Here is a 120035-nt window from a genome sequence, read left to right as displayed (position 1 = left end):
CCTACCACTGTTGTGTCAATGGCAAACTTAATGATGGTGTTGGAGTCCTGCTTGGCCATGCAGTCATGGGTGAACAGGGAGTACAGGAGGGGACTGAGCATGCACCCCTCTGATGGGCCCCCTTGTTGAGGATCAGTGTGGCAGATGTGTTGTTACCTACCCTTACCACCTGGGTGCTGCCCGTCAGGAAGTCCAAGATCCAGTTGCAGAGGGAGTGCAATAGAGATTGCGTCATCTGTGGGTCTGTTAGGGCGGTATGTAAATTGGAGTGGGTCTAGGGTTTCTGGGATAATGGTGTTGACGTGAGCCATGACCAGCCTTTCAAAGCACTTCATGGCTACAGACGTGAGTGCTACGGGTCGGTAGTCATTTAGGCAGGTTACCTTGGTGTTGTTGGGCACAAGGACTATTGTGGTCTGCTTGAAACATTGGTATACATTGGTCTACATTGAAACGTTGGTATTACAGACTCAGGGACAGGTTGAAAATGTCAGTGAAGACACTTGCCAGTTGGTTAACACATGCACGGAGTACACATCCTGGTAATCCATCTGGCCCTGAGGCCTTGTGAATGTTGACTTGTTTAAAGGTCTTACTCACATCGGCATGATGCTCTTGTGCATCATTCAGTGCTGCTTGCCTTGAAGCGAGCAGAGAAGTTATTTAGTTCGTCTGGTAGGCTCGTGTCACTGAGCAGCTCGTGGCTGTGCTTCCCTTTGTAGTCCGTAACAGTTTGCAAGACCTGCCACCTCTGACGAGCATCGGAGCCGGTGTAGTACGATTCAATCTTAGTCCTGTATTGACGCTTTGCCTGTTTGATGGTTCGTCTGAGGGCATAGCGGGATTTCTTATAAGCGTCCAGGTTAGAGTCCCGCTCCTTGAAAGCTGCAGCTCTGCCCTTTAGCTCAGCGCGAATGTTGCTTGTAATCCATGGCTTCTGCTTGGAGTATGTACGTATGGTCACAATGGGGACGACATCATCGATGCACTTATTAATGAAGCCAGTGACTGATGTGGTGTACTCCTCAATGCCATCGGAGTAACCCCGAAACATATTCCAGTCTGTGCTAGCAAAACTGTCCTCATGATAAACTGTAGATCATACTATTTACCTAGAGTTTTCATCTATATTTTTCATTGCTGTCTATTTACCACCACAAACCAATGCTGGCACTAAGCCCGCACTCAACGAGCTGTATAGGGCCATAAGCAAACAAGAAAATGCTCATCCAGAGTTGACTCCCCTAGTGGCTGGTGACTATAATGCAGGAAAACTCAAATCTGTTTTACCTATTTTTTTTACCAGCATGTCACCAGTGCAACTAGAGATGATTAAACTCTAGATCAACTTTACTCCACACACAGAGACATATACAAAGCTCCCCCCTTGCCCTCAATTTGACAAATCTGACCATAACTCTATCCTTCTGATTCCTGCTTACAAGCAAAAACTCTTAACAGGAAGTATCATGTTTAACACTATTATTGAGTCCATGCAACTTACTTTGTGACTTGTTCAGGACATTTTTACTCCTGAACTTAATTAGGCTTGCCATACAAAGGGGTTGAACACTTATTGTCTCAAGACATTTCAGCTTTGAATTTTTTATTAATTTGTAAACATTTTGAAAAGCATAATTCCTTTTCAGCATTATTGGGTATTGTGTGTAAGCCAGTGAGAAAAACATCAACAGTTAATCTATTTAGAGTTCAGGCTGTAACACCACAAAATGTGGATTAAGTCAAGGGGTGTGAATACGTTCTGAAGCCACTGTACATAATTTACACACACAAGTCAGCTCTGGGTGGGGAACGACCAATGGGTGGGTATCCCTGTGGCTCTTGCTTTTATTTCACATCCATGGGCTTATTAACACTAAAGATAACAATTACATTATTAATACTACCTTCTTTTTTTCAAAAACAATGGCAATGGTAGCTATTCTCTCTTGGAATTTGAAAGGTCTAAATTATCCTATTAAAAGTTCCAGCTGTCTTAATATCCCAGCAAGAAACCATATTGATATAGCAATGCTCCAAGAAACACACCTGCTCCAAAATAACTCACATAAAACAGAGAACCATTTGTACAAACTGGGCGCTGTTTCATCAACCCCAAACAAAACTAAAGCCGTAATCATAATGATGTTGGGTAAAGGCTAAGACCAAGAAGGCCGAATCACTTCCCTTAAGTGTATCCACTTAATCCCTTCATTAATGTGTATGGTCCAAATTCACATGATTCCAGGTTTTTTGATTGTCTGAAGAGAATATTGTTAGAATTAACTAAATTCCATCTGGTTATTGGGACAGATATCTATGCCATTTTGGACATGCATAATGACCAATTAGAATGCTGTTGATAACCCCCCGGAGTCTATGGGATGCCACCAAATGTTTTATAAAAAATAGGTCTGGGGTTATCTTTGTATGCATTTATTTGATTGTTTCTGTACCTGTAACCCCCCCTCTGAAAAAGAAAAATGACAAAACTAAATGAAAAGTTGGTCAACCCAACAACAACAAAAACATGTGACACCAATCAAGCCAATTCAGCCATGAGGCAGCACAGCCCAATCGAAGGATAACATTGGTCCTGTTCCTCTACTTAGACTTTGTATGCATCAACCAATGGTTGCATGCCACATTATCGACTGTGCCGTTGTGCACAAGATTGTGATGTACTGTACTTACTTTTTACCCCTTTTTCGTGATATCCAATTGGTAGTTACAGTCTTGTCCCATTGCTGTAACTCCCTTACGGACTCGGGAGAGGCAAAGCTTGAGAGCCATGCGTCCTCCAAAACACGACCCTGCCAAGACGCACTGCTTCTTGACAAACTGCTCGCTTAACCCGGAAACCAGCCGCACTAATGTGTCGGAGGAAACACTGTACAGCTGGCTACCGAAGTCAGCGTGCATGCGCCCGGCCCGCCACAAGGAGTCGCTAGAGTGCGATGGGACAAGGACATCCCGGCCAGCCAAACCCTCCCCTAACCCAGATGACGCTGGGCCAATTGTGTGCAGCCTCATAGGTCTCCTGGTTGCGGCCGGCTGCGACACAGCCTGGGATCGAATCCGGGTCTGTAGTGATGCCTCAAGCACTGTGATGCAGTGCCTTAGACCACTGCGCCACTCGGGAGCCCAAAACTTGAAACTTGAATGCAGAAAATATAGGTTGTGTTCCTCTGCTTAGACGTTGCTGACACATTCCAGATCGTACAACGCCTGGATGGGTATTTCACTTATCAGCTAACCACATAATATGTTATAGCAATCTGGTGCCCGACGGCACAGTCAATGACATGGCACACAACCATTGGTTGATGCATGCAGGTGATCAAAACCATATACAGGGGAACTGATGACCCAGGATAGATGGCACATTGGAGGAATTACCATGAATTGGAGAGGGACGGAGAGGAATGGAGTTCCATCACAATATAATGTCCAAATTCAAATGTACACTTGTAGTATTCAACCACATTTTGAACATCATAATACTTATTTACACAATATACATATTGGAGACAAATAACCAACACATTTTAGTTCATTTTGTTTCTTTTGGAAACCAGGGTTTTAAAAAGTCAAATTCAGCTCATGTAATCACATCTCATTCTGGGATTGGAGCCCAGAGCAAATGGAAGATTTATACCCGGACAATTAGAAATTAAAACATTGCAATTAGTCATGCTACCAGTGTATGAGTTGGCGCTAAGAATAGAGCAAATGTAAAATCTTTACAATATTTTTCCTCTGATATGAAAACATGCCTTAAAGGAACATTATCAAGACATATTGTAAGAGTGAATATGAACAACAGTATTCAGACAGAATAGACAGAAGACTAGAGAGTAGAAACAGTATAGTATGATGTTCCTCCCACAAAATATTTTCAAAATCTTTAACAATGAATCCGAGAGATAATTCGCCTGCCTGTCATGCCTGAAAATTGTTGTTGTAATTCAACAAAATTTCACTGTGATGAGGAGATAGAATGCCAAGTAATTCTTTCTTCCTTTCACATCCCTGTAACAATTTCACTCAGCAATTTAGAGCACTGGGTTTCTTTTGTAAAAATATATTTATCTGAAAATAAATTGTCTGGGATTCTTATTTCAGAGATTCAGATATTTTCTGCTCTAATCTTTTTCAGCAAAGTATTACAGTAAGCTGCTGTTGTGTATTTATTATCCCATGTAAAGCCAAATACACACAACGTTTCAATTACCTCCCTAGTGTAGCCTACACGTTCCCATTTATGTTGCAGAAAAAATCTTACATGACCCATTTTCCACTCAAGGCTATTTCTGCAAGCATGTGATTTGGCAGTTAAGAGGATGCAAGGCATGCAGAATGATCAAAGTTATATTTGTGTATTTCCCAAAACAAGTGTTATTTCTAAGTGTGTATGGGGAGGAGTTTTTGGGTTATCTATTTGTGTGCATCATTATTACATATTGTCTCAAGAGTAGGGTTGCAAAACTACTGGTAATCTTCAGTCATTTTTGTAATTTACAGAAAATCTATGGCAATCTATTGTAACTTTGGTAATTTATACCTGAATAACTTTTAAAAAAAGAATGTATTCATATATAGTATAATTTTTGTATGTATCTGAGTCAATATTATCCACAGGTTTATAGTAGATAACCCATATGGTTCAACAGAAAATAGCCTTGTTAATGAAAAATGCATCTAAATCCACATTGGCATTATTTTCAATGAACTCTGCAACTCTTCCAACTAATGACTTTTTCACAACTGCCACCAGTTTTATGCCAACATATTTACAATAAATGCATATTGACATAGTTAAATAAGAGTGCCAAAAATAATATAAAGGATATTTCATGCTGAAACCCTCACAAACATCAATGGTACACACTAAATGGGTGGTTTATATTTATTATGTTTTACAACTTAGTCATTCTGTTTTTTTTTTTATTTTTATTTTTTAATCATCTTATTTAATTATTTCAGACATTTTACATGTGATAAGGCCACACAGAGAGCCCAAGATAGTTACAGACACCTGTGATAATCTGAAGTACCCAAAAGGACCACTGAGATAAGATAACTCCCAAAGTGACATGCCTAATCAAATACATTTGATCAACATACAATACCACCTGCTAGTTTCTGGGTCAATAGTCCCCAAATGTAATGATGAATGTACTTTTATTCCACATGTAACTTACTCCTCAGTCACAAGTTCACAACAAACATTTCTAAAGGCAACAGGGCCTTTTTTGTTTCCCAAAGCGACCGTGCATGCATGCTCACCTCACTATGCGACCAGCACTGCCTCCAAATTGTCTCCCATGAAACTTTAATGACTGTCTGTGACTGAGCCTGAATAATTGAACAAGGGAAAGACCTTTCCTGGATAATGAATCCCACTGTAACACATTATGTAAATATATAAATAAGAATACAATTAGGTAAAACAAAGAAACATTGGAAAAAGTAGTGGTGGGCTGCAGGAGAGTGGATAAAACTGACACTGGCTTACTATAATTACAATGAGGGCTACTCAGACTTGTGCTCAGGGAATGTCTGGTTCAGGCTTGTAATTACCTTAAAGGTCTCCCTTATTCTCTTCCATGTTCATACCAAGGTCTGTCCTTGTTCTCACTAATTGTGTTCCATCTTCTTCTTGTACTGCATAACATGAGAAACAAACTATAGAAAACTGTCACTTCTGCTGAAATGTCAGCAGGCTCGCAGTCTCATGGCTCATTCAAAGCCAGTCAGTCATTAGGTTATAGACCTGTACTAGATGATAAGTATGAAGGGCTCAGACACGGGAACCTGTCTCTGAGTACAAATTAAGCCATGCATTCCAGTAAATCTAAATCTGTCATCTTCACTTCCCTTCCGTCTGGGACACTGTGATCAAATTACCTTTAATGCGTTACAGCACTCTCTACAAGTTATTTACCTTGGTACCGGTCCTCTTTCTGAAGGCTCATACTCTTCGGTCCTCACAACCGAGAGAGCAACGGGAAGAACGTCATTACGGACTTTGTGTACCAGTGTGCAGCACTTGGAGAAAAACAATCTCTCCAAGTTAACCTTCCTTCATTTAAATGTGAAGCCATGCAGAGGAAGTGACCAAAAGAATGTGGCCTTGGGGCAGCTGAGACCCGAGTCTAAGTAGACCAATTCAGGCCCCCTGTTTACCTGCACAAATAGTTTAGACTAATTCAGAGTTTCATTCTGGCATGTAGCTTAAGGAGTAGTTCAGGATGTTTGAACTTATTAGATGGTTCCTTGCCCTGAAAGTACGCAGTCTGTGCCAAAATAACTGAACCATGGATTAGATTTTCTTTAAAACCACAAACTAACCATCAATGGAAGTGATAGGGCATGTGCAGTGTCTATAGAAATCTACACCCATTGAACTTTTAATTTTGCTGCCTTAAAACATCTAAAACGGGATTAAATGATCTAGATTTTCCCTACAGATCTACCACATTTTCAGTGACTCGGGTCTTCCTATAACTTTCTTGGATTTGCTCCTTTCATATTTATTTTGATCCTGACAAACCGGTCCCTGCCCATGACAAGCATACCCATAACATGATGCGGCCACAATACTTGAAAATACAAAAATGGAACAGCTCAACTTCTGAAAACCTAACACTGGGATAGGGCTTTATTTTTCTGCAGGACAATTACAAAAAAGAAAATGCATGAGACAGAATGATGTCCAAGAGGTGTTGTGTTCCTAGCACACAAGGCCGCTGAAGGGAGGACGGCTCATAATGGCTGGAATTGAGCAAATGGAATGGCATCAAACAGATGGAAACCATGTCATTCCACTCCAGCCATTACCACGAGCCCCTCAATTAAGGTGCCACCAACCAGTGGTGGAAAAAGTACCCAATTGTCATAGTTCACTAAATGTAAAGAGAACTTCATAGAAAATGACAAAAACTCAGCCAGTAAAATATTACTTGATTTAAAGTCTAAAAGGATTTGGTTTTAAATAGTACTTAAGTGCCTCTTGGTAGGCAGTCATTGTAAATAAGAATTTGATCCTAATTGACTTGCCTAATCAAAAGGTTAAATAAAAAAGAAAGTTAAAATGTCAGTTAAAATTCCATTTAATAAGCAAACGCCACCATTCTCGTTTTTAAAATGTATGGGTAGCCAGGGGCGCACGTCGACATTTACAAACAAAGCATATGTTTAGTGAGTCCGCCAGATCAGAGGCATTAGGGAGGTTCTCTTGATAAGTGCGTGATTTGGGCTATTTTCCTGTCCTGCAAAGCATTCAAAATGTAACAAGTACTTCTGGTTGTCAGAGTAAAAAGCACATATTTTCTTCAGGAATGTAGTGAAGTAAAAGTTGACCCCCTAAAATGGCTACAGTTTAAATATTACTGTCCAACAATCTCCAACCATATTGAAGCCTGAGAAATTGACAAAAACAATGGCTGTTGCCCTAAGAGTTGTGCAAAGTTGGTAGAATCTTAATGCAAATGACTCACAGCTGAAATGGCTGCAGAAGGTGTGTTCACCAAGAATAAACTATTCCAATTATGATATTTCAGTGTTTATTTGGAACATTCTATAACTTTCCTTCACTTTGAAAATGTAGGTAGGTTATGTAGATCTGTAGGGGGAAAAAATGTAATCCCTTTATAGATTTAACAGAACATTTTTTTTTTTAAAGTTAGAAAGCCTGCACCTCCTATAGACACTAAGCAAATCACCTAAAATCAACTCTATAGGTCGGTTAGCTGTAACCTAAGTGCATGTAAATAAAATTTAAAAAACTATCACTTCCGTTGATTGTTCTCGTGGTGGCTAAAGTCAGCAGAAGTTGTCGTGGCCGTTTAAAGAACCAAACCATGGATTAGTTTCCCCTGGCCATATAGACTACTTTCAGGGTGAAGAACCATCTAACATAAAGTGGAAAAATCCTGAACTACTCCAGTAATTGCCCTAGTGATCCTCCATCTCTGGAATTGTCAAAAGGGATATCAGTTTAATTTTCAAACTGTGTGGATTTAGAAAGCGCTTCCAATGATGGAGTCATGAATGGACAATCTTTAGTTCAAAATAGTTTGAAAATAATTTAAAAAATGGGAGAAACTGAACATCAAGACCACCTTCCATAGAGAACGTTTCAAATCCTCCATTGTCAAAACATGGACAATCTTAATCAAAATAGTGCGAGCATGCCATCTGCTGTTATGTCAGAACATTTGAAATTGCAAGTCATATTACAAAAAAGAAAGCTGGTTGAGTTGAGTCTTATTCAAGAAACAGCTCTTTATTTTAAACAATAAAACATGTAATCAAATGGATCAAAGCTAAAATTGACTGACAAATACAATTGAAAACATTGAAAATATTTCCAACGTTGAAAAATAGACAATGATTAGTACAATTAGTTAAAACATTTACTGTTGTTTGCATACATCAGATTGCTTTGGTGACAGAGGCCAAAATTCGTCCTTTTTATCCACACTTGCGCTTGCATCTGAAAAGATAAGACCAAATCAGCCAAAACAATACTAAATAAAAAACAATGCAGAAACAAAGCAAACCTGGTATAGGTTAAAATACCAAAGATATAGCGTTAACGTTAGTAACAGTGATGAAGTGTTATCACAATTTTGTTACCAACCCCTATACCACACTCCATTACACCAGTATGTGACAAGTGACATTAACAGCCAGATGAGGTGTTTGTGCTCCAATTAGCAATAACACTTATCCCAAACACACAGATTACACCAATTACCCTCTTCTGCACATCCAGCAGCCTCAATTTCTGATATGGGAATACCTGCAACCTCTGGTAAAACATGTCATTTCATTAAGGCCAACGGCTGTTGGGTGACTGGATACAAACTGAAATTATAAGGTAAAGTCAAGTAAATTTAACCGTAGTTACCTTGAATGGTTCCAAGGTTGGAGTTATCAAAAAACTGCTTGGGACAGTTGATCGACATGGATTCAGAGCCTGAACGGACATCGAAGAACTTGCTCTTGGGAGAGTCGAGGAACTTCTTGGGAGAGTCAATTAACTTCTTGGGAGAGTTGAGGAACCTCTTGGGAGAGTTGAGGAACTGCTCAGAATTCATGGGAAGGCGGTGTTTTGTAGGAGTACATGGAGACAGAGGCTTGTCTACTACGTCCCTCTTCTTCTCCTTTAGCTTAATTGCTCTAGCCTTCCACTTTGTGATCTCTCCTTGCTGAGTGGACACAAGGCTGTTAAAACAGAGACAAAACAGCAGAGGTCAGTGATATGAGCTCACAAGAAACATCAAAGCATTACATTAATCTTACAGATCCATCTTCACCTCTCCAATTCTGAAATTTTGCTCTGTAGCCTTTTCAGTTCCTCCTCAAGTTTGTTCTTTTCAAGAAGAATGTTGCTTTGGACTGTGCGTCCTCTGGCGGTTATCAGTCTGGCATGCAGATCCTGTCCCTCATTGACTGCAATAGAATTAAACATCTCAAATTAGGGCTCATCTAAATATTAACTTGCTGTTTTGGGGTCATCTCAAATTCTATGAATAGATTTACATGACTGTTCTCCCTCCTGTTGTGATCTTCTCAGAGTCTCCTTCAACGTCCTCAGAGCGTCCTCCTTGTGGTTCAGGACCGTCGTCATCCTCAGTAACCTGAGGGGAACAAATGCAGAACGTCCTAAACATGCAATTTTTCCAATGACTCCGGGAGAGATACTCAAATTCAACAGTGGTACAAATCAGACAAAGAAAGAATACACATTTCTATGACATAGGAGGGCATGATTAAATAAATTAGACCCTACTCTTCTTGGTGTTTAGAGGACGATGCAGTCATCTCCAACTCCATTTTCAAAACTTTAGCCTTCAGCTCTTCATGCTGAAGAGCACTAGGTGATGCTCTGCTCTTAGCCAGAACCTATACACCAAAAATAAAACAACTTTATACAGTATTGAACACATCCCACATAAAATACAAATAAAAGCTCAGGGGTGAAATTCCACCTTGCGCCAAACCTTACTTCCGTCTCTCGGAGTTTCTCTTTTAGGACTTGAATGGAGCCCTCCCTGTCCTTGACTTGTGCACAAGCATCCTGAAGCTCAGTTTGTAGTAGCTGGGTGGCTCGTTTGTGGTTTGAGACACTATGAGCAGCTTTGATCTGGTCCTCTTCCAGCTGATCAACTCTCATCTGCATTTCCTGCAAACACAAAACATACCTGTTGTAAACTAATCATAGGTTCAATTAGAAAAATGGAAATCACCCATGAGATTTAACTAGTTTTCAAATGGTACCTTGATTTCTCCATCCAACTGCTGACGTTTCAGGGTAAGTTGCTGGTTGTCCCTCAGCAGGTCAGCTTCAGTCTTGACGGAGGCTCGCTCCAGTATCTGCAGTAGAGTAGAGGTCTTACTCCTCTCTTCTTTCAGCTGACTGTCAGCCTGTGCTCGGACCACGCCTAGCTCTTTGAGCAAACCACAGCGCTCATCTCGCAATCCCTGCAAGGCAAGAGGAAAAACCATTCAGACAAACCATGATCAACCTCAGCGATACAATTGTCATTCTGTATGTGGTAACTAAGACTGGAGATTATTGATGGGGTTAACTACCTGGAGAGCCAGTGTGTTGGCCTGTGCCAAAGCAGAGCGCCGGGCCAGCTCTCGCTCCAGGAAATTCTCCACTGCTGCTGAGTCCGGTGAGTGGACCATGCATAGAGCATTCAGCTCCTCGTTGCTCCTCTCTCGCGCCCTCAGCTCCTCTGACACTGCTGCTGGGTGAGCGGCCAGGCTCTCCTCAAGCTTCTTCAAAACACTGTTCATTTTCTTAGAACATGATACAAGATGATTAGTTTCACAACATACAGTATAAAGATATATTTTCTGTTACATTTTACAGACAAAACCCAACTATGCAGTAATGTGAGGCCCACCCACCTGGAGGTAACCTTCTCTCCTGTCCAACAGCTCTGACAGTCTCTCGTCCCAGACTCCAAGGAGGTCATTCTCAACCACCTTGACTGAGTGACTGGGTGCCTGGGCTCTACAGAGGAGCAGGTCCTGGAGTCTCCTCTCCTCAAATACAGCCAAGTCATTCTGAACCAGGGCTTCAATGTGGGTTTTGTAATCCTTGGCACACAGCTTAAGCAGCACCTAAAATGATTTCACTCAATTTAGCAAAAATGGTTAACTATTGCAGTTACACTTTAAATAGCAACTATGACAAAGATGTGATTATTCGTACCTTTGTATCCCACACGGTGTTAGTGATCTGGACAGTAGATCTATTGATATTGCTATACATCTTTTGTGTGGGCTTTGGAAGAAGGGGCAACAGTTTCAGTATCATGACTTCTTCAACTTGTGTGACATCAACCAAGGGCCCATGTCCAGGCTTAGAAGCACCATTGATAACAAGCTGGAGCCTCACCAGTGACACCTGCAATGGGATAGAATAACTGCTTTTATTATGCTGCCATCAAATTAAGAACTTGTAAAGATTATGAAATATACACTGAACAAAAATATAAAAACGCAAAGGGTTGGTTCCATGTTCCAGATGCACAAAAAACATATATTTCATGCACAAATTTGTTTACGTTCCTGCTAATGAGCATTTCTTCTTTGCCAAGATAATCCAACCATCTGATAGGTGTGGCATATCAAGAAGCTAATGAAACAGCATGATCAATACACAGGTGCACCTAGTGCTGGGGACAATAAAAGGCCACTAAAATGTGCAGTTTTGTCACACAACGCCACAGATGAGGGAGCGTGCAATTGGCATGCTGACTACAGTAATGTCCCACCAGAGTAGTTACCAGAGAATTTGAATGTTAATTTCTCTACCATAAGCTGCCTCCGTCTTTTCTGAGAAATTGCCAATATGTCCAGCCGGCCTCACAACCGCAGACCATGTGTATGGCGTCGTGTGGGCAAGCAGTTTGCGGATGTCAAATTTGTGAACAGACACAGTGCCCCATGGTGGTGGGTTGATGGTATGGGCAAGCATAAGCTACAGATAACAAACACAATTGCATTATGTCAATGGCATTTTGAATGCACAGAGATACCATGATGAGATCCTGAGGCCCATTGTCGTGCCATTCATCCACCGTCATCACCTCATGTTTCAGCATGATAACACACGGCCCCATGTCGCAAGGATCTGTACACAATTCCTGGAAGCTGAAAATGTCCCAGTTATTTCCTGGCCTGCATACTCACCAGACATGTCATCCATTGAGCATGTTTGGGATGTTCTGGATCGACATGTACGACAGCGTGTTCCAGTCAATATTCAGCAACTTCACACAGCCATTGAAGAGGAGTAGGACAACATTCCACAGGCCACAATCAAAAGCCTTATCAACTCTTTGTGAAGGAGATGTGTCGCGCTGCATTGAGGCAAATAGTGGTCACACCAGACACTGACTGGTTCTCTGATCTCCGATTTTTTAAAAAGGTTTTTGTGACCAACAGATGCATATCTGTATTCCAAGTTATGTGAAATCCATAGATTAGAGCTTAATTTATTTAAACTGACTGATTCCCTTATGTGAACTGCAACTCAGTGAAATCTTTGAAATTGTTGCATTTATATTTTTTGTTCAGTATAAAATCAAGTTCCAGCCCACCTGGAGCTTCTGCATTGAACCTTCCAGTCTGGAACACAGTCCCTCTCCTGCCCTGGTGGTACAACAGCTGGTGCTCTGCTCCAGGTTATTGATCTGCTCTGTCAATATGGAGATGGTTGCGTTCGCGTCACTAAGCATCTGGAATGGGGGGGAATAATTTGAAAAATGCCACAGCAATTTCAGACAGAGCAGAAGGAATTACTTGTTATGCAATACAATGAAAAACAAACCTTGCGTGAGGTGTCTGCTTCGACTTCGAAGTGAAACTGTCCTTCTTTGAAACTTTTACATTCCTCCTCCAGCTGCTTCATCTGAGGGAAATAAAAAGTAAACATTTAAAACCATTTTAGCCAAAAACCACATGTACCAAACCCTCATTCAAGCTTTCATTCTCCGAGATCAGAACAGTCATACAGACTCTCACCATGTCTATACTGTACTCAAGGTTGTTCTTCAGATAGTTAATGAAAGCTGGAAGGAGCCATCTTTGAAAGACAGGATCGTTTCTGTTTGCTGAGTTTATATAGTTTAACTACGACGCACTTGTTGTTTAAGTTTGTCCTCGTGTTGTTCGCGCTCAGCCTGCTGTTGTGAGTTCAGACGTTGCTGCTGTTCTAATGTCCTCTGGACTTGTATGACCTGGGGCGAGATTATGCTTTTAAAAATTATTTCTATAAAAATACACATTTTAAAACTAATACAGGCCTATAAATAATTCTGACTCACCATCTCCATATTTTCCTGCAGGTCTCCCTGAATCTGGGCCCTCTCATCTCTCATGTGTGTGCCTTCTTCCTCTAGCTGCTGCATCTGAACAAAATGTGACAAAACAGTAAACATGCAACTATGAGACACCATCACCTGGATGAGTAGAGGCTTTTACTGACTTGGGCTGTTTTGTTCCTTTGAAGGACTGGTTCAAAGAAATCACATTCATGGGTCAAATAAATGATGTTTATTTCTTGAGAATGATTTGAGAATTTAAGTTACTCACCATCTCCACTTTGTCCTCCAGGTCTCTCTTGAGCTGGTTCCTCTCCTCTCGGATTCCCTCCAGTATCTCCTGGAGCTGGTCTCTCTCTCCAGTCAGTGAGGTCACAGTAGAGCGCAGCTTCTCCAACTCCTCTGCATGATTCTGAGAGCTGTCTGTCTTCTCAGACAGGAGACTCTCTCTCTCAGCTCGCACAGACTCAAGCGCCTCATTCAGCTGCTTAGCCTTTATCAGGGGGGGGAAACAGGTGAAATGTTTCATCAATATGCATGTGATCTGAAGAGGCTACATGTCAAAAAGGAAAAAGGCTATTAACCTGCTGTTCTAGAAGAGACTCCTTCTGTAAACTTTGGCTCTCAAGGTCAGAGTTCACTTGTCTCTGTTGTCTGAGCTCCTCTTGGATGGAATGGAGAAGTCCCTGAGTCTCTGCAGCCTAGAATAAAGCTAAAGTGTTAGACTTGGAGCACACTTCAAAGTCAGATGATTGGTTAACTGGAAAACATTTGGCTATGGCCTCACCATCTCCAGATGTTCCTGCAGGTCACCCTTCAACTGACACTGCTCCTGTGTCATGGTTTCCAGTTCCTCTCCTAGCTGCTGTAGCTGTACAAAAGTTAAGCACAAATGAAACTTATCCAGTGCTTCAACAATATTCTAACAGCACCATATAAAATCATAGACAGAGACTAACTTGTTGCTTAAGTTGAGCTTCTTGATGTTCCCTCTCAGTCTGTTGCTCTGAGTTCAGATGCTGCTGCTGTTTCAACTCCTCCTGGACTTTGATGGACTGGTTTGAAGATAACATATTCATGGGTCAAATAAGTAATAAAATCATCAATTGTGATTGTAGAATTTAAGTCAAGACTTACCATCTCCACATTGTCCTCCAGGTCTCTCTTGAGCTGGTTCCTCTCCTCTCTGACTCCCTCCAGTATCTCCTGGAGCTGGTCTCTCTCTCCAGTCAGTGAGGTCACAGTAGAGCGCAGCTTCTCCAACTCCTCTGCATGATTCTGAGAGCTGTCTGTCTTCTCAGACAGGAGACGCTCTCTCTCTGCTCGCACAGACTCAAGCTCCTCATTCAGCTGCATCATCTGAAGAGTAGGTTAGCATTCATATTAGAATCTACACTTCGATTGATGTGACAATGAATTCTGTTGTGCAAGTAAAAGCACATTTTACCTGACTTTGCAGCTCTAGATTTGCAGTCGCCATAGGTTTCATATTTTCAAGTGCCTCCCGTAGTTCCTCCTGGTTTTGAACCTGAAAAAAATATAAAACGTAAACTTGTAATATAAAAAGCTTCTGATTGCAATTAGTGTGAGCATTGTCTAAACATTGTGTAATCCATCATTCACCATCTTCACTTTGTCCTCCAGGTCTCTCTTGAGCTGGTTCCTCTCCTCTCGGATTCCCTCCAGTATCTCCTGGAGCTGGTCTCTCTCTCCAGTCAGTGAGGTCACAGTAGAGCGCAGCTTCTCCAACTCCTCTGCATGATTCTGAGAGCTGTCTGTCTTCTCAGACAGGAGACTCTCTCTTTCAGCTCGCACAGACTCAAGCTCCTCATTCAGCTGCTTAGCCTTTATCAGGGGGGGAAACAGGTGAAATGTTTCATCAATATGCATGTGATCTGAAGAGGCTACATGTCAAAAAGGAAAAAGGCTATTAACCTGCTGTTCTAGAAGAGACTCCTTCTGTAAACTTTGGCTCTCAAGGTCAGAGTTCACTTGTCTCTGTTGTCTGAGCTCCTCTTGGATGGAATGGAGAAGTCCCTGAGTCTCTGCAGCCTAGAATAAAGCTAAAGTGTTAGACTTGGAGCACAGTTCAAAGTCAGAGGATTGGTTAACTGGAAAACGTTTGGCTATGGCCTCACCATCTCCAGATGTTCCTGCAGGTCACCCTTCAACTGACACCGCTCCTGTGTCATGGTTTCCAGTTCCTCTCCTAGCTGCTGTAGCTGTACAAAAGTTAAACATTTAAATACAAATGAACTTATCCAGTGTTTCAACAATATTCTAACATCACCATATAAAATCATAGACAGACTAACTTGCTGCTGAAGTTGAGCTTCTTGATGTTCCCTCTCAGTCTGTTGCTCTGAGTTCAGATGTTGCTGATGTTTAGGTTCTGTATGTACTTGTATGATCTAGGGGAACGCATATTCATTTTACATCCCCACTCACGGCTTGATGAGTCAATCTACACCCCAAAAATGGCCTTCCTAAGGGTAAAACAGTTACGACTCACCATCTCCACTTTGTCCTCCAGGTCTCTCTTGAGCTGGTTCCTCTCCTCTCGGATTCCCTCCAGTATCTCCTGGAGCTGGTCTCTCTCTTCAGTCAGTGAGGTCACAGTAGAGAGCAGCATCTCCAACTCCCCTGCATGATTCTGAGAGCCATCTGTCGTCTCAGACAGGAGACGCTCGCTCTCAGCTCGCACAGACTTTAGCTCCTCATTCAACTGCCTTATCTTTGTGATTGGTTTTGGAGATAAAAAATATATTCAACCTACACATTGGTTGCATTTAGGTAGTACATCGTGGCGACAACTGACTAAGAACCTCACCTGGTTTTGCAGCTCTCCTAGACAGGACGTATTCTCTGGAACATTTATGTTGTTCAATCTTGTCTCAACATCTGCATTCTGAGTCTGAAGTCGTTGGATTTTCCCCTGTAGCGATTTGATCTTCTCTTGAGCCTCCCTTAGTTCCTCTTGATTCTCAATCAACTAAAACAATGGTTAAAAAATGAATTGCATTTACATGCACACATTTCATATAAGTAGAGTAAGAGCAGATTACTGATTAAAATCTTTGTGCAACAAGCACATTTCAATCTCACGTCTCTTATGAATAACGCAGTGTATAATATTTCCTCACCATGTCTACATTGTCCTGAAGGTCAGTCTTCAGCTGGCTCCGCTCCTCTTTAACAGCTTCCAGTCGCTCCTCTAACTCCTTCACTGCCTCTAGTTGCATCTATCGGCAACAATGTAAAGCAATAATTAATAAACAAATACAGTTGAACCATGGTGTTCGGCATCACCTGAATATACAGTGTACAAAACATTAAGAACATCTTCCTAATATTGAGTTAATCACCCACTGCGCTTTGGGCCCTCAGAACAGCCTCAATTCGTTGGGGCATGGACTCTACAAAGTATCAAAAGCATTCCATAGGGATGCTGGCCCATGTTGACTCCAATGCTTCCCACAGATGTGTCAAGTTGGCTGGATGTCCTTTAGGTGGTGGACCATTCTTGACACGGAAAACTGTGCTTGAAAAAACCTGCAGCGTTGTAGTTCTTAAATAATTTGTCATGCCATTCACCCTCAATGGCACACATACACAATCTTTGTTTCAAGGCTTAAAAATCCTTCTTTAACCAGTCTCCTCCCCTTTATCTACACAGATTGAAGTGGACTTAACAAGTGACATCAATAAGGGGTCATGGACTAACCAGGTGAAAGCTATGTCATAAAAAGAGGTGTTCTTAATGTTTTGTGCACTCAGTGTATAAACAATGACTTACCTGCAAACGTAGGTCAGTCTCCTGATGTTCTCTATGGGGCTGGTGTGCTGAGTTCAGATGTTGCTGTCGGACAAATACATGTATTCTGTCAAATCACATGGATACACAAAATAGGATAAAAGCAGAAAATATGGATTTCAATAGATATGCAAGTAACTCAGACTCACCATCTCTACATTGTCCTCCAGGTCTCTCTTGAGCTGGTTCCTCTCCTCTCTGACTCCCTCCAGTATCTCCTGGAGCTGGTCTCTCTCTCCAGTCAGTGAGGTCACAGTAGAGAGCAGCTTCTCCAACTCCTCTGCATGATTCGGAAGGCTATTGGTCTTCTCAAACAGGAGACGTTCTCTCTCAGTTCGCACAGACTCAAGCTCCTCATTCAGCTGCTTCATCTGAAGAGTAGGTTAGCATTCATTTTAGAATCTACACTTCGATTGATGTGACAATGAATTCTGTTGTGCAAGTAAAAGCACATTTTTACCTGACTTTGCAGCTCCTCTAGATTTGCAGTCTCTGTAGGTTTCATATTTTCCTCTTGATGGTATATCTTTTCAAGTGCCACTCGTAGTTCCTCCTGATTTTCAATCATCTGCAAAAATATAAAACGTAAACTTGTAATACAAAAAGCTTCCAATTGCAATTAGTGTGTGTATTTTCAAAATAGTGTATTTAAATCGATCAATCACCCACCATGTCCACATTCTCCTCCAGGTCTCTCTTGAGCTGGTTCCTCTCCTCCCGGATTCCCTCCAGTATCTCCTGGAACTGGTCTCTCTCTTCAGTCAGTGAGGTCACAGTAGAGCGCAGCTTCTCCAACTCCTCTGCATGATTCTGAGAGCTGTCTGTATTCTCAAACAGGAGACGCTCTCGCTCAGCTTGCCCAGACTCAAGTGCATCACTCAGCTGCCTCATCTTTGAGGAGAAAGAAAGGTAAGATCTAATTGTTTTATTACAAAACAACTGAGGAAACATACTACTAAAATGAAAGTCAAATAAACTAACCTGCTGTTCTAGAAGAGACTCCTTCAGTAAACTTTGGCTCTCAAGTTCAGAGTTCACTTGTTTCTGTTGTCTGAGCTCCTCTTGGATGGAATGGAGAAGTCCCTGAGTCTCTGCAGTCTATAGAGGAGAGAGTAATATCACATTAATATAACTGGCACTTCCATGTTTTTGTTTACAGTTAGCTACACCATCAAAGTGCAGTGGTTGGATGAACAAAAACACAGACATGGCCTCACCATTTCCATATTTTGCTGCAAGTCACTGTTCAACTGGCTCCTTTCCTCTGTCATGGTCTCCAATGCAGCTCGTAGTTCCTGTATCTGTGCAAATGAGAAAGATAACAATTTAAATCTTCCATTTAAAAATGATCCCAGGCCATAACTTGTATAAAGACACTGACTTGTAGCTGATGTTGATCATCTTGTTGGGCACATGACTGCTGTTCTGAGTTCAGATGCTGTTGCCGTTTTAGTTCTGCCTGGACCTGTATCACCTCCTCACTCAGCTGCCTTATCTGAAGTACAAATCAATCAAATAAATTGTAAATACCTACTGTAAGGAGACAACTGAAATGTGTCGTTTTGAGAGGCACTGCACCTGATCTTGGTGTTCCTGGGATAAATTGTCATATTTTTCCTTGGATGATTCACTGTCAGCAAGCTTCTCCTCCAACTCTTTCATGACTTGTTGCATCCCACACAATTGATCTTCAATTGATGCGCGATACTGTTCATTCTCCTTCAGCTAAATAAAAAAATACATTGTTGGCGGACAGCCTTACAGAAGATTCAACAAACACATTCAAGATCATGTGATTTAACAAGGACCAAAGACCAATTTACTCTCAAGCTGGACTCTTCCACAGTAGTCAGAAGCTGACTGTTCTCCAGAGAGGAGCGCGCCAAGTCCTTACGGAGAGTCTCCAGTTGCTCAGTGATGTCGGTGCACTGCTGGGTTAGGTCGTTTTCCCTCAACTCTGCTTTGCTCAGATCACCTTGAAGTTTGACTAGCTGCTCCTGGGAGCTCTGGACATGTTCTCTGAATTGATGAGCTTCCTCCTCACTGCAGGCCTTAGCAGACACCAGCATGTCTCTCTCTTTTTGGACTGCACAGAGGTCCTCCGTGAGATCACATACCTGAACAGCCAGAGGACATTAATTAAAAGATAGGACTTTAAAAAAATACAAGTCTCTGTTCTACGTCAGGGATCATAAAACAATTTTTTTCTTGGGCGGATGGTCAGGGGGCGAGAACATAATTTGTAGACTACAAATTGACCGCAAGAAGCCCAAAACAATCATTTAAAACATTGATTACATACATCTCTCTACTATGTGTGGGAATACATTGGAACAGAATTCCAAAATTAAAATCAGTTGAACATGATTTGCTGGTGTTTTTATTATATATATATATTTATAAATAAAAATTACAATACTTGAGCGGCCAAATTATAAACATTTGGGGAACTGTTCTACATCGTATCAAACAGGTTCACCTGCTTCATAAAACTGTTGACTTTATCTGGAAAATCCTGCAGTGCACTCAAATCCTCGATCTTAGCTTGTAGGGTTCGCTCATCTTCATGAGACTTCTCCAGCTCTTTCTTCAGGTCAGCAACTGTTTTCTCAAGTTCAATGCTGTCTATAAGATCTAAGCAAAAAGAGGACACCCCATGTTAGATAGGTCATTCATTAACTACATGGCAAATAAAATGAAAGGCTGGAGAAGAGGAAATACTATACAAAAGACAACCAAGAGTACAAACTTTTGGGAACTTTTCCATCCAGAAGAGTAGTAAGCTTGGTGTTCTCCTCAAAGGCTCCCTGTAACTCCCTCTGAAGGTCAACCTGCATCTTTTTGAAGCTCGATTTTTCTGCCGCCAACTGATGTCGAAGGCCATTCACCTGAGCTTCCATCCTCTCATAGCCAGCAGTTAGTGTGACCTGAAAGCAAGGCCAGAGCATAACGTTAAGGGTAATACAACATGATAATGGTCTATCTATGGAGTGCAGTTTACATTTAAATACAGGCTGCAAACTGACATATTGGCACAGAAGTAGGGGAAACTTACAGCCCTCTCTTTGAGTGATATATTTTCACTGCGCAGGTGGGCCCACTCCTTCTTAGTGTCACGGCTCAACCCCTCAGCATCATCCAGAGAGCGTCGCAGCTGCTTCACTTGTTGGACCAAGTCAACGTCACTCTTAAGAGAAAAGTATGATGGCTATGTTACACCAGGGTGGTGCTGCAACATCAACCATTGTGAACACGTCAAGAACAAATCAATTAGCAAAAATGAATGTACCGATCTTTGTAGTTCCTCTGCCCAGTCGCCTTTCTTTTTCAGCTCCTCGGACATTGCCACCAGATTAGCCTAGGGATGGATCAGATTTGGCAAATCAAACAGCCATGCAACCCAGCACTCATTGACAAAACATCTCGTTAGATGCAGCTTTTTGCTTCTGCCTAAACATTTCATAGTTTTACCTCAAGCTCTTGAGATTTGCGTCCCGAGGCCTCCATGGCCTTCTTTAAGGAGGAAATGTCATTCAGTAGTTCTTTCTGTAGGGTTAATAAAAGCCAATGAGTGCAAAGCTACAAACCAGCAAGGGAGCATTTCAGAAGTGCTAGTCATCTTAATGACTTCTAATAAGTCCCTAAGATACGATATTTATGGGCTTGCAATTGGCTTATACCATACATAGTACATTCCAATTTTAATTACTACATTGAAATAAGTTGGTTATAGAACTTTTGACATCTCTAGGCAATCTACGCAGCAGTCTATAACCTCATATTCTCTTTTGCTCTCTTCTTCCAAAGAATTGAATTCATCCATCTCTTTCTTCTCCTCCATCTCCTGAAGAATTACAGCCTTTTCTTTTTTCAACTTTTCAGTCTGTTCCATTAGGATGTTGAGCTCCTGCTTGAGATAATCACGCTCAGTAGCAACCATTTCCTGTCAACAGACAGCATGGTGAGGTGAGAGTATTCAGAAAAAAAAATATATATATATACATATACTATATAAAAATAGCTATATACCTTCTCAGACACCAACGTCTCACAGAGTTGAATGGTCTCTTCAAATCCCTTTTTCATCTGTAAAAAAAAAAAGATAGTTATACATGTTTTTCATTTAGATTAAAGGATTCAACATTCTGTACAATAAAACAGTGAGAAGGAATTGGTGATCACCAACCTGCTCCTGTGCATCAGCAGGCATTTGAGAATTTTCTAGCTGCTTCTCCAGTTCAGCAACCCTCATCTCGAAAGTAGCCACCTTCTCCATGGCTTCCTGGTTCTGCTGAGTCTCATTGTCCAACTGTGCATCAGCAGGCATTAGTGACTTTTCTTCTAGCTGCTTCTCCAGTTCCACAACCCGCCTCTGAAATGTCTCCACTTCCTCCATGGCCTCCTGCTTCTGCTGAGTCTCATTTTCCAGCTGGAGCTCCAGACAGGACACCTTCTCAGACAATTTGTTCAGTTGGTTTGGAGATAAAAATTCACTAGAAAAGAAGAGAATGTAGGAACATGAGTATGAAGGACAAGCCGTAAGGAATGTGTAAAGATAAAATGGCAATAGTCCATGTTCACCTTTCTGCAAATCCACGCATGGTCAGATTACTCTGGTTCATCTCCATGTCAATGGTAGAATCGAACTCCTCGCCATCTGTGAATACACAAACAGGCAGTTAACCCACTGTTCCTAGGCCGTCATTGAAAATAAGAATGTGTTCTTAACTGACTTGCCTAGTTAAATAAAGGTGAAAAACAAATAATAAAAAGGTGCGCCACAATACACAATTTCTTTTGTGTATTTTACCTCCCCTTCTCCCCAATTTTGATCTTGTCTGAGTACTGCAAGTCCCCAACAGGCTCGGGAGAGGCAAAGGTGGAGTCATGCGTCCTCCGAAACGTCACCCGCGCTCCTTAACACCCGCCAGCCACACCAATGTGTCAGAGGAAACACTATTCAACTGGCGACCTGGGTCAGCTTGCAGGCACCCGGCCCGCCACCACAAGGAGTCACTAGGGCGCGATGAGCCAAGTAAAAACCCACTCACCCCTAACCCAGACGACACTGGGCCAATTGTGCTCCGTTCTATGGAACTCCCAGCCATGGCCGGTAGCACAGCCCGTGAAGGAACCTGGGTCTGTAGTAATGCCTCTATCACGGCGATACATTTCCTTAGAACGCTGCCCCACTCGGGAGGACTGCTACACAATACTGTTGATCTAAAATTCTATAAGAGGAGCAGGAGCTCAAGCAGTAGAACATTTTAGGTGCCGGTACTCCGCTCCATTGAGCCCCTGCTCCATTGAGTCAAGCACTGCGTATGGTAAAATATAGCATACTGTATATAGCAGAGTAAAAGCTATCACTGAGATTGGTATTAAGTATATTTTTCCTATGCGTACTTACCTTCATTCTGCTCTGTCAAGACAGACATATCAGCTTTTCTCTTTTTGAGAAAAGGCTCAGCAAAGCTTAGATCCGACTCTCCAGCATGGTGGAAGGCTGGTGATGGCAGTTTTCCACCCCACGTAACCCTGCGTTTCGGCATCTTTACAAACAGACATGATTAAACATAAAAAATACAATAGGTACTAAAATAAAGGAATAAAGCATTATACTTATCTGCAAGGCACTAAAAGTCTACCTTTTTGATGGTAAAGTTTGACGAAGTGACTAGAAGTTTGGTTAAATTCTTATACCGGTCCTCTTGTTCTCTTTGGAGCTGATCCTTCTCTTGCGAAATCTGGGACAGAGTCTCCTTCGCTGTCGCAGTTGTTTGAGTGACTGATGAGACCTTAAGGCAGTGTACAAAAATAAAAAAGTTGAATTTACAAATACTTGAAGGAGAGCCGGCAACATTTCTAAAGAACCCCAATAGCCGGTACAGGTAGACTTGCCTCAAGAAGTCTGCGCTTGAGTTCTACAATTTCATTTCTGTATCTTCTCAAAAGGGCTCCGTCATCAGAAACCTCTGTGACATGCGGGTCATTCTTCATGTTCTTTGCTGCACTAGCAAACTAGATTGTAGAGATGGGCAGTTGATTAGATAATGTAACATTTGTCTTATATTAAAACATTTAAAAATAAGGATTTAAGATGGAAGTCTGACAAAAAAGTCACCCACTTGGAGAGTGCTAAGTGTTTCTTCCAGAGTAACTGGGGTGATGGTGCAGATGATGACAGTTTTTGCATTTCCACCCAAGGAATTTTGGAGAATGCGGGTGAGTTTACTGTCCCTGTAGTTAGTGAAACCCCTGAATGTATGGATAAAATTACATTAGTGAACATTAAACACATGGCATAAGTTAAGCTAAAAAAAAGTATAAATAACTAACACCTACTTCTGGGTTTCATCAGACAGTTTCTTGATCACTTGACCGAGGGTGAACAGGCTGCGATTTATATTACATCCTTCTTTGAAACGTGTACCTACAATATCAGATGTCAAAAAAATACCAAAAGCAACTGAAATCGACCACCAAATGAAGTCTGTTCAGATTCCGATATTTCACACTGTTGTTACATTAGCACAGGTATCAAACCACTTACCTTCAGCACCTGTTTGACTTGCTCGCTCAGTCCCAGCCAGGTCAACCAAATTCTACATGAAAATAAAGACTGGTAAGAAAAAATACAAAATGGAAGACCCATATCTGAGTTCACAAAACACACGTGACTGTGGCAGCTTACCAAATGGGACACAATAATGGCGCAGTCTGAATTTTCACCAGATGCAGAGTCACCCCTGTCACGACTCTCCAAGATCTAAGAAAAAGCATCAGCATCATCTCCAGCACAGATACCAGAAATGCATTGTCTATTGTGATGTATAACAAAATGTCTCACCATGCGGAAAATTGTGTGCGAACGACTGCTTCGCTGGTTCATTTTTGTCTTTCCATAATGGCGATTCTCTAGCGGATACATTTAACATCAATTAGAATAGTGTCAGTATGTTCTTCAAGCAATACATAGACTATACTTAGTCTAGCATGATGAAATAAGGAAGAGTATTTTACTTTCTCCTTTTCTAATCCACGCAAGGGCTTGCTCGGGAGATGTCACCAGTTCCTCAGTTAGGTCAGCTACATAGACATTTTTCTGCAAAGACAGGCATTTCACCATTTATTCCACAATTCAAAATACCAGGGTTGGAAACATTAGTCCAAAAGTTGCAAAACGTTCTGTTTTGCAACTAAAACAAGAAATTCTATTGGACAAATTAAGGTGGGTTCTAGGTCTCGAAAACCCTTATCTGGAGATTAACTACAATTATGAAGCTGTGTTTTAATGTTTGGAAACGTCAATAATCGTCGCTAGAAACGTATGCTGATATGCCCCTTATCTTTCATATCAGCAAGACACAATCTTTCAAATAAAAAATATGCACCTACTGAATCAGTTTTGCACAGATCCATATGCTGTGTGCCTCCAGTTGACGAAGTATACTTCCTCCTCTGTTACACTTACACAGGTGTTCGGGGCACGCTAGATTGCCAATTAGCACAGGTGACTGCCTATGCCTTCTGTCAGTCTTCTGTAAACAAGTGCTGTAACATGGAGATATGGCCATGTGGGAACACTAACCATAAAAAAATGGTGTGTAGTAATTTAACCTTTTTTTTGCTGATATGAAAGATATGTTCCTCATGTTTTCAAAACTGTACCGCAAGTGACGCATTTTGACATTCAGAAAGAGCGTTGGGACTCTTAACAAAAGTCCCTCGTCCAGAAGATACTGACGTCAATAGGCGCTAAAAGGTAGTTAGCGTCTATGAATGGGATATGTAGGTCCATCCCTGTTTCGTTCACTTTGAGAAACATCTTTCACAAGAATTAGTGTAATGAAAACACCCCAGTCATATCTTTATTATCGTCTAAAAGTTATATTGTCTTACAATATATCCATCAAACTTACATTGTTTCCCTCTCGGATCTCTAGAGGTTTCCTTTTCCAACTGTCACAGAGCAAATCTGTCACTGTTTCATTGTAGATCTCCAAGTATGACACCCTCAGGAGGAACTCCTTTTTTGGACACTAAAGTAAAAATGAAAGCAAACCACTTATAACACTAAACACCTGCATATTATATAAAATAAACAATTTACTACTACTCACATTTTTTATCGTATGGAAGACATCCTCCATGGCAAGGGGTATAACTCCTGGAGTAAGAGAACTCCCCATCATAGTGAAAGTCTTTCCAGATGAAGTTTGTCCATAAGCAAATATTGTTCCTGAGAAAATAATGTATGCCACTTAATATATATGTCAACAAACAAGTTCACCCAATAGAGATTTCAAATACAACTATAGTGTTACTAAATAGTGTTCATATAGCCAGCAGCATACCACTGCTGGCTTGCTTCTGAAGCTAAGCAGGGTCGGTCCCTAGATGGGAGACTAGACGCTGCTGGACGTGGTGTTGGAGGGCCAGTAGAGGTACTCTTTCCTCAAGTCAAAATAAATACATCCTAATGCCCCAGGGCAGTGATTGGGGACACTGACTCTGTCCTGACTCTGATCACTAAAGAGCCCATGGCACTTATTGTAAGAGTAGGGGTGTTAACCCCGGTGTCCTGGCTAATATCCCAAGCTGTCCCTCATACCATCACAGTCACCTAATCACCCCCAGCTTACAATTGGCTCATTCATCCTCCTCCTCTCCCCTGTAACTATTCCCCAGGTCGTTGCTGTAAATGAGAATGTGTTCTCAGTCAACTTACCTGGAAAAATAAATAGAGTTATGGTCAAAATACTGTAATCTGAGAAGATAATGTATCCCTCCTTTACCATTATAACCTTCAACAGTGGAGACAACAAGAGGCTTTGCAAGTTCCTGGTACAGCTGCAGAGTTGTTTCTTCAGCACTAAATACACGGTCTGTCAGGGAAACAAATCAGACACAGAAGTGATTGCCTACACGTTCAGACACAGTATGACAGACAGCATTCATCCTCGCCTTTTTGAAAACTCACCAAAGCTGAAGTTCTTGGTAAGATTTCCATCGTCGACCTGATGAATTGTCTTCTTATCCGTTTTCCAATAAAACTTGACTGACTCAGCGCTTTCTGCAGCAGTTTCCTCCCTACGACGAATGTAACGAACGTTAGACAGATATCCGCAGATAAAGCTAGCCAACGTTAACTAGCAAGCTAATTTCTCAAATGTATCAGTTATTATACAATGTAGCTGACATAAACCACAACATTTTCCAACGTTGGCTTTGTTAGCTTACTAGCTAACGTTGAATGAAATAGCCATCTGCCAGAGCTAACCAGCTAGCGAATGTTACGATACCTAACGTTACTCACAATTGCTAGCTTATTCTTTACTAACGTTAGGTAGTAAGCCAGCTAGCTATATTTAAAAAGTTCCGAAAATAGCCTCACCTTTCTATCAGAGGTCGAACCCGTACACAGACTTTGACAGCAGATTCCTCTGCCATTGTATATATAAAAAAAAATAAGTCCCTTTCCCCGGAGGCTAACTAAATACCTTTCACTCGATGAATAACGTTAGCTTTCTGGCTAGATTCAAAAGTTGAGTTTGAAAATGTGCGCACTGTCTTATCCTTTGTTTTCATTGGACGGCGTCATAATTCGGAAGGCTGCATATTACAGGGGTGTGGGTTCCGAGGATAGCGGGCTTTTCATAACGCGCTCACTGTATTAAAATATATATACAAATATTGATAACACTAGTTAAAATATTAAGCTATGAACAAATAAGATTTAAAAAAGATTAGCGTTACTTACTCACAAGATATAAAGAAAACATTACCTTTTAATTTTTGAAAGTGGTCAACTCTTTTTTTTTGTTCAACCCTTCTTCTGAAGCTACTAACGTCATTTTAAAGCGACTTTAAACAGGAAGACACCTCATTTCTCTAAAAAGCTCTGGGAAAACACACACGTGTGAAACAGCAAAAATAGTTAAAGTTATAATATATATTGTTGTGGAATGGCTGCTAGATAACGTTGCATTATTGAAGTTATTGCCCACATCTCATTTTTTGGCCCCTTTCAACATTTGAACAATGGCTCTGTTCCTTATTAATAGGTATGTTCACTGTTTGTTGTACGCTAACGTTAGCTAGCTTCCTTAGTTCTTGATTGACATAGTCAGCTAGCTATGTAGTTATATTATGAAGTGTGTTTATTGTGGACCTGAAACCAAGTACATTGACGACTATGCTTTTCACAGATACCTTGGGGATGAAGGAGATGATGGCTCGAGCAACGAATCTCGAGCCAAAGCGTTGTTGGCTAAGCTTCAGAGGAAGGCCAAAGTCAAGGAGCAACAGAGCTTGTCATGTCAAGAAGAATACCAGTCAAAAACAACAGTTGAGAATGACGGGGACACCTCGGTGAAGAAGAAAAGAAAAAACAAGGGAGGCAACCTCGATGAGACAAAACACCCAAAGAAGAGGAAAGTGTCCCCACCAGACACTGAAGAACTTTCCGAGGGTGATAATGCACGAAAGAAGAAAGATAGGAAAAAGATGCAACTGACAGAAGAGGACAAAGGTGTGTATCTATTATTTTATATCACACATTTACAGTTGAAATGGTATAACATTCATAAGAATTTATTTTATATTAGTATTCCTTATTGTCTTTGTTTCTCTCCTTAGATGGGATGAAGCAGACATCTGTCCACAATAAGGATAGAAACCTGCAAGAGGCTGCTGCTGCTGACAAAACAGAGCTGCTAAAAAATGATGATGAAATGGTGGAGAAAATTCAGACTGACCAGTCAATACAAGACACAGAAACAAGTCCCTCTCAGACTGGTTTCACCATACTAGGAGGATTTGAGAAAAAGATTATTCAAAAGGTACCGTCGTTTGGTAAAGTGCACTAGCGCGTTGATATAACTTGTAGTGGGAAATGTCTTTACAGTATGTTCATGATACATTTTATATATTTAATATGTTAGGTACAAAGAGTCCTGCCCAAGTGGCTTGCTGAACCAGATGTAATCCAGAGAGACATTACAAGCAACCTAGTCCCCATCAGTGACGTCCCAGGAATTTGTACTAAACTCCAACGGAAACTTGAGAGCAATGGAATTCATCACCTCTTTCCAGGTTAGCAGGCATAAAGGATTGGAAGTTGAAATCTGTTTTGCTGTCGCAATGTGGGAGGGGAAAGTACTCAACTTCTATTTTTTCCCTTTTGCAGTACAAGCGGAGGTCATCCCAGCCATTTTAGAGAGTGTCTCTCATGGTCTATTGATTGGAAGAGGGGGCTACAAACCCAGAGACATTTGTGTGTCTGCTCCAACGGGGAGTGGCAAGACTCTGGCATTTGTCATACCTGTTATTCAGGTATGAATTAAACCATTAACTATAATTATAATGTTTTTTTTCACTAGATAAGTCATAATTTTCATTTTTTTATGTCATTAGGCACTGATGGAGAGAGTTGTATGTGAAGTCCGGGTTTTGGCAGTGTTGCCCACCAAAGAGCTTGCACAGCAGGTAACTTGGGTCAAACCTTCAATCTCCATGATGGAGATAACTTGTGATTTATTTTGGTTAGCAGAGCTTGAACATTTTTTAAATGTTTTCTCAAACAGGTTTGCAAAGTATTCAGTTCATATGCGGAGGGCAACAGCTTGAAAGTGGTCATGCTTGCTGGTCAAAAGTCCTTTGCCGCCGAGCAAGCATCGCTCTCAGAAAACAGGTAGATACATCAAGGTCTCTCTTCCTTGGTGGATAATGAATTATTTTATTTGTTTAAGCTTAGTTTCCTTTCATTCAAAATAGTAATATCTGCGTAAATAACACCATGATTTTAAATAGAAAATTGATCTGAAAGAAATACACATTTTGCTTGTTTTGCAGAGGTGGAGTAAGCCACAGTTTGGCAGACATTGTTGTCGCAACCCCTGGGAGACTAGTTGATCACATCAATAAGAATGATGGTTTCAGTTTGGAACACCTCCGCTTCCTTGTGAGTCACTAATATTAGTACAATGTCATTTGTATTTTTATGGGTGTTATGACTAACAGTATTTCAATAAAGGATTCATATTTCATGATGGTCAATATTAAAACTTTCTCTGCAGATCATTGATGAGGCAGACCGGATGATTGACAGCATGCACCAGTCTTGGCTCAGTCAGGTGACCAAGGCAGTTTATAGACCCAGGAGAGTTTCTGAAGCAGTCTCAATCTTCAAGAGGACAGAGCCTGCACCTATCACAGCAGCGAGGTAAGACCTCACTTCTCAGCATTCTTTCAGACAGTACTGGAAAATGCAGAACTGGCAAATATGTGGTTTGTTTGTGAGAATACAAACTGTTCTGCACCTATGGGTTGTGTGCTTTCATACATTTATTCTAGGGTATATTCATTTCAGTGATGTAGTACATCTGTTTTTCCTTTGTGACAGCTTGTCACCGCCGCAGATGCCTCTGCAGAAGCTCCTGTTCTCAGCCACACTGACTCAGAATCCAGAGAAGTTGCAGCAGCTAGGCCTGCATCAGCCCAGACTCTTTAGCTCTGTCCACAGTCGGTCAACAACCAACCCCGAGTCTCAAGAGAGGTTTAACTTCCCACAGGGCCTGACAGTAAGTTACAAAACATCCCAATTTAAAAAAATATAATTTATCCTATATCCCAGAGAATTGTGGTCTCTTTTCTAGGAATACTATGTGCCCTGCACTCTGAGTAAGAAGCCCCTCCTCATCCTCCATTTCATATTGCGCCTGAAGTTTAGTCCCATTCTGTGCTTCACCAATTCCAGAGAAGCCGCTCACAGGTTGGTGAATCTTCACTGGTTTTATCCTTACTGCGTTATTGGATGAAGATTACATGTCCACAGCAATTTGATTTTGCTTTCTGTTCTCTCTGACAGACTGTACCTGCTAGTGCATCTTTTTGGTGGAGTGCAGGCAGCTGAGTTCTCCTCACGACTCTCCCCCAATGAGAGGAAGAGAACCCTCAAGGAATTTGAACAGGGAAAGATCCAACTGTAAGTATGAGTGTCTGTTAGCGGATAATTGAATATCCTATTTTCTTTGCTATTCTTTGCCAAATATATATATATATATTTTTTCTGTTCAAGTTTGATCAGCACTGATGCTGCTGCCAGAGGCATTGACATCAACGGGGTGAAATGTGTTGTGAACTACGATGCACCACAGTTCATCAGGACTTACATTCACCGGTAAGCTAGCTTGTTTTATTTGACTGTTACACTTGTAACTGCATAGGTTGAATTGTATTTGTTGTAGCTTTTGTATGCAATGTTCATACAGCAAAATAGGGAAATGTGTCGTAACAACATTTGGGCTACATACAACTATAAGTAAAAACAAAAGATGCATAGTTTGTCAATGTAAAGTACTACAAGGGACCCTTCAATGTATGCAATGTTCTTTTGCCTTTCTATTCAACAACTTTTTGTTGGCACAGGGTTGGAAGAACTGCAAGAGCGGGAAAATCTGGACTGGCCTTCACATTTCTGTTGGGGGTACAGGTGAGATGGATGTATTTTTCAAACATAAGACACAAAGAGCAATGAAAATATGTCAATGTGTGGCCAAGGCTGGAATGATAGCATTTCAGAAAAGCAATATTCTGTCAATTTCATTGCTTCTGCATAAATTAATGAACATTTCTATTTAAATAAATGTGAGTTTTGTTTAGTTGTGATTAAACTGCCAGACAAGTTTTAATAGCTATAAAATTGCTGCATTAGTTATAGATCTACAGTTATTGTATGCTAAATCTGGTTGATGTTGGTCGTTGCTATTCTATAGGAGAATAAATTTATTCAGATGGTGAAGGATGCAGGCAGCCCTGGGATCCACAAACAGATAGTCAAGCCTGGGAATCTGAAGAGCATGGAACCCTGCTATCAACAGACACTACTGGAGTTGGGGAATACCATAAAGGTAGTGTAGTAGACTCACATCACTGAAATTCAAACAAATGGCATGAGGACAACTGTTGTCTGTTGCTCTAGCATTATCGTCATCATAGCTGCAAGTTGTCATTACTTTTAACAGTACATCTTTTTATTTTTTTCCCCCAGGGTGAAAAGGCCAAGAAGCGCGTCTAACACAGTGACTTGAGTCAATATAGTGTAATATTGTTCCTTCTCTTGTGACAGGCAAAACCAGTGGTCAGCATGCACACAAGATTTGGTTCCAGGTGCAGACTTTTGTATGAAATGTTTGTTTTTCTCAAATAAATATGGGACATGTCAATTAATCTTTGTTTTTGATGAAACAATCCATTGGCTCGATGTTAAACACTGCTGCGCATTGCTAGCAGAGTTCACATGGCCCACTGAACAATGACCTGTTGCAAAATGATAGGCCAATGATGTCAATCCCCAGCACATTTGTTTCCTTGGAAGTTGTGGGACTGTATGTTTTTGGTTTGAACAAAGCATTACGCTTCCTGACTGGTAAAAATGTTTTTTAAATGTTCTGAGAATAGAAGTAAAAAATATCCATGTTATAAAAAGGTTTATTTTTAGGTCACAGGGAGGTTCTGAGAACATTTTACTTTTGTTCCTTGAAAGTTTTCCTGGGAGGTTTTGTTGATTCTCTGAAAAAAGAAATTCTACATTATTTTAATGACTTTCACTCAATGTTAAGCAAGTGGTCATGACTTTAACACTGCTAGCTTATTTGGGGTTAACTTTTTTGAACTACAAGCACAGTTAAAATGCATGGAAATTCATTTCCTTGGGCATTAATCACACAGACAATTTTCTTTCTTCTTTATTGTGACAAGGCATCAGTGAGAGAGGTTTGTATGATCTTTCGTTTTCTATCCATGGAAATAGTCCACTGCGCCACCAGGAAGGAGCTGGCATGCCATGTTCTTTTTAGTCTATTCAAACAGACCCCATTTCATAGGAACCAAGTGCTCATTATGATCAGGTGTGGCCAATTAGTGGGCCAATACACCTGAGCACACTTAACAAGATTAAGGACAGTTTCGTTGATGCTGAGACTGGATTGTATGTTTTTAAGTAACATTCTTAGAACATTCTCTGAATATTACTCAAGTTTCTTGTCATTTTTATGGAAAGTTTTCTTAATGTTCTTAGATTAATTTGAGAACACAACTTTAAATAGAACCATGAGGAAACCGGTATGAAACGTTATGCTGAAGTACTGAAATTCCCACAGAATGTTTTTTTTTTTTACATTCTGAACTTTTGAGAACAATCCCAATGTCGAACCAGTTGGAGAACGTTCCTAGAACATTCCCAACATTGAAATGAAATGTAATCAATGTTTGACTTTTTTTTGTCTAGTTCCTTAAATGTGCTGAGAATATTCTAAAGCCAAGCAACTATCCTGCACCATTCACAGAAAGTTAAGGAAAGGTTGTATGCAAATAACATAGGGCAACCACGCTCTCACCAAGCTCTAAGAAACATATGGTTCTCAGAACGTTATGCGCTACCTGGGTAGGGACTTAAAAAACAAAAATCCAATCTTATTTCTCATTAATAATAAATCACAAAAGGCCAAAATACTGATTTTTTTTTTTCCTTTTATCCTGCCATTAGTTTAAACGGCACTGATCTGATTTCCCAAACACATTTGATGTATTAGGAGAGATTGTTCTCACTGTTATTGCTGACCTGAACTGCACATGATGTATGTTTGAAAATGTCCCTTGTATAGTTTGTCAATGTAAAGTACTACATCTTTTGTTTTTACTTATAGTTGTATGTAGCCCAAATGTTACAACACGTTTTCCTATTTTGTTGTGACGCTATTTATAGATACGGTGGGCAGTCGGCCTGCTATAGGCTACAACAGCGAAATTAGTCATTACATTTTTTTATGTTTTAAACAGATTAGGGATGCCAGATTATGGAGGCTACTTTTTCTTATGAACATTTGTCATGAGTAAGGTAGCTTTTGTAAATAATTATAGATCGTTCATAAATCAGTATGTTGAAGAACTTTTATCTTTCGATAAATGCACAAGTTTAAAAAATATATATTTTAGTAACTCGAATGTGACCGATTATTATACCGTGAAATTCTCTCAATTCGAAGGGCTTTATTGACATGGGAAACATGTTTACCTTGCCAAAGAAAGTGAAATAGATCACACAATTTAAATAAAAAATGAACAGTAAACATTACACTTTAAAAAAGTTTCAAAGGAATAGAGACATTTCAAATGCCATTATGGCTATGTCTCTCTCCCTCTCTTTTCGCGAGGGTGTATGCATGCGTATGTAGAGAGCGAGAAGGCGCAAGGTGTTGTATTTGCACTTGGTTGTGCAATCCGACACGCCTGAACGGAATTGTTTATTGCGCATAGCCAGTATTTCCATTTTTTTTGTTGCCGCGTACGGGTGAAGTCGCTACCAGTCCAGTAGACTATTTAGGGATGAGTGCATTATGCTCTTCCGCGGATATATTGAACTGTTGGAACTGCTTACGTTCTAACTAGTCTTTTATTCTGATTTAAAGTATTATTGTCAGCGATGTATACATTTAAGAGCATCTCTTGAAACTCACTAGGCAATTCATGTAATATTTTCAGTTTTCTAACGGTAGAGCAGGCGTGTGTCGAATGAAAGGAGTTAAATGAATTATTTGGACAGTTCCATGGTGCTGAAAGGATTGCTCATATTTCACTAAGCAGCCATGGGTAAGTGACCACCAATGAAACCCATAAAGATACATATTTCTATTTCATTAAAGTTTATGGTGCTTTGAAGCTTTGTTACATAAAACTCCTTGATGCTTGCTTTTCCTATGTAGTGTACAACCATTATTGTATTATATAGGGTTTATAATGAGGGGTTGTTTGGCTGCTCTAAAACCCAACAAAAGATTGGTCACAGTAATATACCTGCCCTTTTATATGTTTATGAATATGCATTATACATTATTGAGCTCATAAGTGGTATGAAATATGAAAGTTATTCCGTGTCTGCTCTCTGCTGCTGTGCATTTATGTCTTAGAAAGACCCATCACCCATAGTTGACTGGATTTTCACTTCACAGAATGCCACAAAAAAATACAAATCTGCCTGAAATATCAATCAATCTGTCATGGACATTGCACAGTGACAGGGCACACATACTGAAATGGAGGTGTGCTTTGGTAGCCACATGCACTCAAATCTCTTCTCATCTACAGGTTCCCTAGTTTGGGATAGGTGTCTTTTATGTCTTCTCCTGTCATCTTTTCTTCTGCTGCTCAGCAAGGGGGAGAGGATGTGCCCAGCAAGTTGTCGCTGTGAAGGGAAGATTGTTTATTGCGAGTCTGGCATCTTTCAAGACATCCCAGAAAACATCTCTACTGGATGCCAGGGTCTGTCCCTGCGCTACAACAGCCTACTGACTCTGCTGCCTTACCAATTCGCTCATCTCAACCAGCTCATCTGGCTTTACCTGGACCACAATTCCATCACCGCTATAGATAGCTTAGCCTTTCAGGGTGTGCGTAGGCTCAAAGATCTGATTCTCAGCTCTAACAAAATTACACTTCTACAAAATAAGACTTTCAATGCTGTACCAAACCTGCGCAATCTTGATTTGTCCTACAACCAGCTACATTCTCTGCAGCCAGGTCATTTCTATGGTCTGCGTAAGCTCCAAAACCTTCACCTACGATCCAATGGTCTCAACAGGATACCTGTACGCACTTTCCTGGAGTGTCGCAACCTGGAGTTCCTGGACCTGGGTTACAATTACCTACGCACCCTTACCCGCACCACCTTCTTGGGGCTGTTCAAGTTGAAAGAGCTTCACCTGGAGCATAATCAATTTTCAAGGATACATTTTTTTATTTTTCCACGCCTTAACAATCTACAGGTCCTCTACTTGCAATGGAACCGCATACGAGCCATCAATCAGGGCCTGCCTTGGATCTGGCATACGCTGCAAAAATTAGACCTCTCAGGAAATGACATCCAGATCTTGGACCCAGCTGTTTTCCAGTGTATGCCAAACTTACAGATACTCAATCTTGAATCCAACAAGCTGAGCAACGTGTCTCAGGACACGGTTTCAGCCTGGGTCTCCATTAATACCATCAGCCTGGTGGGTAACGCCTGGGACTGCAGCCCTACTATTTGCCCCCTGGTGACCTGGCTGAAGAACTTCAGTGGCTCAAAGGACATCAACATGATATGCAGCAGCCCTAAGTCAGTTCAGGGAGACAGAGTAATCGACATAGTGAGGAACTACACAATCTGTGTGGACACATCAGTTGTAGACCAAACCACAGCTATGATCATGAGGCAAACCACAGCCTTAGTTGTGGACACCAAAAAGCCCACCACACCTCTCTCTGCCACGACCACAATAACCCAAGGTCTACCTGCATCAACTGTACAAAGACTCGCTCCACAACCTGTCTCTCCCATTGTGACAGACAAAGAAACAACAGAGTCCATACTCATGACCTCCATCTCTCCAGAATCCTCCTCATTTTTCCCAGAACTAGAGTTTGAGCATATGGCCTTCCATAAAATAATTGCAGGCAGTGTAGCCCTATTTCTGTCTGTGTCATTGATCCTGCTGGTAATTTATGTCTCGTGGAGGCGCTACCCCAATAGCATGAGGCAGCTTCAGCAGCACTCAGTCAACCACAAGCGCAGAAAAAAGGCCCGGAAGCAGGAGCTTAACCTTAACTCTCAGTTGCAAGAGTATTATTTGACTTACCATTCAAACTCTGAGACCATGGATGCATTGGTAAATGAGACAAGGTCCTGCCCCTGCACGATCTCAGGATCCAGAGAATGTGAGGTATGATCTGTCAAGTCCATCCTAAAAACGCACTCTGCCTGGGGGTCAGAGGTAAATGTTTTCCACAGGGATGCACTGTAAACCTCTTTAGTGAATGGAGACTGAGTTAAACTTCCATCCTCTGACTCTGTTCTTACTGTTGTTTTAAATTAAAGTTATCCATCCTAAAAACGCACTTTACAGCTGCTTGGGAGTCAGAGCTAAATGTTTTCCACAGGGATGCACTGTACAGATCACCGTGTGCATGGTGACTGACTACTTACATCCCCTGTTTGACTCTTGTTATTGTTGTTTTAAATTAACGTTATCACATTAAGAACAAATTGATTGGATGAATTAATCCTGTTTGTGAACATAAACCTAAACCTACTTTCTTTCAGCAGGAAAATAATCCTGCAGCAACAGGAAATTTGTGGATTATAGTTAATGGCCATTTTTGTAGGGGTTGATACATTTTTCCTTAGGGCAAATCAAGTTGTAAGCTAGTAATAATAAACGTTAGAAGCCTTTTTAAGCCTTGAATACACTAGAAATGTGCATTTCCTGCAGTGCAGGAAAATTGTCAGCAACAAAAGAGGGATAAACTTGAGATGGCACATCTGTATCTGCTGTTGATTACAAATTACCCCACTTTTCACTTTTCTTATCCTTGAGTAATATTGAGATCTTCGTGTTCATACTTGTATACAAGTAACTGATAGACTTTATGTGTAGTCTTTTCCAATATTTAGCTCTTGTTTGTTTTATGGAATTATGGTAACTATGTGAAATTGAATTATGTCATTAAACTTGTGAATGGTAGTTGCTAAATAATGGGTGTCATAAACATGATTACATTATTTTGTCCTGTTTTTAGTCTTCTTACTGGCATGCAATATACCAGAAAAGCCAACAGCATTAGTATGCTTTCTATTGAGGCACTTCACCATGACATAAAACATGGTGTAACATGACCATTTCAAATCTTATGAAAAATGCATAAAAGTTTTTATCCTGTGTTATATGGATGTGCGTGGTGTACCAGCCCACTAAGGCTATGACAAATGCAGCCATGTAGGATTCACAGTGTAGAGTTCTATCTAGGCTCTATGGAAGTGTATATTTCCATTTAGATTGCATTTACATTTCACATTACAGATTTTCTTGTCCTTATCCTTAGTTGCTAATTGTTCCAGAGCACTATAGCTGTCTGAATTAGAGGTCGACCGATTATGATTTTTCAACGCCAATACCGATACCGATTATTGGAGGCCCAAAAAAGCTGCTACCGATTAATCGGCCTATTTATTCATTTATTTATTTGTAATAATGACAATTACAACAATACTGAATGAACACTTATTTTAACTTAATATAATACATCAATAAAATCAATTTAGCCTCAAGTAAATAATGAAACATGTTCAATTTGGTTTAAATAGTGCAAAAACAAAGTGTTGGAGAAGAAAGTAAAAGTGCAATATGTGCTATGTAAGAAAGCTAACGTTTCAGTTCCTTGCTCAGAACATGAGAACATATGAAAGCTGGTGGTTCCTTTTAACATGAGTCTTCAATATTCCCAGGTAAGAAGTTTTAGGATATAGTTATTCTAGGAATTATAGGACTATTTCCCTCTATACCATTTGTATTTCATTAACCTTTGACTATTGGATGTTCTTATAGGCACTTTAGTATTGCCAGTGTAACGGTATAGCTTCTGTCCCTCTCCTCGCTCCTCCCTGGGCTCGAACCAGCAACACAACGACAACAGCCACCATCAAAGCAGTGTTACCCATGCAGAGCAAGGGGAACAACTACTAGAAGGCTCAGAGCGAGTGACGTTTGAAACGCTATTAGCGTGCGCTAACGAGCTAGCCATTTCACTTCGGTTACACCAGCCTCATCTCGGGAGTTGGTAGGCTTGAAGTCATAAACAGCGCAATGCTTGACGCACAACGAAGAGCTGCTGGCAAAATGCGAAGAAAGTGCTGTTTGAATTAATGTTTACACGCCTGCTTCTGCCTACAAGATAAGTTTAATGCTAGCTTGCAACTTACCTTGGCTTACTGCATTCGCGTAACAGGCAGTCTCCTTGTGGAGTGCAATGAGAGAGAGGCAGGTCGTTATTGCGTTGGACTTGTTAACTGTAAGGTTGCAAGATTGGATCCCCCGAGCTGACAAGGTGAAAATCTGTCGTTCTGCCCCTGAACAAGGCAGTTAACCCACCGTTCCTAGGCCGTCATTGAAAATAAGAATGTGTTCTTAACGGACTTGCCTAGTTAAATAAAGATTAAATAAAGGTGTAAAAAAATATATATTTTAAAAATCGGCAAATCGATGCCCGAAAATACCGATTTCCGATTGTTATGAAAACTTGAAATCGGCCCCAATTAATCGGCCATTCCGATTAATCGGTCGACCTCTAGTCTGAATATCTGCTTCTCTCAGGCTTTTAAAGCATGTGTTCGTTTATGATCTCAATGACATTGAAATGTTTGCTTCAAGATGCAGAATCACTGAATTGCATTCAATTGATCACTATTATGCTTTTAACAGAGGTCTTAGTTTAAGGGAATATTTATTTCCCCAGAGCACACGTGTTCTCAAGGATAGATGCTATATATCTAAAAGAGTTTATGTCATATATTATACAAATAGTCAAAATAGGTGATGTTTGGCCAAACTACTACTTATGAGGAGAACACTCATACTTCCTCTGAGGCTGCTTGATATGGTCTAAAAATGGGGCAGCACTCTTTTAAAGTAGTGTGGGCCAAATCACTCCTAGCTGTGGAAGCAGTTTAATTAAATGTCTTGCCCATTATGATTTTTAGACCCATACAATTGTTGTACAGGAAATGTCTATGTTTATTAATTGCATGTTTTTGATTCAGCTCCGTAAGAACTCATAGGGAAGCAGGCGTGCTTTTTGTGGAATATTAGCTATGGATTAAGGATGGAGTTATAAAATGTTCACTGTAAAAATTGCCATAACTATTCATCATTGCTTGTATATGTACATAGGTACAGTACCAGTCAAAAGTTTGGGCACATCTACTCATTCAAGGGTTTTTCTTTATTTTTACTATTTTCTATGTTGTAAAATAATAGTGAAGACCTCAAAACTATGAAATAACACATATGGAATCATGTAGTAACCAAAAAAGTGTTAAACAAATCAAAATATATTTTATATTTGAGATTCTTTGTATTTGAGATTATTTGAGATTTGCACACTCTTGGCATTCTCTCAATCAGCTTCATGAGGTAGTCACCTGGAATGCATTTCAATTAACAGGTGTGCCTTCTTAAAAGGGAATTTGTGGAATTTCTTTCCTTCTTAATGCGTTTGAGCCAATCAGTTGTGTTGTGACAAGGTAGGGGTGGTATACAGAAGATAGCCCTTTTTGGTAAAAGACCAAGTCCATATTATGGCAAGAACAACTCAAATAAGCATGGAGAAATGACAGTCCATCATTACGTCAAGACATGAATGTCAGTCATGCGGAAAATTTACAGTTGGAAAAGTACAGTACAGTTGGAAAAACTCTCAAGCTCTATGATGAAACTGGCTCTCATGAGGACCGTCACAGGAAAGGAAGACCCAGAGTTACCTCTGCTGCAGATGATTAGTTCATTAAAGTTCATTAGAGTTACCAGCCTCAGATTGCAGCCCAAATAAATGCTTCACCGAGTTCAAGTAACAGACACATCTCAATATCAACTGTTCTGAGGAGACTGCGTGAATCAGGCCTTCATGGTCAAATTGCTGCAAAGAAACCACTACTAAAGGACACCAAAAGACTTGCTTGGGCCAAGAAACATGAGCAATGGACATTAGACCAGTAGAAATCTGTCCATTGGTCTTATGAGTCCAAATTTAGATTTTTGGTTCCAACCGCAGTGTCTTTGTGAAACACAGAGTAGGTGAACAGATGATCTCTGCATGTGATGTTGTAACGGCTTTCTTCCTGGGAAGGAGAGGAGGACCAAAACGCAGCGTGGTTGAAGTTCATGATTCTTTAATAAGAGACACTTAACATGAACAAACTACAAAACAATTAACGTGGCAAAACCGAAACAGCCCTATCTGGTGCAGAAAACACAAAGACAGGAAACAACCACCCACAAATCCCAACACAAAACAGGCTACCTAAATATGGTTCCCAATCAGAGATAATGACTAACACCTGCCTCTGATTGAGAACCATATCAGGCCAAACATAGAAATAGACAAACTAGACACACAACATAGAATGCCCACCCAGCTCACGCCCTACCAACACTAAAACAAGGAAAACACAAAAGAACTATGGTCAGAACGTGACAGATGTTCCCACCATGAAACATGGAGGAGGTGTGATGGTGTGGGGGTGCTTTGCTGGTGACACTGTCTGTGATTTATTTAGAATTCGAGGCACACTTAACCAGCATGGCTACCACAGCATTCTGCAGCGATACGCCATCCCATCTGGTTTGCACTTAGTGGGTGTCACGACTTCCACCGAAGTCGTTTCTTCTCCTTGTTCGAGCGGTGTCCGGCGGTCGGCGTCACCAGTCTTCTAGCCATCGTAGAGCCACTTTTCATTTTCCATTTGTTTTGCCTTGTTTTCCTACACACCTGGTTTCCATTTCCCTCATTAAGTGTTGTGTATTTAACCCTCTGTTCTCCCCATGTCCTTGTGTGGAATTGTTTGTTTGTAAGTGCTTGTGCACTATGTTACTGGTGCGCGTCGGGTTTTTGTACCCATGTAGGTTCTTTTTTTTATTGCCGTTGGTTTTGAAATTAAATTGCTCTGGCTATTACCTATTTCTGCTCTCCTGCGTCTGACTTCACTGCCACCAGTTCCGCAACCCTTACAGTGGGACTATACTTTGTTTTTCAACAGGACAATGACCCAAAACACACCTCCAGGCTGTGTAAGGGCTATTTGACCAAGAAGGAGAGTGATTAGATGCATTAGATGATCTAGCCTCCACAATCACCTGACCTCAACCCAATTAAGATGGTTTGGGATGAGTTGGACCGCAAAGTGAAGGAAAAGCATCCAACGAGTGCTCAGCATATGTGGGAACTCCTACAAGACTGTTGGAAAAGCATTCCTCATGAAGCTGGTTGAGAGAATACCAAGAGTAAGCAAAGCTGTCATCAAGGCAAAGGATGGCTACTTTGAAGAATCTAAAATACATTTGTTTAACTTTTTTTTGGTTACTGCATGATTACAAATGTGCTATTTCATAGTTTTGATGTCTTCACTGTTATTCCACAATGTAGAAAATAGTAAAAATAAATAAAAACCCTTGAATGAGTAGGTCTGTCCAAACTTTTGACTGGTGCTGTATGTTGCGTAGCTATATGAGTTGGGACAATGACAATATCAGATACTGTCAATAGTAAAAACAAAGTGTGAATGGACATACTGGTTGTCAACTTATGTTTACGCAGAGTAGGCATTGTATGCCAGTACACCAATTTGACTGAACCATTCATATCACAGATACTGTCATCTGCACTATAGAAAGAAACTGTACGACTGAGTAACTTGGCAACATGCCCCTCCATTACCATTCACTGTATTCTGTGATTGTCCTCTTTTCTCTCCCTCTACTGGCAAATGCCGAAGTTAGCTCTCTCCATGCTGTGTCTGTTTGTGTTGGTGTGGGAGGGCCGTGTGTTCCTGCTGTGTAACAGGGAAGGGAAAGAACAGGGGCAACAGCCACTCAGAAAACATGGTCCCAAGGGTCAGGGCACTTTTGCTATTAGAAAAATGCCACCCACCTCCGCCTGTCTGCCCCTCTCCTCCTCCCTCTCCAGTCAACTCCATACGGTCAACTCCCTCAACGGAAAGGAAAATAAATTAAAGTGGGCAAGGAGGCATGTGTTAAACCAGACAGGATTAGGGGAATTTGGTGCCAGCGTTCAAAAGCTATTTACATCAGTGAGCTATCCCACCTAATCAAAAAGGGGTGGAATTTAGTCACAGTCTACAATTGAGGATAATAATCCACAGTGTATTATCATCCTTCTACTGGTCCTAAAACTAGAAACATGTCATTTCTCAGACTTGGAGACTCCTCATGTGTGTTGTTGTGTATAGGCTGGTATAAGCAGCTACTTGACAGCTTGGTGTGTGTAGAGTATAATATTCATAATGATCACTGCTCTTGAGGCCAATAGAGAACGTTATAACGATCTAACCACAACTTACTCATACTAAACAGCATGTCTATACAGAAACATCATATAGTGAAATATGGCAGGAGGGTGATGTGTCCATGGCCATCATGTGATGTAAAGTGAATGCAAACAAACATTGAGAATGGTTGATGTCCATTTGATTTCAAATGGATTTATGTGCCCCATCACTTGTTTCACTTTCTCAGTATGAGTCATGACGAGGAGTTACTGCTGGCAGCAAGATTTATATACCCATTTATTATGCTTTCAGCTGCTGCATTTATGATGAATTCCTGTTTGGAATACAAATGTGCCTTTGTATGTGTAGAAAAGAGCAATGTTGTAATTATGTGCATGTTAATCTGCCTTTTTCAAATTCTGATAGATGAAACATGGTTTACATTGTCTTGAAAACTCCAGATGGTTATAGCACTGTATGGCTGCTGTATCTGGGAAAGGAGGCAGTGAAGAGAACAATCCGAGGTTCATGAGTTAGGTGTTTTACTATAGATGGGGAAACAATAATTGCTGCACAGTTAACCTATGCTAGCTATGATTTCCAATTTTAGTAAACTACAGTATGTGCTTAAATTATCCAGGCTGTACTGCAATATGCCTATATAGATCTTTCCTTCTTCTTCTTTGTATTAGTGATTGTGTAGAGCTGGTATTGAACATGTCAAATGAATTACCCTAGACAATACCCAGTTAAAAGGCAGAATATATTGCCTTAAGTGTCAAAAACATTAATTCACAGCCTCCAACTTGTGAATCCAAAATGTTATAGATAGAGCTTTAAATTTACACTTGGGGCAAATGCATTTTGATAGGCAATTAGTATTAGAGAATTGTATTTTTAGAAAGGGAAAACAATTGTATTTCTCAATAACTGAGTAAGATTAACATTCCATTGCACGTTGTGGTATACTCTGGCCGATATATCTTTACTTCCAGACCTACCCATACTGCAATATTCTTAACACTCGCTGCAGATGACATGACAATTAGCATTCATAGTACTGCTTGTAATTAATATAACATTGCCTAAACACTATATCCATTCCAGAGGACTCTGAATGCCAACACGAAACCATTACAGGCCCAAACCTACTGTGTCCTTCATTTTAGACTGTACTACATAGATTCCAATGTCCTCATGAAATAATTTGGCAGAAAATCAGTCAACGTGTCCAATGTTTCATATTAGGAACTAATGTCGGACCACCTTAGGATCTCTGGAGTTTGGAATTGTTTTAAATTATTTGATTAACCTCTGTTTAATGGGGGTTTCATAATGCATGGAGCAACATCATGTCTCCTGGTCACCTCTGTGGCATTCACCACTCCAGAGGTTGGAAATTAACATTCTCCACTGACGCACTGTATGTGCAGCACAGAGGCCCTGGTTCTGGTCCAGTGGATCTTCATCTCCAGCACAGCTTTTGCTGTTTGATGTTTCTTTTTGAGTTGGGCCAAGCATTGTTTTTGGTTGCGGTTGTTTTGTTTTTTACGTGTTAATGGGATCTCAAGTGAACAGGACGCCCTGATTGCCCACTTTCTTCTTTTCCGACATAGTGACTCACATTTCATTGAGACTACCTCCCTGATTTGAAGACAGACATCATGATTCAGTCCTACAGCCTCGCCTTCTCTCCCATCTCATTATGAACTGTGTATTGTTCAGGACGGCAGGTAGCCTAGTGGTTAGAGAGTTGGACTAGTAACTGAAAGGTTGCAAGATTGAATCCCCGAGCTGACAAGGTAAAAATCTGTCGTTCTGCCCCTGAACAAGGCAGTTAACCCACTGTTCCTAAGGTGTCATTGAAAAGAAGAATTTGTTCTTAACGGACTTGCCTAGTTAAATAAAAGAAAAATTGTTGTGACTTTTTTTTATGTTCAGGGGCGGAGACAGGGTTTCTATCACCAGGTCTGAAAGTGTATAATTGAAGTAATTCCTAATTGGATGACACAGGTGTTGTTAGTACAACCATGATCAGGGTTACAAGGATGAAGTAAAGTACCACATACAAATCTTGAAAAATCAGTGTAAGCTAACCATCCCTCTTGTGAAATTAGCCCCATATTTGTCATTTTTGTAAAGCACAAGGTTTTGTTTGATCAATTTGATTTCATTATGAAATCAATATACACCCACCATTCAGTAAATATAATGCATAGTCTGTGTCAGACCTGGACAGAAAATAGTTGTATTTTGTAGTTTATTTGAAAATACCAACATTTCATATACCCGAGGTAGTCGAATATAGTTTATATAGAGTTTCTTTCTTTTATATACAGTTTCTAAGCAACTGGTTTCTTTCATATTCAAATACAGGTCTCAGAAAAACAACTCATATTTGCAAGTATTTAGAAAACCTCTCAGAAAATCTAATAATATTTGAAAACAAAAATATATATATTTGATGGCTGCCAGAACCAAAAACTTCAACAGTTAGTTGAATTAGTCAAAATATACTATCATTAGCACATGGTTTGGGGGGCTCTCAGATTTGAAAATAGCCTATAATGAAATCCACAAGGGACATGGAATCACCTCAACATTAGAGTAGACCACTTTTGCAGCTTCAAATTAATTAACAAATATATTTTAGTAATTAGTGAGACATAAGATAAAGCTTTACATCCAGTTCTTCTACATGTGTAGTAACTTTGTGATTATTACAATAGCAACATTGTCAGTACATAGGACTTTGGAAATTGCTTTATAATTCCACAATAAGGGAGTTATTACATAAGTGGAATAAGGAAGTCACTATTCCTCGTGTACAGAAGTTACAAAAATTCTCAGCTCATTGCTATGCAATTAAAATGCAATTACCAAATTATTATGTGAAAACATGCTAATAAAATGTTGCTCCTAAAGTAATTACAGTTTTACTACACAGTCACAAGAACAGTTTAATGTTAAGTGTTACTGAGAATGCTAACAGCAACAAAATATGGCTATTAAGTGTCAGAAGGAAACTCAATATCCAACTGCCTTCTTGAATCAACAATAGCCAAGGTAGGTAGAAAATCACGTTAGTTTGTATTCTGAGTAAACTTTCCCTTTAAAGATGGTACAGTGTGTATTTGAAACATGAACACTTCTCCTCAGATGGACAAAGAGGTTCAAAGTAATTTTTGCTAAGCAACCAACTTGCTGTTTGCAATGTTTGAAATGGCTTTGTCCAGTATTTTCAGGTATCATAAAATTATTTGCAGCTTTCAACGTGTTCAGTGGCATGTTGAAAGATAAATACAGTACAGTAGTTGAGCATCACAAATGATTTATACTTATCTGTACAAAATATCATTGGCAATTGGTTTGACTCGATTATGCACTGTACATCTGAGGCAATGGACATTCAGAAGAATGGACATTTACAGAATGTTCAGATATAAACGTATTGTGTAGATCAAGTATGACTGTCAGATATATTGGCACGCATTAGTATAGGATATTGTGTTCTATTCATTTAACATTAGTTGAAGGCAGCCAATCGAATAGTTTTTGAAAAGTAGTCACTTCCTGAGATCTGTATTCAAATATATTTTTTAAAGTAGTTTCTTTCTCAGATCTGTATTCAAATTGTTTAAAAAATGAGTTACTTTCTGAGATCTGTATTCAAATGGTTTTCAAAAGTATTTATTTCTGAGACCTGTATTCAAATAATTTTGAAAATTAGTCATGTTTTGGGATTTGTAATTCAAATAGTTTTAAGAAGTTGTCATTTTTTGGGATCTGTATTTAAATAGTTATAATCCCCTCCAAAGTAACTCTTTGTTCTCCCCCCAAAAAACTTTCCACAAAGCATAGTGAAAGCATGCATAGTTAAAACTATAGTTCCAGTTTTTGATTTATTCATACCTGTATAGCATTTTATATTATGATTTCACAATTTGCTCATTTCCATCAAGTCTACACTTACTGTAATGACAATGACAATGTCATCGTCTATGACACAGTATGACAAAATAGCAAAAGATTAAAGTGTTATAAAAGAAAATACACCATTTGTTGACAAGATCGTCAAGATGGCTACATTCATAGAAAGTTCATCTTGACTGTTGGACTATGACAACTCCATGCAATTTCCTTGGTATTTTCCCATTTTTGATGTGCTCACTGACTGTAATGATTTGATCATGTGTGTGGTCATGTAGAAAGTAAAGTTGTCATAGCAAATTATACGCTTAGGTTAAAGAATAATTCTGATGGGCCATTCATTATGCTTTATTTTATGAAATGTCAGAGAAAAGAAGTGGCTGATTTGTATTTATTTATTTAAACTTTATTTAACTTGGCAAGTCAATTAAGAACACGTTTTTATTTACAATGATGGCCTACCCCGGCCAAACACTCCCCCCGATTTAAGTTTTTAAAGAGGCACGTCGATATCAATTCTATATGAACCATGTATGCAGTGAAATGTTTGATTCCACCCTCCCAATAAGATTGAGTACATTTTCCGGTTTTAAAAATCCATTTTAAAGTGAGGAGTATCTGCCAGCCAGTCATGTTACTAAAGACCCAGCTCAATTTAATGGAATTAGTATTGTTGTATTTAGACAGCAGCACCAAGGCTTGCTCTCTTTTGTTATACTTTTGAATGAAAATGCCTTGTGAATGGACTGAAATTCATGATGCAATCTCTTTCTCTGAGCAACTGTATAAGAATAGAATAATATCATTTTAAAAAAATTGCATACACATAGCTAAGTATTTGAATGATTTATTTTGCATTATTTGATTCTTTTTTGCTAATCTTTATAAAGGGTGCATCAAATTTTTCACCTGACTGTACCTGAAAGCAAATCACTGAGATACAATGTTTTCAGAAAGTATTCACACCCCCTGAACCTTTCCATATTTTGTTGTGTGATCAAGTGGAATTAAAATGGATTGAATTATCATTTTTGTCCACGATCTACACAAAATACTCTGTAATGTCATAGTGGAAGAAAAATTACAACATTTGTGAAATAAAATATACAATATACAGTATCTTGATTAGATACGTTTTCAACCCCCTGAATCAATACATGTCAGAATCACCTTTGGCAGCAATGACGGGTCAGGTTTTCTGGTAAGTCTCTAAGAACGTTCCACAACTGGAATGTGCAACATTTGCCCATTATTCTTTTCAACATTTTTCAAGCTCTGTCAAATTGATTGTTGATCATTACTAAACAACCATTTTCAGGTCTTGCCATAGATTTATAAGCAGATTTAAGTCTAAACTGTAACTCGGCCCCTCAGGAACATTCTCTGTCTTCTTGGTAAGCAACTCCAGCGTAGATTTGGCTTTGTGTTTTAGGTTGTTGTCCTGCTGAAAGGTGAAATCATCTCCCACTGTCTGGTGGAAAGCAGGCTGAACTAGGTTTTTGCCTGTGTTTAACTCAATTTAGGTGATGTTTTAATCCTAAAAAATTATGTTTTCTCCCATCACAGCCCAAAATAAGACTTTGAAATTCAGGACAATTATTTGCTTTTCCAATTCTTTTGCAGTATTACTTTAGAGTCTTGTTGCAAAAAGGATGCATGTTCTGAAATATGTTTTATTCTGTACAGGCTTCCTTCTTTTCACTCTGTCATTTAGGTTAGTATTAGTATTGTGTAGTAACTACAATGTTGTTGATCCATCCTCTGTTTTCTCCTATCACAGCTGTTTTAAAGTCACCATTGGTCTCATGGTGAAATCACTGAGTGGTTTCCTTCCTCTCCGGCAACTGAGTTAGGAAGGACACCTGTATCTTTGTAGTGACTGGACGTTTTGATACATCATCCAAAGTGTAATTAATAACTCCCACATGCTCAAAGGGATATTCATTGTCTGCTTTTTTTTACCCATAATCCAATAGGTGCCCTTCTTTGCGAGGCATTGGAAAACCTCCCTGGTCTTTGTAGTAAAATCTGTGTTTGAAATTCACTGCTCGACTGAGGGACCTTACAGATAATTGAATGAGTGGGGTACACAAATTAGGTAGTCATTCAAAAATCATGATAAACGTTGTTATTGCACACAGAGTGAGTCCATGCAACTAATTATGTGATTTGTTAAGCAAATTTTTACTCCTGAACTTATTTAGGCTTGCCATAACAAAGGGGTTGAATACTTATTGACTCAAGACAAATCAACTTTTCATTTGTTATTCATTTGTAAAAATCTCTAAAAACACAATTCCACTTTTACATTATTTGTGTGTAGGCCAGTGACCAAAAAAATCGTAATTGAATCAATTTGAATCAATTTTTTATTCAGGCTGTAACACAACACAATCTGGAAAAGTCAAGAGGTGTGAATACTTTCTGAGGGCACTGTATATGGCTTTAGCAGAGTTATACAGTGCCTTGCAAAAGTATTCATCATCGTTTTCCCTTTTTTATTGCATTACAACCTGGAATTTAATTATATTTGTATTTTTATTTCATGTAATGGACATACAGTAAACAAAATAGTCTAAATTGGTGAAGTGAAATGAAAAAAATGACTTGCTTCAAAAAATTCTAATAAATTTAAAATGCAAGTGGTGCATGCATGTGTATCACCCCCTTTGTTATGAAGCCCCTAAATAAGATCTGGTGAAACCAATTACATAATTAGTTCATTAAAGTACACCTGTGTACAATGTAAGTGTCACATGATCTGTCACATGATCTCAGTATATAAACACCTGTTCTGAAGGGCCCCAGAGTCTAAAACACCACTAAGCAAGGGGCACCACCAAGCAAGCAGCACCATGAAGACCAAGGAGCTCTGCAAACAGGTTAGGGACAAAGTTGTGGAGAAGTACAGATCAGGGTTGGGTTATAAAAAAATATCAGAAACTTTGAACATCCCACGGAGTACCATTAAATCCATTATTAAAAATGGAAAGAATATGGCACCACAATAAACCTGCCAAGAGACGGCTGCCCACCAAAACTCACAGACCAGGCAAGGAGGACATTATTCAGAGAGGCAACAAAGAGACCAAAGATAACCCTGAAGGAGCTGCAAAGCTCCACAGCGGAGATTGGAGTATCTGTCCATAGGACCACTTTAAGCCGTACACTCCACAGAGCTGGGATTTACAGAATAGTGGCCAGAAAAAAGCCATTACTTAAAGAAAAAAATAAGCAAACACGTTTGGTGTTCGCCAGAAGGCATGTGGGAGACTCCCCAAACATATGAAAGAATGTACTCTGGTCAGATGTAGCTTTTTGGCATCAAGGAAAATGCTATGTCTGGCGCAAATCCGACACCTCTCATCAGCCCGAGAACTCCATCCCCACAGTGAAATACCACATGCCGTAGGGATGTTTTTCATCGACAGGGACTTTGAAACTGGTCAGAATTTGTTGGAATGATGGATGGGGCTAAATACAGGGAGATTCTTGAGGGAAACCTGTTTCAGTCTTCCAGAGATTTGAGACTCGGATGGAGGTTCACCTTCCAGCAGGACAATGACCCTAAACATACTGCTAAAGCAACACTCGAGTGTCACGTTTTATCAAGGTGGGTGGAATCAGGCGCAGAGAGCAGGTTTCAGTGATTCAACAGTTTATTCTCCGGCGCACAAAAAACACGGTCAACCCAACACACAGGGTGAATAATCCAACACAGGATCAAAATAGACCGGAGAATAAAACACAAGTACTACACCAAATGACATGAATACAAAAACAATCCCGCACAAAACAAGGGCGGGACAACCTACTACATATAAGGACGTTAATTAAACTAAAATTCACACAGGTGAAACTAATAAGACAAAACCAACAGACAAACGAAAAAGGGATCGGTAGTGGCTAGTAGGACGGTGACGACGACCGCCGAGCACCGCCCGAACAGGCAGGAGAGCCAACTTCGGCGGAAGTCGTGACATCGAGTGGTTTAAATGTGTTGGAATGAGCTAGACCTCAATCCAATTGAGAATCTGTGGTAGATTGCTGTGCACCAGATTGCTGTACACCAGTGGAACCCATCCAACTTGAAGGAGCTGAAGCAGTTTTGCCTTGAAGAATGGGCAAAAATCCCAGTGGCTAGATGTGCCAAGCTAATAGAGACATACCCAAAAGACTTGCAGCTGTAATTGCTGCAAAAGGTGGCTCTACAAACTGTTGACTTTGGGGGGTTGAATAGTCATGAACGCTCAAGTTTACTATTTTTTTGTCTTATTCCTTGTTTGTTTCACAAGAAAAAATATTTTGCATCTTCAAAGTGGTAGGCATGTTGTGTAAATCAAATGATACAAACCACCCCAAAAATGTATTTTATTTCCAGGTTGTAAGGCAACAAAATAGGAAAAATGCCAAGGGGGGTGAATACTTTCGCAAGCCACTGTACTCAAAGTTTAAAGCCAGCTCTATATAATATAGAATTTACACTGTAATATCCTTTATTTACATGGATGTAACATTTTATAAAATAGTAGGGCACCTACTCAACATTGTTCTATTCAAATGATTCTTAATTTGTAATTATGTAACATTTCAGTTACTTTTAGTTTGTTTTGTTGGGATTGCCATAATGGTACAAATCTAAAATCCATCCAGTATATATTCACACATTTGGAAGCTCTGTCAACCAAGCATGGAGGACTAGACTCAACAAAATGATAAATTTATTTACAAAACTGTAATTACTCTTGATGAAAATTGCCTTTATTCATTTTGTCGTACATTGTCACTGTATGTTGTTTACACATTGAAAGTAATTATACAGCACAACAGAATAGATTGAGAATACACAAAAGAGTTATTAAAGAAAAGAAACATCCTCATTTTATAATCCTTTAGACACCCTGAAAAGCAAGTGACAGTTTTATACCGTTTCAAATATTTAATATTTAGTTTGGAATAAAATAGATTTCTGCATTCTCAATTACAATAACAAGAAGACTATGGATACATATGAATTATTTAGTTTGTGTTGGAGCATAAACAGTTCTACGTTATGCAACATGAGCTGCATTCAATAACATAGAGCCACTTTCATATTCAGTTGTTGCCAGATGTCCCACATTAGTTGTCAGTGGTCAATGACAACCAGAACATTATAGCTAGAAATAGGAAACAAAATGCCTTTTGTAAATGAAAAGTAGAGGAATGTACTTATTACTGAGCCAACCATTTTACATGATGAATAAACCGTCCACTTTTCAACATACTCCCTTAAATCTGTGGTATTTTGTATCTTGGAAATGTGAGTTTAAAACAGTTGGAGAAAGTCATGTGAAGTTGTTTATCAGAAAGTGGCAGCCCTTACATTCTTCCCCTTCTCTTGTCCTAGCAGGACTTGGGAGACTACAATCTCCATGGACCCTCCCTCTCTGCCAAACTATAGTGCCTTTGGCAGACTAAGCATACCCTCTTGGATTATGGGGTCCACCATCTCAGCTGAAATACTGTAGCTGGAGGCAGTGTGTGTGTGTGTGTGTGTGTGTGTGTGTGTGTGTGTGTGCGTGTGTGTGAATGCATGTTTGTGTTGTTTTTGTGTTTATTTTGATGTGTGTAGAAATAGAAGAAGAGAAAGCTAAATATTGGTAACTAATTTCAAGGCAGAGCTTTTTTTGTCAGAGGTCATCATGTCTTGTGAACATATTGCATACTGTATGCTTATGATGGTTGAACGTTGAAATACTGTTCTTACACAAAAAGTGATGGAACATAAAATGCATGAACAATAGTAAGGTTCTTGCAATTGTGTTCACTGCCATCTTTGATGATTTAATAAATAAATATTGATGAAGTTGTGTGAGGTAAACATTTTTAGAGGGCAAATAGACTAGAGGTCTGTAAGATATAACCATCCTGAATAGATGCAGAACCAGGCCAGTGAAGTGAAAAACTATCCATAGAGGAGAATGTAGAGGTCCATATGGTATGTCTTTTAAGATTTGGGACATTAACTTATTCCAAATTACCACAACTTTCCAATTTCTGTCCTTCGTGACTTGTCTGGGGAGGATAAGGCTTGGCACATATTCTGGGTAAAGCTCAGAGTAATCTCATCTGATGAGATAAAAACAACTCAATCGATGTCCATGCAGTCCTTAAAACACAAAGGAAGCAATTTATTGGCAAAGATAAACACTATTTGTATTTTAGCCCCTTATTCATTGTACCTTCTCCTATCTTGTTAAATTCTCCTGGCATAGCTGAATACATAGGTGAGATTATACTTCAAAATACATCAATCAACAACAAGCATTACATGTTGCGAAATAGTTTGTATCGTTCAGAAGAAGCCTAAACTCTCCTTCTCCTCTACATACCCTGCCTTCACCCTCTTTCCTCTACTCACCCCCTCCTCTTCCTTATCCTCAATCAGGAGCATCAGGGAGAGGGAACAATAGACTTAAATCATTTAAAGAGAACCCCTTAGAATGAAGGGGAGAACGTGTTAGGAGGAGTTAAGACATCAATATCAGGTCTGATATTTTAGTGGCTGTGGAGGAGGAACGACTTCATTTCCCACTTCCCCCCTGCATTGTGGCAGGGAATGCCACTCTAAAGCTTATGATCAGTCCTCAAATCAGATCCAGTGACCTTTATGAAAAGACTTGAATAGGCACACATGATGACTGATACTGAAGTACACATACTTTGTGATTGTGAAAGCCAACTGGATATCAACATGATCAGGATTAGTGTGTCTAGGGCAGTGACTAGTAATCCACCATCTATAGAGGCTTATTGTTCCATGTTGTTTACTTCAGCATTCCTGTCCCTGTCATACTATGCTGTGTACAGCTGGTCCTGGGTTTAATATGCAATGCTCCCCTTTGCTGCAGCTGTCTGTGCCTCTGAGATAAAGAAGTCACGGAGAGGGAAAGGAGCCCTGAGCTTGTACTTGGCTGCTGATAATTGGTTTTATAATGTGGCCACATGGATACCACAGTGTGGGGGCACAAAATGAGTCACCATGGCTGGAAAGGAGACAACTGTCATCATGCAGGAGAATTAGCTCCACAGGGAGAAGGTTGAGGTGAGAGTGATGATGATAGACAGCCTACAAGACAATGATGCTGCTTCTGTGTATATTAGAGCCTAATTGTAGGTAAAAAGACTTCTGGGACTAGCTTATAATTAGGGCAGTAAAGTGGTCCCTTGATAATGCCAATTTGCAACTCACAGGAAAAGGAATATCTCGAAAACAAATCATCGCTGCCAGAGGTTACATTTAATTGAGAGGGTTTGAATACACAGATATGAGCAAGCCTGAGTGTGCAGAATTCTAGTCACGTAAGCCATTGAGGCAGTGATTGACTGCAGCCCCCTGGCAAGGAGCTCCCTCCTCGTCGCAGTGACGTCCCACCTTAAAAAGACAAATATATGTGCTTAACTGCCTCTCTGACATTGACACACCGTGACTCACTCTGCCATGCTATTTAGGTATGGCTGTTGGCAAGGCCCATGTTTCTGCAGCCTCCCCGGCTTCTCCAGTTTGGTAATTTGTTTGCTTCCCCTGTTAGGTTGTTTACTTGTAATTTCGACATCTGTCAAGGTGGCTTGTTTGCTACCATGCAGTGTCATTAGGGCCCCCCCTGTAAAATGTACTAAGATAGATGGTGTTATCAGAGGCTTGGCTGGTGGACAAATTCACTTTGGCTGCTTTTCATCTGTTAGGCCTGTTAGGACAATTAACAAAGGATAGGATGTTCAGGCAGATGCTGTGAACAGGAGTCTCCATGCCATAGAAACACAGTGCAGGCAACAACACAGCAACACACACGCACTCATGCACTATAATACTATCACCCATTTGCTGTATAGTGCTTCAGTTTTAAAAGTATTGATAATAAGTAATTTAAGTCCTGTGTTGAACTGTTCCAGTGCTGTGCCCTCCCTCTTTGCTCATTCAGCATGCTGTTCAGCCCACAACAATCTGTTGTCCGAGAGCTATGTTACACCAGGGGGAAAGACTGGGGCAGTTAAACACCTGCTCTCATGAGAGTCAGAGTCATTAACATGCACACACGCACGCGTACACGCACACACACACACACACACACACACACACACACACACACACACACACACACACACACACACACACACACACACACACACACACACACACACACACACACACACACAAGCGTACACTAACATAGACAAACTTTGATAAGGATTTGCGCTCTGAACTCTTATACCACTAAGTTGAGAGGAGAGTGTGTGTGTGTGTGTGTGTGTGTGTGTGTGTGTGTGTGTGTGTGTGTGTGTGTGTCTGTGAGTGTGTGTGTGTCTGTGTGTGTGTGTGTGTGTGTGTGTGTGTGTGTGTGTGTGTGTGTGTGTGTGTGTGTGTGTGTGTGTATGCGTGCGTGCGTGCGTGCGTGTGTGCGTGTGTGTGTGTGTGTCTGTGAGAGAGAGAGAGAGAGAGAGAGGGAGAGAATGTGATTTAAAGAGAGAGACACATGTAGTACATATAGAGAAAAAGAACCAGAGAGAGAGTTTACGGGGATGTGGACAATCCAATCTAAATTCTAGTCATGTTTGATGCAGCATCTGATAAGTTACTAAATTTTTGTTGTTATTCATTCTAATTAATATGCACAGATATGACGGCATTGCTCTAGCAAGTACTTTGAGAATTCCTAATGGCCAATATCCTGTTCTGAAGCCAAAGTGTGATCAAGTAAATGCATTCCCTGTAGATCGATGCTGCATAATTTTACGTTATCCTCAGCCCTGACCAATTTAGTCCATTGGCTTATATCCCCCTCTCTCTACCTAATTCACTCATCATCAACCAGCATGGTAATCAATCAACCCTGTACCCAACATCATCAGAGCCACAAATCACATCAATCCATCTTTAAACAGCGAAGACAGCCACATGAGGGTCTTTTTTTTGCAATTTTTTAAACATCCAAGTGAAATTTGTGAGATTGGTGAGGAGTGGAGGCTGTTGCAGGCCAGTCTCTGAAAGCCATGCAACATTACATCACGTAGGGACAGATGGAAATGTACTGGGGGGAGGGGCTGGTCCAACTCAAGGTGCCCCAACGTTAAAAATATTCTCACACGACCCTCCCCTTGTACTGTTTGCGTTTCCAACACCACAATAAATAGACTATGTCAAGCTCGACAAACAGAAAATACATCCCTCCCTACCTTGTACTCAGTTTTGAAGGCTTGGCTTGACAAGCTCCAAATGCAATTAAACTCTTTGGTGTTTTGTAACAGATGTCTCTTTCCATTCAACAATTGGCCGCTGCACAGTTTGGATTGATTTTATTTGTCAGCTAAAAAAAATCCATACTGTATATACACAAATATTTTTTAAAGGGACTATGATTGTACAATAAAGTCAGCCACTACAGTTGAAGTCGGAAGTTTACATACACTTGGAGTCATTAAATCTCGTTTTTCAACCACTCCACAAATTTCTTGTAAACAAACTATAGTTTTGGCAAGTCGGTTTGGACATCTACTTTGTGCATGACACAAGTAATTTCTCCAACAATTGTTTACAGACAGACTATTTCACTCATAATTCAATGTATCACAATTCCAGTGGGTCAGAATTCTAAGTTGACTGTGCCTTTAAACAGCTTGGAAAATTCCAGAAGATTATGTCATGGCTTTAGAAGCTTCTGATAGGATAATTGACATGATTTGAGTCAATTGGAGGTGTATTTGTGGATGTATTTCAAGGCCTACCTTCAAATTCAGTGCCTCTGCTTGACATCATGTGAAAAGCAAAAGAAATCAGCCAAGACCTCAGAAAAAGAATTGTTGACCTCCGAAAATCTGGCTCATCATTGGGAGCAATTTCCAAACGCCTGAAGGTACCACGTTCATCTGTACAAACAATAGTACGCAAGTATAAACACCATGGGACCACGCAGCCATCATACCGCTCAGGAAGGAGACACGTTCTGACTCCTAGAGATGAACGTACTTTGGTGTGAAAAGTGCAAATCAATCCCAGAACAACAGCAAAGGACGTTGTGAAGATGCTGTAGGAAACAGGTACAAAAGTATCTATATCCACAGTAAAACAAGTCCTATATTGACATAACCTGAAAGACCGCTCAGCAAGGAAGAAGCCACGGCTCCAAAACCACTATTAAAAAGCTAGACTACGGTTTGCAACTGCACACTTACTATTATTATTATTTATTTTTGACCTTTATTTAACTAGGCAAGTCAGTTAAGAACAAATTCTTATTTTCAATGTCAGCCTAGGAACAGTGGGTTAACTGCCTGTTCAGGGGCAGAACAACAGATTTGTACCTTGTCAGCTGGGGGATTTGAACTTGGAACATTTTGGTTACTAGTCCAACGCTCTAACCACTAGGCTACCTGCCGCCCCACATGAGGACACAGATTGTACTTTTGGGAGAAATGTCCTCTGGTCTGATGAAGCAAAAATAGAACTGTTTGGCCATAATGACCATCGTTATGTTTGAAGGAAAAAGGGGGAGGCTTGCAAGCCAAAGAACTCCATCTCAACCGTGAAGCATGGGGGTGGCAGCATCATGCTGTGGGGGTGCTTTGCTGCCTCAGGGACTGGTGCACTTCACAAAATACATGGCATCCTTTGGATGGAAAATGATGTGGATATATTGAAGCAACATCTCAAGACATCAGTCAGGAAGTTGAAACTTGGTTGCAAATGGGTCTTCCAAATGGACAATGACACCAAGCATACTTCCAAAGTTGTGGCAAAATGGCTTAAGGACAACAAAGTCAAGGTTTTGGAGTGGCCATCACAAAGCCCTGACCTCAATCCTATAGAAAATTTGTGGGCAGAACTGAAAAAGTGTGTGTAAGCAAGGAGGCCTACATTACATCGATTAATTGTCAGGAATTGTGAAAAACTGAGTTTAAGTGTATTTGGCTAAGGTGTATGTAAACTTCCGACTTCAACTGTAATTTCCATTGTGGTCCCTATTTTGTAAAACATAAAATGCAAAGAGAATTACATAGATACAGTCACATTACAGTGATAGACACAAAAACATTTTGTGATAGACACAAAAACATTCAGCTGTCAGAGATTAACATACTAAATGTACCAGCACATTGCATGCAAAGGCCTAAAGCCTTAGGTGTCCAATGTATTTGTGCCACCCATTAATGAGAAACCTATGTCAAGTATAGACCATATTGTGTGCAATACAGGTTATGGAAAAGAGCAGAAGCTCTGATCTATCCATTTAGACCCCAGTCCTACCTACCAACCTACCTACAGGTTATGGAAAAGAGCAGAAGCTCTGATCTATCCATTTAGACCCCAGTCCTACCTACCAACCTACCTACAGGTTATGGAAAAGAGCAGAAACTCTGATCTATCCATTTAGACCCCAGTCCTACCTACCAACCTACCTACAGGTTATGGAAAAGAGCAGAAGCTCTGATATATCCATTTAGACCCCAGTCCTACCTACCAACCTACCTACAGGTTATGGAAAATTTGCTCTTTTAGTATTCCTCCAGTAGGTTTCCTCAAGGAGAGAGTATTCTATGTCAAAGATAATAAAACAAAAACACTATAGTAAGTTATACAGCAATAAATCAAATGTACTTATGAAGCACTTTTTACACCAGCAGATGTCACAAAGTGCAATATTTTTTAAATGTTTTTTATTTCACCTGTATTTAACCAGGTAGGCTAGTTGAGAACAAGTTCTCATTTACAACTGTGACCTGGCCAAGATAAAGCAAAGCAGTTCGACACATGCAACAACACAGAGTTACACGTGGAATAAACAAACATACAGTCAATAATACAGTAGAAAAAAGAAAAATCTATATACAGTGAGTGCAAATGAGGTAAGATAAGGGAGGTAAGGCAATAAATAGGCCATGGTGGCAAAGAAATGACAGTATAGCAATTAGACACTGGAATGGTAGATGTGCAGAAGATTTAAAAAAAAATATATATAAAAATATATATATATTAGAAACCCAGCCTAAAACCGCAAACATCAAGCAATGCAGATGTAAAAGCACAGTGGCTAGAAAGGCAGGAACCTAGGAAGACACTTAAAGAGGAACCAGGCTCTGAGGGGTGGCCAGTTCTCTTCTGGCTGTGCCGGGTGGAGATTATAAGAGTACATGGCCATTTAAGGCCAGATTGTTCTTCAAGATGTTGAAAAGTTCATAGATGACCAGCAGGGTCATATAATATTCAGTGAGAGACAGCTGGTGCAGTAGAGAGAGAGAGAGTAGAAAACAGCAGGTCTGGGACAAGGTAGCACGTCCGGTGAAGAAGTCAGGGTTCCCTAGCTGCAGGCAGACCAGTTGAAACTGGAGCAGCAGCACGACCAGGTGGACTGGGGACAGCCAGGACTCATCAGGTCAGATAGTCCGGAGGCATGATCCTAGGGCTCAGGTCCTCCGGGAGGGGAGGGAGAGAGAATTAGAGGGAGCATACTTAAATTCACACAGGACACCAGATAAGACAGGAGAATTACACAAGATATAATAGACTGACCCTAGCCCCCCGGCACATAGACTATTGCAGCATAGATACTGGAGACTGAGACGGGTGGGTTGGGGGACACTGTGGACCAGTCTGGCGATACCCCCGGACAGAGCCAACCAGGCAGGATACAACCCCACACACTTTGTCAAAGCACATCCCCCACACAACTAGAGGGATATCAACAGACCACCAAGTTACTAGCCTGAGACAAGGCTGAGTACAACCCACAAAGATCTCCTCCACCGCACAAGCCCGAAGGGGCACAAAACCAGACAGGAAGATCACATCTGTGACTCAACCCACTCAAGTGACGCACCCTTCCTAGGGACGACATGGAAGAGCACTAGTAATGTCCGCAAAAACACTACAGTAAGTACTACAGTATACTACAGTCTGCAAAACACTACAGTTTAACTACAGTATACTACAATCCACAAAAAACACTACATTAATTTCTAGAGTATATATTACAGTATACAACAGTATACTACAGTAAATACTAAACACTACAGTGAATAGTACAGTGAAGTCCGCAAAAACACTACAGTGAATACTATAGTATTTATACCATAGTATACTATAGTATTTTTTCATGTGGCTTGCACGACAACCTTCATTTACATACCTATTGAAATTAAAATGTAATTAACTATGGTACAGTATATTGAAATATTAAATATTTCCACAAATCTTGATCAGTCTGTAATTGTTGTAGCTTTGTGCTATTGTATGCTGAGGTTCTGTGAAAAGGCCTGGGGTGTATTCATTACAGAAACCGTTAATTGCTTAATAACCAAACGGAAGTGTTTTTATTGGACAAATTCAGGTAAGTTCCACCCCATTTCACTCCGTTTGCTTCCGTTTAAGAAATGTTTTGCAACACAATCGATGTAATGAATAGACCCCTGTGGTTTCGTAGGAGTGCCAAGGAGGTGAGGCAACTATCAGTTTGGTAATCATTAATCTCACCAAAGGCATACGCCACACACAGCAGCTTCCAGTATAAGAGCCAAAACATATATTTTTATTTTCATGCTCAATTTCCCAGCACAATATATTACTGAGAGAATTAAAACAAAAATTCTATTCATGCAATAATTATTAACAATACAAATGCATCAACATGGACTGCATGTAATTAAAAAGGGTGTGAGACTGGTACTCATTACTCCGATTCTGTTGCAAAATGTTTCTTAAACAGAAGCAAATGGAACAAAACGGGGGAGGGACCTACCTGAATTGGTCCAATAGAAACTCTCATTGTATTTGCTGTTTGGCTAATTATTACACCTGTTTCAGAGTTTCAGGTGAAAGCAACTGAAGAGAAGGCAAGCAAAAGTTTTGTTCTGGTTCGCTCTGTCAGGCCTCTTGGAAACTACATTATCTTTGGAATATTGCTGTGCAGAAAGGTAATTTGGATTAATTCATTATGTGATTGTTGAATTAAATACTGTCCAGGAATATTATGAATATGTGTTGATGTACTTGAGAGGTTAAAGTACAAATTCCTGACTCACTCAGCAACAGCCGTTAAGTTGGAGAGGAGAACTTGGTGAAAATACAGTAGGTAGGTATCGTTGAGGATCAGAACAGGTTTATATATTTTAATTCTGTGCAGGGTTGTCTATCCCTTAGAAAGTGTGAGTGTATATTGTTAAGGGAAAACAAGTGTCCTATTATCAGTCATTTCAGTGCATGATAAACACTGATCTCCCTTACTAGCTTCAAGCACCAACTGTCAGAGCAGCTCACAGATTGCTGCACCTGTACATAGCCCACCTATAATTTTAGCTCAAACAACTACCTCTTTCCCTACTGTATTTATTTATTTTGCTCCTTTGCACCCCATTTTTATTTCTACTTTACACATTCTTCCACTGCAAATCTACCATTCCAGTGTTTTATTTGCTATATTGTATTTACTTTGCCACCATGGCCTTTTTTTTTGTTGCCTTTACCTCCCTTATCTCACCTCATTTGCTCACATCGTATATAGACTTGTTTATACTGTATTATTGACTGTATGTTTTACTCCATGTGTAACTCTGTGTCGTTTGTGTCGAACTGCTTTGCTTTGTTGGCAAGGTCGCAATTGTAAATGAGAACTTGTTCTCAACTTGCCTACCTGGTTAAATAAAGGTGAAAAAAATAGACTACCTGTTTGCTGAGTAATGCTTCCTAGAAACTAGATTAAAATCACAATGAGGAAGTACACATTCAAATGACTCAGGTAGTCATTGTAATCATATTTCTCTTGATGTGCCATACAGGTTTACCAACATGGTCACTCTGGGAAAGTGCCTTACATGCTCAAGACTACAGTTAGCTGTGATGTTTGTGGTAACAGTTTATCTGAATATAGGTGAGTAATGCAATGTGTCCTAACCTAGTCGCCCTATGACAACCACTATTTTGGGCCCTTCTAAGCCCACTCTGCACCAGACAAAGTCCACTTTTAAACTGATTCATTTCGAGGTCCATTTCCATTTATCTTTTTCAGGGGATATAAAATGTACCTGTGTGATAGCCATTGACTATATGCACATCCTTACATGAGGTTTATGTCACCTGATGTAGGCGGGTGGAGCCCAGACATTGTCCCAGGTCAGGGAATTACAATGTCTGCTTCTGTTAACCCATTAGCTGGTGTCTGTCCTACATGTTCGATATATCACATTATACTTATACAAACTGCGTAACAGATGTCCAACAATTGAGGATATTCACTAGGAATCAAACAGAACCAAATGGAAGCAAATGAAACTGGCAGGGACCTACCTGAATTTGTCTAATAGAAACACATTTTCTACAGTTTGGAATAATGCTTACACCCCTGTTGTGGAAGTGAAAATACAGTACCCTCCAAGTTTTCATACCCTTTGACTTATTCCACATTTTGTTGTGTTACAGCTTGAATTTATTAAATATATTTGTTTTCTCACCTATCTACACACAATACCACAATGGCAAAGTGAAAACCTGTTTTTAGAAATGTTTGCACATTTTTATGAAATGTAGGTATTCACACTCCTGAGTCAATACTTTGTAGAAGCACCTTTGGCAGAGATTACAGCTGTGAGTCTTAATGGGTATGTCTTTAAGAGCGTTCCACAACTGGACTGTGCAACATTTCCCCATTTATTCTTTCAAAATTTTCAAGCTCTGTCAAATTGGTTGTTGATCATTGCTAGATAACCATTTTCAGGTCTTGCCATAGATTTTCAAGTAGATTTAAGTCAAAACTGAAACTCGGCCACTCAGGAACATTCACCGTCTTCTTGGTAAACAACTCCGTGTTTTATTGGATTTGCTCCAAACATAACACTTTGTATTCAGGACAAAAAGTGAATCGCTTTTCCATTTTTTTTTGTAGTATTACTTTAGAGCCTTGTTGCAAAAAGAATGCATGTTCAGAATAAATATATTTCAGTACAGGCTTCCTTCTTTTCACTCTGTCAATTAGGTTAATATTAGAATTGTGTAGTAACTACAATGTTGTTGATCCATCCTCAGTTTTCTCCTATCACAGCTGTTTTGAAGTCACCATTGGCCTCATGCCCATTTCTCCTTCTCCCAAATCCAGTCAGCTGATGTTCTGAAAGAGATGCAAAATCTGGATCCCCACAAATCAGCCAGACTAGACAATCTGAACCCTTACTTTCTAAAATTATCTGCCGAAATTGTTGCAACCCCGATTACTGGCCTGTTCAACCTCTTCTCAGTGTCGTCTGAGATTCCCAAAGATTGGAAAGCCGCTGCGGTCATCCCCCTCTTCAAAGGGGGGGACACTCTTGACCCAAACTGAGACAGACCTATATCTATGCTACCCTGCCTTTCTAAGGTCTTTGAAAGCCAAGTCAACAAACAGATTACCGACTATTTCGAATCCCACCATACCTTCTCCACTATGCAATCTGGTTTCAGAGCTGGTCATGGGTGCACCTCAGCCACGTTCAAGGTCCTAAACGATATTTTAACCGCCATCGATAAGAAACAATACTGTGCAGCCGTATTCATTGACCTGGCCAAGGCTTTTGACTCTGTCAATCACCACATCCCCATCGGCAGACTCGATAGCCTTGGTTTCTCAAATGATTGCCTCGCCTGGTTCACCAACTACTTCTCTGATAGAGTTCAGTGTGTCAAATCGGAGGGCCTGTTGTCCAGGCCTCTGGCAGTCTCTATGGGGGTGCCACAGGGTTCAATTCTTGGACCAACTCTCTTCTCTGTATACATCAATGATGTCGCTCTTGCTGCTGGTGAGTCTCTGATCCACCTCTACGCAGACGACACCCTTCTGAATACTTCTGGCCCTTTGGACTGTGTTAACAACCCTCCAGATGAGCTTCAATGCCATAAAACTATCCTTCCGTGGCCTCCAATTGCTCTTAAATACAAGTAAAACTAAATGCATGCTCTTCAACCAATCGCTGCCTGCACCTGCCCGCCCGTCCAACATCACTACTCTGGATGGTTCTGACTTAGAATATGTGGACAACTACAAATACCTAGGTGTATGGTTAGACTGTAAACTCCTTCCAGACTCATATCAAACATCTCCAATCCAAAGTTAAATCTAGAATTGGCTTCCTATTTCGCAACAAAGCATCCTTCACTTATGCTGCCAAACATACCCTTGTAAAACTGAGCATCCTACCGATCCTCGACTTTGGCGATGTCATTTAGAAAATAGCCTCCAATACCATACTCAACAAATTGGATGCAGTCTATCACAGTGCCATCTGTTTTGTCACCAAAGCCCCATATACTACCCATCACTGCAACCTGTATGTTCTCGATGGCTGGCCCTCGCTTCATACTCGTCGCCAAACCCACTGGCTCCATGTCATCTACAAGACCCTGCTAGGTAAAGTCCCCTCTTATCTCAGCTCGCTGGTCACCATAGCAGCACCCACCTGGAGCACGCGCTCCAGCAGGTATATCTCTCTGGTCACCCCCAAAACCAATTCTTCCTTTGGCCGCCTCTCCTTCCAGTTCTCTGCTGCCAATGACTGGAATGAACTGGAAACACATCTCCCTCACTAGCTTTAAGCAGCTCACAGATTACTGCACCTGTACATAGCCCATCTACAGTGGGGCAAAAAAGTATTTAGTCAGCCACCAATTTTTCAAGTTCTCCCATTTAAAAAGATGAGAGGCCTGTAATTTTCATAGGCTCATCACTGTCAACTATGACAGACAAAATGAGGGGGAAAAAATCCAGAAAATCACATTGTAGGATTTTTAATGAATTTATTTGCAAATTATGGTGGAAAATAAGTATTTGGTCACCTACGAAAAAACAAGATTTCTGGCTCTCACAGACCTGTAACTTCTTGTTTAAGAGGCTCCTCTGTCCTCCACTCGTTACCTGTATTAATGGAACCTGTTTGAACTTGTTATCAGTAGAAAAGACACCTGTCCACAACCTCAAACAGTCACACTCCAAACTCCACTATGGCCAAGACCAAAGATCTGTCAAAGGACACCAGAAACAAAATTGTAGACCTGCAGCAGGCTGGGAAGACTGAATCTGCAATAGGTAAGCAGCTTGGTTTGAAGAAATCAACTGTGGGAGCAATTATTAGGAAATGGAAGACCTACAAGACCATTGATAATCTCCCTTGATCTGGGGCTCCACGCAAGATCTCACCCCGTGGGGTCAAAATGATCACAACAACGGTGAGCAAAAATCCCAGAACCACACGGGGGGGACCTAGTGAATGACCTGCAGAGAGCTGGGATCAAAGTAACAAAGCCTACCATCAGTAACGCACTACGCCGCCAGGGACTCAAATCCTGCAGTGCTAGACGTGTCCCCCTGCTTAAGCCAGTACATGTCCAGGCCCATCTGAAGTTTGCTAGAGAGCGTTTGGATGATCCAGAAGAAGATTGGGAGAATGTCATATGGTCAGATGAAACCAAAATAGAACTTTTTGGTAAAAACTCAACTTGCAATACTCTATTTACTTCGACACCTGCCTTATCTCACCTCATTTGCTCACATTGTATATAGACTTATTTTTCTACTGTATTATTGACTATGTTTTTACTCCATGTGTAACTCTGTTGTTATATGTGTCAAACTGCTTTGCTTTATCTTTGCCAGGTCGCAATTGTAAATGAGGACTTGTTCTCAAATTGCCTACCTGGTTAAATAAAGGTTAAATAAAAATTAAATGGTGAAATCCGAGTGGTTTCCTTCCTCACCGGCAACTGAGTAAGGAAGGACACCTGTATCTTTGTAGTGACTGCGTGCATTGATACACCATCCAAAGTGTAATTAATAACTTCACCATGCTCAAGGGGATATTCAATGTCTGCTTTTTTACATTTTTACCCATCTACCAATAGGTGCCCTTCTTTGCGAGGCATTGGAAAATCTCCCTGGTCTTTGTGGTTGAATCCGTGTTTGAAATTCACTGCTCGACTGAGCGACCTTAGAGATACATTGTATGTGTGGGGTATAGAGATGAGGTAGTCATTCAAAAATCATGTTAAACACTTATTGCACATAGTGAGTCCATGCAACTTATGTGACTATTATTGTACTCCTGAACTTATTCAGGCTTGCCATAACAACAGGGTTGAATACTTAAGACATTTCAGTTTTTTTATTAATCTGAAAAACACAATTACACTTTGACATTATGGGGTATTTATTGTGTTGGCCAATGACAAACATTTAGATGTTGTAATCTATTTTAAATTCAGGCTGTAACTGAAGGCACTGTACAGTATGCTGAATTAGTCACAGGATGTTAGAACACAATGCTGTTAATGCAGGAACTTGTCACTTTAGTCTGAAACTAGTCTAAGTTTCAATCCTGAATGTGTGTTTTTCTCTAAACCCTAAGATATCACAGTGGCTATGCAGATAACATCCACAGGGTCTCAGACCATTCAAAGAGCCCAGGGGGAGACAGTCATGCTGGGGTGCACATACACCCCTGCCCCCTCTGACACAGGAGATCTGGACATTGAGTGGTTGAGTGTCCATCCAGACATGACCCAGAAAGACCAGCTGGTGAGACTACAGAGCAGGAGACCGAGGCGGGTCTTGTTATGGATAATTTAAGGGGAGGGTTTGGAGATGCAACATGGGTCGTAAAACGAATATGTTAGTCTTAACATCCACTCATATCTTTGGCAGACTAGTCTTGGAGATGTTGTTTAGCTACAGGCTATCTTATCCTCATTGTTGCAGTAGAAAAACCTGTTAACATTTGTTCTCAAGACTTGTTGCTTTGTCATTGAAGCAAATCTCTCTCTCAGGTCTTATCTTATACAGGAGGGCAGAAATTGCATTACGGGGACCCCAGCTTGTCTAAGAGGATGGACTTCACAGGAGACCCCGCGTTGGGAGACGCATCCGTCTCCATCTCTGCAGTGAAAGCCTCAGACACAGCCACTTACCAGTGCAAAGTCAAGAAGGCGCCGGGTGTCGACATGCGAAAAGTCACTCTGGTGGTGATGGGTGAGGAAGGCAGCCCCTCCCAGACTAGTTTCTGTTTGACCAGTTTCATCATTCCACTGTCTTGTGTCCTCTGTTTTTATATTGGCTTTATCACTGAAAAGGAATTTGAACACCCTGGTGCTCCTTTTGTTCTTATCAATATACTCATTTTCTTGTAGTGGAAATGCACTTAGAAGGAATCAACACATTTACACAATTGCCCATTTTGCCATTGGTCGCAGAGATGAGTATGTTAATTAAAAGAAAGAGAAATTATATTCACTGGTACTGTATACTTACTCTACACACTCTTTATGAAGTTGTTTTCCTGAGACAGTTTAACCTCTTCTCTTACACCAGTCCCTCCATCAGTGCCTAAGTGTTGGGTTGAAGGCGTTGAAGAGAAGGGAGCTGATGTCTCCCTGCGATGCAAGTTATCCGTGGGATCCACCCCCCTTAACTATGTCTGGATCAGAGAGAGTGGAGGGGCCATCCCGCCTACAGCAACACAAAGTAGGAAACAGGAACTAAAGTCTCTAGATAAGACATGGCACACATAACCATAGGTCTACTGTGCATGTTGATATACTGAGGTGAGGTGTGGTTTGTAGCTGACAGTGATTGTCTTTGTGTTCCATTTAGACTCTCAGACTGGAGAGTTGATGATAAGAAATCACTCAGAGAGCTACATGGGAAATTATCTGTGTGTGGTGTCGAATCCTGTAGGCAAAGAGCAGTGTAAATACACCCTGCACGCATACAACCGTAAGTTTAATTGGGAGAAAGTGAGGAACGGTGCATATGTGTGAACCTGTGTCTGAATATCATGACTTCCTTTTTAGCTCCCAACAAAGCAGGGATCATAGCAGCTGCTGTGATTGGTGCACTGCTACTGTTGCTCCTCCTCCTGCTCCTCATATGGCTTCTGATCTGCTGCTGCCACAAACGTCGCTATGAGAAGGAGGTTGCCCATGAAATCAGGTATGAAATATGACATTCCATACCTTCCAAGAATTACATGCAGCAGACAAACTGTAAAATGTGTTTAACTCCTACCGTTCTGTGCCACTCTTCCATGGCCTGGCCCTGCCCAACAGGGAGGATGCCCCAGCCCCAGAGAGCCGACCTGCCAGCAGGAACTCCAGCTTCCGCTCGGACCTAGGCTTCCGCTCCCCCCCTGGGGCAGTCTATAGCTCAGTGACAAAAGGTCAGCCCAAGAGGACAGAGTCAGACAATAGGAGTTTCTACACCAACAGTAGCATAGGCATGCCTGCCCCCAGCAAGCAGAAAGCCCCTCATTTGCCACCTGTGCTGAAATATGACGGCAGTAATGGTTACCCTGTGTAATAATGTTTTGGGTTGGGGTAAGGATAAGCATGAAACCTCATACTTAAAAAATGGTCAGTTTTAAGATATTTTGCCAACCTTCAGTATAAACAGCTATATCACATGCAGACCCGCCATTACAGGATATGTATAATCTCATTCCCATGCTACTTCCACCCCGTACTTTGTGCAATAGCCTGAAAACTCTTGGTGCAATAGTGCAACTGGTAATGTTTTAGTCACGTGAAGCTCCATTGAGGATTTTGCCAATGAGAATGAGTGAGAAAGAGATGATATTTAAAGTGTATGTCAGATGCAGTAGTGTAAAAATACTTGAAAGTACTACTTAAGTTGTTTTTTGGGATATCTGTACTTCACTATTTATATTTAACTACATTCATAAAAGAAAATAATGTACTTCTTACTCCATACATTTTCTGACACCCAAAAAGTACTTGTTACATTTTGAATGCTTAGCAGGACATAAATTGTCTAATTCTCACACTTATCAAGAGAACGTCCCAGGTCATCCCTACTGCCTCTGATCTGGCGGACTCACTAAGCACATGCTTCATTGGTAAATTATATTGGAGCGTTGGAGCGTATCCCTGGCTATCCGTAAAAAAAAGTTTGCTTAATAATATAAGAATTTTAAAAATAATTTATACTATAATTTTTTACTTTTGATACTTAAGCAAATATTTTTTAGACTTACTCAAGTAGCATTTTACTGGGTGACTTTTACTTGAGTCATTTTCTATTTAAGGTATCTTTACTTTGGGTACTTTTTCCACCACTGGTCAGATGTATGTTTTTTTTTATTCTATTTGACTTATTTTGTCTAACAGACAAGTAATCAAAATGTTTCATCTTTTCTGAGTTTTCAATGAAAATATATATTTTTTAATCAAGCACTTGATTCTGAATCAGTTGTATCCTGTACATTTGTGTCACCAATTGAAAAAGCTAATGACCCCACCCTCAATACACCAGGCCAATGATTGTTAATACGGAATGACATTGTGTGCCAGTCATATGTGATTTAAGATATTGATTTTGATATAAAACTTAATGACTGATTTCATACTGACTAGCCTCAGAAGGCAGACCGTTCAAAGAATAAAAGCTTGAAGAAACTCTATGATCAAAGGATTTTTTTCAATCTTCGCACAGTGGAATGTCTACAATGATTGATTTGGATGCAAGGATCACTGGGTTTTTGCCTTGGTTTCCATCATAGAATAATATTGATCTGTCTAGACTCCTCATTCTAGATTCAAACCTGCCACAAATAATTAGGCATGTTTTCGTTGTGGTCTTGCCAAGCAGAATGCTTTAGGAGTCAACACCCAGAGCACCAACCCTGTACAGTGTTGAATAAACACAGAACATGAAGGTGAGCAAAACGCAGGTTGCCCCCTTTATCACATGTAAATCGACCCTGTGGAACGGATGTGTAGATCTGTGGCCATAGCTCCAGGAAGGATATTTGCATGGGAACTGGACCCTGAGGTTTTGTTCAGTATCTGTGGTTTTGTCAACATGTCATTCTGCAATACATCAGGTTCAGTAATTCCACCGGATATACAGAGCGAATTGGCCAGTGTTACCTAGTGTTGATTCAGGTGTCACATTAACACGGTGTAAAATAACCCCAGTGTTGTGTGATTTGTGTCAGTTTTACTTTGTGGATAGTAAAAGATTCCCATCAAAACCATGGCCATCGTTATCAGATTTCCCAGCATGCTCTACGACAAAACATTTTTTTTAGGATTGTTTTTCATATCTGTGCTTTTGCATGTACATTGATTAGTGTTATGCTACACAATCAATCAAATATAAATAACATACATTTATCTAAACTATTCCAGTCCAATGTTCCTAACCCTGACAGTCATTCTGAATGCATGTTGCAGGTGAATAAAAAAATCTAAATGTTGGATTCCCTAACTCAGGCTGTCTTCCAATAGGAATTACACATCACATTGCAAGCCAGCATAATATGACTTGTAGGCCTGATGTGGCCTGTAAACCAGGAGGTTCCTAACACCAGTGTTATAAGGGAAAACTTTGCCATCAAAGGTCTTATGATATTTTTAATGTATTGTCCTAACAAGTTTAATTTGAATGATAATATTCACCTCCAGTAGGAACTCACTTGGTGAGGACTGAACATGAACAAATTCAACAACCATGTCTCTGTCACTAACATATAGGCATGGGTGGTAACTCTACAATGAATTTGAAAAGGCAAGGAACACTGGCAAATGTATATTGGAGGTATGGCCTAGTGGGCTTGGCTTTCAATTGTTTTTGGCCATCTGTGAGTGGATGTTTTGCAGCCTACCAGTTTGTGGTCTATGGTTATATTAATTTGAGAACGTGTCAGAATATAGGGATCAATAAAAGAAAGTCGTCTCTGTTTCAGCACCAACTGGTAAATGTAAAAATACTCTGATCTTGTAGATTATTTAGGAAATTGTTAGTTAGGAAAGTATTTCTGAATCATAAAAAAACATGAGCCTTTACGCACAAAATATATTGATGACTCAAAAAAGTGGTTTAATTCATGCTGAAAGTTGCCATATTCAAGATCAATGCATGAAATATTGGAAGGTGAAAAAGTGTACAATAAGGGTGAAACAATAGTCCTATAAATCTACCCTAATTCTTAATAATCACAGAACTGTTTGACAATGGTCCAGTCGTCGTGCACCAGGCTCCAGGTTAACCTGCTACGTGTGGTCTGTTCCATAATGATTCAAATAGGCTTCATGTCAATTATTGCACAACGTTAGTCTATATGATACACAGATGTGACAGAGGAAAGAAAGGTAGACGGAATGGAATGATGCAAAATGTAAGATACAAATTGAAGGAAACCAACACAAAAAATACCAGTTCTAATACTGACAGTGGTTACTATTTAAGATGACACAAATTGTAAAGTAAAACTAAGAAAAGCCTGGGTCTCCAAATTTCATCTGTGCAAATTATGAGGGCATACAAGAAACATTCTGAATAAAGGCACAACTATTTATAGCCTACTTCACTTGGGAAAAGGGACTGCAATACATGTCATGTTTATATGATTTTCAGTTTGCTTCATATGACTGGTTTCACATTCATCTCAAGGGGAGAAAATAACCTAAAACAATTGAGTATGTGTATTTACAATCACCTTCTCCTTATCAACAGCTCTCAATGCATACATTACAGTGCATGGAGATTCAATTGGAAGAAATAAAGTAGATACTTGTCCCACTTGGAACTGGTAGGTTCGCTAGACCTTATTCATGGTTTCCTCGCATATAAAGGTGGGGGAATTATTAGGGAATCAAGGTCAGACTATAGCGTATCTATAGACACCTTCGTCGCACCATTTCTTTGATCTCCCCCCAAATGAATAGCGGGTGAATAGCAGGGCGTAATACGCGCAGAGAGAAAAGTGCAGAAAAAAGGGAATTACGTTTCATTTGCCAGCGCTTGACTCGAGTCGGAATGCCCCCCACCAATGAGCACAGATCTTCACCCCAGGCCTATGGAAATGCACTGCCACCACTGCCTTTTGCCATCGCCACCAATTGAAATAGTATTGTGAATAGAGTTCGATGCTCCTCTATAAATTCCAGTCAGGCGACTCTGAAATCAAAGGTTCTGTGCCTCAACTTCATGCCATTCTTTGTCAACATCTTCAGGCTAATTCTTAAAGCCAAACTTTGAAAACAAATATTTTTCATATTCATTGCTAAGATATTGATTTGTTTCAAGTTGTAGTAAAAGAACAAAGAGAAAACATCAGATGCAAAGGGATCCTTGTCTGAAGTAAAGTTATATCCAAAATAACCACATTCAATGGTGTAGGTGCTTACCTCAGCCTTGTGGACTTTGAAATGTTTTCCAGTTGATTTTTGATTAGTAAATTTCCTCCACAAAGAAAAGAAAGTCCTGGCTATGTGTTACTCTGATTCAAATGAAAACCCTGGTAAATGTCTGAGTTAAATTTAAGAATATGAAAGTACATTTTATGCCATAATAAAAAGGCTTGCAAAATATGGAATTTGAAACATTTGAGCACTAATTCCACCTCAACCTTGAACACTTCAACATCACAGAATTTTAATATACAGTTGAAGTCGGAAGTTTACATACACCTTAGCCAAATACATTCTTAGGTCAGTTAGGATCACCACTTTATTTTAAGAATGTGAAATGTCGAGAGAATGATTTATTTCAGCTTTTATTTCTTTCATCACATTCCCAGTGGGTCAGAAGTTTACATACACTCAATTAGTATTTGGTAGCATTGCCTTTAAATTGTTTAACTTGGGTCAAATGTTTTGGGAAGCTTGTGGAAGTCTACCCACAATAAGTTGGGTGAATTTTGGCCCATTCCTCCTGACTGAGCTGGTGTAACTGAGTCAGGTTTGTAGGCCTCCTTGCTCGTACACACTTTTTCAGTTCTGCCCAAAAAGTTTCTATAGGATTGGGGTCAGGGCTTTGTGATGGCCACTCCAATACCTTGACTTTGTTGTCCTTAAGCCATTGTCCATTTGGAAGACACATTTGCAATCAAGCTTTAACTTCCTGACTGATGTCTTGAGATGCTGCTTCAATATATCCACATACTTTTCCTTCCTCATGATGCCATGTATTTTGTGAAGTGCACCAGTCCCACCTGCAGCAAAGCACCCCAACAACATGATGCTGCCACCCCCATGCTTCACAGTTGGGATGTTCTTCGGCTTGCAAGCCTCCCCCTTTTTCCTCCAAACATAACGATGGACATTGTGGCCAAACAGATTTATTTTTGTTTCATCAGACCAGAGGACATTTCTCCAAAAAGTATGATCTTTGTCCTCATGTGCAGTTGCAAACTGTAGTCTGGCTTTTTTATAGCGGTTTTGGAGCAGTGGCTTCTTCCTTGCGGAGCGGCCTTTCAGGTTATATCGATATAGGACTCGTTTTACTGTGGATATAGATACTTTTGTACCTGTTTCTTCCAGCATCTTCTCAAGGTCCTTTGCTGTTGTTCTGGGATTGATTTGCACTTTTCGCACCAAAGTATGTTCATCTCTAGGAGACAGAACACGTCTCCTTCCTGAGCGGTATGACTGCTGCGTGGTCCCCTGGTGTTTATACTTGCGTACTATTGTTTGTACAGATGAACGTTGTACCTTCAGGCATTTGGAAATTGCTCCCAAGGATTAACCAGACTTGTGGACTTCCACAATTTCTTTTCTGAGGTCTTTTATTTCACCTTTATTTAACCAGGTTGGCATATTGAGAACAAGTTCTCATTTACAATTGCGACCTGGCCAAGATTAAGTAAAGCAGTTCGACACATACAACAACACAGAGTTACACATGGAGTAAAACAGTCAATAATACAGTAGAAAAATAAGTCTATATACAATGTGAGCAAATGAGATGAGATAAGGGAGGAAAAGGCAAAAAAAAAGGCCATGGTGGCAAAGTAAATACAATATAGCAAGTAAAACACTGGAATGGTAAATTTGCAGTGGAAGAATGTGCAAGGTAGAGATAGAAATAATGGGGTGCAAAGGAGCAAAATAAATAAATACAGTAGAGGGAGAGGTAGTGGTTTGGGCTAAATTATAGATGGGCTATGTACAGGTGCAGTAATCTGTGAGCTGCTCTGACAGCTGGTGCTTAAAGCTAGTGAGGGAGATGTGTGTTTCCAGTTTCAGAGATTTTTGTAGTTCGTTCCAGTCATTGGCAGGAAAAAGGAAAGGAAGAATTGGCTTTGGGGGTGACCAGAGAGATATACCTGCTGGAGTGTGTGCTCCAGGTGGGTGCTGCTATGGTGACCAGCGAGCTGAGATAGGTGGGGTCTTGGCTGATTTCTTTTGATTTTCCCATGATGTCAAGCAAAGAGGCACTGAGTTTGAAGGTAGGCCTTGAAATACATCCAGAGGTACACCTCCAATTGACTCAAATGATGTCAATTAGCCTAACAGAAGCTTCTAAATCCATGACATCATTTTCTGGAATTTTCCAAGCTGTTTAAAGGCACAGTCAATTTAGTGTATGTAAACTTCTGACCCATGGAATTATGATAGTGAATTATAAGTGAAATAATCTGTCTGTAAACAATTGTTGGAGAAATGACTTGTGTCATGCACAAAGTATATGTCCTAACTGACTTGCCAAAACTATAGTTTGTTAACAAGAAATTTGTGGAGTGGTTGAAAAACGAGTTTTAATGACTCCAACCTAAGTGTACGTAAACTTCCGACTTCTACTGTATTCATCACATTGTACTATCAACATTTCTGGTTTTATCTTAGAGCACCTAAATAAGCTGGTGGACATAGTTTAGAGAACCAACAGCACAATGCAAGGAGCCAATAAGGTGCATATCTGGGCCATAACTGGCCTGATGGCCGTCCTCACTATGTTCTTCAACCTGTACATCTTCCTGAAGAGCCTAAAGAGCTACAGGCAGAACAAACACTTGATCCCGTGAGACCACCAGCACAGCTCTGTCTGTGGCCAGTTGTGCCCACCAGCTGCTCTGCAGTCTCTGGATGACCATGGGCAACATAGACTGCCGACTGGCCACGGACAGGACTGCCAACTTCACCATCATGTGGACCACCGCCTCCCTGATCTTCTAATACAGCACCGAGTTGGTGATTGAGCCCATCCGTTGCTACACCAAGATCCAAAGGCCATCCTGAAGCACTGTAGTCCTGGTCATCCCTGTGTGGTCTCAGAACCTGTCTGCCCATGCGGACTGTTCTCGTCCCTGAGAATAACACATGAAAACAAGAACTGCGGTGCCATCATGTCTAAAGACAACCCGTGCATGATACAGATCACCATTTATCTAGTCCTCTCTGACATCATCCTGGGAGTACTGATGCTAATGTGTTGCATATCCATCTTTGTTCACCTGGCCATCCATCTCCAGCACATTAAGACCAGTACCAATGGTTTCCACGCGCCTAAGCTGGACCCTGAAATGCGGGTGATAAACATGACCCTGGTACTGTTGGTTGCTCTATATGTACTATCAGGTAACGGTGAAGAAAGAGAATGCCATTGTGCTCTCTTTACTCTTCTATATCACTTTCAGTGCCTTGGTTCTTATGGTAAGAACTTCTGGAAGGTTCTCCTCCACTCTTACAATGTCTGCCTGGATGAGTTTCCCTGTCGGTCCGGGCTGAAGGTGCCAGAGACCAAATGCAAAACCAGCTCTGCTCACAGTCGAACACTGAGGTCAGACCAGGGTAGGCAGTGAGTTGGCGTACATTTAACGTGTTTGGATAGTATGGGTTTAGAGCCATCTGCTCGTCTGACCACTTCACTTCATCATTAGGTTAAATGCGTTTCTTATTCTTCCAGTCATAACACTATGATAGCTTAAAAACTATTTATCCACATGTTATTTTATAATAGCCCTGTCTCTGTTTAATGTTGTTATCAGTTTAATTAAGCAGTTTTTATTGTGGGTGTAGTTATTAAGTCATGATAATAAACAGAGTAGTTCAAGCCCTGGATGCTGATTGGCTGAAAGCCATGGTATATGAGAGAATATGGAGGCGAAAGAAACCTGTTTATAATAGCAATAAGGCACCTCGGTGGGGCACCTCGGTGGTTTGTGCTATTTTTGCCAATATATCACGGCAAAGGGCTGTATCCAGGCACTCTGTAAGAACAGCCCTTAGCCGTGGTATATTGGCCAAATACCACATCCATTCGGGTCTTATTGCTTAAATAATCTCCCATGTCTTTTGCCATTATAGATATTAAGATTTACAGGCCTTATTAATATCATGGCTAGTCATTTTGGGGCCTTTGCCACAGCCTGTTTCTCTGATCTCAACAGCTAATATCCCGTGTGTTTCTGAGAGCATAGCGAATGGGATTAAAATGGTTCAGTAAATTGTTCTGACATCTATAACCAGGTCATTAGCATAACAACCAAACAATACACTCCACCAATCAAACTGCATCTGAAGTGTAAACAAATATTTTGCTGAAAATCTGTGCCATGTATAGTGGATGAATACATGTTCTGTAGAACCTCTGCTCACAAATCTAAAATATTAAGACAAATATGTGACAGCCATATGATCTTTCATAATTCGGCAACACTGACAGTACCCCATTGCTACATTCCCTCTAGCACCATCTAGTGAAGTCTAATATGGAGATACACAGGGGTATTTCTGATCATTCAACTGCACTTAAAGGAAAACTCCACCCCAAAAAACAATTTTTTTGTTATTTGTTTCATTTAGTACCAAAATGATTTGCTTGTCAGCAATCAGGTTTTCAAGATATGTAACTTTCAAAATACAGAAATCATCCCTGTATGATGCAAACTCAAGTTAGTTTTTGGGTGGACTTTTCATTTAAGTCTACTTCTATCTATTGGTCAATATTGACGATAAAAACCAGGTCTCGTGAAACTCGTCCATGGATGAGCGAATATCACAGGGCAGCCAGGAAGCATCACTTCTTTAGTCATGTGACTCAGGGAGAGTGATATCCTGTCCCCCCAGTATCTGACAGGAAGGAAGAGGCCATTAGGAGGCCAGATTACCAAGACCAGTATCTACATATCACACAGGGCCTACTGCAATAAATTACACTTGTAGTAAAACTCCCTCCCCAGCCCAGGCAACACTACTGTACAGAAACAGACTGCTTTCACATATAGGGAACAGTCTTGTGTTATACTACAGTCCACGTAAAGAAACAATGTTGTGATCTTGATACATTTAATACCACTATGAAGAATGTTCTCTTTCTCAATACACAACATAAAAATAAAGCATGAATATGACTGAAGCACAATTACATGTAGAACCTCTGGTATCGCAAGGAAATTACTGCCAGACATAAATTCTCACATTCCACATCACCATTTACCAGAATTAAAATTAGGCTTTGTGTGACAGAATGAAAAGAATTTCACTGTCATACCATCTCACCAGACGTCAAGGTCCTTCATTATCCTCTCAATTATTGCATAATTATTCATCAAAAAATATATAATGAAGTCCCAAATAGTGCCTGATATGTCCTTGATAAGAGATAAGGGATGACACCGGCAATAGATATGAGTACAGGATAATGATTCTGCTGAGGACAGAGACTGGTTGTCTAGCCTTCTGTAACAATACCTTCAACAGAGCAGTTTGTTCAATTCTTTATTTTTGTTTGGTCGGATTTACAAGTTTTATTGGTAAAAAATATATATATTACATCTCTTCATGCTACTATAAAGCTTTAAATCTCTTTACAAATATCTGTTCTGATCATTGTTAGAAAAACTCATTTAAAAAGGGTTAGATCCCTTCTAAAATATCTTTGATCCCTGGAAATAGTCTAACCTAAAATACTGACTCATTCTTGCACTACATACATGAAAAGGTCATTTCTGAAATTCTGAAAGATTACATGCATAGATGAGCAATTCAGAGGACAAAGAGAGCATTGCATTGTTTTGAAAATAACAACTATATGAAACCGAATAATAAAAGACAATGTATACATTGATATATAAATCAAGTTGAAATGTTCACTGTTGAAAGTAGACCGATGTAAATGACCATGTCTCTATCTGTCCAACTCAAGTTGCTGGATGAACACATACCAATTAACTGGAAATCTTTAAAATAAGTTAAAGTAATACAGCAATCAATCAATAAAAGTGTATTAAAATGAAACTATGAAATGCACCAGGACTTGGGAGAAAAAAAATACCTGCCAACTTTAAACAGATTATTGAGTTTGTGCCATACCGTGTTAAAATGACAACTTGCTAAATATATCAAGCGGATTTGTATAGAAAGCATGAGTTCAAGACATACAGTATTTTGTTTTTTATAAAACGTCAAAAATATACAATTTAAAAAAATCTAATTTACATGAATTCCTTCCAGTGCATGTCTCTAAAGATTCTGAAATCATTGAGGTACGATCTTAGTGTGCTTTCATCACACAAATATGTAATGCATAGTTACTCAGTATTTATGAGTTAGCCAAGGTTATTCAATGTGACTATCGTCCACAAACGTATTTGGGGGAAAGTTCCATTTTGATTACAAATCTCAATTCCCCCCCAAAAGGACTACTACGCATGTACAACCTATGATCTATGACTGGGTCGAGGGAACCAAAAAGTCATCCAGGGTCGCAACCATAGATTTAGACTATATAATCAACAACCATAGAATCAAAGTCTGTTGAAAATAAGTTCTGAGTCACAGACCATAAATTCCCTGCTCTTGATCAGCAATAGTGATTCTAAAATAAAAAGGTTTTCACCTAGCTATATCACATAATAAAACATGAAAATGCAGTCACTGCTTGTGCTTTTCTTGACGAATGCCCAAAACAGGCACTGGAAATTATGAATAGTCCAGTGTGATTCCAACACATAATGACAAAAGACAAAATTGAAGCTTTGGTCATTCCTCATCCTTGCAGTGATATTCCCAAAATATATACTACACTATATACAACAACATCTCAAAGACCCTTGGGAAATATGCTAAGGTCATTGTTATTATTGCTTTTTCAGAAATATATACACTTCCCAAATCATGAATTAAATCCACCTTTATCCAATTCCCCATTCCCAGGAAACTAGACTATAAATGGACTCTCCTCAAAATATGAAAAGGCGTGTGACCCAATGCACCACGGCTTACAAAGACATCTGTCACTCTCCATTTTACAACATACCATTCAATTACTTTAGTATGGAAACAATTATGCTTCTGTTTCTTAGAGATTCACAGGGCACACACAACACGTACCCAGCTTGTTGGAATAACTTGTAGTAAGTATCAGAAATATCAATTGTTGACATGTAATTCTGAAGTACATAACAGGTAAAAGTACTGGTCCTGAAATAGTACTGTAATAAAGTGCTACAGTACCACAAGGTGAACCAAACCCTTTTCCCAGGCAGCAGGTCTCTGAACCAGATGAGAGGGGCTGTCCGGGTGGAGGATCCTCACTGAGGATTATTCTCGTAGGAGCCAGGGAACATAGACTTCCTGGTTTTAGGAGGAGGTGGAGGGGGCTTGCTGTCAATTTTCTGAGGCAGAGGAGGGTGGAACTATGGAGAGACCGGGGAAAAAAATGATAATGTTAAAAATATTCTGTTTCACAATGTGCATTTTACTAAAAATATAGATGTTTTCATTGAAGATATACCTCAAGGGAGTTTTGGGAGATGTCAAACATCTCATGGGGATGTTTCTTTGGTGGCATGGGTGGGGGTGTTCCGGGAGTGTCAGTGGTGGCATCATTATCACCGGGGAGAGATGAATATGCTGCAGAGAGAGAGAGTGACAAAACACACACATTTTAGGCTGCATGACAGCTAAAACTATTTGTGTGTGAACTACAGGGACAAGAGGTCAGATATCCTGCACAGGGTTCTATATGTCTGTGTGCAGAGTGAAGCTGTAAGCATCTCTTTAAGGATGTGTAGGATAGGCTGCTTTGTAGGTATGCCTTGTGTGTAACTAAGCTACATACTGGAGCTGTGAGGAGTCTGAGGAGAGGCTGGCAGGGGGCTGAGTGGGTTGTCAAGGCTGAGGTGAGAGGAAACACCCTGGAACAGAGATAGGGTCAGGCGACGATCCCCAAACTGCAGACTTTTGGGTCTCTGTGGCTTCTCTGGAAGAGTCTGCTAAGGAGTAGAGTACAAAGACACAGCCCTCCTTGAAATCACAGTCAAGTAATTACTGCGAATGTATTAGCCATTTGTGCCTTAGTGAATGAGCCAAAAACAGTTGTAGTTACCTCATCTATGTCTGGCTGTCTCTCCACCAAAACCTGTGACTTGCTCACACTCCATTCTTTTCGGTTCTTTCGACTGATCCGGTTGTCATCCTCAGAGCGGGACAACATTGAGGCCCGGCGATCGTTGGCAGTGTCACGGGACAACAGTGAACTGATGATGGATATCAGGACAGAGAGAGACAAGGGGGAGGTGTACAGTTAGAGGGTTATACTGGCATGTGCAACACTTCAGAATGTCACACTGTGAGATGTGGAAAGCACAGACAAATATTCCTGACAAACATAGCAACACAAATAGACTACACCAGACTACACTAGCCCAAGAGGGAGACAAACACAGGAAGGGAGGAGGGAGGGAGGAGGGGGACTGACTCCTTGGAAGAGGGAGGGAGGATGGAGAGAGTGGAGGGACTGACTCCGGGGAGGAAGGAGGAGGGGGACTGACTCCGGGGGAGGAGGAGATAGGATGGAGGAGGGGGACTGACTCCTGGGAGGAGGGCCGGGAGGGTCCATTAGAGGAGGTGGAGCCGCTGGAGAGGCCTGAGGAGGTGGTGGAGACAGTGGACATGCGGCGCAGGGTGGAGGACAGGATGTAGGGCATCACTACGGAGCCCACACGACTCTTCTTCCTTTCAGTGAGAGAGCAGGGCTGGGACACACAAATGGGATTAAACATCATCAGGAAACTTGGCAGGGGCTGAGCGGAATGACAGGCAAAACACTAACAACAATAGAGTGCCTTAAGCAAGATTTATGGTCCTGCAGCAATATAATGTACACTCTGCTTTGAATGAGGGAAGTTTGATAGGGAGGCAGAGGAGCCAATAGCTAAATTTGGCACAATCTTACATTAAATAAGAGTTTGCCATTGGAAACTGACCAGGGTTATGACGCCGTAATGCTTCTCCACTCTCTCCCGCAGGTCTGAGAAACAGGTGAGCAGGCGGTTGTGTAAGGGCTTCAGCTGCTCCGTGGATTTCTCTCCGTGGATTCGGATGCCATCAGCCAGGAGAGGGATCTGAGGGGAGAGGAGGAGGGAGCCTCTGTTCTTATAGCAGGTACTGTATGTCTAAGTACAGGTTCAATAACAAGGAGAGAATTACAATTTACCTGGAGGGCAATAAGATGTTTGAGGACCTCAATGCTCTCAAGGTCGTCTGGGTGTTCATGCATGTAGGTGTCAGTGAAGAATGCCTGTAGAGACAGAAAGGGGGTGGAAACAAGTTTAGCATTTTGAGACATGAAGATGTTGTCATATCCACATTAAATACTAACTAAAATAACAGTGACCTAGAAAATAAGAATATCAGGTTACAAATCTTCAATGAAATGTTAAACAAAATTGTATAGGAGTCAAGCTCCTAGGTAGTAATAGTCAAGTGAAACCTTCTCGTAGTTGGAGTAGCCACCCATGACGGCAGGGTCAACAATGCCATTGAGCATCATGGAGAGTGGGTGGACGGACGTGGAGCTGTCACAGGCCTGCTGCTGCACCAGGTTACTGAGCTTCTCATTGGCCATCTCCATGGTCTCCACAGCATTCTGCAGAGGGCTGATCTCCTCCTGACCAGTAGGAAAACCAGGAGAGGTGAGGAGACATCAAAGTGTAAAAGACCAAATTGGGTGAGTAGGAACTATTTGCTATGGGTGGTAGGGAGTCCTCAACAGTGTTTAGATTAAACATACAGCACATTAACACCAGTAAGTTTGTATTACAGTGATTTCTATCAGTAATGATGATGACAGCCTCCAGTATTTATGCTGCAGTAGTTTATGTGTCAGGGGGCTGGGGTCAGTTTGTTATATCTGGAGTACTTCTCCTGTCCTATTCGGTGTCCTGTGTGAATCTAAGTGTGCATTCTCTAATTCTCTCCTTCTTTCTCTCTCTCGGAGGACCTGAGCCCTAGGACCATGCCCCAGGACTACCTGACATGATGACTCCTTGCTGTCCCCAGTCCACCTGGCCATGCTGCTGTTCCAGTTTCAACTGACCTGAGCCCTAAGACCATGCCCCAGGACTACCTGACATGATGACTCCTTGCTGTCCCCAGTCCACCTGGCCATGCTGCTGATCCAGTTTCAACTTCCACCTGACTGTGCTGCTGCTCCAGTTTCAACTGTTCTGCCTTATTATTATTCGACCATGCTGGTCATTTATGAACATTTGAACATCTTGGCCATGTTCTGTTATAATCTCCACCCGGCACAGCCAGAAGAGGACTGGCCACCCCACATAGCCTGGTTCCTCTCTAGGTTTCTTCCTAGGTTTTGGCCTTTCTAGGGAGTTTTTCCTAGCCACCGTGCTTCTACACCTGCATTGCTTGCTGTTTGGGGTTTTAGGCTGGGTTTCTGTACAGCACTTTGAGATATCAGCTGATGTACGAAGGGCTATATAAATAAATTTGATTTGATTTGATTTGACACTTACAACAGAGATGGACTTCACTTCGAACCATTTGAGAATCCCTGGGAAGTGATAGGTTGTGATGTAAGTTGTCCTCTCGATCCACATGGTCTGTAACATGAGGCGGAAAATATGACAATGGTCAACAACACAAATGTTTTGAGCAACAACCTCTTGTATTCAACTGCTAATCAAAAAGGAACACCTATGTCAGAATGCTGTTGATTGACTACAGATCAGTGTTCAACACCACAGTGACCACAAAGCTCATCACTAAAGCTAAGGACTCTGGGACTAAACACCTCCCTCTGCAACTGGATCCTGAACTTCCTGACGGGCCGCCCCCCAGGTGGTAAGGTTAGGCAACAACACATCTGCCACGCTGATCCTCAACACTGTGGCCCCTCAGGGGTGTGTGCTTAGTCCCCTCCTGTATTCCCTGTTCAGCCACGACTGCGTGGCTAAGCACGACTCCAACAGTTTGCTAATGACACAACAGTGGTAGGCCTGATCACTGGAAACGTAAGAGGTCAGAGACCTGGCAGTGTCGAGCCAGGACAACAACCTCTCCCTCAACGTGAGCAAGACAAAGGAGATGATTGTGGACTACAGGAGAAGGAGGGCCGAACACACCCCCATTCACATCGACGGGGCTGTAGTGGAGCAGGTTGAGAGCTTCAAGTTCCTTGGTGTCCACATCACCAAAAACTATCACAGTCCAAACACACCAAGACATGAAGAGGGCACAACAACACCTTTCCCCCTCAGGAGACTGAAAAGACTTGGCATGGGTCCCCAGATCCTCAAAAAGTTCAACAGCTGCACCAACGAGAGGTAGTGCGTACGGCTCAGTACATCACTGGGGCCAAGCTTCCTGCCATCCAGGACCTATATACTAGGCGGTGTCAGAGGAAGGCCCAAAAAATGGTCACCTGCCACCTAAATCAGACTATTCTCTCTGCTACAGCACTGCAAGCGGTAACGGAGCGAGTCTAGGTCCAAAAGGCTCCTTAACAGCTGCTACCCCCAGGCCATAAGATTGCTGAACAATTAATCAAATGGCCACCCGGACTATTTACATTGACCCCCCTTGTTTTTACACTGCTGCTACGCACTGTTTATTATCTATACATAGTTACTTCATCCCTACCTACACGCATATTGACTCGGTACCCCCTTTATATAGCCTCGTTACTGTTATTTTATTGTGTTACTTTAAAAAAAACATTTTGTTCATTTAGTAAATATTTTCTTAACTCTATTTCTTAAACTACATTGTTGGTTAAGGGCTCGAAAGTAAGAATTTCACGTGACAAATAAAAATGCATTTGATTGGAAAAGGGCTACATTCCTGAGTTTAGATTGTGTGCGTTGAATGGAGGAATTTGTCTTTGTTAGGGCTCTGCAGCATGGTGAGTCTGAGCTGTGTGCCAGGTACTCACTGCAAATTCATTGTCGGGGTCCTTTGCGCCTTTCCTGAAGGGTCTGGAATACTGAAACTGGTCCACTTCATTGGTTCTGTAGTAGCTGGGAGAGGAAGAGGGACAAACAAATGAGTTGCATGAGTAAGAACTAAGAAAATGTATTCAACCACAAGCTGTTGTGTTCCTTACTTCAGGATCTGCTCAGGAACCCCCTTGTCTTTGAACTGGGCGGGAACAGTAAGGACTGGCTTGACTGTAAAACACTGGATATCTGTGAAGAGCAGGTAAGGATAGGACTGTGTATTATTAAAAAACGAAAACCTTTTTAGTGCTGTAGGGGGAAACAGAGACGGGGGCCAGTGGATTACTGGCTCAAAATTGTCCTTGAGAAAGGTATAATAAGACTTACCTTGAAATGGGAAATACATCAACTGAATAATGTCCTGACTAGAGGCATTAACACCAATTAACATTTAAATAGCATTCATAGCTGGGAGCGTGAGGGCATGCTGCAACAGGCCTAAAGGATACGCTGTCCTTGGGAGTTACAGATGTTGTCCCCAGGGGGCGCTGTGCTGGTCATCCTGGCTGCGTTGGGGAACTGCGACAGCAGCTTGAGACTGAAGTCCTCCAGCCACTCGTACTCCTTACCACGGTAGATGAACACTTTGTTCTGTATGAGCAAATCCGTTCACAGACATGGTGAGCCTCCATATACGGTAGCAAATTAAATGTGAACGATAGGATTTAATTCAAACATTGTTATTGAATGACATGCTACAGAAGATGTCAAAGATGGACTGTGGTCGACAGGGACGTGCCACTGCACTGTAGAAATAGACGTGCGTCTGCCAAATGAAGGCTATTCTAACCGGAACCTGACAAGATCATGGAACGTGTTCAATCAAACGTGTTCAAGAGTTCCATAAGTAAAATGAATAAAAGGCACATAAATATAAATATCTCAGGCGAATGAGAGAACTTGAAATGTGCTATTGAGGCTGGATTTCTGAAAATACGTAATAATCTTACCCTGAGGAAAGTGGGGAATCCAAGGCCATAGTATCCCACAGCAAAGTATTCTGGCTGAGGCCGCATGGCATGCATTATATTCTCATAGAACTGGGCTTGCTGTTTCTGTGTACAACAGTAGGGAGAGTATAGAGGCTGTAGTGACAATGAGCTAAATTAACAGAGCCACAATCAGGAACAAAGATAACATACCACAGGAAATACTGTAGAAGCTAACCAGTTCCCTGTGCACTTAACTTAGTTAAGTGTCAAAAATGGAGGATCCATAATGAACATAGATTCATAGCAGTGTAGCAAAACAACATTTTTGTACAACTCCACTGCAGATAAGGACTGTTGAATACCACGATGACACAGTATTTACAAAAACATGACTTCCAATAGAGTATCACTGCATAATTAACTGAATGTTACTTCCGAATGGCAGATGCCAGTATGTCTGTATGCATGCATGAGTGGGACTATTGGATAAAAAGGTTTGACACAAGTGTGGCAGCAACTCTGATATCTTCCTCATTTCCTCAAATTGTTTCTGCAGTAATGGGTTGTTTTTTTCTTCAACTATCACTGTCATTTGGATTGAGCTAGCTGAAATGACTTTCTGTCTTAGACAAGACATGGTCGTCCTAGCCATTGACAATGTATCGTGAACAATTTATTGGCATAATTAACTCCTAGTCTTTGTGGGCACTGAAAAGCCTGTTAGTACAGCAGTTTAACTAGTCCTATTGAAAAGGCCTCACACTAAATTTGCAGTGGGCTATCCCTTTCTGGCATTGTAAGTGGAACCTTCACAAGCATTATTTTTTTACATGTAAAAACTAAGAGGATAATCATTTTTGGTTTTACTGTTTGCATGTTTTAGGGACAATTTCTATTTAGTAGTGACAATATTTTGATTAAATCTCAGACTAAAAAACACGATAGCAAATGAAAAGTCCTCTTACCAGCAGCTGGCTCAGTTCCATGAAGTCGAACATCTGGTTCTCGTGCATCTTTGCCAGCTGTTTACCCATCTCAATGGCTTTCTCCCACATCTGAACAGATAAATGCAGCAGTTGGTAAAAAGACACGAGATGTGAACATGGTTTAGACATCACCATCTGTCCATCACTAACACCTCTTTTCAATCAAACCCTAACAGCAGGTTTCATCGTTGATGTACTGTGGTGAACAGGATAAATGTTTAGCCTAACCCAGAAATCTGGTACCCATGTTTGATTGAATATGGCCCTCAGCTTCTTTTGCAGCAAATGAAACAGACACAGATATTTCTGACAGTAGCTCATATGGTATGTTCAGGGGTAAGTAGCATATGATCTCTGACTACATATGCTGTGAAATATACTGGCACCCTTGCACGATTCCCAATTTCTCGAATAAGTTGAAATTGAAAAAAAGTTGAAATTGAAAAAAACTTTTGTTGTTCATACATGTATTTGTTTGATTCACAACAGCACAGAACCAAAACATTTCATAAAAAGTCCCAACATTATCTACATTACAAGGTAAAAATAGCCATTCAACAATTTTTGAAAAGAGAAAACAGAACATTCTGCTCCATTGCAAAGTGGAAGGGTGACAATATATTTGACCACATATGTACATCATGCTTCCTAATCGGGTCACTGGGTGAGGGTGGGAACTCACTTTGCCCTTGTCCAGGTTACAGATGATCTCCTGGAAGAGTCTCTCTTTGAGCTCCTGCTGGGTCCAGACATGTTTGCCATGACCGGGGATCAGATGTGGGGCACAGGGCTTGTCAGACCACTGAGGAGGGCAATATATACAATACACAAAGTGCATTTAGTTTTCTAGTAATGTATGTCATAGTATGTTAACTGGCATTTTAGGGAAATAAGCCAAAGACGGTTGTTTTCATTGAAAGTCGAATTGAATGTTAATTTGACTGAGACCTCGAGGAGTTCGGCGTGAAGTAACAGGGTGTATGCTGCCTCCGTGTAGTTCTCACAGACAAGATGCAAATCCCTTAGCTTGTACAGATACCTGAGGACGAGGTCAGTATTTTAGAGTGATATCTAACAGATAGTAGGTAGAATCTACCGCATACCCAAAGCTGATTTGTAAAAGGTGCTGGAGGTAAAATGCAAAACTGGAGAAACAAAGAAAAAATAGTCTCCGCACACTTCCAGTCAGATGTACATTTATTTGAATTATAGCTGAGCTTTCGGTCAGTCGACCTTGCTCTGAAGAAGGTCGGCTGACCCGAAAGCTCAGCTATAATTCAAATAAATTTGCATCTGACTGGAAGTGTGCAGAGACCGTTTCCTGTTTCTCCAGAGTGATAGCTAACAAAATGGGATCCAAAGAAGAGTATACATTGAATCATCGGTCTCACCGAATGTAAATGTCTTCCCGCTTCTTCTCCTTGTAGAAGTTCTGTCACAACCAGAATAAAAACAGCGGCAAAACTCAGCTTCTGTACAATTGTTTGATAATATTTCTTGGGTTAAAATCAATTGGTTCAATGTAGAAACATAACATCTTGATATAATATTCTTCTGAGGTGGCGAGTGTGGCTCAATCTTTCTGATTAGAGTTTGAGTTCCACATAAACCAGTCCGAGGTGTTAGTTAGCACCTGGTAGGCTCTCCTGTCTCTTAGTGATGTACTGTAAGGGCATACCAGGACATTAACGGTGCAGCTCATGCGGAGCTCAGGGCTCTCGTCATGTGTGATGGTGCGGTAGGCCAGTAGCTTCTCCAGCAGACTGCTGAGCAGCAGAGCCAGCTCCTCCCCTGACTGAGACAGGTATCTGTGCCTCCGGCAGTGCTCCAGTAGTCTACACAATACCAACAATGCAAAATGTCAATGAATAAGGGAGTTATATAGTCCATATTTAGGTCTCGACTATGAAATCATGAGGTATGACTAATAAGAAAAAGGAATTAGCCTCTGAATGATTGGCAGGTTTATTGTCAGGGTGCTTACGTTTTCTCCAGCAGGATTTTGTACTGTTCATCCCCACGGCCTCCCTCTACCTCCTGATCCAACTTGGTGATCAGTTCATTCTCAAACTACAGGTACAGAAAGACAACAAAAAAATCTGCTCAGCCAAATACAGCTGGGAACCTCTGTGTACAGTGATACTGTAAAGCCAGGCAGGAAGCACTACCGTGGGCAGCTATCTCACCATGTTAAAGGTGCGGCTGGGAGTGAAGTTGTGCTCACACTGCATCATGTCAAAGAAGATGGGGATGGTGGCTTTCCTCAGCTCTGGCTCAGGCACCAGGGTAGCCTTTAGGATGGGCCCCACCATGGCCGGGATGAACTTCATCTTGTGGGGGCCTGAGGGATGCATAAAGTCAGAAGCAACATCATTTGAAAGGGCAGTAAGTGGCTCTCCATTTTCATGCAAACAACAGGACAGTAAACTCATAAAGCGGTAAACAAAAAGCAGGCCACCACCATGAAACTAGGCAATAAAACATTGTCCTCAAAACCTTTTGCCACTGAACAGGCCATTATATAGATGTCTTTATTTGTTGAATTTCTATCTTACAGAGATAACAACCCCCGGACAGTACTTACCAAGATTATACCACATATCTCGGATCTTAAAGCCAATGCTCTTCCTCATGTCTCCATACCTGTAACCACAACATAGAATTATACTATATACTGTAGAGCATATGCACACGAACTTACAGCACTATTTCTTATACATAAAATTCAGTTCTCTGTGGAAATGTTGATTTTGTATTAATAGTTTAAGGGAATTTGTATTTAAACTAATTGAAAAAAGGAGAAAAAACCCATACTTGTTCAGTATTTTATTCCGTTTTTCTTGAGAGAAGGATTCCAGTTGCAATGACTTGTGGGTAAGGAATGCAACAGTCAAGTGGAAGTAGTTGTTCCAGAGCTAAAAATAAAATATGATAGTTTTTACACAGACATTGGGACAATGATTGACCTAAATAAGTTTACATTAGCAGAGAGACACGGATGTATTTTGTCCACCGCATCAGAAGGTGGCGACTGGAGACCCACCTGAAGCTCAAAGTGGGTCTGGTCCATGAAGTACATGTTGAGGACCTCAGAGTACTGGTTGATGGCCCGCAGAAACACACCAATCTGCAGGAGGTTCATGGTCATCCAGTCAGAGGGGAAAACGTTCCCCATCAGGTCCTTAAACATGATGAATGTCTCCATCAGGAAGTCCTGTAGTGGGCCAGGGAGAGAACAGTTACCTTGCCTGTAGTGGAAGTACCTAGATGTATGCATCTCATGTCTGCACAAACATGTGGGGTTCTGTTTCTGACCGATTAGTAACATGCTGAACTATGCACAGCAGTCCCCTTGCATTTCTCATATTAGACCCACACAGTTCAGTAAAGATGCAAGGACAGGGAGATCCTCACAATGTTCCAAGTCAGTCCCATGAAATGTCTATAAACAATAATCACTTCAGGAGCAGTTACAAGCACCAGTGGTTGAATGCCAGCTATCGACTGGATGATTCAGGAAGAGTTATGCCCAGGGCAGGGGAGGTGTGCCGGCCCACTTACAATGATGTCTTGTCTGGTCTTGAAGGTGCTGATGTAGTGGGCGTAGTGCATGTCATCCATCTGCTTCAAGATGGCGGTCATGCAGGCTAGGTAATGACCCTGCCATTGAGATAACAGAGAATCAGTCACCTTAGTTGTAAAACTACTTTAGGTTCCCACATATAACATGTTTTATGCTTTGAAGCTAATTATACGCTATCATTCATTGTTGTATGCTTATAAGTGCCGACTAAGTTATTTATAAGATGCATAGAAGCAGCTTTTCAGGACTGTGCCTTGTACATGGAAACTTAAAATAAATAATTTACAAATGAACAATTGAAAATAACTTGACGTTTTCTTTTGAGTTAGATGAAGAACTGTCAGAGTACTGAGTATGAGTCTTACAATGAGAGTGGAGGTTCTGCTCATGCTGATGACAGTGCGATTGACCCTGCGAAGCAGCCGCTCCATTATCAGCTGGACATGACCCCGGGTTGGACCCTGGGACACAAACAGGTCAGATCAAAAATTAATGTATAACCAATCCAGTTAAGAGTTATGGATGTCACAGATTTCAATGTGTCTAATGGCAGAGATAGACGTGTGCTATAGCCAGTAGCCACTCACCACATTCTTGCGGTCCAGGTTGTCCAGCACAGTGCTGAGCAGCTGAACACAAGCCTCGTGGTCTGGTTTATTGGAGTGGTCATCCAGCTGCCCACTCAGCTGGTCTGTCACCAGCGGCAAGAGGACATCTCGACACTCTGTGGGGTCAAAGAGGAATAGAGCCTATTCAAATGTGTCATCCTGTGGTTCTGTTTTTAAATAGAGATCATTCTAAAGTTATGTTTGAGCCAGAGAGGCGCTACAGTACCTGACTGTTTGAAAAGGTCACTCTCCACCATCTTACACATGCAACCAAGTTTCTGGCGCACCAGCTGAGAGTCAGGGATGCTCTCAATGAACTTAGTCAAAAGAACACTAGTGAGAGAGACAGGATGAAATTCAGAAAGAGACAAGGACATTTTATATACAGGAAAAATTATAATTTCTGCAGATTCAACAGTTGAAAAGTCATTACAAGGAGTTACCTGAGCTCCACAGGATCAAAGACATTCTTGATGTCATTAATGATGGTGGGAAGGTATTTTAGTATCGCCCCCTGAAAAAGACAAAGGTCTCAAAAGTCTTTAAAAAAGAACACGGGGGAAATATCACTGGATAAGGCTTCTGTGTTTTACAGCTCTAGTCAGCTCGAAAGTGTTTTAATTCACGTTCTTCTGCAGTTTATCAAGTAAAACTTGACTTCAACTATCTTTCACGAAGCCAGCATAAGGCTTCCATAAACATAGAAAGGGTAAGCTGGTTTGAACAGCTGACAATTATCAGAATAACACAGTAAATGTTGCATTACCAGGCTATGCCATGCTAACAAAGTGTGCATTAAAGAAGATGAAGTACCATGTAAGTGCCAATCCCAGTTTCTCTCCCCTAAACCAACTCACCTTTATCTTCACTCCCTCATCCAGCGGTCTGTCCATGAGTGTGTTGAAGGACAGGAAGAGTGTCCGTATGGAGTTGAAGAAAGCATCCTCACTGGTCCCATAGAATCTGAGTAAACAAAATAAGGACATTGCTCATTTCACAAACAAACTAATATTGTCTCGCAAATGTACTAGTATGTATGAGGAAGGAAGGTAACGGCTATGATACCTGAGGTAGAGGACCCGGGACTGCACGATGAACCTGAACAGGTACTTGAGGGCTTTGAGGGCTGAGTACAGTCTCTCGGTTAGGACAGGCTCATCTGCATGGCCCACATAGTAATTGAGAACCTTGGTAAGCTTCCTGAAAAATAAATGGAATAGGGAACTCAGGCACACCAGTAATTACATATAAATGAATTCTGAATGGGTGGTGAGGTGTCAAAACAGGAGGAAGGAAAAATGAACGGCATAGAGATGAAAATGTGAGAAAGGAGAGAGCTCGACTCACATGTAAGCCAGAGTGGCACTGAAGTGCTTGTTGATGTATGTCTCCAGTACTGGGTTAAAGTGCTGGAACTTGATGTCTCCAATCAGTGTGATTATGAACACCTAGAAGAAATGCAGAGCACAGTCAGGAACCAGTGTAATATAGAATCCTGCTAGAAAATAGTGTAACATTAATAATTTCTAATATACAATTGTCTTTTGGTATATTAATGACAGATGCCATTAATCCTGATAATTTAATGCAAGTAAGTAACCCACGAGTACAGAACTCACCAGAGCATTAAACAGCAGCGTGTCATAAGTCTCCTCCTCTGAAGTCTCCATCATGATACTGAAGAGGGCATCAAGTGTGTCCTGTAGAAACTAAGACCACAAAAGACAAATGCATTAGGCTAGGGTGTCCTTGTATGTAAAGCCAGTTAAGAATGCTAACTCTGGAGCAGTCAGACTCACCTTGACAATTTCCCCCCCCTCAACCTCCATCAGGCGCTGCAGGTTCTGGTCCAGCTCTTCAGGGTTGGACCTCCAGTTCAACAGGCCCAGGAGATCCACTGGAAAACAGCAGAGGAACAGCAACATATCACTTTTACTGACCCTTGGATTTCATATAAACTTGAATGAGTATGTCAACACCACTCTGATTTGTATTACGAGCCAAAGTGCAGAAAGAGTTTGGTTCTATTTGTTAGAGGCGGTTTGATACTTAATATATTGTTTCATATCCATTTCCACCATGGTGCTTATAGATTAGAGATGATTGTGTCCTACAAGCAGTACCATTCTGGGTGAGTTTAGTGGAGCAGGTGAGAGTGCCAATCTGGAAGCTGTCCTTGGTGAGTGGGATGACTCCTGAATGGTTAAAGGTTTTCCCTGTCTGCCTCTCCTTCTCCTCCACTTCAGCCCAGGAGCCTGGCAGAGTCAGGTATGTTTTTGCATCCTCAGACTTCTTTGCGTCAACCTAAGAGAAAAAATATATATAATACTAAAACATATTCATTGATATGTAATTTGATATTCATTGACCAGGGAGCTTTTTATTTTATATAAAATATAATTACTTCACTATTTAATCGATAATGAAAAATAATCCCTACAGGGAAAGAAAGATCTCCAACTGTAGTCAAATGTATCAGAACATTCTGGTTCCACCAAGATGTCTACATCATACAGGGTCTGTGAAAGTTAGGGTTGCAAAGCTACTGGTAATTTACCAATGTTACTGAAATCTTTATATGGAAAGGGGATACCTAGTCAGTTGCACAACTGAATGCCTTCAACTGAAATGTGTCTTCTGCATTTAACCCAACCCCTCTGAATCAGAGAGGGGCGGGGGGCTGCCTTAATCAACATCCACATCATGGTCGCCCGGGCAGCACTTGTTGTTAGGGTTAACTGCCTTGCTCAAGGGCAGAACGGCAGATTTTTCCACCTTGCCAGCTCGAGGATTCGAACCATCGACCTTTCAGTTACTGGCCCAACGCTCTTAATATATCAGGCTGAAACCCTCATATTAAACACCAATGGTATTCAAATTTCATTTTAAGTTTAAATTTAGGCGAATGTTTTACAGCTTTGCCGTTATACATTTTTTATATCATCTTATTTAATTATTTCATGTGTGATAAGGCCACAAGAGGGCCAGAGACAATTACAGACACCTGTGATAATTTGAAGTAACCAAAAGGGCCACTAGATGTCTTGTGATAGATTACATAAAATCCTTGAAAGATACCAAAACTCTGGTCGCTTGCTTGTAAACTTCAAAAGTTTCCAGTAGTATACCCTCCCTTAACAACCCTAGTGACAGTAACAGACTGGTGTGCTGGTCCCACCTTGTAGACGATGAGGTCATGTCTGCCGTCTCTCAGCGTGGTTCCGTCTCCTTTCATCAGGCGGACGAACGCCATGCCAAACGGCTTCTCTGATTTGTCTCTAGCTAAAGGAAACACAGTCGTGTCAGTGGGGACCCAATCAACCAACTCTGAGGAACACATTTATACTCATGCTGACCAGCTCCCAGAGGGTTAGGGCAGGCTGCCCGGCTGTCGAGTGTTTTAGAAATGTGAGGCACTCACAGTCCTGAGATGATCTGTGTCGAAACATCACCCTGAGATGACAGCGACCCACATCTTCAATAGGAATAGTCACCTTGTAGGGGGAGAAGAAAAGGATGAGGAGAGGAGTGTATCATGACAAGATTATAGATAGAGAAAGTCATATCTGGTGTCTGTCTAGCATTTTGTATGCGTGAAACAATCCTTGCCAATATCTCCTCTAAAGGTTTTATTGTTATAGAGCCAAATTGATTTGGAAAAGTAATTTCTGAACTTGAGCCACCATGAGGAGAGTCCTGACAGAAACACCTGGGATGCTGGTAAGTGAACTGTACCTTGACTGTTTCATTCCAGCTCGGCTGCTTGACCTGGTAGTAAATTACAGACTTGTATTCTGTGATCCCATCATATCCAGCTCCAGGAAATATTGCTTTCTATTCAAGGGGATGGAATGAGATTCAGTCAAACATGGGATACTTTTTTTGCAGATAAGAACATTTTATACATCCCCATGTAAACATTAATTGGGGTAATTTTATAATAAACCTTGAACTACAATGTTGTCTTACAGTCAACCCACCTACATGACCGACATGCAATAAAATTGTTAAAGAAAGGTGGAAGCATGTATAAATGTTAGGACGGCACCCTTACCTCCATGAGATTGCCATCGTTATCTAGAACACTCAACATCACCTCAACATTTTTGGGTGATGTTTTTTTACCACGGTCAAACTCCCCCTGCAGCAAGGTGACATAGATATCGTTCCTCACATACCCTAGAGGAGAATTAGTTGGTTAATACTAAACAATGATCTATTGCCTGTCACTGCTGTAAAGGCAGCTACAAAGTATGCAACCCATTGTATCAGACAATTCAGCCACAAAAGATGAAAATGTAAACTTATGGCACCTGGGAGGATGATCTCAGGGAAGCCCATCTTTCTGACGATGGCGGTGGTGCGATCAACAAAGTGAGGGTAGTCCTTCCTGACCTGGGACAGGTCACCAGGAAGCAGCTTCAGTGTCACAAACAGTCCTGAGAACCCAACAGGGCCGGTCAATGAAGACAAAGTTAGTAAGACAGACATAGTAACAGAATGTTCAGAATCGATACACACAACCTGTAATGGTCCTATTTAGAACCGAGACCCACATTTCAAAAGCCCCTTCCGAGTTATATTCCTTTGTATTTCATATTCTGTTCTACTCTGCTATATTCTGGGCAAACTGGTGAGTTGTTGCCACATCATGTCAGTGAGGGTCTCTCTTTACCCTGGCCCTTGTGGTTGACCTCCCGGGTGTTAATGACTTTGTTGAAGACGGCGGTGAGAGGCTCGTTCTCTCCAATGACCCGGGATGGGAGGAGAGGAGAAATGATGAGCTGCCTCTGACGGATGTAGGTCTCCATAGCTATCCTGAGAGAAATGGGAAGGAATAGGAGAGGGGGAGAAATAGATTGTAAAAGTGGGACTGACACGTGGATTGATCACAAACATAGAGCAATGAAAAGCATATTAAGATACTGGAGGTGAAAATCCACAAAATATAAAAGTGCATGTGACCAAGAAGGAATGGTAAACAGTCTCCAGTTGCATTTTTGTTAACACTGCACAACAAACTTAGACTTGATCTACAGTATGTTATAGCAATAGAAAGCATAATGCTGTATCCTAACAGAGTTCAAGCCATTTGACTATAATGGTATAAGAGCAGGTTGATTTCAAATGGACTGGGGAGTGGGGACCACTAACACAGGGTGAAAATGAGCAGAGGCTGTTGGAGATTTTAAAACACTCACTGCTGAAAGGGGATGAAATGCTGCTTCTCCTCATCGTCTGCTTTTCCATGGGCGATATCTGTGATGTCCATCACTGTGGACAGAGACGATGACGTTGTGAATGCTGTGGTGATAGGGGGCCATGGCTAATATAATAAGCTGATATCAATTCAATTATCTAGTTATTGCCACTGCTGCTGCAAGCATGGCCTCACTTTAATATCTTTGGTATTTGATTTCCCAGCTCGAGCTATTTTACAGCAGAGGTCTTTCACTCTGATTAAGTAAACTACAGAGTAGAGCCACAATGTCGTTTGTGTTTGAAAACTAGTTATAGGGCCCTCACACACCTGTTGCAATGTACCAGAGAAGCAATGAGAACAATAGAATTCCACAAAAACAGCATAGGTAGGATTCCAGCAGGCCGGTCTGCGTGACATTGAGCTTTGTGTTGCAATAGATGGTTCAGTCGGCATTCCTCTTTCTCTTAAAATGTGTCATTTCTTAGGAAATAGCTGAGGGAAATGAGAGCTCTCTATTGTTCCCAATGATTCTGGGTTCAGTCCATTTGTTGTGACACCCGAGGAAACCATTTCTCATCCAACACAGAAATGTAATCCTTCACTCAAAACAAAGAGGGCTGTTAAAAACTTTTCCCTGACTTCTTTGGCGAGGCACACAACCTGGAAGTGTTTTAGGGGTCAGGAAGGTAAGCAGGTGCAGGTGTGCTTAGGGTGTGTCTGGCTTTTATCAAGGACAGGGATTCCTACAGTAACTTTTTATTTAGGCTGTCAATTTACCCATTCGCTCAAACTCGGAGTATGGGAAGTGTTCTGATCTCAGATGAATTGAATTCCATTGAATTGAATGTGTGAATGTGAGCAAACAAATATAGTGAAGCATTAAAAGACATCTCACCAGCCACACCAAATGGTCTCCTTAACCCTCCAGTGTGTTTCTTGCCCTCCTTGAGCTCCATGCTGCCCACTCTGATAATCTGACAGACGAGGAAGAGACGTGGCCTAATCAGGTCACTGCTGCTCAGATCCTGACCAGATTGGAGGAGAGAATGTTAATGCAAAGATAAGAACTACATAATGCAAGTACAATCAAAGTTTCTTGGCAGAAAATATTCAATATCTTATGCAAATCTGCTTACATAAAGCTTAATGTGAGCAGTTCAGAGCCTGTCTGAGGAAATAAATGGCATGGCATAGCATGCCCCATCCAAGGACTGTCACTGCCCATCTGTCAGGCCACATGGCTACTAGTTTATTACATTTACAACAGAGAAAAAAGACAGAAAGTAGAAGGGAGGGTTTCATCTGTTACCGTGAAAAGGGCAGGCAGGTTGTTGAGTTTCTCAATCTCTTTGGGCATGCCCATGCTGTCCCAGCGCACCAGGAAGTTCTCACTGCAGACATAAACAAATCAGGAATCCCAACTCACTTACCTCACTATAGCCACTCTGTAACAACCCTTTTTCGGTGTTTGACAAGATACACAAATATATCAAAAGGGTGATATGTTATGCAATATCTGCATATATGCGACATGGAATACACATGATTACGGGACAAAAGCTTCTTTATGGTGTCAGAAAATGGTATTGGCCGTGATGTTATCTGGTTTACTATAATGCAATGAATTGAATACATTGATATCTGACCTGATGAACTCAGACTGGTCAGGGTCATAGAGTGACATAAGCAGCTCTGCATCCTCCCCGATATTACACACAAAGTTCTTGAGGTTCACGAAGAGACTGTAGGTGTGCACCGTGCTGAACAGGGACTGGCGCCTCATCTCCAGGTTCTGCAGCCGGGTCTACAGAGGAGCACAGACACTATATGAGCGAACACACAATGCACTGGCAGGGCAACCAGTATTAGTCAGAGAGACAAATGAGAGAGAAAAACAACAGCTAGCCCATGCCTTCTCCTCCTGTATTCTGTCATCTATACTGCGGGATGCAGTCTCAAAGGCCCTGAACAGACTGACTGTGCTGGTGCAGTCCGGGTCCAGAGTGTTCCCCGCGTCATCTCGCACCACCAAGTCCAAACCCAGAATCCTGTACAGAGAGAATCCCATATAGTTTTAGACAGATTTACAAGGGCATATTCTTAGCACAATGACTTTACAAGCACGTTTTATGTCACAGTGGAATTAGAGTACAATTCATACCGGTTTCCATAATCAATCTTAGCTGTGACTTTCTTCCTGAGCTCCACAAGGTCATCCTTGGGTAATGTTCCTGACACTATCTGAGATCGATACTCGATGAGGCTGTAGGCCATCTGCTGTACGCCCCTGAAGAGAGTGGTCTTGTTGTTCTGTCAAACAAACAGTCATATTCATCATCACAGCCACCCAGACTTACATAATCACACTTTTCCAAACAGAGTGAATGTCAGAGTTGGATAACAGTATAAGGGTAATGTGAATAAAATGCAAGTAGGGAGATTGATAAGAAACTAATATTTACCACGTACCACATATAGCTTGTACCATATTTGTGCCCATTCCCTCAGAGTGGCACCGAGTTCCAGTACCAGTGGCAGGTCTCCTGGGATAACTATTTCCTGTTGGCTGAAGAGGGAAGGAAAGAAATAACCAGATATCCCAAATACAATGCATTTCTAATAACATGACATGAAATGAGTGACACCTTACCCTGTCCCTTCAACTTTCGCCTCCTTCAGGTGGATGTACGAGGCTGGGAAAATGCCCTGTGAGATGAAACATAAAACCTCTTCTTCAAACTATTTTCTCATTTCAATGAAACACTATGAACGGATGTACGGTTGTTGCCATACCTTCCGTGATTTGTCCCGTAGTGTGTACCCTCTGTACCAGCCTGGGGAGATTAGAGATTGATAGATGGATATAGAGACATGACAGAGATATAGGGATACATACAATAGATAAGATAAGATTGATGAGAAGAGGGCAAACTCGATCCAGATGCTAATATTGACTGTTCCATCTTTCAAGAGCATTTCATTAAACATCGCTGATCATTTTCCATGCATGTCTGGTATTGAGCACAGCCTTGGTTCAATGTTTTACAAAGTTCCAGAGTGTTGCAAACTGTTCCTTAACGTGTAACAGCTTGTTGTATGTGAGTGAGGCTAGACTGTTCATGCTCACCTTCAAATGTCTCAAGTATATGTACAGTGTCTCCCACCTGGAGAGACAGCTCCTGCTCGCCTCTGGAGTCATAATTATAAATTGCTGAGAGAATTGACAGGCGGGGGCAAAAAGAGAGACAGTCTTACTACGTGAACCAACATACAAACAGAAAATGACAATCCCCAGCAAGCTCAAGATAAAGGAAGTGGAGACAGAAAAATTATATGAAGAGCCAAGAAAAGCTTATAGACTTTGGCCTTTTCCCAAGTCATATCTGATAAAAGGTACATGGGTAGTCGGGTATTTCTTGCGCTGTGAAAAAGCATGCTTGAATTAGAGTAAACTTTTTTTATGCATTGAAAGAATTTACAGGTGCATTCTCATGGTGCACCTGAAATTCGGTGATGGCTGTATACTGGAAATGCAGTTAATAAAAAGGGCCCTCAATTGCTTTGAACTTCATTTTACTCTAAATTATATCCTAATAAATGTACACTACCGGTCAAAAGTTTTAGAACACCTTTTCATTCAAGGGTTTTTCTTTATTTAAAAAAAACTATTTTCTACATTGTAGAATAATAGTGAAGACATCAAAACTATGAAATAACACATATGGAATCATGTAGAAACCAAAAAAAGTGTTAAACAAATCAAAATATATTTTATATTTGAGATTCTTCAAATAGCCACCCTTTGCCTTGATGACAGCTTTGCACACTCTTGTCATTCTCTCAACCAGCTTCACCTGCAATGATTTTCCAACAGTCTTGAAGGAGTTCCCACATATGCTGAGCACTTGTTGGCTGCTTTTCCTTCACTCTGCGGTCCGACTCATCCCAAACCATCTCAATTGGTTGAGATCGGGGGATTTTGGAGGCCAGGTCATCTGATGCAGCACTCCATCACTCTCCTTCTTGGTCAAATAGCCCTTACACAGCCTGGAGGTGTGTTGGGTCATTGTTCTGTTGAAAAACAAATGATAGTCCCACTAAGTGCAAACCAGATGGGATAGCGTATCGATGCAGAATGCTGTGGTAGCCATGCTGGTTAAGTGTGCCTCGAATTCTACTGAAATCACAGACAGTGTCACCAGCAAAGAACCCCCACACCATAACACCTCCTCCCCCATGCTTCACAGTGGGAAATAAACATGCGGAGATCATCCATTCATCCACACTGCATCTCACAAAGACATGGCGGTTGGAACCAAAAATCTTCAATTTGGACTCCAAATGACAAATTTCCACTGGTCTAATGTCCATTGCTTGTGTTTCTTGGCCCAAGCAAGTATCTTCTTAGTATTGGAGTCCTTTAACAGTGGTTTCTTTGCAGCAATTCGGCCATGATGGCCTGATTCACAGTCTCCTCTGAACAGTTGATGTTGAGATGAGTCTGTTACTTGAACTCGGTGAAGCATTTATTTGGGCTGCAATTTCTGAGGCTGGTAACTCTAATGAACTTATCCTCTGAAGCAGAAGTAACTCTGGGTCTTCCTTTCCTGTGGCGGTCCTCATGAGGGCCAGTTTCATCATAGAGCTTGATGGTTTTCCCGACTGCACTTGAAGAAACTTTCAAAGTTCTTGAAATTTTCCAAATTTACTGACCTTCATGTCTTAAAGTAATGATGGACTGTCATTTATCTTTGCTTATTTGAGCTGTTCTCGCCATAATACAGTATTTTACCATATAGGGCTATATTCTGTATCCGCCACCACCTTGTCACAACACAACTGATTGGCTCAAACACATTAAGGAAAGAAATTCCACAAATGTACTTTTAAGAAGGCACACCTGTTAATTGAAATGCATTCCAGGTGACTACCTCATGAAGATGGTTGTGAGAATGCCAAGAGTGTGCAAAGCTGCCATCAAGGCAAAGGGTGGCTACTTTGAAGAATCTAAAATATATTTTGATTTGTTTAACACTTTTTTGGTTTCTACATTATTCCATATGTATTATTTCATAGTGTTGATGTCTTCACTATTAATCTACAATGTAGAAAGTAGTAAGAATAAAGAAAAAACCTTGATTGAGTCAGTTTTCAAAACCTTTTGACTGGTAGTGTACAGTATGTGCATGTATTCATGATTAGGATTTTAGGACTCAACCTGAACTCACTTTTTAAATAAAGAGATGATTAACATTATTCCTGTTCTTTTTCATTCCTTGAGGCTGTGTGTTGGGTGAAGTAAGTTTAATTTTCCCCCTGCAGGTTTATTACAACATCCACACTGAGGGAGGTGGCGTGAGAGGAAGGGCTTGACATCATGTATTATTTATTTCTAAATCACAAAGGAGACTGACGGTTAAAGGTCACTTTATACAGGGCATATTGCAGCCAACTGGGTCAGCAGAGTGCCCTGCCCTCTATTCTCCTCAGTTTGTTAACTTAAGTGTCTTCCTGGAGACGGTTCCCTCTTCCTCCTCTTTTCCGAAGGACACGAGTGGGAGACAAATCACAAAGCACAGTATGCTCTCTTGCTCTCCCGCTGACTCTCTCTCCGCGCACACACACTTCCTTGTCATGACTTGCAGACATACTTTCAAAGCCTAGTACTCGGCATTATCTACCCTCTATAACAGGAACAATGTGAGGAGCTCTGTCCTGACTTGCATGGTGATAATCCTTGTTGCTGGAGGCTAGATCTCACTGCACGCTTCAACTGGCTCAGCTCATCACACCTCTGAATACCTCACAACTGAACATCAGTATCCTTTTCTTTCCTTAAGCATCCTTCCCTTCTCATAAGTATCCTTCCCATTTAATTGTTTGCAGTTCCCCATCAAATCAAATTGTATTGGTCACATACATGTGTTTAGCAGATGTTATTGCTGGTGTAGCAAAATGCTTGTGTTTCTAGCTCCAACAGTGCTGTAATATCTAACAAGTAATATCTAAAAATTGCACAACAATACACAAAAATCTAAAGTAAAGGAATTAAGAATGTATAAAATATTTGGATGAGCAATGTCAGAGTCGGCATAGATTAAGATAGAATAGGTACGTTTTCATCACTGCTCTTTGTTCTGTGAGAACTAATGTAATATGTAGATCTGGAACAGTTATATATCCACTATGATGATCTTTATCTTCAAATCAAATCAAATCAAATTTTATTTGTCACATACACATGGTTAGCAGATGTTAATGCGAGTGTAGCGAAATGCTTGTGCTTCTAGTTCCGACAATGCAGTAATAACGAACAAGTAATCTAACTAACAATTCCAAAAAAAAAAACTACTGTCTTATACACAGTGTAAGGGGATAAAGAATATGTACATAAGGATATATGAATGAGTGATGGTACAGAGCAGCATAGGCAAGATACGGTAGATGATATCGAGTACAGTATATACATATGAGATGAGTATGTAAACCAAGTGGCATAGTTAAAGTGGCTAGTGATACATGTATTACATAAGGATGCAGTCGATGATATAGAGTACAGTATCTACGTATGCATATGAGATGAATAATGTAGGGTAAGTAACATTATATAAGGTAGCATTGTTTAAAGTGGCTAGTGATATATTTACATCATTTCCCATCAATTCCCATTATTAAAGTGGCTGGAGTAGAGTCAGTGTCATTGACAGTGTGTTGGCAGTAGCCACTCAATGTTAGTGGTGGCTGTTTAACAGTCTGATGGCCTTGAGATAGAAGCTGTTTTTCAGTCTCTCGGTCCCAGCTTTGATGCACCTGTACTGACCTCGCCTTCTGGATGACAGCGGGGTGAACAGGCAGTGGCTCGGGTGGTTGATGTCCTTGATGATCTTTATGGCCTTCCTGTAGCATCGGGTGGTGTAGGTGTCCTGGAGGGCAGGTAGTTTGCCCCCGGTGATGCGTTGTGCAGACCTCACTACCCTCTGGAGAGCCTTACGGTTGAGGGCGGTGCAGTTGCCATACCAGGCGGTGATACAGCCCGCCAGGATGCTCTCGATTGTGCATCTGTAGAAGTTTGTGAGTGCTTTTGGTGACAAGCCGAATTTCTTCAGCCTCCTGAGGTTGAAGAGGCGCTGCTGCGCCTTCCTCACGATGCTGTCTGTGTGAGTGGACCAATTCAGTTTGTCTGTGATGTGTATGCCGAGGAACTTAAAACTTGCTACCCTCTCCACTACTGTTCCATCGATGTGGATGGGGGTGTTCCCTCTGCTGTTTCCTGAAGTCCACAATCATCTCCTTAGTTTTGTTGACGTTGAGTGTGAGGTTATTTTCCTGACACCACACTCCGAGGGCCCTCACCTCCTCCCTGTAGGCCGTCTCGTCGTTGTTGGTAATCAAGCCTACCACTGTTGTGTCGTCCGCAAACTTGATGATTGAGTTGGAGGCGTGCATGGCCACGCAGTCGTGGGTGAACAGGGAGTACAGGAGAGGGCTCAGAACGCACCCTTGTGGGGCCCCAGTGTTGAGGATCAGCGGGGAGGAGATGTTGTTGCCTACCCTCACCACCTGGGGGCGGCCCGTCAGGAAGTCCAGAACTCAGTTGCACAGGGCGGGGTCGAGACCCAGGGTCTCGAGCTTGATGACGAGCTTGGAGGGTACTATGGTGTTGAATGCCGAGCTGTAGTCGATGAACAGCATTCTCACATAGGTATTCCTCTTGTCCAGATGGGTTAGGGCAGTGTGCAGTGCAGCACTTCTATGATCTTTTGAAAGACCTTGTACAAATACTGCTTTTTTTTCATAGTGCAGTTGTACAGTGATAGTGCAGTAGTACAACTAACCTAATATCAACAAACAATAAGGATCCAGACTAGATCATCAACAAGACAAGAAAAAACATCCACCTGGCTGTGTATGGCTTTGTCAACATTGAGATGATTTGAGATCGCTCATCACCATTACATAGGCCAATACAAATTAGATCGGATAGGCCTTAGTCATGTTGTAGCAGAGAGTGGTGCCATTAAGGCCTATTGAGGATGTAAATAATATAATTCAGCATAGCATCAAACCTCATCAAAACATTTCTTTATTCGTAGTTCAAGTGGAACTGACAGCGTTTTAACTACTTTGTAGATAACAAACAGACAATCATAATATCAGTAAAAAAGACACAATTCCCAGTTTATGCTACAAAACCAACTTTATAAGAGGTTTTAAAAACGGGTTCTATTTGACTCAACATTCCATGTACACTAAGGCAATGTTGGTCGAACGGATTGATGCAGTTCAATGCATTTTTCATATAATTCATCACTACATTTCTTGGTAGTCCCAAAAAATATTGCCATCTGGTTGTAAATCACAGCGTGCCTGGTACATTGTTTGCTGCCTCCATTCCCTATGCACTGATTCAGTTTCAATGACTCGATATTTTGGACAAAAACGGACGGACGAATGTAACTAAACCTGTGAATGTCAATAGAATCAAACTAACATGAGCAAATATCACAAATCAGTCATAACGTGGCTAATAGGCTAGCGTATCTATTTATGTAGGAAGCTAAAACACGGAGCCTTACGTTAGCTAGCCAACTGCTAAGGGGGGGTGGGTGAGTGATAAATTTATCCCCTCGTTTTTCGGTGGCTATACACAGCTAGAGATGCAGGTTAGCAAGCAAGAACTTGAAAGACTTATCCAGCTAGCATCTCACTGCGTACGCAAATTCACTGACTATCTATTCTGATTTCAGAGCACTCTCATCATTGTGCCAGAGCGTAGAATAACTGGAATAACTTATGAATTTATGAACGCACAACACTTGCTGAATATGACCGGTGTCAGTAAATGTAGGCAAAAAAAGTAAGTTAGTCACGATCGCTCTAGATAACCAGCTAGGGCGAGTAAAATAGTATTGTGTCTGGAAGTAGCTAGCAAACTACAGCCAGTTAGCAGTTTATTTAATTTTTATGGCTGTTTGATAAATAGGACTGTAATGGTCCCAAAAGTAAGAGGACTTCCGTGGTATTGACATATTTGCAGAAATTCATCCAGGTGTATGTTGTAGCTTTTGGGAATGTGTTCTAATGATCTAAATTCGTGTTGTTGTAACTGCCTGTAAGCACACAGTCCAGTTCAAAGTGAACGATGGCAGGTCTGTGTGGTAAATGGCTTGTTTGCATAAAGGCCTACTGTAGCTCTGGCTGGCTATGGTGCACGGGTCTGAGTAGACTCCGGTCCTGAATGAGACAGATGGGCTTTTTTCGGTTTTATTTACGCTTTCCCTCTATAGAATTTTCACAAATGCTTTAGTATACGTAATTCCCAGACGTTCTAAGAATTTATGAAAAGTGAAAATTACCATATCTAAGTGCTCGCTTGTCAGAAAATGTTTTTAAAAGTGTCATTCTTCCTGGGGGTGTATATAAACAGACTTGAATAACATTTCATGTTGCTAAAATGCTGTCAGTTCCACTTTAAAACTCCCTCTGCCAACTCAGAAACAATAGCAAAGAAAAAATACCAAAGAAATGACATCTCCCTCTGGTCATGCAGAGTGACACCAACTTGACATCGTTCTGACTGTCCAGAGAAATGCCTGGCAACAGCAGAGATCTGCCCGTGGTTAAAAATCACGCCAAGCATGTTGTGATGCAGCACTACTGTTACCGCTAAGCGCTACTGTCTGTGCCTCAGCACTGCTCACCAGTGCAGCTCCTTCGCACTGTTTTGCATCTCAACCTGTGACATCCCTGGCTGAGGTTACATATAAACACACACACACAGACAGCCTCTTGTCAAAATCCTACCGGCTCTCTATAATCTGACCAAATCAGATTGAAATGCATGTCAGGAAATTCAAATGGCATTTTATTTATGTAAATAATCCTTAAAGATCATGTTAAATATTGGATCCTCTATATAGACGATTGCCTTATGATCTGGACAGGTTCCAAAATTAAATGAATATCTTAACTACAATTACTCTAGAGTACAATCAATTTCCTTCATTATGGAAAATAACATTAACTCTATACATTTCTTAGATGTACTTGTTAAAGGGACAATCTCTAAGTACTACAGTTCACAGAAAACCTACAGATAAAAATATTATATTGACAGCTGATAGTTATCACCCTCTTCCCCTAAAAAGAGGTACCAGTAAGCCAACGTCATAGACTGAGTCGCATTTGTGACACAGAGGAAAAATATGACAGACAATCAAATTCTCTCCTTGAGTATTGTCGTTTGAGAGGTTATCCCGATACCTGGCTTGATTAAGCTAAAAAACAAGTTAAAAGCTTGAACAGAAGCCAGTTACTTAACAAATTCCAACAAAAACAAAATAAACTGTTTTCTGTGAACTATATACTTACTTTCAATGATAGCCGTAATGGCATCAAGTCTATTGTCAAGAAACACTGGCACATATTATCATCAGACTCATATTTCAATTCTGCCTTCCAGAATCCACCTTTATTCAATTATAAACGATCAAGACATCTATCAAACATATTGGTTTGATCAGATGTGGTCAGAGAGAAAAAAGAGGCCTTTATAAAAGGATGTTTCCCCTGTAGAGCTTGTACCTCTTGTAGCACCATAAGGAAATGTTCTAATTTAGTATGCCCTCAGACTTGAGATAAAATCATGTAGAACTTGCACTACTAAAATGAGTTATTTATATGTTACCAGTGTTCTTGTAATAAGATTTATATTGGAAAAACATCCCGCACCTTGAAAGTACATCTTGGAGAACATAAATCCACTATTAGACGTCAAGATATCATCTCGCCAGTTGCAAGACACTTCATAGAGCAAAATCATTCCATTAAAGAATTGCGTTTTTGCGGGATCTAAAAAGTTCATCCACCACGTAGAAGAGGTGACTATGACAACAAATTACTCTAAAAGAGAAGCCATGTGGATATATAAATTAAAATCTATTTTTCCACACGGTTTAAACAAATAATTAGATTTCACCTCCTTCCTAAAAGCCACATTCAGACTGTTATAGAAGAACACTGTCCATATCAGATTTTAAGTATTGTTTATGAGTTGGCCCCACATATTTATGAACGACTTTGCCTGATGTCCTTTGTGGTGGACTATCTCATTAATTGATATAATGTATTTTGGTGAGCGGAAACCTGGGGCGATTGATTTGTGAGTTGCCCTTCGTGCACCCTCCCGTACCCTAAAATTCTGTATTTCTTTGTGACTAATTTATATACAGGTAGACCAGAAAAGCCACATGCCTGATTGGTAGATGAGTGACAACCCTGATTAGAAGCACTGCTGCCCATCTGCTGTTCTTTACAAATGCTGTTTAGACATTTTTTATTGTACCGACACACTGAAGAAGGCTGGAAAGCCAAAACGTCTGTGTACACTATCCCTGATGCAGTGAAAATAATTTAAAACATTGAATAATAACGTAAGCTTTATGTAACATCTTTTTGAGTGCAAACCCATTATACCTCTTTGTTTGTATGAAATGCATGTGTGCTCTGATGAGTGATGATAGTACATTTATATCAATAAATTGTCAATCTTTTCATTTTATAGCAATGACATCCTCTACACTATCACTGGCATTTTGACGATTACACATTGGTCGACTACATTGTACATGTATCACAGACATTAGGCTAGTCCATAAGTGAGGGGTATGTCTTATTTTCAAATATTACTAGGGTTTAGCAGCAATTGACACACAACAAGCTTCATGGATGTTCTGATTGTATCAGCATTACACAAACATAACTAAAAGGTAGTGTCTGTTTCAAACGGTATCTACCCGAATAAGAACAAACCAATACAGTTGCATGGAGTCATATTCAAAATGGGGGGAAAATGTAGTGGAACAGCAACAATACAAAGTATGGCTTCAGTCCCCCTTTGACAATGACATGTCTGTGGTCTTTACCAAACATAGCAAAAGATGAACAAGAACTTGAACACAACATTCCACAGAGGTATGCTAGCTACTTTGGGGGTTGGCAAGCTAAGTCAAGGGCATTCCTTACTAGAATATTGTTATTTTTTAGAATGATGCCAATATCCATGTTCAAACAAAGTTGAAACCCAAATTAGTGTCAGAACAAAATTAACATTCTGTACATGAGACCTAAAACATTCTATGAGATTGTGGTTATTTTCTGTCCTGCTAAATTCAGAAATCTGTAGGCCTATTATATTTACACATCTCAATGTTTTGTAAACAATGAAGGAAAAACAACCACATGAAATTGTGATTAATTTCCACGTAACTTAAATTTCTTTTTTTATTTTTTATCTATGAATGGTGTTATTGATTGATACAGTGATATCAACCAAATAACATAGCCTCAATGTGTTTAAAACAATGGTGCAAGACTCTGTTCAGGATGTTAATATTTCCTGTAGGCTGGATCGAGTTGTTGCTGTTGCGATTGTATAATATCATTTTTAAATTGTGTAATGTTGATTGCAAGATGGCGCCGACAGACGTGGCAGCTTTGCTTCTAGCTCCTATGCAACTTTGCAGTATTTTGTTTTTGTGTGTGTTATTTCTTACACTATTAGCCCAGAACGTTTTGTGTGTTATTACATACAGCCAAAATAACTTTCGGATATCAGAGCAGCGTTAACTCACCAGCACAATGACCAGGAATATGACTTTCCCAAATTTGATATTTTGTTCTCACCCCCTAGGGCAATTTAACTTACACCCAGAGGCTGCTCAAAGATGCCACTGGCGGAGAAGAGGTATTCGGAGTGGACTTCTAGTCCGACTCAGGAGGCGTGCACACCATCCACTGCTTCAGAGTATATTCCTCGCTAATGTTCAGTCTCTGGACAATAAAGTAGACGAGCGCAGGGCGGGGATCTCCTTCCAGAGAGACATCAGGGACTGTAACGTACTCTGTTTCACGGAATCATGGCTCTCTCTGGATATACTGTCCCCGTCCATACAGCCAGCTGTGTTCTTAGTACATCGCACAGACAGGAATAAAGAACTTTCCTGGAAGAAGAAGGGCGGTGTGATTGTGATAACGTATAGAAACTCAAGTGCTTTTGTTCACCCGACATAGAATACCTCACAATCAAATGCAGACCATATTACCTCCCAAGAGAATTCTCTTTGGTTATAGTCACAGCCGTGTATATTCCCCCTCAAGCCGATACCACGATGGTCCTCAAGAAACTACACTGGACTTTATGCAAACTGGAAACCACATATGAGGCCACATTTATAGTAGCTGGGGATTTTAACAAAACAAATTAGAGGAAAACGCTACCGAAGTTCTATCAACACATTGACTGTAGTTCTCGCACAGGGAAAACACTCAACCACTGCTATTCTCTCTTCCGGGATGCCTACAAGGCCCTCCCCCGCCCTCCCTTCGGCAGATCACAACTTCATTTTGCTCCTCCCTTCCTATAGGCAGAAACTCAAACAGGTAGTACCTGTGCTAAGGTCTATTCAACGCTGGTCTGACCAATCGGAATTCATGCTTCAAGATTGTTTTGATCACGCGGACTGGGGTAGCCTCGGATAATAACATTGATGTATACACAGACACGGTGACTGAGTTCACCAGGAAGTGTATTGATGGATATTGTTCCCACCGTGACTATTAAAACCTACCCAAACCAGAAACCGTGGATAGACGGCAGCATTCACGCTAAACTGAAAGCGCGAACCACCACATTTAACCATGGCAAGGTGATTGGGAATATGGTTGAATACAAACAGTGTAGTTATTCCCTCTGTAAGGCAATCAAACAGGCAAACCGTCAGTACAGAGAAAGTGGAGTTGCAATTCAACAGCTCAGACATGAGATATATGTGAGAGGGTCTACAGATAAATCACAGATTACAAAGGGAAAACCAGCCACATCGCTGATGCCAACGTCTTGCTCCCAGACAAACTAAACACTTTCTTTGCCCACTTGAGGATAACGCAGTGCCATCGACACGGCCCGCTCCCAAGGACTGTGGGTTCTCCTTCTCCGTGGCCAACGTGAGTAAGACATTTAAACGTGTTAACCCTCGCAAGGCTGCCGGCCCAGGTGGCATCCCTAGCTGCTTCCTCAGAGCACGTGCAGACCAGCTGGCTGGAGTGTTTACAGACATATTCAATCTCTCCCTATCCCAGTCTGCTGTCCCCACATGCTTCAAGAGAGCCACCATTGTTCCTGTACCCAAGAAAGCTAAGGTAACTGAGCTAAATGACTATCACCCCGTAGCACTCACTTCTGTCATCATGAAGTGCTTTGAGGCTAGTTAAGGATCATATCACCTCTACTTTACCTAACACCCTAGACCCACTTCAACTTGTTTACTGCCCCAATAGATCCACAGATGATGCAATCGCCATTGCACTGCACACTGCCTTATCCCACCTGGACAAGAGGAATACCTATGTAAGAATGCTGTTCATTGACTATAGCTCAGCCTTCAACACCATAGTACCCTCCAAGCTCATCATTAAGCTCGAGCCCTGTGTCTAAACCCCACCCTGTGCAACTGGGTCCTGGACTTCCTGATGGGCCGCCCCCAGGTGGTGAAGGTAGGACACAACACCTCCACTTCACTGATCCTCAACACAGGGACCCCTTAAGGGTGGGTACTCAGCCCCCTCCTGTACTCCCTGTTCACCCATGACTGTGTGGCCACACTCAATCATCAAGTTTGCAGACGACACAACCATAGTAGACCTGATTACCAACAATGATGAGACAGCCTATAGGGAGGAGGTGAGGGCCCTTGCGGAGTGGTGCCAGGAAAATAACCTCTCCCTCAACGTCAACAAAACGAAGGAGCTGATCGTGAACTTCAGCAAAAAGCAGAGTGAGCACGCCCCTATCCACATCGACGGGACAGCAGTGGAGAAAGTGAAAAGCGTCAAGTTCCTCAGCGTACACATCACAGACAAACTGAAATGGTCCACACAGACAGTGTGGTGAAGAAGGCGCAATAGCGCCTCTTCAACCGCAGGAGGCTGAAGAAATGTGGCTTGGCCCCTAAGACCCTCACAAACTTTTACAGATGCATAATTGAGAGCATCCTGGTAAGGCAACGGCACCGCCAGCAACCGCAGGACTCTCCAGAGGGTGCTGCGGTCTGCACAACACATCACCGGGGTCACACTGCCTGCCCTCCAAGACACCTACAGCCCCCGTTGTCACAGGAAGGCCAAAAAAATCATCAAGGACAACCACCCGAGCCACAGCCTTACACAGCATTACATCTGGGACCGAGAGACTGAAAAGCAGCTTCTATCTCAAGGCCATCAGACTAATAAATAGCCATCACTAGCCGGCTACCACCCGGTTACTCAACCCTGCACCTGAGAGGCTGCTGCCCTGTATACATTGACATAATAATGTTTACATAATGCTTTACTCATTTCATATGTATATACTGTATTCTATTCTACTGTATTTTAGTCAATGCCACCCCGACATTGCTCATCCTAATATTTATATATTTCTTAATTCCATGATTTTACTTTTTGATATGTGTATTGTTAGATATTACTGCACTGGAGCTAGGAACACAAGCAATTCGCTACACCCGCAATAACATCTGATAAATATGTGTATGCGATCAATACAATTTGATTTGATTGCTGCTGCCTTCATGGCCAGAGGTGCGTTTCCACAAAACTTTCTGGTACGTTCGTGAACACAGACTTTTTTGAGGTACGTGTGGGTGGGTGTGGCTTGAAACAATGAGTGACGTTTTTAAAGGGCAGTGGCCATGCTGATACCGTTCCCCAACCAACCCCTCCTCGTTTTCCAACTGGTCGTACATTACAGCACCGTTTATGTTCAATTGAACGATCCAGAACGTAAAAACGTACTGAACGCAGCCCTGGTCTCGCTTGCAAAAGAGACCATCTGAATGGACTTTTACTGGTTAAATACAAAAACAACAGGTACCCAATTACGATATTATAGGCCTACTGACGTCATCATACTCTCTGAAATGGTTCCCCATTAGTTTTGATTTACCTTGAGGGCGTGTATTCACATAACGTTCCACACAGCATGCCTAAACTAAAGTGACTCATGTAGGCTATGCGCCTAGGTTGTTTTCATGATATATGATAGGCTAAAATCACAATGTCTTACACATTTCCAACTATAGGCTTAAAATCACAATGTCTTACACATTTCCAACTATAGGCTTAGCAATAAAGTTTCAGCACGACGTGTACAAGGCTCATTTTCGAATCAAACCACTCGATTTACGGATTGTTACTGTATGGACGTAGAGAGCACACCCTGACCAAACGTATTCACATCGAATCAACATTCACTTTCTTTCAGGGATTCCTAAGCTACATGTGTGACAGTCAAAGTAGCTTAACTTCGCCTTTTCCTAAAGATTCCTAGCTACATAACTTCCAAGTTTAATTGCCTTGGCCAACTAGTAAATAGTCTGCTGTGTGAATTACAACCCAATTGTAAACAAGACGACATAGTTGTCTAACTTACCAACGCCATATTTCTCTTTTTTAGTTGGAATCCAGCGGGTCATTGCGGTAAAAATGATAAATAAATAAATAGATGAACTGCTGTGCGGGTGGGACACTTCTCGTCCTGAACACTACAGTTTCGCCATCATGACTTCAAAAGGGGGGAGGGGAGAAAACTAGGGCTATGCAATTGAACCCAGCAGCAAGCGTTGCCGCGCCTCGTTGCGTAGGCTAAAGATCACTCATTTGAACAAATGTGGCAAATGTAACATAACGACAATGTAACAATAGAACCAAACTTCAAATAAGTGATTAGAGAAACTCACTTACACTACACCGTGTATAGTGTACATTAGGACACCATACCTTTCACCATGAGAGTCCATTGTGCAAAATAAAACTGGGCACATTACTGAGATAAGGTATGATAGCCACAATCAGAAGTAGGTATAAAACATTTTAGGTTGTAGGAGCAACATTTTTGTCACGAGATAAACTTAGACTGACATGAGAGAGCAATGGTCTGTAACAATGCAGAGGTATCATGTATAGACCCATGCAGACACTGAGTGTACTATAATATAGGTCAGCCAGAGGTGGCCTATGGGCCAAAACTGGACTGCAAGGAATTTTGGGGATGTTATTATTATTATTATTATTTTTTAAATCACCAGGACATCTGTTAAAAATGTGTTTAGTTTAGGAAGTCTTTTCCCTAGTATTCCCACAAATAAAAATAATATGTGATCATGTCTCAATGTAATCAAGGTAAGAAATTATTGTTATTTTCAAATGCAATCTATTTTTGGGCTTAGTTGTGGTCAATTTGCAGTGTAAAAAAATATTATAATTATGTTCCAGTCCGCTCAAACAAAAATAATCTGGCAGACACTCTTATCCCGAGTGACTTACAGGAACAATTTAGGGTTCAGTGCATTGCTCAAGGGCACATTGACAGCGTTTTAACCCAGTTGGCTTGGGGATTCAAAACAGCAACCTTTCGGTTACTGGCCCAACACTCTTAAACCCTAGACTACCTTCCTCCCTGATATAGAGCATATTCTGGTGACTTTTTATTTATTTTTTACAGTAGGCCTGACGTTACCATATGTTATTTGATTCAAATGATTTTTACTTTTTGGATTTTAAGTGATTCAACCATTGACTGCTTTGTTTCCTCAAGGTCAGGAATGTAAGGAATCGACCTGTTGTCAACGATGTAGGCCTCAGTGGACACTGTCAGAGGATGTGCGTGTGTGTGTGTGTTTTAAATAACATGAGGAAAATGATTGCAGTAGCCTACTTGATCATCAGCAGGTGCACACAGTGTTTGTATTTTAGAGGATGAGTCTGTCTGAGGTTACCATTCATGCATTTATCTGTGTAAGTTTGCATCAATACATGCATTGATTGTGATATTTTATTTATGAATGGGCCCCAGCCTCCCCGTAAGACAATGGGCCCCACCCTCCCCCTCCTCACCGATGCAGCTGTTTAGTGGATCCGGCCTGTTATTCTACTTAGCCTTTTGTCTTCACATAATGTGTTGCTGTTAGCACTGCACAACCAAATGTTGCTGTCAATAACCATTAGCCATCCATTTGCATAGTTTTTCCCCTAGACAGCTTGATTTAGCTCTCACTATTTTTATGGTGATTTCTCTGTGCGTTTTGCTCTGTCATTGTTCTCATGTAAATTTCACACGGGTTCGGCCAGGACAATTGCTATGACATTTTTTGCATTATACAGTATTTGGTTTCTGCTAACCATCACAAAATATATCTTGATTTGATTCTGCAAAATGTCATATCCCCCATCAAAACAGTAGGGTAACTGCAGAGGGCTTTAGTAGTCAGCCCTCAAAAGTAGATTCTCCCAAAACTGATTGGTGGTAGAGAAATGATTGGTACAGTTTTGGTATACATTTGCATAGCACTTACAACTGCTATCCATGTTTGTGGCATGCACAATACAAAGAATTTGCAAAAATAAGTCACAACAAAAGAAAAAGAATCAATAATAATTGGGTGTTAAGAGAAGGTTTACTGTAGCTACAATTCATTTAAGTTAGTTTTACAAATCTAATGCATATAAACATTTTAACATGTAACTACACAAATCAGATACAGATAAGGTACCTACAATGTAATTACACTGTACACACTGTACCGTCTACCATGTAAATATATAGGTATTAGGGACAGTTATTGTATATTAGTACAGCATTTAGGTTTATTTATGTTGGAGAATGTTGTTCTCTTTGAATGACTTGCTCATTGTCTGCTTCATCTACAGGTGCAGGATCATAATTTAATCACCTCATTGTTGCAGGAAATGTTCTGCACAGCGGGAAAATGCAAACTCGTACTCCATTCAAGGTTTAAAAAGGCTTCTAAAATGTGTAATTTTCTCTTTAAAATTTCAGACTTGATTTGCCCTAACTAAACATGTATCAACCCCTACAAAAAATTACTATGAATTCTAATCCACACAATAATTCACATTTCCAGTTACTGAAGGATTATTTCCCTGTTTTGAGAAACTTGTCAAATTAAGATCCTACACCTGTAAGTGATTAAAAGATTGGACCACTTACTTGGGTATATATTGAGCGGTTTATGTACTTAAATACTTTTGAATAATTTGACACGGTTTTGTTTGATCCGAGCATTTTTGTGATTTGTGTATTCTTAGGTTTATGATTCAGTGTAGGCCTTACTTTGCATGGAGTAAAGATCTCTAGTCATATTCAGGTTTACACTTTTGCCATGTTATAACCTTCCACAAATATAATCTCAACCACAAATGGATTACTTTAATGTATTAATATTTTTTTAAAATCCTTTGACATAGAGACCAGTCAAATGAAAAGGAATTCTGCTAGCTGTGAATAAGGAACACAATATTGCCATCATGTGACAGACTTTTGTTATTACAACATAACTTTTCTTGAATGGCAAAACAACAACTCAGGAAGTGGTATACAACTACTATCAAACACCATAGAGAATCATTAAGGACTCTTCATTGTATCGGTTCTGCTATGGCATATGTGAGCGCACTGACGGCGCCATTGAGGCCATTTCTATTTTTAAGTAGTCAATTTTCTTCTACTACAACTTCTATTTTTTTTATTTTTTATTTCACCTTAATTTAACCAGGTAGGCTAGTTGAGAACAAGTTCTCATTTGCAACTGCGACCTGGCCAAGATAAAGCAAAGCAGTTCGACACATACAACAACACAGTTACACATGGAATAAACAAACATACAATCAATAATACAGTAGAATGTACAGCATGTGCAAATGAGGTAGGATAAGAGAGGTAAGGCAATAAATAGGCCATGGTGACAAAGTAATTCCAATATAGCAATTAAACACTGAAATGGTAGGATGTGCAGAAGATGAATGTGCAAGTTGAGATACTGGGGTGCAAAGGAGCAAAATAAATAAATAAATACAGTGTGGGGATGAGGTAGATTGGGTGGGCTATTTACAGGTGCAGTGATCTGTGAGCTGCTCTGACAGCTGGTGCTTAAAGCTAGTGAGGGAGGTAAGAGTCTCCAGCTTCAGAGGCCATGGAAGGAGAGTTATATGGCATTGAAGCTCATCTGGAGGTTAGTTAACACAGTGTCCAACGAAGGGCCAGAGGTATACAGAATGGTGTCGTCTGCGTAGAGGTGGATCAAAGAATCACCAGCAGCAAGAGCAACATCATTGATGTATACAGAGATGAGAGTCGGCCCAAGAATTGAACCCTGTGGCACCCCCATAGAGACTGCCAGAGGTCCGGACAACAGGCCCTCCGATTTGACATACTGAACTCTATCAGAGAAGTAGTTGGTGAACCAAGCGAGGCAATCATTTGAGAAACCAAGGCTATTGAGTCTGCCAATAAGAATGTTGTGATTGACAGAGTTGAAAGCCTTAGCCAGTTTGATGAATACGACTGCACAGTTATGTCTTTTTTCGATGGCGGTTATGATATCTTTTAGAACCTTGAGCGTGGCTGAGGTGCAATCAAAAACTGAAAAATTGGGCGTGCAAAATTATTCAAGTGTCTTTGTGTCTTTTTACTGTTGTTTTATTTCTTTACTTTCTTTACACACACACACACACACACACACACACACACACACACACACACACACACACACACACACACACACACACACACACACACACACACCTTTTTTCGCACTATTGGTTAGAGCCTGTAAGTAAGCATTTCACTGTTGTATTCGGCGCACGTGACCAATAAACCTTGATTTGATCTGTTTGGTGTGCTCCTTCCTCGTCAACAAGGTGGCAGTGAGTAGAGTGTCTGCATCAGAGGACGATCATAAACAACTCTTGTCCTCCAACCATCTATTCAAAGATGAGATCATGAGTTCACCAGGGATCCCTTATATGATCCCTTCTCCCATGGATGTTTCTGCATTTCTCCAGTGAACCAAGGAGGCTAAAATACTTATGAGTATTACAGTATATACACAGTACAACACTTTGATATTTACATTGTTTTCCCAACAGCAAATCAGGTGATGATTTGAGTTGTTATGTTTGCTTTGGGACATTACCCTTGTGGCTATATGACATACACATTAAGTCCAACTTGTTAACTTCCCTTTTTTGTTGTCTTTTTTTATACAGAGAATATGTGCTGGTATCAATTTGATACGCATGCTGCCTCCTCATTCACTCTTTTGTTTCAGGAAGAAAGGGAAGGTTGGAGGGAGGGAGGAGCTGCAGAGGATAGGGTGAGCTGAGGACAAAGAAACTACAGAGGGGAAAAGAAGGAGGTGGCAGCTGCAGATTTTGGGGAGATGGCTTTCTAATACTGTATGTAACAGGGCCAAAGGTCAAACATAGAGGACTGCATGTTTGTTTTCTTCCCCTCAGTTCTGCTGTTAAGTTTAACTTTTGAGACCTCTGTAGCATTGTAGTCCAATTGTTGGTGTAAATAGCATAGTGTGGGTTATGCCATTTATTACAAAGGAATAAAAGTCTCTGTGACTGTTTTGGAGAATAAAATGAATAAAAATGTGAAGAGAGAGTGATGATGGCAGACAAACCATATGTCATCTCAGCATAACAGTGCCACTAAAGAGAGGGAACTTTAGCCAAACAGTCAGAAGATTTATAGCCACTGCAGAAATTAAGACCCTCTCTGTGTCCCTGTCAAGTAAAACTGATATCCTTGAAAGAACAAGTGTTCTCCTTCTTGGGGATACACAGCCACAAAATGCAACTTGATATGAATAGCAACAAGTCACATATAGCCCATAGTATGTATGTAATCATTTAGCATTCATACTGTGTTCCTGTATGTGTATGAATGGCTGTGCATTTCCGCCACCAGTGTGGTGCAAAAAGAGTGTCTGGAATAAAACAGGACCTTCCTCCGTCAAGATTTAATGCAGTAGGATTTTCCTCTCTTGTTTCTCTAATGGAATTGCTTTTTGCTGGCATCCTCCATCAGTAGACATTTGGCCAGATTCTTTGGTGCAGCACCAACTTAGCTGAGTCATAAAACTTCTGAATTATGGCCAGTGATGTGAAGGAGAGTGAGCCAGCAGGAAAAACACAGGACCTTATGAGGACACACACACACACACACACACAAAGGCTCCTGCTCTCTACTTACTATCCGTCAATTTGAAAAAATAAATACCGAAATGTCTTTAATTCTACCTTTGCCAGCTGTTCTTTATTGTTTTACAATCTACCAAGGTGGGAAACTACCAGCAATTTCCAAAGTTTGTTCATTGTCTGTCAAAGGGCCATCTAAGAGGGCATCTCTCAGATGACACACACAGGTCGTAGGTACATTGTGGAGAAATTACATCATCTGTCAACCAACCTATAATTGAAACAGTTGTTCTAATACACGTCCCTTTTATTCTAAAAGAACATCCTGATTCGCCAATGCTATTATCTATACACTCCATACACTTATTGCTGACTCATCTGGCCAGTCATGAAAATGAGTAGTAACTTCATAAGTGTAGTGATATGAGTCGTGCAATAATTCATGTTTCATGTCTTTATTTGTGTTCAGTACAGTACATCATGGATCCCACAAAGAAGATTTGGTCTAAGGCATTTCAAATCAAGTATTGAACACAATGGTGTTCTTATAGGCATATTGTGGTGACAGAAAAGCACATAGGTTTTTCAAACAAATATTTCACAGGCTAATACAATACAGTATTTGCTCACAAAACTCCATACATGCTCTCTCTTGTTTCTCGCACCCAATAATTAAGCAATCATATTGAATTTATTTTGAAATATTTCATATACAGGTATTTGCTTTTTATTGTTCTGAAGAGCACCTTGCAGGCACACACATGCATACACTCATGCTCTGCTTCACTCAGTGTACAGCCATACTGTTTATTTGAACTCAAACATAAAGGCCTCTGCTGTATATACAGTGGTTTCCTGATTGATTGTACTGAACTGATCTATTTATAGAGCACCTCGATAGGGAACTAACAATGTGTCATTCATTCTTGATTTAAATATTTTGGTCTTTTGGCTTCTCTTTTTCTTCTGCCACTTCTACTTCCTGTTTGCTTTCTTCCTCTTCTCCCTTATCATCCCCTTCTTCTGTTTCAGTGGCTCCATCCTCCACTCCATCTCCTCCTTCTTGGCTTTCATCTTCTCCATTTTCTTTAGGCTCCCCTGCTTCCTCTTTCTCCATATCTCCATTATCACCTGTAGAGACAATGTGATTTGTTGTTAACCTCTGTAGGCAATGAACTTGACAATTCAAAACCTTAAAAAAAAAGAAGTGAAATCACATGAATTCAATCTCTAGACAACACTGACCTGCTTTTTGCTCTTCTTCCTCTTCCTCTGCTTCCTCGACTCCCTTCTCCTCTTCTTCCCCCTCTTCTTCCTGAGGACTTGACTCAGCAGGCTGTGCTTGACTGGCAGCTATAATCTCATCCGCAGAGGAGAATGATGAGCTGTACATGCGTAGGTAGGGGGCAGCAGAGCTCAGGCTGGACTGCATGAAGAACATGGGGCGGTTGTAGGATGGGGCAACACTCAGGCTTTGGGAGTAGACACTGGACATTTCCCCTGGTCCTCCAGCACTGAAGCGATTCTCCTCCCCTTCAAGCAGCTTCCTGGAAACAGAATAGATACATAGATCACAAGAGATGGCCCTGGTTGGCACTCAGTTAAATTTGTTGTACTGTAAAACACATATAATCCAATCTATGATCATATAGTAATGGTACAATTATAAACTTCTGCAGGAAGTTCCTCTCTGCGAAGTAGACACAACATGCGGGTCTAATGTTATGAGTTACAGACCTGTAAGCTGCTATCTCGATGTCCAGAGCCATCTTAACGTTCAAGAGGTCTTGATAGTCCTTCAGGTACCTGGCCATTTCATTCTTAGTTGTCCTCAACTCGTCCTCCAGCTGGCCAATTGATTCCTATTTTGGAGATATCATTAATATGATTAATTAGGTGTTGATTGTGGAATATATCTGATGTATGTAAAGGTTTTTCCAAACATCATGACCAAACAACGTATTCTATAGGCCAAAACTTACTTTGTTGATGTAAAGGATGCATTACGCAGCATTTCTGTAGAATATTCATTGTGCGCATTTGTCTGAAGGATTAGGCTCAGCAGAGTCTGCTACACTACTTATGCTGATGCAGATATTTAGACAGGTTACATTTTTCATTCATGCTGCTCTGGCACTGACACTGACCTGTAGGGCTGCGATCTCAGCACTCTGTTTCTCCTCCATCTCTTGTAGCTGATTCTCCAGGGACTGGTTCATCCCGCGGCATGCTTCAATCTCCAGGTTCCGTGTTTTGATCAGGCGCCGGTACTCCCCGGCCTCGTCTTTGGCACTGCGAACGTTGTCTGTGTTGCGGGTGGTGCCTTCTGTCATCACACTCACCTTGCTGCGGAACCATTCCTCGGCTGACTGGAGGTTGCGGTGTGCCAGTTTCTCATACTGGACACGGATGTCTCGGAGGGCTGCGGACAGGTCTGGCTTGGCCACTTCCATCTCCACTGACACCTGGGCATTGTACTGCACCTGGGCCTGCAGCTCCGCTATCTCCCCCTCATGGAGACGTTTCAGGAAGGCCAACTCATCCAGTAGTGTCTCTGTCCTCTTCTCCAGCTCAACACGGCCCAAAGCAGCCTCATCCGCCCTCTTCCTTGCATCCATCAGACGGCCTTCTACCTCTTCTCTGCTGACTACCTCCTCTTCATAACGGCCCTGTAGACTCTGCAGCACCTCCTCCATCTGGTCCCTGTGGTTCTGAGCAGCCTGTTTCTCATCGCGGGCCTCCTCCACAGCAGCACGGAGCTGGCGGATCTCGTGCTCATACAGGGACCTGAGGTGGGAGGGCTCGCCATGCTTCTGCCTGAGGATCAGCAGTTCAGCATCCAGCAGCCTGTTCTGCTGTTCCAGCTCGTGGACGCGCTCAATAAAACTGGCAAAGCGGTCGTTCAGCTCCTGCAGCTGGGCTTTCTCCTGTGTCCGCACGGCCTTGAACTCAGTGCTGACCTGCACCGCCTGGCTTATGTCCAGTTCAGCAGTGGCAGCAGAGCCAGAGGCAGATAGCAGCATGGAGGAGCTACGGCTGTATGTTGGGTAATGCAGCCGGGATGACCCATGGGATGAGAGGGGGGCAGAGAGGCTGGAATACACCGACCTGGATGCCATCCCTCCTGCACTGCCTCCATACCCTCCACTGCGCAGCGTCACCCTCCTCTTGTGGGAAGAGGAAGGAAAGTAAGGGTCGTAACCAATGGAACTCATGACTCGTGAAACAGGCAGCTCTATGTTTGATGGAGTTGCTGGGTCGACTGCACAGTGGGATCTGCATCACCGTGGCTTTTATAGGGCTGTAATGACTGTGACGCAAACCTTTTAAAGCACTGACAGCAGGGATTAATGACAGCGCCAGCCAGCCAAGTCTGAGCTGTTAAGAAAGGGATTGAGAGATAGGGTGAGAGGAAAAGAGACATATGTAAGGGGCGGGGATAACCAGTGGAGAGAGAGGGAAGGCAATGAGGTCAGTCTGTAACGACAAAACGTACATTTTGCTGTGAAGCATGTCTGTCTTTCTGAAACAGGATGAGTAGGGAATGTTACTTTTAGCCCTAAAAACAAACTATAGCAGTGCATCAGGTGACTGCAGTGCTGAGGCTTGAAACTACAGCGCTGGCAATTGAGGGAGCAAGTACTTTTGCCAACAATGACTCAGCA

The 120035-nt window shown here is 41.0% G+C and overlaps 6 protein-coding genes across 11 annotated transcripts; 3 read left to right on the top strand and 3 right to left on the bottom strand.

Annotated features, from left to right (window-relative positions):
- Positions 1-8269: 8269 nt before the first annotated feature.
- cenpe (centromere protein E) lies at positions 8270-26762 on the bottom strand. Of its 5 annotated transcripts, none has more exons than XM_042331588.1 (60): positions 26564-26760; positions 26150-26259; positions 25965-26054; positions 25290-25408; positions 25089-25208; positions 24190-24271; positions 24017-24084; positions 23861-23935; positions 23720-23771; positions 23512-23599; positions 23295-23424; positions 23068-23187; positions 22815-22964; positions 22577-22718; positions 21748-21823; positions 21353-21659; positions 21196-21252; positions 20942-21109; positions 20638-20712; positions 20456-20524; positions 20222-20353; positions 19916-20093; positions 19646-19800; positions 18990-19283; positions 18745-18891; positions 18548-18661; positions 18384-18467; positions 18148-18264; positions 17836-18057; positions 17627-17734; positions 17316-17537; positions 17149-17211; positions 16496-16594; positions 16183-16344; positions 15865-16086; positions 15668-15763; positions 15491-15574; positions 15288-15404; positions 14976-15197; positions 14800-14880; positions 14490-14711; positions 14312-14407; positions 14140-14223; positions 13937-14053; positions 13624-13845; positions 13356-13433; positions 13173-13268; positions 12860-12940; positions 12630-12767; positions 11237-11431; positions 10930-11145; positions 10606-10818; positions 10291-10494; positions 10019-10195; positions 9803-9915; positions 9553-9650; positions 9327-9462; positions 8918-9234; positions 8765-8818; positions 8270-8500 (listed from the first exon to the last, which is right to left on the bottom strand). In XM_042331588.1, the coding sequence occupies exons 1-60, from the start codon at positions 26617-26619 to the stop codon at positions 8421-8423; spliced, it is 8010 nt and encodes a 2669-aa protein (XP_042187522.1). In that variant the 5' UTR covers positions 26620-26760; the 3' UTR covers positions 8270-8420. The 5 variants fall into 5 exon arrangements, with proteins under 5 accessions (XP_042187522.1, XP_042187521.1, XP_042187523.1 ...); XM_042331587.1 differs by having other exon boundaries at positions 13356-13439; positions 26564-26759; XM_042331589.1 differs by lacking the exon at positions 8765-8818 and having other exon boundaries at positions 13356-13439; positions 26564-26759.
- A 266-nt stretch (positions 26763-27028) lies between these two features.
- On the top strand, positions 27029-31394 carry ddx51 (DEAD (Asp-Glu-Ala-Asp) box polypeptide 51). Its single transcript, XM_024438855.2, has 16 exons — positions 27029-27233; positions 27378-27700; positions 27808-28010; positions 28113-28263; positions 28358-28503; positions 28585-28656; positions 28755-28861; positions 29023-29131; positions 29247-29392; positions 29573-29750; positions 29826-29941; positions 30038-30154; positions 30248-30349; positions 30598-30661; positions 30945-31079; positions 31220-31394. The coding sequence occupies exons 1-16, from the start codon at positions 27211-27213 to the stop codon at positions 31244-31246; spliced, it is 2019 nt and encodes a 672-aa protein (XP_024294623.1). The 5' UTR covers positions 27029-27210; the 3' UTR covers positions 31247-31394.
- A 1919-nt stretch (positions 31395-33313) lies between these two features.
- LOC112263997 (leucine-rich repeat transmembrane neuronal protein 4-like) lies at positions 33314-36710 on the top strand. The gene is made up of 2 exons (XM_024440613.1): positions 33314-33819; positions 34315-36710. The coding sequence occupies exons 1-2, from the start codon at positions 33816-33818 to the stop codon at positions 35931-35933; spliced, it is 1623 nt and encodes a 540-aa protein (XP_024296381.1). The 5' UTR covers positions 33314-33815; the 3' UTR covers positions 35934-36710.
- A 23065-nt stretch (positions 36711-59775) lies between these two features.
- LOC112262952 (coxsackievirus and adenovirus receptor homolog) lies at positions 59776-67742 on the top strand. Its single transcript, XM_024438852.2, has 8 exons — positions 59776-59920; positions 60782-60873; positions 65369-65538; positions 65787-65988; positions 66328-66480; positions 66610-66732; positions 66810-66948; positions 67065-67742. Exons 2-8 carry the CDS (start codon positions 60792-60794, stop codon positions 67312-67314), a joined length of 1119 nt encoding a protein of 372 aa, XP_024294620.1. The 5' UTR covers positions 59776-59920; positions 60782-60791; the 3' UTR covers positions 67315-67742.
- An 8290-nt stretch (positions 67743-76032) lies between these two features.
- LOC112262949 (dedicator of cytokinesis protein 5) lies at positions 76033-110948 on the bottom strand. 2 transcript variants are annotated; one of them, XM_024438849.2, is made up of 51 exons: positions 110798-110948; positions 97439-97522; positions 97105-97145; positions 96962-97017; positions 96781-96877; positions 96473-96621; positions 96224-96359; positions 95958-96115; positions 95621-95702; positions 95207-95336; positions 94310-94382; positions 93784-93926; positions 93422-93547; positions 93163-93287; positions 92844-92942; positions 92530-92602; positions 92287-92390; positions 91232-91412; positions 90908-91005; positions 90728-90817; positions 90456-90556; positions 90174-90308; positions 89966-90071; positions 89552-89622; positions 89335-89441; positions 89088-89224; positions 88866-88961; positions 88479-88577; positions 87961-88131; positions 87732-87832; positions 87502-87560; positions 87104-87258; positions 86902-86987; positions 86596-86752; positions 86309-86349; positions 85866-85956; positions 85600-85719; positions 84897-84986; positions 83950-84054; positions 83449-83590; positions 83107-83188; positions 82936-83020; positions 81518-81604; positions 80476-80652; positions 80200-80283; positions 79970-80107; positions 79575-79738; positions 79090-79240; positions 78823-78976; positions 78496-78614; positions 76033-78397 (listed from the first exon to the last, which is right to left on the bottom strand). In XM_024438849.2, the coding sequence occupies exons 1-51, from the start codon at positions 110838-110840 to the stop codon at positions 78293-78295; spliced, it is 5604 nt and encodes a 1867-aa protein (XP_024294617.1). In that variant the 5' UTR covers positions 110841-110948; the 3' UTR covers positions 76033-78292. The 2 variants fall into 2 exon arrangements, with proteins under 2 accessions (XP_024294617.1, XP_024294618.1); XM_024438850.2 differs by having other exon boundaries at positions 78823-78973.
- Positions 110949-116800: 5852 nt separating this feature from the next.
- LOC112262951 (neurofilament light polypeptide) lies at positions 116801-119647 on the bottom strand. The gene is made up of 4 exons (XM_024438851.2): positions 118518-119647; positions 118108-118232; positions 117616-117917; positions 116801-117501 (listed from the first exon to the last, which is right to left on the bottom strand). Exons 1-4 carry the CDS (start codon positions 119583-119585, stop codon positions 117302-117304), a joined length of 1695 nt encoding a protein of 564 aa, XP_024294619.1. The 5' UTR covers positions 119586-119647; the 3' UTR covers positions 116801-117301.
- Positions 119648-120035: the final 388 nt, after the last annotated feature.

The sequence above is a fragment of the Oncorhynchus tshawytscha genome, linkage group LG12 (assembly GCF_018296145.1).
Source record: "Oncorhynchus tshawytscha isolate Ot180627B linkage group LG12, Otsh_v2.0, whole genome shotgun sequence".
Classification (NCBI taxonomy): Eukaryota; Metazoa; Chordata; class Actinopteri; order Salmoniformes; family Salmonidae; genus Oncorhynchus; species Oncorhynchus tshawytscha.
Note: the sequence above shows the minus strand (reverse complement) of the source record. Positions and strands in the feature narration are given on the sequence as shown.

Coding starts and splice junctions, on each gene's coding strand:
- cenpe (XM_042331587.1), bottom strand. CDS start 26,619: ATGGCAGAGGAATCTGCTGTCAAAGTCTGTGTACGGGTTCGACCTCTG. Junction 18,892..18,989: donor TGGAAGAGTCCAGCTTGAGA/GTAAATTGGTCT, acceptor TTTTTTATTTAG/CTGAAGGAGAATGAACAGTA. Junction 9,916..10,018: donor AGAAACTCCGAGAGACGGAA/GTAAGGTTTGGC, acceptor TTTGGTGTATAG/GTTCTGGCTAAGAGCAGAGC.
- ddx51 (XM_024438855.2), top strand. CDS start 27,211: ATGGCTCTGTTCCTTATTAATAG. Junction 30,350..30,597: donor ATCAGGACTTACATTCACCG/GTAAGCTAGCTT, acceptor TTGTTGGCACAG/GGTTGGAAGAACTGCAAGAG. Junction 30,662..30,944: donor CATTTCTGTTGGGGGTACAG/GTGAGATGGATG, acceptor GCTATTCTATAG/GAGAATAAATTTATTCAGAT.
- LOC112262952 (XM_024438852.2), top strand. CDS start 60,792: ATGGTCACTCTGGGAAAGTGCCTTACATGCTCAAGACTACAGTTAGCT. Junction 60,874..65,368: donor AACAGTTTATCTGAATATAG/GTGAGTAATGCA, acceptor CTAAACCCTAAG/ATATCACAGTGGCTATGCAG. Junction 66,733..66,809: donor CACCCTGCACGCATACAACC/GTAAGTTTAATT, acceptor CTTCCTTTTTAG/CTCCCAACAAAGCAGGGATC.
- LOC112262949 (XM_024438849.2), bottom strand. CDS start 110,840: ATGACCCGCTGGATTCCAACTAAAAAAGAGAAATATGGCGTTG. Junction 84,987..85,599: donor GTAACCTGGACAAGGGCAAA/GTGAGTTCCCAC, acceptor TTATCTGTTCAG/ATGTGGGAGAAAGCCATTGA. Junction 78,977..79,089: donor GACAGCCAGACATAGATGAG/GTAACTACAACT, acceptor TCTACTCCTTAG/CAGACTCTTCCAGAGAAGCC.
- LOC112262951 (XM_024438851.2), bottom strand. CDS start 119,585: ATGAGTTCCATTGGTTACGACCCTTACTTTCCTTCCTCTTCCCACAAG. Junction 118,233..118,517: donor CTGAGATCGCAGCCCTACAG/GTCAGTGTCAGT, acceptor TCTCCAAAATAG/GAATCAATTGGCCAGCTGGA. Junction 117,918..118,107: donor ATCGAGATAGCAGCTTACAG/GTCTGTAACTCA, acceptor TTCTGTTTCCAG/GAAGCTGCTTGAAGGGGAGG.